This window comes from Fringilla coelebs, assembly GCF_963513975.1.
Source record: "Fringilla coelebs genome assembly, chromosome: 15".
Classification (NCBI taxonomy): Eukaryota; Metazoa; Chordata; class Aves; order Passeriformes; family Fringillidae; genus Fringilla; species Fringilla coelebs.
In genome coordinates, this window is record NC_140041.1 from 1,534,701 (window position 1) to 1,677,002 (window position 142,302).

Consider the following 142,302-nt stretch of genomic DNA (forward strand, 5'->3'; position numbering starts at 1 on the left):
GGAGGGAAAACACCCAGAGAAGGGCCAAGCGGTGAGATTCTTGGCACGAGCAATTAAGTGTGAAGTTATTCTCAGGGCTGCCTATTTGTTATTGCAGCAGGAATCATTAAGATTATATGGAAAGATATTGTCTGGGAAAAAGTGTGAAGTCAGGATTATGTGTCCCGAGCTGTGATTTAGGGGCAGCGCATCGCCCGTGCCCGTGGGGCTCCGGGCTCGGCCTTGGGCCGGGCTGCGCTGCCGGGGACATCCAGAGGAGCAGGGGGAGAGGCACAGCCCAGGGAAGGGAGTTCCCCTCCCTGGAGCCGGGACCTGGCGGCCCGGAGCTCCCGAGGGGCTGCGGAGCCTGGGGAGCAGCGGGCCGGGCGGGGCTGGCAGCCCGGGGAGCAGCGGGCCGGGCAGGGCTGTCAGCCCGGGGAGCAGCGGGCCGGGCAGGGCTGTCAGCCCGGGGAGCAGCGGGCCGGGCAGGGCTGTCAGCCTGGGGAGCAGCGGGCCGGGCAGGGCTGTGCGGCCTGGGGAGCAGCGGGCCGGGCAGGGCTGTGCGGCCCGGGGAGCAGCGGGCCGGGCAGGGCTGTGCGGCCTGGGGAGCAGCGGGCCGGGCAGGGCTGTCAGCCTGGGGAGCAGCGGGCCGGGCAGGGCTGTGCTCGGCAGCCCGGAGCGGCTCTCCCGGGAGGGGCACGGCCCGCCCGGGCTGTCCCAGGGCTGGCCCTGCCTTCGTCGCCCGGGAGGCGCGGAGCCGGAGCCGAGGAATTGGGCAGGGCAGGGCAGATCTTCCTTCCCTGCCGCCCGTGCTTGCGGCAGCCCGGGGGCTGCTCCGCTCCCTCCTGCCCCGGCAGCGCCGTGCCTGCAGCCGGCACCGGGAGCGGGCACGGAGGGACGGGAGCTCCGCCGAGGGGCGGCGGGCGGGACTGGGGAGCGCTGAGGGGCGGACGGAGCAGGCGCTGCCCCCTCCCTCTAAAGCGGAGCGACATCCGTACCCAAGGGAAAGGAAAGGTTTTCGGCAAACCCCGGCGCCTCTTTCCTCTTCCCCGCTCCGGACAGCCCCGCTCTGGGGCCGGGTTTGTGTCTGGGCCCGGCGCTGCTGTTCGGACCTTCCCTTGCGCAGCCCCAGTGCCGTGCCGGCCACCGGGACTGCGGACAGCGCGGGCAGCCAGCGGCTCCGGGCGCCCCGGGGCTCTGGGAAGGAGCGGGATGGCCCGGAGGGATGGCCCGGAGGGATGGTCCGGAGGGATGGTCCGGAGGGATGGCCCGGAGGGATGGCCCAGAGGGATGGTCCAGAGGGATGGCCCAGAGGGATGGATGGCCCTGCCCGCGCCCCGAGCAGCCCCGGCCCGGGAGTCACCGAGGTGTCTGTAGAGCGCTCCCGGTGCCTTTTCCCACTCAATCCACCCCCGAGGGGCTGCAGGGTGGGCACTGCAGGACCTGCAGAGCTCATCAGGGGAGAGAGAGACCTGCGAGGGCAGCGGGGTCACCGCGGGCGCGGTGCTGATACAGAAACCCCACAGAGCATCCCTGAATTCCTCTGCCACGGGGATTATCCGGCCGGGGGCTGCGCCGGGCTCAGCCGCGAGCAGACGCTGGGAAAGACGAGACGGGAGAGAGGGTGGTCCCCGCCAACCTTCCCAGAGGCAGCCGTAACCAATTTCGGGTCCCAATTACCGCTCCCAATTAGCGCTCCCACAGCGCTGCTGGTGCTCAGGGAAGGCAGCGGGGCCGTTCCTAAGGGAAGAAAAAGGTGCCCGGCTCGATAGACCCAGCTCCTGTGCTGACGTGTACAAAGCCCAAGAAAATTCTGTGGGATCTCTCTTTGGTTCGGTTGCGATTTTGATCTGTTAAATTACTGTTTACAACATTTTTTTAGAAAATAGTCTCATTACTAAAAACCCCCAGAAATACTAAGGACAAAAATGAACCATTTCAGTCACTGTTCACAGATTTTAGAGGGCATGTGCCACGTGTTTGGTGGTGATAGAAACACTCAAGGAGACTGAGCTAGCTCAGACAGCCTAAACCAGAGAGGCCTCTGCAGTCCCTCATCCTGCTCCAGGGCCCAGAGGTGTTCCAAGATGATGTTACCTACAGGCTTGGATAATCACCGCTGATTTCTGTTATCCCCTGCCCCGAATTCAGTTCTGCTGCAGAACAGCTTGCAGAGGGCAGGAGCTCTGCCATGGAGCACTCACTGCCCAGACCAGTTTGGTGCTGGTGTGTGAGTGATTAACAAGTGACTCAAGTTCTGTTTCAGGACCACAGAGCACTGCACAAATGTGTTTAAAGAATCCAGGGAAAAGCTGGAGCTTGGAGAATCCAACGCTGGTTCCATCCCCCCGCCCTGCCAAGCTGTAGGGCAGGGCAGCCCCAAATCCTATCACTGTCACTGAGCAAGGACTGTGCTTGGCACTGTGGCACAGGGACAGCCCACAGAGACGCCACAGAGAGCCTGGGTGCCAGAGCAGCATCCCACTGCAGGGATGGGCACAGCTGTGTCTGGCAGCACAGCCAGGCCAGGGAGTGATCCTGGAAACTGGGCCTGGCCTGGGATTTTTAGCAAAAGCTCTGCTGGGATGGGGAGAAGAAAAGGGTCTTTTCCAAAGGTCCTTTTTTTCCCTTCATCTCCCCAGTGTGGGCAGCAGGACAGGGGGGATTCTGCCCCTGTGCCCAGGTGAGAGCCCACCTGCAGAGCTGCCCCAGGCCTGCCCCAGCACAGGCAGGAGCTGGAGCTGCTGGAGCCAGGCCAGAGGAGGCTCCAGGATGAGCAGAGGGATGGAGCAGCTCTGCTGGGAGGAAAGGCTGGCACAGCTGGGAATGTTCACCTGCACAGGAGAAGCTTTGGGCTGAGCTCAGGGTGGCCTTGCAGGGCCTGGAGGAGCCCCAGGAAACCTGGAGAGAGACAATTGCCAAGGGCTGGAGGGCCAGGACACAGGGAATGGCTCCCAGTGCCAGGGGACAGGGCTGGATGGGAGATTGGGAATGAGGAATTGTTCCCTGGCAGGGTGGGCAGGCCCTGGCACAGGGTGCCCAGAGCAGCTGGGGCTGCCCCTGGATCCCTGGCAGTGCCCAAGGCCAGGCTGGATGGAGATTTCCCCTCTGGAATTGTGCTGCTTTAGCCCCATCCACAGGCAGTTTGGGAAGGGCTTGGCAGGAGATGCTGAGCCTGAGTGAGACCCCAGTGCCTGTGGGGGTCCCTGGAGTCCAGGGCTGCCCTCCTTGCCCACCCTCCCAGGGCACTGCCCAGCCCCACGGGCACTCCATGCTCAGGGCAGAGTGTGGGGAGAGTCCAAAGGGGCTTCCAATCCCCCCAGGATGGGTGGGAGCACCCAGGGGAGCAGGGCCTCCACAACCTCTCTGGGAAGGTCTCTGGTGGGAATTACAGCCAGCCCTTAAAGGCTGCAAGGGAAAACTCACAAAACAACCAAACCCAAAGGCCACCCAGGTGAGCTGGAATGTTAAAGCATGACCTCAAGGTTTACACTGCAGATCCATCCCAGAGCTTTTGTGGCTTATTTGGATAATGATATCCAGCAAGGCCTTCGGAACCCTGTCACGAGCTCGGCCAGGCTGGGCTTCCACAGAGCACTCCTGGCACCAGAGGGGATTGGACTCACTCAGCTCCAGGGGCAGCCTCAGCCTGACAGCAGCAACGCTGCTTCCAACTCCTATCCAGAGTCAGGAGTGGGGCAAGGAGAACAAGAAGTCTGCACTGGAGTCATTCCTGAGGCCTGGATTTGCCAATGCTGAGCCAGAACTGCTCATATTTATAGCAGAGTTTCTGGCACCTCCAAAACCTTTTCAGGTCAGTGTCTCCCAGAGACACCCACCAAACCCAGCACTGAAGAAGTCACTGCACAGCAGCTAAGGAAAGTCCAAGGCAAAGCTTTTCCTGAGTCAGAGCCCTGGAAGACTCTGCACAGCTCAAGGCATGGAGGTTGCTTCCACAAGCCAGGAGATGGGTAGTGTTTTAAAAATTTCTATCTGCATTCTTGGCAGAGTAAGAAAAATTCCTTGTGATGTTCCTGCAGAGGCAGCGGGGTTCAGACCTCTGCGATGGGTGAATGAGCTCAGCACCAGGTCTCACTGCTCCTCCCAGTTTGTCCTGAAGAAAGGGAAGGGTGGAACAGCAGCTGCCACCCCCTGTGCCAGAGCAGGAGCCGGGCTGTGGCAGATGGGTTTGGGCTCCACATGCCCTGTGCCTTCCACAGGGCATTTATTGGGCAGGGACCCCCCCAGCCAGGCTGCTCCAACCCATCCTTAATTCACACCCAAACTCTGCACTCATCCATTCATGTGACAAATTAAGTTCAAACTTTTTTTTATTAAGCACATTCCACAGTACAAAGCTTTAGATCATGAACAATATCTGTACAATTTAACAGTTTCAAGAAGCTGTTCATACACCAACTTTCCAAACAGATAATTGGCAAACATAATTACAAGTTAGAATTAGACTATCCCAGTGCTTTGAAACATTAATATCGCAGTAATGTACAGTTGCTCAATTATGGTTAGCAAAACAAAGTCCAGAGTGCAGCCAGGATCACTACCATGAATCCCAGGAGTCGAGTTCCTTGGGTGCCAATCACAAAAGTCCACTGCTATGTTACACAAAGCACAAAGAAGTTTAGACTGCATGTCCAAATACCATTATCTCCCAAGGAAAAACAGGAATTTAAATCTTACACATGCATTTTTAAAAAAAGGACTCCGCTCTTCAGAAACAAAGAACCTTTTTCTTCAGGGCTGCAACAGATCTTTTTTAAACAGTTTAATATTAAAGCTATTAGATGAGAAGGGTAAAGTAAGACACTTGCACGAACTACTGTCAAGCTTACCAAAAAGTGACCTTATGGACGCTCAGGAGCGAGTTTGCTCTTCTGGACTTCATCACATTCGCTCATCTGGATGAATAAATAGCTGGAGTACCAGGGGGAGGGTGGGGAAGGGAGCCCCTGCAGTGACCCCTGCGAGGGGCTGGGCTGGTGACACCTCGAGCTCCCCCGCTGTCCCTCGGCACCGCCCGCCCCGGGACTGCACAGGGAAAGGCAACAACCCCACAGAGCCAAGAGCTGCTGCCAGCACAGAACAGCACAGACAGACAGATGGGGATGGCAGCACAGCCCGTGCCAGCCGAGCCCTCCCGCACAGCCGGGACCGCGCCGGCCCCGCTCGCGGCACAGAGACAGCAACTCCACTTTGCAGTGCCCCATGGCTCCTCCTGGCCCCAGGACAACGCAGCGGGTTTGTGTGACCACACAGGCGACAGGGGACACTGTGAGAACTGAAGAAGCAGCTATGGAGGCTCCCTAACAAAAGCACGGAGGAGCCAGGACACGCAGCGATCCTCCTGGGACACCAGCACAGAACTGGCACAGGAAGCAGAGCGGTGACTGGAACGAGCTCCTCTCACCGTCACGAAGTGTCACAAATCAAACATAAATAATGGAACTTTGGCCCATGGTATCTTCTCCACTGAGCAGCCAAACTAATGCTACCGAGGACATCAGCAGGGGCTGTGAGGCCCCACTGGTGTCAGAGACACACAGCTGCAAATCCCGCGGCACAAAAATATAAGATACAGAACATAAATTAAACAGTTTTTAATTTTTAAAAAGTTTAGAAATTACATTTTAAAATATGTAGTTCCCATTAAAAAAAACCCAAAAAATAACCAAAACAAAAACCAAAACAAAAACAAAACCCCAACTAATGAATACTGAAAACCTCCTTTTGCAGAGACAGTGTCTAGGTAATCATGTCACCACCAGTGCCAGGGGTCGGACATCCTGCTGCCAAGTGCCACCACGCTGAGTGTTAGTGTGTAGTGTCAGGACACCCCGAGGCTGGCACCAGAGGCTCTGCTGTATGTACAAGGTATCTACATGCTTACACAGTATCCGAGATGAGGGAAGCACACAGGGAAGGAGGGGGACTACAGCAAACATCAGGAAGCGCAGGACGGCGAGTACAGAGCACAGGGCAAAGGAAAAGACAGTGCTATACAACTAGTTCAGATAACCTAGCCTGAATTACAAGGAATCTTTAATTTAAAAGAAATTATTGGTGCAGAAACAAGTAAACTGTAATCCAAAAATATTACTGAGCAACTCAGAAATATTTCTAAGAGTCCAACGTACACCTATGGAACAAAACGGGCTCTGAACCTGCCATGGGGAACGCCTAAAGGACAGTGGTGACTGGAAAGCAAAGCTCTGTACATTCTGGGCATGTGTTTGGCACCCAAATTTCACTGGAGAATGTTTTTTCTTTTCCTTTAAAGTCAGACAAAAGTGCAAAGCAATATAAATTAGGCCAAGTCCTTTCTTGACTTCTGATTTATATCTGAAAAACAAGCCATCAGAGTTCAGTTTCTACGGACAATTTACATGTGAAGCTTTGGATTTCTCACAGCAGGGAAGGATAGGCTTCTGAAACTCATCTACTCCAAGTCAGTGAATTTGTAGCAAATTCAAAGACGACCACTGAGAGCAGGAAAGATTAAGAAATTTAGATATAGAATTGTGCTGCTTTGCATCTACACAGCATCTAGAACCAATTCTGACTTTAGCTGTCAATCATCTTCAGGCATGTAGTAGCCAAAAATCCAGTAGTTCAAGACTGTGGAACCCTGAAAAAGACAAAAGACAAGTGAACTGAGAGGAGGCACAGAGCAAGCTGCATCCCCAGGTGCTTGGGCCCACAGCATCCTTTGCATCCAGGCTAAGAGGGGAAGGGCAGAGCACATGCAGGACAGCCAGGGTTAATGGCCAGGAACTCCCCAGTGCAGCCCCCAGGGCTCTGGGCTGGGCTCTGAGCCCCACTGCAGCAAGAGCCAGGCTCTGCATGGCTCTGGTCCCTGGCAGTGACCCACAGGCAGATTCCTCTCACAAAGACACAGTCCCACCCTGGTGGGCACAGCCAGGGACCCTCCAGCTCAGGTCCCTGAACCCAACCCAAAACAGCCAGGGGATTGTTCTTTCTTCCTCACTCTGCAGAGGAAGAGCTCTGCAGAGGAGGCAAGTTCAGCTGCTTTAATACATGAGCAGCTTTTAGGAAAACAGACAAAACCCTTAAATACTTGGATAATCCCATTTCCAGCCTGATGGCTCTGTTATCAGCTTGGAGACAGTGTAAGGTCTGAGTGCAATTAAATCTGAACTTTGATTTTACCTGCCACTTCCCAAAAGCATCTTTAATGGACTAGGGAGAACTTCCCCCTTCTGATATGACATTCCCATGAAAGGTTAAAACTTCCTTAGGCACTTACTCTTGACTTCCCTTCCCTCAGCCCAAGGCCTAATGCTTAATACCAGAATATTAGACTATCATATGGTAACAATTTTTATCATGTTACAATAAACAACAGGAATTCAACAGAAAGCAATAAAACTCTCACAGCCAACTGCCAGGACTGTCAAAATTGATCCACTTTGAAGAGCCTCACATTGCAAAGCCTGTAAAAACGTGTGCAGGGCTGCTTCAAAACTCGCAAGACTGTGATGTTTGAAAGCTTATAAAACTGTTTCATTAAATGTCATGATGAAATATTAGCTGTTTGACCATAATTTTATGTAGATTTAGGGGTTTTGGATTCTGCAGTCAGACAAACCTGTCAAAAAGTGACATCACAGCATCTCTGCAGTAGAGGAAATAGCTGTTAAGGCACTGTCATTACCAACAACAGGACTTGGGGGCTGTGTGGTCCCAGCTGTGCCTCCTGGGCTAGGCAGACCGAGCTGTGCTCAACTGCCAAGCGTGCAGGTGTGAGCAGCAGAACCCCTGGCAAACCCCAGAGATGGAGCCGTGTGTGCCACGTGGCCAAATGACACCAGCACGGTGCTGCTCAAGAAATGAAGGAATTTTATACAACTCCTCATTTCTTGACCTGAGGGAGCAGCTGGAGCTGGGCCAGGGCAGGGCCAGACTGGATTTTGGGAGAAGTTTCTTCCCCCAGAGGGTGCTGGCACTGCCCAGGCTGCCCAGGGAATGGGCACAGCCCCGAGGCTGCCAGAGCTCCAGGACACCAGGGATGCACAGGGGGATTGCTGGGGGTCTGGGCAGGGCCAGGGGATGGACTGATGATCCTGTGGGTCCCTTCTAGTTCAGGTTAGTCCATGATTCTGTGTTTCTTTTGTGCTTAAGACAGCCTATATATGGCTTTTAAAGACCCATGCTCAAGCTGTAATTTAAAAACAGATTTTGTCCATCTCAAATTATCATTTTTAGTTAACAGAAGCAAGCACTGAGGCAGGACTGGAAGGCAGATGGAGACTGTTTATAAAATGCAGCTTTTCCAGGTGCCCTTGTCCTGCCTCAAGCAGGATGAGGCACTCCATGAGTTTCACTAAGCTACCCCTGAAGCAGGGTTCTTAAAACCTGCTGTGAAGGGAAGGTTTAGCTGGGATTCTGCACATGGCCCATGTTCACAGCATTACAGCTCTTCCTTATTCCAGAGCCTGAGTACAGGAATGCTGAGAGGCAGCTCAGCCTGGCAATGGCCAACTGCTGGCTCAGACCCTGCAAAGCAGTGTGCCAACAGATCCCAGTGTCAGATCCAGAGAGGAGCCTGCCCTGGCGCTTTTAGAAGGAGTTTGGTGGCAGGGAAGGCAGCTAACCCTTCCTGAGGTGAAAGAAAACTCATCTTTTAGCAGGAGCACCTCAAAGTGTGTCTCCCCAATGGAAGGGATTTCCCAGCCAGCCAGAGGTCCTGCAGGAGTGCAAAAAACTGAGGAATACATTGCCACAGCAGGGACAAATGTATCCACAGAGAGATCATGAAAATCCCTTCTTACAGGAAGGCTTTCCACACCATGTTTAAACAAAGTACTCATTATCTACTTCAAATAAAGTAAATAAATCCTTCCTGTTGGGGCAATGTTGCTCCCAGCCTTCTTGCGGTGGTGTCTCCATTCCTGGGAAGCACTGGCAGAGGCTGCTGTGCTTTGGAAGGCAGTGCCTGTGTTTCCAAGCCCCAGCACTCACAGGTAGGTGTAGTTTGAAGTGCAGTTGTTGGCAGAGAGAAGACTCCACACTCCCAGCAAAGGGCTTTGAGCACTGACTGCAGTGACTGGGAAAGGGAACCAAACTCCAGCAAGTTCTGGGCTCTGTTTCAGACAGCTCTGAGCTGTGCTGGTGAGCTCTGAGAACTCTCCCTGCCACTTGTGCTCCTTCACAGAGCTGCTGTTCCTGCCCCAGGCTCAGATCCCTGCACTGCTCCTTGCAGAGCTCCCCACTGCCAGCAGGGACATGGAGAGCTCCCAGCAGCTCCCACTTCATGGGACAGCTGGAATGTCTGAGCCATACACCAAGGCTCCTCAATTCCCAGCAATGCTGTGAATACATGACAGCTCTCTCCAACATGCCTGAACACCCAATTATAACCATGAGGGTTTACAGAAGGGAGAAGCCAACAAGACGTGCTGGAGCATGTCCACACAAAGACTAGATAGGGAAAGAAGTGGCATAAAAAGGTTTTGCTTTCTTAAGGAAAACCTCAGCTTGTTTGACTAAGCAAGCTGCAGGCAGAGGGAACGTTTCAGACATTTCTCAGCCCCAGCCAATGAGGCAGCCTTACCTTCTGAGGGCAGTAAAGTGCAGACTGTTATCTGGAGATGTAGGTGTATGTTCTAGATGGAGAGCGGGTCTCGTTCTGGGCACTCGGTGGCACATTTAAGAAATCCCAAATCAGAATTGTATCATCATGGGAACTACTAATGATCTGAAATTCATCAAACTGGAGCCTAAAGACACGTCCTGAATGTTCCTGTGGGCAAGAGGCAAGCAGTCAGCAAGGCAAGAGGGAAACATGGCAGTGCACTGGTATCACACAGGGATCTGGACACACAAGGCATGTCAAACTCTGCCATGCTGACTAAAAAACCTTCATAATTATACACAGATAGAAGAAAAGCTGCTTTTGTACGTAAACTCTCTACAGAAAATGGCTCCCAAATCCAATGCTGTACCCTGAACCTCCTTCAGTGGGCCCAGCCCAGCCACAGGCTGAGATTATTCCAGACAGAAGCTGCCTGTCCACCAAAGAGCAGCAATTTTGGCCCCTGGATGGCACTGATGCTCTGCCAGGGCTCCTTCTCCTGCAGAATTCTCTGCTGACTCTGTTTTTGTGCAGCCCATCACAGCTCCACCCTGCTGAGAGGATCCTCACACTCACACAACAGCAGCCAGGAATTCAAACTCTGCCATAAGAAGGGGAGCACACGCTCCAGCAGCTCTTCCAACAAATCTCAAAGTGGCACAAGAAGCCCAGAAAAGGCTCTCCCTCTTTTAGTCCAGCTTATCCACGTTCATTACATTTAAAGTGAGGACTCTGCCTTTATTGGAGAACTAACCCAAGCCAGCAGAGTGATCATAAACTCCAACCTGAGCTACAGAATACCCACAGAACATAGAAACCAAGAACTTTGTCACTAAAACTAAATAAAAGAATAGTTAAATCTCATCTCTATACCAAGACTAGTGAAGAGAAAGAAAAAGGAGAAGTGTTTCCAGCCACATAAGCACTTCTCCAGGGGTTGGAAAGGCCAAGAACATGCATCAGCTACAGTCAAGGACTCTGAGTTGCTATGGGCTTGTCAAACTGACTCCTGAAGTAAAGTTACACACACATTTGGGTGGAAAGAACAAGGAATTCATTCCCCCATCTATTTTTAATTAAGTCTGCTGTCATAAGCCAAAGCCCTCATTACAAAGAAAAATATACCTTAAGCAACTTAAGCCTTAAATGTGACTGTCCTCTGAAGGGCTGAGAGCTCCTCTGGCAATCTGCTGGACTCAGCCTCCTTCCCCCTTCCCAGCTCTTCCTTCCAAAGTGAAGGGTTAGGAAAAACGTTTGGCAAAGGCTCAAAAGATTCTTGCCCCTTTTTTAATAGGAGGAAATTTAAAAGCAGCCCTACAGTGATATTAGGGAAACACCAATAACCAGAGTGATCTGATACAGTATCATGATGATTTCTTTTTCTTTTAAGAGTATCTGAGAATCTTAAACCAGAAAAAATTGATCTTTCATTTAAGGTCAAATGCAAATCATTCAGGATATGATAATAAATTTTTCTTCATTCTTAAGCACTCTAGACTTCATAAACCATCCTGACATTCCCACCTATCCCACAATAATGCACTGAAACACCCCTGACTACTCCAAATTAATTAATTTTTACTTACCACTAACGTACGCAAGCATAACGTACTTGCTGGGGCACGAGGGTCAAGAGCAGCTTGCAAGTCCCAAACTTTAATTTTCCTAAAAGTAAGAGAAGAAAGACATTATGAAAATATAGAAAATAACATGCAAAGCCCTGGAAAGCTTGCCAGGCTTTCCCTACAGCTACTTCCTCAGGATCAAGCACGCTGTGAGCAATAGTAACGCTCAAGCTTGTAAAAGCCAGGTAGTTTTGAGTTTCTTTGCAGCAGCCATTCCAGTGATGGCTGTGACAGACAAGCTGACAATGCACACACAGACCCCTCTGCAATGTGGGAATGAAGCTGGGCCCACCAACCCCAGGCAGACACTGAGCTCAAATAAAAGGCTACAGCCAAATCCAGTTCCAGAATTGTTTTCAGTAACTTTCCAGGCAGAGAAAGAAATGGAGAATTTGGATATGGATGCAACTGCCATGAATCCACAATGCACTGCAGACACTGTCACAGAAGCACAGGCCAGAAGTGCTCTGGAGAGGAATCCTGCAATCAGCCCACAGAAATGGTCTGCAGACTCCTGAGAGCCCCACAAGAGAAAGGCTAAATTTTGGGAACTGCTTTCAGACCTACCCATCGTAGGCTCCACTAACAATCCTCTTGTTGTCGAACCTGATGCACCGAACCAGCTCTTCATGGCCTTCGAGTACTCTTAAGCAGGCACCACATTCAATGTCCCAGAGCCTGGGGAGAACACAGGAGAAAGGCTGATTCCCACACCCAGGGTTAAGCATCTACTGCCTGGTTTGCTGTGGGAGGTATGTCATTTGCCTAAAAAAGTGTCATTCAGAGCAGCTACAGTACACATATTAAAATTACTGTACTCATTCAGAATCACATGCAAGTAACGCTCAGATGTGTGTTATTCTGGGAAATTCCAACAGAGTTGTTTCTGTTCTCTGTAAGCCATTGATTAGAAGTTCAGAAAATAAGAAAACCAGGGAGCAATGATCTTCCCCATGTCTCCCAGCAGACGACAAGGCGATACAGCAGCAGATAAGAGGTTTTGTTCACTCTGAAACCTCAGCATCCCACTCTTTCACGGGGCTGTGAAATGTTTACTCCCACACTGAGGTAAGCCCCATTCATAAACCATCTGCTCCCATGGCAAGCCATGCCAAGGAATCAGAACTGAGGGAAATCCCGTTTTCAGGACAGAAGGCCCCGGATCCCAGGGCCAGCAGCCGGTGGCACCCACCTGATGGTGTTGTCCGAGGAGCCGCTGACCACGAGGCGGTCCCGGTACTGCAGGCAGGCGATGCCGCGCTTGTGCCCGTTCAGGGTCCGCACGAACTCGCACGTGCTGGTGCTCCACACCTGGGGACACGGGACAAACTCCCTGAGAGCTGAAGCAAACAGGGCTTCTGCACCACATGAGAAGCCACGAGGAATTCAAAGACAGAGGGGCCTGAGGCTCAGAGAGGAGTGAAAACCCACAGAGCATCTTCAGAGGCCAAGAGCAGGGCCCGGGCACCAGTGGGGACCCAGCAGGGACAGAGGCACAGACACTGCTATGGCACTGAGAAGAGCTGGGGGTTGTATCTAAAATATTTTCAGGTGGCAGAGAATGCTCCAAATGATTTCAAAACCTTGATTACACTTCATAAATTAAAAATAGTTTTTAAAACTGGAGTTAGCAAACAGAAAACCCTCACACTTTTTTACCAAAGAAATTATTAGGAAGCTCTTAGTTAGAGAAGGTCCAAATGGCCTTTAAGCTTGGTCTTAACCTTAAAGGATTCAATCAACTTTGCCCATTTTTAATGAACTGTAATTGAAATTGTAACACAGAGTATAAAGTGGCTCATTTCCCAACACAGAGTGCAGCAGGATCTCTGGCAGAGATTTGGACATGGAATTGCCAAGAACTTCTTGGCCCAGGCTAAGGCAGCTCTGGTTCACAGAGGGCAGGGTGGAAATGCCTTTGTTATATTAGTGCACTCTGGGTAACTCAAATCTTCTGGTATGTAACAGCCTTCAAATCCAGCCTCTGAATCCTTTAAACATGGCACAGCCTGGCTGAGCTGCTGGGAAGGCATGGTGAGGAAAGGCACTGCTGAGGAATTTCATCTCTGGACAGAACTGCCAAGTGAAATTAAAAATACCACTGGAAAAAGGCACAGGACGTACCACATTCAACAGAGCAACTGATCTCGAGACAAAGAGTTCAAACAGCACATGGGCTTTGCTTTTCCATGAAAATATTCCAGTGCAGTTGTGTGCCCAAAGTCACCAAGAGCCAGCAAGAGGACGCTGCTCACTGAGAGACACCAGAAAGGCCCTGGAGCAGAGCTCTGCCACTGACCTTGATGGTCCTGTCCCCCGAGGCTGACACGATGTACTTGTCGTCGAAGTCCACCACGTTGACGGCAGCGCGGTGTCCCACCAGCACGCGGCGCAGGGTGATGTCCGTGGGGGAGGCCATGTCCCACACGGCGATGGACCTGTCCTTGGAGCACGTCACCATCAGCCCGTTGCTGAACCTCAGATGGAGCACGGCCTCGTTGTGGTGGATCAGCGTGTTCAGAACTTCCCCTGTATTTACATCCCACACTCTGCGGGAGAGAGGAGCGTTATCCCAAGGGAAGTGATGGCTCTGCAGGGGGAGGACAGGCACAAGCCTGCCCCAGTCTCCATGGGAGAGCTCTGGCTGGCTAACCCCTGGCTGGGCTTGTGCAAGGGAGGAAGATAGCTGCAAGTGTCCTCACTGCCAGCAGAACTGCAAGTCAGGCAGTGCTCTATCTGTACTGAACGCCCTCTCAGTAAGAGTCACGACTGCAACATGCCAGAGGGCACTAAAAGAAACCCTAACTGAAGAAATTATTGCATAGTTGGCCATCGGGCACTCCAAAACTGCAGGATATGCCTTGAATCCCTCGGGTCATATTCTTTCAAAATCCCTAATGCTAAAAGAACAAAATAGATTTTGAAGAAAAATTATTTAATATGATCCTTTGCCAAGTATGAGTATCTTGCTTCTGGAATACAAATATCACGTTAATCTTAGGGATGTTTTCTGATATTTAGAGATCATTGAAAATATTCCCAGCCCTGAAACTCAAATTATTTTAGTACAAGAGCTTAACACTCACCTCACTGTAGAATCTGAAGATCCAGTTACAATAACTCTTTCATCATATTGCAGACAAAGAACTGAGCCAGTATGTCCCGTCAATACTTTCAAACATTCCAAGCTTGTTTTGTCCCAAATCTGTGAGAAACAAGGTCAGATCAACATCAAGAACATGGATCAAGACTTGAACGTTGTCACAGCTGCAAAGAAAGGAGGAAAACCAGACCCCAAGAGGGGTGAGCCCATCAGTGGGCCTTGTCCTTCCCTTTAGCTTTAGAAGTTTTAATGTAAGTTTTTGAGAGAAGAGTGAAAAATAACCAAGCACCATGAGGAGATCAAATCCTGTCCAGCCAAAGAAGTGCCAGGGAGGATGAGCATGGAAGCAAAGTCCTGGCAATGAAACAGCCACCGCCAAGGCCAGTGGCACACAGAGACCTCCCCCCTCCTGGGGGAACACTGATTTCAGGGCAACCTTTGTAGTTAATGGATGTGATCCCTGGCAGTGCCCCAGGCTTCCAGAGCAGAATGCAGGTGAGGGCTTTGCCAGGCTCACACATCCCACCCTCACCAGCCAGACACTGTCCCATGAAGCACAGGCAGCTTCCAGGGCAGAACCCCACTCACAGCCAGGGCAAGGACCAAGGGAAGTGCTCACCTTAATGGAGTTATCTCGTAGGCCACTGATGATCTTCTCATCATCATACTGTAAACAGTAGACCCCTTTGCTGTTCTCAGAGCGGCACTGGATCCTTTGCAAGTTGTGCCTCCCACACCTCCAGTTGGATTCTATAGTCTGACCAGAGGACAAAAACAGGAGTTGGGCCTCAGGCTGCAGCAGGACTGTCCCACACCCCCCAGCTTCCCATTTTTACACACACCATCCTTGAATCTGAAGGCCATAAAACAAATCTCTTCTCCTGCTCCCAACAGACACACAAACCACAATGAATTACGTTAGCGCTTCTGTCATTTGTCATGAAAAAAGCTGTGTTTATGGAGGAAATCATGGTCAACCAGCCTCAATGAGAATTACACAAGGAGCCATTAGAGAGATACATTCCAGAACCATTTCCCCCCACATTCATGTGACCAACCAACAAAAGCTGCAAAGATGAGACCAGGAGCTCACATGGTGCCTTGTCTAGCCTCACCTCGGTGACCAACATTACAGAACTGATGATCCCAAGATGTGGGTGAAGGGATTTCCTGGGTCCTCCCTTCCCCTACCCAGCCATATCACCCATTAATTGTACTTACACCTTGGAAAGATGTGTTGAGATATGAAACCCTCCCTTAAAGTACCTAAAATCCTGATAAAAATAAAGCTCAACAGGAACTACAAGGTTTCAAATAACTCAAACTTGCTTTCCTCCCCCCACTTGAAATCTGTGGAAGAGTAATTCTCAACATTTTCATTCTGAGAGGTACTTTTAAGGAGACAGACCTGACACGCCTTAAAAAGCTGCAAACTATTTCACAGCAGAACCAGCATGATTTTCAGGTCTTAATCAGATTTACTCCTTGTTGGAAAATCAATGCTGGAGTCAAAGAAATGTGGGGTTTTGGACAGGAAGATTCTAACACAACCATAAGAGAATGTGTGTCCAGAACTCCAGGCCAACACCTGCAGCACCTGGGCAGGCTGGGATGCTTTCATCAGAATAGGCCATCTGTTTAGCTATTTCCCTGGAATTCTCCCCAAATACTGCATGGAAACCTGGGGAGAAGCTGACAGATTGGCAGTTTGTTTGGAAAAGCGTATTTATTATGTAATCCTAACTTCCAAAGCAGTAGTAGGCACCTCTGCAGCTCCTCCAAGATTAAAACTGACTGAACCCTCAGTAAAGACAGAAATGGAGTACGACTGTGACATCCCAACTCGAGGAAAACATGTCTGCTTCAAGGGAAAACTGACTTTCCACTTTGTCTTCCACTTGTTTGCTGCTTAAATTGTCTCCCATTATGCAATTTGGAGAGAATTACACCCAGTGCTAATACAAACCTGATGTGGCCGAGGAATTTGTTTAAATCACAAATATGAAGAGACGCTCCTAGAGGAGCGGCTGACAGATCACTCAGCCCTCTCATTCCCTTCCAATTTGGTGGGGAAACCAACGAAATCAGGATAGTGAGGGTGTCAGTTTGGGATCAGCTCTCCTGGCCAGCCAGTGCCCTGCTGACTGGCACACTGGGAACTGGGCCCAAAGCTGGAACTGCTCGGGAGAGATCAGCCCAGCTCATCTCCTTGCTCAGCATGCAATGCAGGGTGGGAGGGGGGAGGGACAGGCAGTTCCCAAGCTTTATCCCAGCTGGGCTAGGAGGGCATGACTGCATCTCATCAACTCCTCTGACCCTCAGAAACAGGACAGGACTGCAGGCACCAACAGCAGGAACCAATATCATCATAGATCTGAAGGCAACAGATTTCAATATGCAATAGTAACACCGGAGGCACAGCAGATAAGGCACCAGAGATCCCAGTCAGCCAATTTAAACAGTATTAGAAACTATATATGTTCAGATACTCAGTTCTGAGCAGTCTTAAGGGAGAGCTTTCCCAAGGCCCTGTTCTTGGAAAGGCCTGCACTAAGCTTGCACCAAGCATGTGCCAGAGGAGCTGTGAAGGCTCTGTGAGCACTTCCACACTTCAGCTTGCTGTGCCAGGCACTCCCAGCAGCTCCAGAACACGCTGGGAACCCTCCAGATCAGAAATGCTGCTGGTCACAGCTTCCCAAACAGAGCAGCATGCAGTGCAAGTGTGCTCACCAGGCACTGGGGACACGAGCTGGATCAATTCTCACAGGTTCACTATAGGAAGCTACTTCAGCTGCTCCCCATAAGAAAATGCTGACTTCAGATAACGGAAATGAAAGTCTTGTGTACCTCTGTGAGGGCAGTAAGGCACATACAAGTGCACATTTCAGTTCTGTGAGGAGATGTCATTCCATACAGCCATTATGTGGTGTGGCTACTGTGGGAAAACAGTGCCTGGTTTTGGAGAACTTGTAAAATCCCCTCATGCTGCCTTAATTCTGGGATGCTGGGAAAGCAGCCATGACACACAGAATGTACAGCAGCACTTCCCTGGGCAGTGGAGTGAAACCAGATGTGCACATCTAGAGAAATAACATTTGGGATGACTGAACAGACTGAGTGGGTGGGCAACTGGAGGACCCTCTGAGAGGAACATGGTTAATGAAGAACTGGCAACCACATGAAAGCTTCTGCTACAGGGAATTTCTGGTCATTGCTCCATGGTGCAGGGAGCGAAAGTCTTCATCTGCACCCTCCAGCCAGGAGAGATCCTAACTGGATAAACAGAGCAGGGAGGACAGCAGGTATGAGGGTGAGGACCTCACTGTGTCTATGGCCTCTTACAAGCACCAGTGAGTCAGGGCTGAAGAGTCCCACAGTTTATTTGTGTATTTATGGTTCCAAACCAACACCAAGACATCCAAAAGCCACTACTGCATTTTCTATAGATGCCCTCAAAAATCTCTGCCTCTGAACTCGGGTTTCCCCAGTGAAAGGCAGAACAGTCTCTGAATTCACACCCACAGTTTCTCACACTCTCCTAAAAGCTCACCAGAGCAACAGCAGTGAGGAGCTCACAAATGCTGCACAACCAACAAAATCTGGACATACAAGGGAAAGACCTAGCATTTGCCACAGCAGGAGAGTCATTTGGCAGCTGAAGCAGTGCACAAATGGACTGAAAGAAAAAAAGGCATTTAGTGAGAAAAGTACAAACAGAAAATAGTCCAAGATGTAGAGGTGTAGCCAAGCCTTGACCATGCCAGAATACATTCACTGGTGCAAAAATGCACAGTGAAAAAAATGCAATTCATCTGCATTAACAGCTGGAACATTAACTATACATTGGAAGTGTTAAGGATAATCTACTAGAAGGAGGGGTTTTTTTACCATTGGATAATGTACACTGTGTTCAGCTCCTTGGCTAACAATTGCATTTTTATCCTTGTGAATGTTATTGCAGAGTAAGTGGGTTTATCTTAATCCTATAAACCAAGGAGTTTCTGTTCCCTCTGAATACACAATTCTCCTGCAGGACAAGTGGGGCAGGAAAGAGCAGAAGGAACATCCACATTTGTTACGTATGCAGGGATTTCTCCTGGCGCATTAGGCCATGAAAATCCAACCCTTTGGTCTTCTCATGCTTTCCTCAAAGGGAAAAAGGAAAATCCCTCCTGATCATGGCAGAGGGAAGGCACAAATAAATGAACTTGTGTCACCAGGGTAGGTGACGACTTAATAATTCATTCATGATCAAATAAAGAGGGTCTGATAAGCAAAGACCCCCAGGTCCCCTTCCAGGGCTGCTCTCCAGCTCTGTGTTCAAAAGCAGGAGTGCTGTGGGGCAAAGGGAGCCGAGGAGCCCAGCCAGGCCCAGCCCATGGCCATGGCCAGGGCAGCTGAAGGGGGAGTTCTGCCCTGCCCAGAGGAGAGAGCTGCAATCTGTGCCATGCACCACAAGAACTTGGTCCCTCCTGCTCCAAAGCCTCCCCTCTCCTTGGCCGGCTTTATTTTTAAGAAATGCTTTTTGGAAAGAGCCTGTGGAATAGAGATTTGAAAGGCTGGCTGAAAAAATTCTAGGCATCTAATGCTGACCAGATTCTCCCCACACATGCACATAAAATTTCTCCAGCATCATAATTAGAACAGTACTAAACAAATCCATTTCCCTCAGAAATTATACCCTGCAATCTTCATAAACAACCAAGTCCCAGTGCTGGCAGGGACTTAGGGCAAGAACTGACTTCTTTCCCTTTTCAAATTGTCCCAAGGCTTTAAAATTTCAGTTCCAGTCCTAAAACCTGAACTTTTCCAGAAATCAGAAGAACACAGAGTGTTTATCTGATGGCCTGGCACCACATCTTTGTAAAGTCTTTGACTAAACCACATTTTTATTTTCTTCCTAATTAGGTGGACCCAAGTCTCCATGGAAACAAACTGAGGGCACTCACCATGTGCCTCAAGATAAGGAGAACATTTATGAAATAAAGTCTTCTCAACTCATCACCAGAAATAGATACTTGTGCTAATCCTGAAGGGACAACACAATAGTTGGCCAAGCTTCACAAATAATATGGAAAGATTCCAGGGCCTTGGGGTTCTGGAGTGGGCAGGATGGAAGCTCCCAGGCTGGCTCTGTGCCCGAGGACAGGGCCCATGGGAACGGCCACCCCGCGCCAGCCGGGGCTCTCCACAAACAAGCTCTCACACCAAGTCTGGTTTTCTAGGATAAACCCCCAAACCAAAAAAGGTCTTCCCTTTAAAAAAAGCTCCTGAAGAACTCTGGCAGTTCAACATTTGACTTGGAGATGTTTGGAGGGACTGGACCACCTCTTGTGAAATGAAACCTAATAAAATATTTGGTTTCACAGTGGAGGTAGGGAATAACCATCTCTTTCCAAGAATTTGGTTTCTGACCTCTAAATGTCCTCTTATTTTCAAATCAAATGACTTCCAAAGTGACATTATGTTCCTAAAATGTGTTTGGCATGAAGTAAACAGACACTGGCACCACCACATTTCTGGAGAGGCAAGGGAAGCTCCTCTGCCAAACCCCTGCCTGTGCTACCTTCAGCTCCCACCACTCTGTGGTTGCATGAACTTTTGACCCACAATGCAAGTAGAGCCCAAGGGAAAGAATTCAAATTTGCTGTTTTATCATTCCTCCTTTTTCCTTACAATTGTTAATTCAGGTTTGGAATTATTTTTCAAATTCTGACAGTCAGAGAGCACATTCTGCTTTGAGCTTATCTCTGCCCACAACCCAATTTAGCACAAGCTGCAGTAAATTCTTAACTTTCAGCCTTGGAAACAATCTAGCAGGATTTGGTCATTCTTTCTGGTAAAATACCAAACGACAAGATTTTTGTGCTACATGAAATATATTTAACTGTATTAAAAAATCTCATCCTTTGGATTCGCTTTTAATAACAGGTATATAATTCTATAAATGCTAATATGGTTCCCTGAACTCTGACCCTCTGACAGAAACAGGAAGATCTTTCATTTAAATCCAGGCAAATATTTGAAGAAAAAACATTTGGGTATTCAGAGACAAAAAAATTCTTCATCACATCTAAGATGGAAGTCTCATTTAAGAGCTTCTACACATTGCTGTGAAAAATGGAAGAATGGAGAAAGTACAAAATTGTGGAAGAGCAACAAAAACAGGAAGAGGAGGAAAAAGTTAATTTTAAAGCTAGGTTTGATTGTTATTGGTACTCACTCTACATTTTAAACAGTATTGAAAGCTTCTTTTGACAGCCCTTTAGGGAAGCAATTTGTGAAAAGCACTTTAAAGGGTGATTGATTTGAAAAGTTCTAATAGACTTTTGAAAGTGGAAGAATTATTGGGCCCTTGACTATCAGCACAAACACCAACTCCACTCCAGGTCAGAGACCTGGCAAACTGGAATATTTCAGAGGGCTTGAGGGAATAGGCAAGCAGGGGAAAATCTGCTGTGGCAGAAACACTCATTGCTACAATACATTTTTAAATCCTACTCTTTTCCCATTCATAGCTATTCAAAGACTGACAATTTTTTATATTTATTATTGATATTGGGGATGAGAAAAGCACAAGGGGTTTGGGTTTTTCCTGCTGGCTTCATCTTAGCAAGAAGTATTCAATTCAGGAGCTTTGTTTCTGTGCACTGGAAAGCAAATCCACAGCAACTAAAGAATTAAAGCATTAAAGAATAGATTGGGATAATTCAAAAGCCCTCAGAACACCTTCAAGGAGTCCTTCCATCTCTAATAACAACAGTGCCTACACAAATGTTCCACTTATACAAATGAGTTTCAGAAGAATAACATTAAAACTGTCAGTTACAGTAATGCCAAACTGTTGTAGCGTTCTAGGCAAATGTTTTCATGCTGCTTTTTGCCCATTTTCTTTACAGAACTAGGCCAGGATTGTGCAGAAAGCAAGAAAATATCACACTAAAAGCTCTTAATCCCACAGGCTTCTTATCACTGCAGCATCACTCTCATTCCCTACAGGGAAATACATCTCCCCTCCCATAACTAAGCGGGTCATTCAGCTCACAGGTAAATATCAAGTTTGGTCCTATTTTGCCTAAGGTGTATTTTATGCTCAGTTCTTTAAATGTCTATAAATAATGTAGCAGGGTTTATGAAAACATATTTGGAAAATACATTATGGCTTCTAGCAGAACCATTTTACAGCTGGGTTCAGAGCTGAGGATAAATTTGTTTTCTGAGTGCCAGGAAGCACAAATTGCCATTTGCCATTCCACACAGTGATTCCATTAGTTCACATCTGTCTTCAACATCAAAACACATTTCCTCACTAATGAATTTCAGACCAATAACTTCCCATCCTGAAATAAATCCATGACAGTTTGTGGTGTAACTTCAGAGTTTTGTGGTGAGTACAGCAAACAGAGCAAAACACATTTTCTCCTGCTGGCAGAACACTGGGGTGATCGTGATTTATCAGAAATATTTCAAAACCACCAACCAAGGCAAGCCCAGCTCTGTAAATCTCAAAACAAGATAAGCAGAATTTTATATCTGAAGCTTCTTTACCACTGATGGCCCTGTGGGTTCATCACCATAGCACTGATGATTGTTCCCATCAAACCACTGCAGAGAGGAAAAATCCCCTATGAGGACCAAAGCTGTATTTGCAACAGTCAGCCACTGCTTTAGAAGTGATAAGTTACATTTTAAATAATTGCTGTTTAAGGCATCAACCTCAGATTACCTTCTAAGTGAGTGTATCACCAATATACTGAACATTCAGCAATACAGGGAATTATCTTGGAGTAGTGTGTCCTAAACCTGCTATTTTATTAAAATCCATAGTCTCTGAAAAGTTCCAAAACTCTTTAAATGCAAAAAGGATGGTGTTAACACCTAAACCAATGCACCTGCTGTGCCAGGGAGCTGTTGAGGGTGTTTTTTATATCCTCCCAAGAGCAGCAGTGACACAGATTCATTGCTCCAACATTCACCACCTCCAAAACCCCAAAATCAGCACCATTATCTGTCCTGCAGACAGGGTAGATCTGAACACCTACCTCTATATCCTGGATTATCTTTGGGTATAAGGACCTGTAAAACGAATTGGGGGGCCCATCTGTTGGTCTGTTTTTAAACAGGTACTGATCCCTAGAAAGAAGGAGAAACACAGTTTTCAATGTACCACAAAGAATGCAAACCTCACAGGCAAAGCCTGCCCAGAACAAACCCTCAGCATATAGTCTCAGAAATAGCTGAGAGAATTTTTTGTATCACTATTACAACCCTTGTGACTTTGCAATTTGACAAATATTTAGAATGTCCAAGGTTAAAAAGATAAGTGTTTTCCAGTTCTGATTTCCTGCTCCACAAGGTTTCATCCTTGTGCCATCCCCTTGCTCTGTACATGCCTTTGCTCAGGCACACCACTAGAGAGCACAGGGAAACAGGTTTCTGAGGCAGAACAGCTCTCCAGAAACTTGGGAAGAACAGGAAAATAAGGGTTTCTCTTTGAGAGGCTTCTGCAGCCCAAGCTGCTATTTTATACTTAAAAAAAAAAAAAACAACAAAAAACCAACAAACAAGCAAAAAAAACCCCAAAACCAAAGCAAACAAAAAAAGAAAAAGTCCAGTTGGAAATACGTCACTTGAGAAAAACCCTCCAAATGTGCTGGCACTGTTTTGTGTGAGCTGATGGAACTGGTAGTTGTCATGGTTTGACCCGGAAGAGAGTTTTTTTTTGGAAAGTTATGGTCAAACCAATCAGTGGCCAGATGTGAAATTGGCATTTGGTGTGGCCACTGAGGATTTGGGTACGCCTCCGAGAACACACTCAGTGGGTTAAAAAGCAGAGGATTTAGAGAAGACCTTCTCTCTTTGGAGTCCGGCCGGTGAGTTGCTCTGACCTCTCCCCTGCCCAGCTGCGTCTGGGCGGGGGAGGGGAGGCCATGCGGCCTGGGAAGGAAGGCCGGAGCCCCGGCAAGGTGCAGGGGTGGAGGAGTCCTGGGATGGTTTGGGCAGCCCCCCCTGGGAGAGAGAATGATAGAGACTGTGCAGGCTGGAAATTTGTTATCTTGTGCTGGGAGCACAGCCAGGAGGAGAAAGTGGGGGGGGCGAGGTGCCCAGCCGCCGGCAGACTGGGCCGAGCTTGTAACCTTTTTGAACCTTTGGAAGCTTTAAAAACACTGATCCTCCCCAGCTGAGGAGTGAGAGGGGAAAGAGGATGGGAAAGAAGAAGAAGTTTGATTAGGTGAAGGAATGCTTGCAGATGAGAGTGCCCTAGGTGGAGGAGATGAGTGGAGTGGCTTTGGCTGGACTTTTCTCTTACACAGCCACGGGCGAAACCAAGTTCTTCTGATAATACAGAGACTGCTCCTTGGGGGAGGCGGTTGGCTGGAAGCCAGGAGTGACAAGGCCGCGAGGAGAAGCGGAGAGAACAGAGACTGAGGGGGAGGGTGTGGTGGAGCCCTCTGCCTCCAGGGAAGGATCTCTGTTCCTGAGAGCCCCAGGCCCCAGGGGAAATAATATGGGGGGGACAGGTGTCCCAAATGGTGAGAGGCGGCCACTTCTTGGAACTGGGCAAAGCATTCTTAAAAGGACCTAAGGAGCAGTTTGGATCCATGGACAGTGGTGAGAGCGCTGGACATGGAAGGAAGATGGCCACCACTGCAGATTTTCTTCGGGCGGCTGCAGTGTGTGACATGGAAGCACTGGAGACTTTACAGTGTTTTCCTGGGGAGGCCCATGGTGTGAGAGGAAGACTCCTCTCTCCTGATGAACTGGGGAGAGTGTGTGTGAAGGAGGGTATTGGACTGAGAATTGATGTGTTAGAGGGGATTTGTTTGTTGGAGAGGTGGGGGGAGGAGAAGTGTTTTTGAAGATGTTCTATTGTGGATTGTTGTGTGTAGTTTTTTTTCCTTTTCCCTTTTGTGTCTATGTAGATTAATAAAATGTTGTTTTTTTTTTTCCCTCCATTCCCAAGTTGGAGCCTGTTTTGTTCTGTTCCTGGGTCGCATCTCACGGTGACCATTTTGGAAAGTCCACCTTTCATGGGGGGCGCTGGCACTGTGCCAGGGGCAACCCATGACAGTAGTTCTCCTTGCAATACAGAAATTCCAAATTTGCACAGACTCAAGGAAAAAAAAAATGGTGTCAGACATGGGAGCACAAAAGGACAGGGACAAAGGCAAGGCAGAAAGGGGAGCTGACAGCTTTGGCCTGCAGCCCCAGCAGAGATCAGGAGCTCAGCAATACCTATTTCCTGTAAAGCTCCTTTTGGGCAGAGCTCATGGGAGGATGTGTGCAGGAGGCTGTGCAGCAGCAGGGGAGCTCAGGTGCTGCTGTCATTTTATGAAAAATCTCTTCGCCAGGATTTTTTCTCCCGAGACTCTGAGAAGCCTCAGAAAAGAAATGTAAACAATAATTATCTGATTGCTTGGAATGTGGTTTGGAGGTTGCTTACCAACAGGTGCATCTTGGATTGGCTCCATGTGAATTGTTTTAACTCAATGACTAATCCCAGTCCAGCTGTGTCGGGCTCTCTGAGTCTGTCACGGGTTTTTATTATCACTCTTTTCTAGCCTTCTGATGTCTCCTTTCTTTCTTTAGTATAGTTTTAGTGTATCATTTTCTTTTAATATAATACAATATCATAAAATAATTAATTCTAAGAACTAAGAGTCAATTCTCATCTCTCACCTCGTCCTGGGACTCACAACACCACAACAATTAATAACCAGGCTCGGGCACTTACCAGCCCCTCCTCTCCGAGAGCCCCTTCCAGAGCGGGTCCGTGCGTACCATCCTCTCAATGAGCTTCTTCCACAGCATCCCCTCTGAGATGACTCTCTGCCACTCCTTACACACCAGCTCTGCTGCACACAGGGATCTGGCATCGAGATAGGAAAGGATGTTTTCTGCTATGTGATCTAAGCCTTGCTCTACAAAGAAATGAAGAGCAGTCAGTGAGTGCACAGAAACAACCAAACCAGCTTTGCAAGACACTGAGAATGCAGAGCTCCGGGGCACGGCAGCAATGTGAGAACACTGCCATTGGTAGGGGCACCACCTACAGGTGAGTGCACACAGAGACACCAAAATATCTCCAAGGTTTTGTCTTTCCTGCCTGTTGGACCATCCTTCTGCCCTGCAGGGAGAATCAGCACAACAGTGCAGCAAAAGCAGGATGGACAGGCCCAGGGAGGGGATTCTCCCCTGCCCTCTGCCCTCCTGAAATCCCACCTGGAGCAAGGATCACAGCTCTGGTGTCCCCAGCCCAAGGACATGGAACTGCTGGAGCAAGTCCAGAGGAGGCCTTGGACTGCTAGAGGGACTAGAGCAGCTTCCCTATGCAAGGGAGTGCTGGGAATGCTTAGCCTGGAGAAGGAAAGGTTGTATGGAGACCTCAGAGCCCTGCCAGTGTTGCAGAAAGGGCTACAGGAAAGTTCCTGTGCATCAGGAACTGCAAGGTCAGGACAGGGGGGAATAATGCCTTCCCTGCCAGAGGGCAGGGTTAGATGGGATATTGGAGACAAATTCTTCCCTGTGGAAAAGTCACTGCTAAGTCTGTTCCTTATTTCAAAGACCTGCAATTTTGCTTTCCACAAAACTCCCCTGAACCTGAGATGTTGAACAACTCAATTTTCATGAGTAACATAACCCTTTGGCCAAGCATGAAAAACATCTTTCAAACCAGGAGATGACGACCTTCTTAATTTTCCACTTTATCTCATGACAGCCCACTTTAGGCTTCAAATAGTCCTGACAAATCAAAGGAACTACTGTTATTTTTTTAGAGCATGAAGAAAGTATATTCATACAGTCCTCCACTGCACACTGAATTTCACATGGCCTTCATAAAAATGAACAGCAGCAGAAAGCAGAAACTAATACATGTGAGTCTTACTCATTTATTGATTTTTTTCTACATAATTTAGGTAACTATAACGTATGTCTAGTGGCCCTGTCCTTTGTGTCTGTGCTTTGGACCTGCTCCTATTATGCTAACTAGGGTAAATATTTCAGTTGACATCTCTTTTGGATGTAGCAATTTAAACCTGTGAACTTCTGCTAGGAGTAAAAATCTCAAGAACAGATTTGATGCCGGACAATACGCAGGACTAAGTTTAAGAGACATTAGGCCTGAAACAGCTGCATATCCCTATTTTACATTAAAAGACAGGGATTTGTTTTAGAAAATTTCTGAAATAGGTACCAAAGCCTTTTCATTTTCTGAAGTAAAATGAATTTGACATCTATTGGTAGACTTTTCAAAGGAAAATATGACACCCATCCCTTATGACTCTACAGAGTCTTTACAGTTTAACAGAAAATGGTGAAAAAGAGCTGTTGTTCATTAGAGGGAGCAGCTGAAGGTTTGGTTGAATTTCAATAATAAATTCAAACAATTAAAATTCACAGGGATTTCAAAGGTCCATGTGTAAATAACACTTTGTATGAAAATGAAACCCAAATGTGGGATGTCAACTCTCTAAATGTGATCAACATTAGATACAAAACAGTCCCACAGATCAGGAAACATGCCACAGTTACCACTCTGTCACTGAAAACAATTCCATCAACTCTTCTTCCATTTTTCCTACATCCTCACAGGTATAAAATTGGTCAGGACAGTGAGCAAAAACTACTCCTATTTACAACAAGAGAATTTGACTTCTTCAAGACAAGAGAAGCCATCTTTTAAAAAGGCATCATTGAATATCCTGAGTTGCAAGGGACCCACAAGGATCATCCAACTCCTGGCCCTCCACAGAATGACCCCAAAAATCCCCCCATGTGCCTGAGAGTGGTACTCCAGTTCTCCTTTAATGTGATTGCAGCCCAACACAGGATTGATTTCAATCAGCTGGGATTAAGTTCCTGGGTAAATTTAGACAGATGTTCTTTGCACGCCACAGCACCTTCAAGGAAGGCTGAATATGGGAACAATTCCCAGTATTTACATTGGGGACAAGCAACAGAAGTTGTAAAGATGTATTTTGGTATATACAAATGTGGTGTAAAGAAGTGTCACCTTACAAAGCTCCCAAAATTTTCTTAGGCAGAAATATATAACATGAAAGAACTGTATAACTCTGTATCAGCCCTGAGGTATAAAAGCAAACAAAATTAAATTTTAAGTGAAGATCAGACTTGCACATGAAGGGTCTGGAGAGTCAGTCCTAGGAGGAGCACCTGATTTGGAGCGTTAGGATTTAGCTTTTAGGCTTTGCATGGCCTCTTCCACCCACAGTGTTCAGAACTGTCCTGGCATTCCTGGGATAACCCCACAGGCTGCTCACACACTGCAGGGTGAAGCTGTGCCAGTGGGCTGCCAGGGGCACACAGAACGCACTGACCACTTACCCAGGCTCATTTCCCACTCTGCAAACAATGTCCACACTTTTCCCTTTCCAAGAATCATCATAAAAAAATCACTGCCCATAGCAGCAAGAACCCAGAGACACAATTTCTTCCAAAAACTCATCGAAAAATAAACACGACTTTACCAGATTACAACCTAGAGATTCTATATATCCACTACTGCTGCTCTGCATTTTTGTGAAAAAATTCACTGAGCAAGTGTAAAAACTTGCTCACATTTCATATCTGAACATATCAACACAGGCTGACACTTGTGGGTGTCAGAAGAGGTTGTGAGTAACTGAGAGGAGGAGTCAGGGCTGGACAACACAATAAAAATCCAGAAGTGTTTTTGCTCTAAGGTCAGCAACAACAGTAGACAAACTACATGCACTCATCGAAGCAGAAGCTCAGAACAACACTGAAATGTAAGAGTTCCTACACTAAAATACCTCTGCAGTAGCATTTTCTGTATGAAAAAGGAGTTCAGACCAAAGCTTGCAGATACACAACTTTTGGGACAACTCAGTTGCAATTCCAGCACAAATTCTTTGGGATCCACCAGCCCGACTATTTTAAGGTGGAACAACACTGGCATCCAGTGGCCAAGACAATTAATCACAGCAGGCACTCAGCCACCCTGCTGCCCTTCTCTACAGCAGGAAGCAGCACTGGCTAAGGGACAGTGGGAATGCAGGGATGTCCCCAGGGGCTGCAGAGCCCAGAGCAGTGCCCTGCTCCCTGCCCTGGGTTTACCTGGCAGCGCAGTGATGAAGTCCCGCTGTAACATGGGCTTCAGGTAGGAGTTAATATGTCCATGCTGATAGTGACACATCCGGGAAATGAGGTGTTCCACAAATTCCACTTGATCTGATTCAGACCACTGGTCAAAATATTTTATACACAAGTCTTTTTCCTTTTCGTAGTTTCCTTCTGATGGTCTTTTTCTTGAGACAATCACAGATGAAGTTCCATTACTTATCTGGGGTTGGAAAAGGAACATTATTTATACATTAGTGTATATTTAAATATTGGTATTTATATATAAGCTATAGGAACAGCTTAATAAAATCTCTCTTGAGGAAGAACATGTAAGAAGATGCAAAGAAATGATCAAAACGAAATTTTAAAACACATTCTTCAATAAATGAGTTACATCAGATGAATTTCAAAGACATTTTAAAGTCCTTCATAGCCTTTGCCCCTAAATTACTACTTACATTAAAAGTCTTGAATTCTTCCCTTACACCTCTTACCACTTAAACTCCAAGGGATGTAATTGTTTTTAGAACTACCTTTCCCAGCTCAAAGCAGTGGTTTCTAGGCATATTGCAGTTTGTCTCCACAAATATTGTGCTCAGATTCTGGCAGCTAAAATAAGAATTTGAGACCCTCATGTCAGTGTTGCACTGGCTGTTCACAAATAAAAACTTAGAATCAAGGGCTTGGTTTGTTTTTGCAGAACAGCTCCTGTCAATGTTTGGGACATGCACATGAACACCTCATTAAAACCCTAGGAGCTTCAGCTCCACATCAGGATGGCCCAGAACACCCTGGCAGGAGCCACTGCTGATTACTGAGCACAACCTCTGAGTGATGCCAGCTCCTCTGAGCCCCTCAGGAGCCAAGGGGCTGCTGGAGAGCGATTGGCAGCTCCAAAATATTCCCAAACTTCTTCAAAGCAAATGGGTTGTGAGTCCTTGCCATGTTGAACTTCTCTTTCTAAACAACAGTCACATGCTCAGAAATATAAATTAACTTTATTCCCAAGGAGGCTTTGACAGAGCATTGTCCTTCTAAGGTCAGCACAAACTATAAAATCTGAGCAAAAATGGTAATTTCTTGAGGATTACCTACTGGCATCATCCTTCACTCAAAGGCTGAGCTAATTTTAGGGGGATACAGCCAACAACATCCAAGGATGATTATGCAGACCCAAGATTTGGACATTTCTCAAAAGCAAAAACACACAAAATCCTGGCACCTCTCCTTCTACGTCCATGTTAGTCCTACCTGCCACAAGGTATTTTTCTTTGGAGACTCATCTTCATTCTGATCCTCCATTACTGACGTGTTCTGGAAAAAAAGAACAAATATTACTTCAGCTTTTTACTCTGTGACAATTTCTTGCTCTACAAGCATTACGAAAAAGCAAATCAATCGAACAAATAAAATTCATTTTCCCAGTGAACGGAATTCTCCAAGACTTCTGGCCACAAAACCTGAGTATTATAAATAAATTCCCCTTTTAACTGACATGTTTATCAATTCCATTTACTGTAAAGATAACTCCCCAACCCCGCTTCAATTTCCTTTGACAGGTTTTCATGCAGCCTTTCAACGCTTTTCTCACTGGGAAATAAATTCACTTTCATCCTACTCAAGCCAAAGCAATTAAACCTGTCAATGTATTCAACCAGCACTTTCTGCCAAAGTTAAATTGCATACAGCTAGGCAAAAAAAAAAAAAAAAAAAAAAAATTTTAAAAAAATCACTATACACTACTTACATGCAACAGAATATGCTTTTTTTCCCAGCTCTAGGAATAGGGATCATTCTCTGCAGAACATCTCTGCAATTCACAGCCCAGGCAGTGTCTACAACCCTTGGCAGTCACCCCTGCTTTTATTGCAGTGCTCTCCCCACCATCAGAATTGCTCCATGCTATTGCTTCCCTCCCTTTCCTTCACCAATAAAAGATGGAAGCATTTCTACAAACCTGTAGCTGCAAATGTTTCTCTGAGCTCACCTCTGTCTCCCAAAGTAGTTCTCTCCTTTCTGCCCCTGTTGTTGATGAGCTGCTTCCTTTTGCTGTCCATGGCACACCCACCATCTCCTCTTCCCTGCTCCCAAGTCCCTCATTCCCAGGTAGTTCCAGCTTCCCCCAACCCTGCCCTCCCCATCCCCATGGGACTGGCAGAGGGTTAGCAGGACAAACTGAGTGTCCTCAAACACCTGTAATTATTTCAGCCTTCTCCCCTTCTGTCTCAACAGGAACAAGGGGCTCAGGTGAAACATACAATGGAGTAAGTCACACAATTCCCTTACTCCTGCCATCTTGGATTATGGATAACTCCTTAGAAACTCTATCTACCCCCACCCCAAACACAATTCCATCTCAAAAGCATTCATCTCCTCCCCTTTCCTCCATAAGGATGTGCTGCACAAACTGAGAGCCTGGAAAATGAACAGTGTCCTGCCTACAGCAGCCCTTCCTCCCCTGCCCAGCTGCCTTGGCTCAAGCTTACCCCGTGCCCTCTCTGAAGGTGTGGAAAACACGTGGCACGTGGGCTTTGGGTGACAGGAAAGAACCTGTACCCATAGGTGATGGAAAGACTCAACTACCGGGTCATGACACACATGACAATGACATGTACAAGCCCAGGAGGCGGCTGGAGGGGAATCCAGAAAGGAATAAAGGCAGGAGGAGATGTTTGGGGTGACTCCACAAAAACATGGATTTTAGTGTTTCTGGACATCCACAGAACAGCCAGCCACACCTTCCATGGTTTTTGAAGCCATAGTCTCTGCAGGGCCATCCCAGTTATTTACAAATCCTAACCAGCCCCTCTCACTGGGGCACAAACAAGTGCAAGGGTTGCTCATCCCCAGCAGGGAACACACAGCAGCCCCTCACTGACTGGGACCCAGCCAGCCCACACCAGTTACACCATTCTGGAAAGCAAACACGCCACCAGGGAACTATGTAGGGTGTCTTTGATTTTATTTCATTGCAATATGAATATGTAAAAATACTCATTAGAGTTATTATATGTTGTTAACTGTGCATCCAATTAGTGTGTCCTTAAACGAGTAAGGAACATCTCATGTTCTTTGGCAGCTGAAGGCTAAATAAACCCATGGATCCTGGGAGCTACAAGCAAGAACACTGAGAATATCAAACAGGTGGCTTGGGTCAGCAAATTCTGCAGAAATCCCACATTTTATCCATCTATGCCCTCTAACTTTCCTTCAGCAGGCTATGATGGGACTCTGCCATTGCATTTCTCCCTTTATCAGAAAAAATCACAGAGATCTTTGCCAGCTTTCCCAGGGATGGAGACTAAGAACTGCCTCCTAAACATGATGTCATTCTAGGAACATCCAATAAAAGTACAGCACAACAGCACTGTGACACAGAGTGCAGGGACGCAAATGTCACCAAAACCATCAGACTTCCACACCAACAGACTGTAGAGTGAGTTTCCCTCTGTGCTGCGCCCCTACTCGATTCCGCTGCGCCTCCACTACTGCCCAGGGAGAACTGGGCAGCAGCTTTGGGGAGAGGCTACAGCCTCGCCATCTCACAGGACCACAGAATCATTAAGGCTGGAAAGACCACAAGGACCATTGAGTCCAGGTGCCCCATGCCCACCTTGTCCCCAGCCCAGAGCTCTGCGTGTCACCTCCAGGTGTTCCTTGGACAACTCCAGGGATGGGGACTCCAACAAATGTACTGCTGCCCAGGGACACTCCCGTGTCCTGCCACCATGTGAGCCATGACTGTGAGGGCAGATAACACAGCTTGGTTTTTAGGCTGGAAATGAACAGGGTATTCAGGTATTTCACCAGGAAGTTGACAGCTGCATTCATTTAATGGCATCTACTACTACATCTACTCTTTCCCCACCCTGACTCATTCCACACTTTCTTTCTGCATTTTAGAGCTTTTAAATCCTTCATCCTTTCCCTTTCTGCTCCCAAATACATTTTTTTTTCCCTATTATATCTTCTCTTCCTAATAAGCTTGCTCTGTTTCTCTCTTAAAACACTTCATTTTGGGGTCATTCCCCCATCACACACATATCCCAGTTCAGACTCCAACCTCTCTCTCCAGCACTTAAGCCTACTAACTGGAGACCAGGAGGTGATGGGTGGATCATCTGTTGGCTGGAAGAAGCAATTAGACAGCTCTGATCTGTGCTGTCCATTCCCAGCACTTGGCAGAAGAAGGATTTCAGAATTCCTGACAGCTGGTATCACCAGTCCTGGCTCCTGGGCTCCAGCCCTTGTGCAAGAACAGCGATAGGCATCTCCAAGTCCAGCTCTTCCCTTCCCTCAGCAGCGCCTCTTGCTCACCCCACCCACCTCCACATACAGTCGGTTTCCCAGGTGGCTTTGAAGTGGCATCACCATGGAATTCACCCCAATTCCCCACAGCTCTGCTGCTGAACAACTCCAAGGCCTGATGGAAGCACTGATACCTCATCCCAGTGATCCCAGCAAGGCTGAGCTGCCCCTGTAGACATTCTCCAGGCGTTATTCTGACCCCCACAAGAGCCTTGCAAGGTTCTCACAGTGCAAGCAGAGCTTCTAAATAGTGTCAATTCATCTTGTTTATAGGTTCATTTCTTCCAGGAATTCTTGTGAAGTTGCTCATGGCTCTTGCAAAAGTAGAATGATTATTTCCAACCAGCTGTCATTCCTTAATTAGTCAGCCTGGAGTAAGTGCTCTCCATCCCTACTGGGAAAGACAGTGACAGCCAAGAGATAACAATGGGTCCAAGCTGGGATGTTTTGTTGCTGCCTCACAGTTGTTGAAACCCAACTGAATCGAGCTACACTGAGCAAAGCCCCAGCCTCTATTTCCACTGACTGCAACCAGAAATGGCAGTAAAATTCACACATTGCTCCACAAGCTGGGCAAGTTTAAAAGCTCATTTCCTGGAGATTTGTATCCCACATTCCTTGCTTAGTCTCACAGAAACTTCAGGCTTTCCTTAGTCTTTCTGCTCCACAATATCTCAAGTTTACGGGATTTCTATGGGGTGCAGAAAACCATGGCAAAAACAGGTTCACAAGTTACTTGGAGAGAAAGAGGTTCTGACAAGCCTAATTACATGGAGCTAATTCCTTTTGGAGATTATGAAAAGCTTCCAAAATGGAAAGAACTATGAACAATCCCCAAAGACAAAGATACTGTAGGTATTCTAAAACTCCATAAATCACAGTTTCAATGAATATCCTTGGATACCAGGCAGCAACTGATGTCTCAAGTACAGCAGTTCCACAGATCTGAGGTTGTGAGGGGCAAAAGCACTCCATGTTTTCCTGCAGGTGGGTGGCACTGCATGGCTCCCCTCCCTCAGAAGGTGCGGGAAAAGCTGCACCTTTTCCAGCAGAAATCCATCAAAGCTGGAGAGGCTGCTCCAGATTTCCAGCACTGGGCTCCAGGAGATGGGAGTGCCTCGAGTCACTTAATTGCCTGGGCAGGGGAACAGCCCAGTGCAGCTTTGTTCTGCAGCCACTGTGAGCTCCAGTGAGCTCCAGTATCGGGAGAGCAATTATGGAAGTGATAGCAGGAAATCCTGGGAACTGGGGCAGGACACGAGAGTTTCAGCACTGAGCAAGGCTCACAACACTGCTAAGTTTCTCTGATGATAATAAAGCTTTGCCCGACAAAGAAAGGATTCACAGGATACAGAGGATGGATGGACAAAACAACAGCTGTGTTGCCTTGAAAAAAAGAAGAGAGTCTTATATTTGAGCTTTAATGAAAGGGAAAGAATTAAGAATTTCTATGTCCCACTGCCCTTGAAACAACACCAGTAATTCCCATCTCAGCTAAAGACCCAGCTAAGTCTTCAACAGTCTAACTTCTCACAAGATTCCCTCTCTCTGGCAAAAACCACCAGGACATTTCAGTTCGTTACAAAATAAGCAAAACCAATTAAAACAATTCAGCTAAACAGGTTCTGATGTCCTTTAACAAACCACATCTGACTTTGAAGAAGCTGAAGAACCCACACTAAATAACTAATACATACTTGGATACCTCAGAGTCAAATTCTGCAGGTGGAGTACACAGCACTGGAGCTTCAATCCCCTCCTGAACCCAGCTCTGCCACACAGGGACTGCTGGAGGTCCCAGCACACATTTGCCAGGGCAAGTGAGGAATCTGCCATCCTCTGGGACAGCTGGAGCCAGCAGCAAGGGAGGAAAGTGGGATGCCATCTGCACCAGCTAAAAGTGATGAGCACATGCCCCTCATGGCTTCCTGCTTTTAATAGAACCAGAAACTGCCAAACGCTTCAGAGCATTTCCAAATGGAAGTGAACCTCTCCTCAGGGAGAAATGGGCAGCATTTGCTAACCCGGGAACATGTTAAACAATGTTTGTTAACAACATCTTAATGTTTGATCAGGGATAAGAGGGGATTTTCCTCTTCTAACTATGGAGAGGTTCTTAGTAAAAAAGCTCTGGAGCACAAATATAAAATTAAGTTGGAGAACCCCTAACCTAGACTGCACAAGATGGGAACGAACCTCTCTAACAGCAAGTACCAAATCCCTCCCTTCTCACCCTCTTCAAGATCTGTCTGTAAAGAAATGCAAAAAACCTGTGTCCCCAAGTTCCACTGGCCTCCCTGGCCCACAGGGACAGTTGGTTGTCCACCAAACATGAAGGTTCACACTGCTGACCACAGCCATGTCTATATTTGATGTCTGTATTAATAACTGCTTGTTTCAGCTTAAACTAAACTATTTATGTAAGCACTGGGGATCTGCACGAATTAGGCTGAACATGCTTCAATTCTTACCTAGCTTGCTGCTCTCCCAGTTGCCAGGTTTTATTTTAGTGCAGCTATTGCTGGAAGTTCAGACAAAAATATACTTAAAATACTTAAAGAGTCTACCAAGAGCCAACAGCTGAAGGCAAAATTAGAAAAAAAACCCCTCATAACTGAAAATAGGGCATCAATTTTTATTTGGCCTCTGACTAACCAGCAAAAAGTTAAAAGGAAGACACGCTGAATTCAGCACCACAGTTCCCCAGTTTGTGTTTCAAGCTGCTACAAACTCAAGTTTGACCACAAGTTACAGATGGTAAGTTTTTAGAGGATACCTAATGCTCTTCCATACCCCAGGTTGACACCTCTCAAGGGTTTGCTTTGCAGGAGGTTTTGGCCAGAGCAATAAGTTTCCCAAAACTAGAATTGCTTGCTCTTGCCACTGTTCAAAGAAGAAAAATCTCAAGCCATTCATCACGTACATGCTCCAGAACAGTCATTTCTGCAGGTTCCAAAGACTACAAGCAGTCACTAAGCAGATCACTCTGCTTAATCACCAATGCTTTGATGACTTGCAATTAGTACCACTATGTTAACTTTGTTTTGAGAGTATCAGTCCTCACCTTAAACTCATCACAAATTAACTCGCTGATCTTGTGTGTGTATATATATATATACACACACACACGCATATATATAAATAAAACACATAAAACCATGTATCTCTGAGTATTCACTATGTCTGATTTCACATGAAACCAATAAAATCACATAAATAATCTCTCTCCATGTTTCTAGTCAGTTCTCCCTTCAGCTCCTGGAAGGCCAGAATTAGATCCCCTCAGAGTCTACCCTTCTCCAGGCTGAACAATCCCAATTCCTTCAGCCTTTCCTCAAGGGAGAAGTGCTCCATCCCTCTGATCACCCTGGTGGCCCTCAGAAGTCAGGTCACTGAGGGCAGTACCCAGAGTCACAACGCACAACTTGTTTTGAAATTACTGAAAAAACTGAAATTACACGTGAAAAACTCAGCAGTTCAGGATTACTCTTCTGATCCAATTCCATGAAACACTAAGCAAGGACTCCAGCTGCACCAGTGAGCCTCTGCTGATGGGACATCCTTTCACCAGACAGCTGTGTGCCCAAACTGCAGCCTGAGCCTGCCTGGCAGGGCAGGAATTTAATCCTTACCCCAGCCGGTGAAGGGCCACAGATGATGGAGAACTCTACCAGCAAAATCACTCTGGGGCTTTTATAACTTCTGAAATAATGGTATTACATGTTCTCAGAAAGACTTACATCAAAAATATTCACTGACTGACTGTTAGTTCAGTGTAGGTCGTCATAAGAAACAAAACAATTGCACTTCTGTCCAAGTTCAGAGCTATTTTCCAGCAAGCCTCCATTTCCACACAGCAAGCTGATATCACCAGAAAAACAATGCAATTACTGCAATCCCAAGAGACATCCAGTGGGGGTTTGGTTTTGTTGGCTTTTAAATATGCAGTAACTGGTTAGTTCTTGAAGACAGCCTTACCTCAACAGGTACTGCAGGATCACATTAACAACACCTTCCTTGCAAGAACTGTTTCAAAGACACCCTAAACTCTCATTTAATGTTCTGAGTGTCTGGAGTAACGAGTCAGTAACCCAAACCTGCCTGCACCCATCCTATAGAACCACGATGTATTTACAAGGACAATGAGCAGGGAATTGTGTAATTGTAGCAATTGGATGACTCATCCCTGCACCACTCCAGCACAAGGCCTGCAAAACTCCACATGGCGCAAACCCTCGTGCTGGATGGAAACCAGAGCCCCAAGAGAAAAACCACTGTCTGTCCACCTGCCCCTCAGACAGAAAGCACCAGTGATGCAGGAGAAAAGGCAAACACACTGGCACTTCAGCCGGGCCAGGGCTGGGGGTTAATGTGCCCACAAGCTCAGCTTGTGCTGCCAGGGGGAAATTTTTAATCAAATACTACTATTAAAAATAACAACAACAGCCACAATAATAATAATCTCCCAGCTTGCACAAGAGCAGCCAGCAATAAGAGGAGCCATCAAGGCTCCCTGCAAAGCCTCACCTGAGGCTCACCCAGATGAAAACTGGATTCATTTTCCCACCCCTGCCCAGCTCAACAGGAGCTTTAATTCCACCTTCAGCCTAGAGTGGGGTTTGTTTTCCAGGTGTCTCAGTTTGTGCCTTTCACTGTCCAGTCACTCAGCTTTCCTTGGCAGACACTGATGTGTGCAGGAATTCCAATCCACTCCTGCCAGAGCAGCAAATCTCAATACTTAAACTGTGTATCGAAGCAGTCATCAAGCTTATCACTGATAACACTTGCAGGCATTCGCCTAAAACATCTCACAATTAACTTTCACTACCCTACAGCCAAACACTTCAAAAGACAAATCCCTTCTGTCTGTGAATAACTTTTTTTAACAGTAAAATGTTTAAACCAGAAACATGGCCCTGACAAATGGGCTGTAGGAAGGTATGCAGATGTCAGGAGCAGGGTATTGGTTTGCTTTTTCAATTGATATTTTTAAATTAAGAAGTTACCACAAGTTTTCAGCTACAATTATTAGCAGTAGTTTTGCACTAATGGTTCATCTGCTTTCCACATAAACTTATTTAGGCAGAATCTGCACTTCCAATCTTAATCCAGCCCAAAGCAGAACAGTTTTTCCTCTGTACTTTTAAAACTCAGGGCAAACTTCAAACCATGTCCCTGACACAGCAAACTCACTGAAAGTTCTGAAGGAAAAGAAGAGTTTAAGTTTTTAATGCTTTGACTACACCATGTTACACACTTGTCCAGAACATCAGCACCTGTAACTGTATCAAAAGCTACTCTAAATAACTGCATTTTGTTAGGCAGCTAGAAGGATTATGTATGCCAAGCTTTTGGGATTTTTTTTTAATATAATAAAAACATTAAGTCATATTTACTACCTTAGAAACTGTCTCAATGTCTAGTAAAGAGCTGCTTTATCTTTAATTTCCTGTATTATAAAAGCATCCAAAAAAGAAAACTTGAAGGGAAAATACTGGCTTAAGATTACGCTCGCTTTTCTTCCTTTTAGAGCAGAGGCAAAGAAAACCTCTTCAGATCCACTCATCTCATCATTTATAGGACTTGTAAAAGGAAAACAAACTATTTAAAGTTGCATTTGACTGCCGACTGCTCAGATTAGCACATCTGACCGAGGGTTGAGCACAGAACAGCAGCTGAATTCCAGGGCTCCAGGAGCAGCCAAGACACTCCAGAGGCAGCTGATGCATCCCTGCAACACCCAAGTGCTCCATCAGCACTGTTGTTCCACAGCCCAGAACCTGGCCATCCCCTCCTACAAGCTCTGCCATTCCCAGGAAGCATCCTTTCCAAACCCAGGGGCTGTATGGACATCTCCACACTAGGACAAGGCAAAATCAAATTCCAAAAGCTCCAGAAGCTGGACGTTTTTGTCTATGCCACATTCATGGGTAAACAAGGCAGAAGACAGCACTCTGCCCCACAGAATTAATAAATGTTAACAGTATTCCAGATTCAAGGTAGGGAAGTAACATCTGGGAAGCAAATTTCAGGCTAAGCTAGTAATTAGATCAGTTCAAATTCATCAAAAATAAATTAGCCTCTGTTAAGATTAACTACACATTTGCAACTTGGCTGCCTGGTGCAAAGTTAAAATACTTCAAAGGTTATTCCTGGTTTCCCAGAGGGAATTTAGGTTCAGATCTCTCCATATCAAACTAAAGGGAGTTACCTCAAATTGCCAGCCCAAAGCACAACCCTCAGCACGAGGGGTTTAAGAGCTGTGAGAGGGAGGGGACACCCAAGGGCCTCAGACACTGCAAAGCTTTAAGCAGGCTTCTATAGAAACTTTTACAGGGAAAGCTACACAAAGGTTACTCAAAGCCACTGGACAGTCTGAAATACTAAACCTGCAGTAACCCTCGATTATTCATCTTTTGCAAAATAGAAGGTATTTGCACACAAAAGAAATACAGAGAAAGCAGCCACCACAATGAAAATTCAATACAACTGCAGCCTAGAACCAGTGAGCTACTCCAAGGAAGAATCCTGTCCTGTTGGAAGTTCAGTTGTTTCCTCCAGAGATGTAGAGCAGTGTATTCTAGACTTGGCAGCTCACAGAAGTGGATCAATCTTCACAACTCCTCAGGAAATTCTAATCACTCATTAATTGTCTGAAACACAAGCTTTTGTTTATGCACAAGTTCAGTGTGGGCTTGAAACTGCTGATATCCAAGCAACCCAGAACGTGGAGAAAATCTTATTTCCACGAGGGCTGCAGCCTAACTGCAGCTAAATGAAAAGGCCTTCAGTAATACAAGTTGTAAAAAAAGACTCAAATAATTCTTTAGAAATATCCACCAGCCTTGCCTGGGGATAGGCAGACACTCTGCACTTGAGTGCTGATTTTATCTGGCTTTTCAAAGGCATGCGCAATTGCATAATTTAGATTTCACATGATTTATACAATGGATGGTAAATGTTCCTGACCTGGAAGGCCAGCACCACTTCTCTCCCTACAACTTCAAGATCCAGTTGATGAATAAAAAAGCACCTCACTGTAAGACTCTACAGAACAGCATCTGAGAAGAGCAGGAAGAGTTGCCCCACGTCTCAGGTTCCTGGGTTGGGAAGATTATTTTCAATCCACACCACATCATCAAGTGCCTGGTGTCACAGCATAGCTTCTTGTGTGAGACAGGGGTGGCCAAGCTGTGGCACAGGACAAACCAAAGCCAGGAGCAGCACTTCAACCCCAGCCCTCTGCCCGTGGCAGTGCCAGCAGAATCCTTTCCTCAGGGCCTGGGCAGGATGGCACTGAGGAATCAAAGCTGCTGAACCCAGGGAGAGTCCCAGAGAGTCCCAGCTCTGCTTCCTGGGGCTGAAGGGTAGGGTAAACTCAGCAAGGCTGAAATAGGATTTCAGAGATACTTCAGGACAACACAAATCAGTTACAACATTGTTCTTCGAGGGCAACAACTTCACCTCAAATTTCTCAGGAATCCCAAATCCACTTGGGAGCAGTGGAAGACCATCCTGCACCACGAAGCCAAACCTTTCTGCAGTGAGGCTTTGCAAACAGGACCAGTTTACCACAGAGATATTACACATTGGAGTAAAAAGCTCACTTTATAGTTCCTTCTTTCTCTGCTGTAGCACTTCCTCCAGCCCTGCCAGATGGGTATTGGTACAATTTGCTCAATCCCCTGCTGTGTCTGCAGCCAGCTGTGCTACCCTTGACTCTGATGCCTCCTTGACGTATTTGGATTCTCCCACCATTCAAAAGGACCACAAGAAACCAACCATCTATGTAAAGACTCTTCAATGTCAGTTTTGAAGGCCCACAAAACAACTTATCAGATGCAAATCACAGAGGCTCAGGGAAAGCTGGGAATGGCAGCCTGCAAAGCACCCAGGAGTCTGTCACTTGCTTGGAAAGGGTAAGTGTCCTTCTGATGGTGACTCAGAGTGGCACCATCAGTATCAGCAAAACCATCAACACTGGAACTCACACAGCTGCTGAATTCCCTGAGCAAGGGACCCACCCTCCTGCCAGGGGGGTCTGATGAGGAGTCTGCAGTGCAAAGACACTGCACAAATGTAGTTTCAACCTTGGTAGGAAATATTTGATTATACATTTCTGCTTCCTAGAAAATTCCTCTGAGGGAAAGAGACAAGACTTGCAAGGAAGAGGACTGTCACACACACCCAGAACAGATTGCCTTGCATCTCCTTCTCTCCTTGGGCAGATTTCCCTCCTCCATCCCTCCCAGCACGAGCATGGCACTGCCAGAAGGCAGGCAGGGAGCAAGGCACGTTTCCTAACACATTTCTTTCCACCATAACAGGATCAGAGAGAGAAAAAATCCTCTCTTCCACAGGAGGCTGAGAAAGCATCAAGACAAGGCTGTGGCTAACAGCATTCCTTCTGCAGACACTTCAGAAGAGCCATCAGAAATAACAGCTCCTGCCCACCACTTGTGAAATCTCTCAGGCTTAGTGGGACTGTGTTGTGCTTTCTGAGGGACACAATTAATGTCTGACATCGCACTCACTGCTGCAGCTCTGAGTGACGGGCACTGGATTTGCCAAGGCAAGGTCCAGTACCTTCTGGTGATCCATGAATTCACCATGGAGAACCTGCCTCCACAGGGACATATCCTGCCGCATGTGGAGTGGACAGACTGGGATCTCCAAATGGAACAGGAGAGAAACACAAACAAACAAAACAAAAGGCAGGCCAGCAAGTCACCCAAAGGAATAAGGACTGGATCTCTAAGCTCCAATGACTTTTGCTGTGTTCAGAAGTCCCTGCTGCAGTGATATATCTCAGAGGGACTCATTTCACCACCTCCACTTCATCTGGCAAAAAGATCAGTGATTAAGACAATTACTGCCTTCTGAAGACCAGCAACTTCTGAAGAGAAGACCACGATGAGAGAATTCCCCAGGCTCCTGAAAGGGGTCACTCCTCTGTTCAAGCACACTTGGCAGCTTGGGATGAAGTGTATGACCTTTAGTGCTCTCCAAAAACCACTGAAAACAACAAAGTCCAAAAAAAGCACTCGTGTATCAGGTGGTTTGTAGCAGCAAAACTCTTCCCCCACAAGCAGAAAGGTCAGTGCTTGGCAGCACCCAAATGGTGCCAGCCAGGGGAGGCCACCACAGGTGACCCCAACCTGCCACGAGGTTTCACAGGCTGCTCCCCCCTCTTGCTGATCACAGGGAATACAGCTGGAATCCTCACCCACCCCTCTTGCTGATCACAGGGAATACAGCTGGAATCCTCACCCCCCCCCTCTTGCTGATCACAGGGAATGCAGCTGGAATCCTCACCCCCCCCCCCCCTTGCTGATCACAGGGAATACAGCTGGAATCCTCACCCCCCCCCTCTTGCTGATCACAGGGAATGCAGCTGGAATCCTCACCCCCCCCCCCCCTTGCTGATCACAGGGAAAACAGCTGGAATCCTCACCCCCCTCTTGCTGATCACAGGGAATACAGCTGGAATCCTCGCCCCCCTCTTGCTGATCACAGGGAATACAGCTGGAATCCTCAGCAGGAGCCACAGCCAGCTCCAAGTGACAGATGCACATCATGTCCCAGGCAAATCAGGAACCAAAACTCACAGATATTGACTCCATTTTGCTGGTTCTCACACATCAGGGACACATTTCTGCTCCTCCGCTGAGGAAAGCAAAGAGCAGAGCTCTGGCTCCGAGCTCAGTCCTGGGATTCACTCCAGTAAATAACAACTCACTTCCATTTCCAAGCAAACACTAGGAACTGACCCAAGACAGAGCAGATCCCTTCTTGCCCCTAAGAATGAACAGGCTCACTTAAAAACTGAAGTCATAAAGCCCAAAGCACTTGGATACACGAAGGAACACAGAGAAGTGCTTATGAGAACCTTTCCCGTTGGAGAATAAATCACACTTGGAAAAAGTAATCCCTGCATTTCACATTTCCCTATCCTCCTGGGCAGAGGTATCTGGATCCAGCACCAAGCCATGGCTGGCCACACCACCTGGAAGCACCACAAGAAGCTGCTGTGATTGTAAGGGATGCCCAGACTGCATCCAGAATGCTCATCCCAGTTTAGGCTCTCCAGAGGAAACAGGCTGGGATATGGTGGAGATGACGAGGATGGCCAAGCACTGAAGCACCAGGGGGAATAAAATGCAATGCTACTCTTTGCAAATGCCTGCAGTATGTGCAACTGCCACCAAACTGAGCTGTTGGATCAGGCCTCAAAATCTGTAACACCCACACTGAGAACTAAAAAAGAAAAGTTATTACAAGAAACTGCTGAAAACAAACCCCCAAACCGGTGTTACTTTTCACTGAGAGGAGACTCCAGAATGAACCACACTGGAAAGCACCACTGCTGATTACCAGAGGAAAAACTGGCCATTTTTACCTCAGATTTAGGAACTGGGGAATCCAGGCCACCCCCCTGCCCACACTGCCCCCAGACCCACCATGGGTAGTTTTAATTGCTTCTACGCTGCTGGCCTTGGTTTGAAAGCTGTGTCTCAGAAAAGTCTGTTTAAACACAGGGAACAAGCACAAATATTTCAGATATTGGAGAGAACATTCTGTTCCTTTAAAGAAATCAAATATGTATTTCTTTTTAATGGAGCTATTGGACTGTTTCCAAAAAGAAATGGTAACAGTTCTCCTGTTTTGAGGCAAAATACCAGAAAACATGTCAAAAAGGTATTTGTAAATTACTTCAGACCCAACAGAAGCAGCAAAGCAGTAGTCTGGTTATGACAACTCATTTCAACAGCTGCAAAGAATAACATTTCCAAAGGGATGCAGGCTCCAGAGCAACAGGCCACTCATCATCTCCCATTTGTGATTTCATGCTCTGGAGGAGAAGGTTTGAGCAGAGCCCATCTCCAGCCCTCTGTGGTTTTAAAAAAACTGCATCATGTCTGTGCCTGAATTTGTACTGGGAAAAGAGGATGAAGTAGTTTTCATGTTCAATTCTTAGCTTTCAACTACAAGTTTTTCCAATTACACTTTCTGTTGTTGTGCTTCCCTCTGGTATCAGAATAGAAACATCAACAGAAGCTCAAAATTAGTAAAGAAAAACAAACAGAAGCTTAAGCAAGTTAATACTAAATTGTAACATCAATAAATTACAAAAATAAACTTCCTTCTGGAAACTTCTGCGTTTAAACTGAAAGAAGGGAAACTTCAGTTAGATACCCAGCCCAGAGCACTGAGTGCCACCTCTGGGGATGGGGACTCCATGAAGAGGAAAATGCAGGTTCAGGAACACCTCTGGAGCCGGACACCCCTCTGGGCAGAAGCCAAGGATAAAGGACAGGAAAGCCAGAGGTGCTGCCCCAAGCCTCCAGGGTACTTGGGAGAATGGGCTTGGAGGAGTCAGGGGACACTCAAGTCTGAAAAAGCCACTGCATGAACGTTAGGATCTGGCCTGTGGAGGAACAAGCTGAGATCTCCCACTGGCAGCTCAGGAGGTGAGACACTTCTTGTTCCTGCAGTGAATGAACTCTGTTAAAGCTTCCAGGCACACAGGCCATGTCTGAACACAGAGGCAAAGAGGAGAAGGGCACTGCATGCAATTAAGCTGAAGAAACTTCAAGCATAGATGGAAAGGTGTAAGAAAGAACCTTTTCTAAGAACCCCAAAGACCTTGGCAGGGTGTAAATAAGCCTGACAAAACCTACATGGAGTTTTAAAAGAGAGATTAAATTATTTTTTAAAAAACAGAAGTGGAAGAAAAGCTTAACAGAAGACAGGGAAGAAACTTGGTGGGGCAGTATTTGGTTACTGGGTTAATTCCATTTTTATCTCTCTAATAATTAATTTCCCAAGACTTATTTCATCATCTCCTACATTATGCAATAATTCAAAGTGATGCCTGGGCTCTTATCTTCTGCTGCTTAATGAGCAGTGCTCACATCACAGTGGAGATGTTTACTCACGGAGCCCAGAACCCTGCCTGTCTCTGCCTGGCAGCCTTGCTGGAGCCACTTCCCAAATCAGCACCACAAAACACACTCAAAACCCTGCTGTGCTCCAAGGATGAAGCCAATGGAAGGTGCTGTATCCACAGAGTTGCATCACACACCTGCTAACAGAACCAGTTCCTCTAAAGACCTAAACAAGACTTCTGGTTTTAATCTTGCAGAGAAATCTATATCAAAGCAAATGAAAACAGGAGCTACTGGATACCAGTGTGTTCATGTACAAAAACATCATTAAAGGTAACTAAGCAGGTAAAAATAAGGCCTTGTAGCAGTTTCAAGTATTATGAACTGGCACTTATATGTACTTCTCCATGCAACAGAAACAAGTGTTAAGTGTCAGGGACTTTATTTCCTAATAATAGCAATTAAACCAAAAGCCAGCGTAGATGAGAAGAAACCACAAGTACCACAAATAGGAATTTTTTTTTTTTAAAATAAATTACCTATTTCTCTTCTGCATTCACTAACAGCTCACAGAATGCAGAAAGCAAATATTTCTCCAGTAAACTGCAGGGTTTAAAATATTAAGGTTTAAAATACTATGAGGGTATTTTACTGCATGAGGAAAAGCACAGAATACACACCCAGACTGAGAACTGGAACACCTTCCCCATCCATGGGCAGAGGGGATTTGCTGAAATGCTACAGCTTGACTTTAAACAGCCTTGTTAGGTTTGATGATTGTTAACAACCTCACAGCAAGGCAGAGCAAATCTATTCCCTGCTTTCTTCCTTTAGGTGGAAGGCAGGTGACTGCTGAAGCCTAAAGGTTTGAAAAAGCCTCAGGACTGAGTAAGAGCTTCCTGAAGAGATTCTCCAAGGCTCCAGGGTGAAGACTGCTCTTCACCCTTTCTGCCCTGCTCACTGGTTACTCTACACACACCACACACAACAGACACAATCCCAGGTAACTTCTGTGAATCACCAAGAGCTTCTGTATTTCCCTTCCAGCACTTCCTATTAATCATTTCACTCTAACTAATGTGTGCTACAGAACCAAGAGCTCCTGCTACCTGTGCCACACCTGATTTCTATGCGGGCTTAGAGTTCAGGAAACTATGAAGGGCAAGTCACAGTGCCAAAAATAATAAATGGGGAAAGCAGCTGGTGCCACTTTTGCTTCCAAGTTCCCCTTAAGACATCACTGAGTCACATACCCAAAAGGAGACTTTTTTTAAAATAAAATAATCCTTCACAGACACTTCCAGAACTCTCAAAGCCTCTTCTGGTTGGAGCTCTACAGAAACAATCAAACCTTAATAAAAAGAAAAAAAGTCTTTCTTTTGGCACAATATTTCACTGAACCATGGAATTCCTGAGCTGGAAGGGACACACAAGGATCATCAAAGTCCAACCCCCAGCCCTGCAGACTCCCCAACAATCCCACCCTGTCAAAATTAGAAGTAGCTTATAATTATTGCCAAGACATACACCAAACCTCTGGGACTCTGCCCTGGCATGACTGTAGGCACTCTCCTGTAAGCAATGATTTGGCCAGGAGACTGTTCATTTGTATAAAACTGAATTACCCATCTAGGAGTTTGTCTTGGACATGCATTTTTGTCCTTTCTTTGAATACTATTTCAAAATTGGAAACATAAAGCATTCAAATGGAAAAGCAGATTTGTATTTTAACAAAGGAAGGAATTTCTGGTTCTGAAATTCAGATTTGCTGAATTTCAAGTGGCCACATTTTGCAGGTGAGAAGAGAGGTTCTGAAATAACTCGTTACTCTCTAAGGTAAGACACTGATGTTCTCCAGTGGCTGACCTCAAATGGAGTGACACAAAACTCAATTGTTCATTTTCATTCACAAAAGAGCAATTTCTTTTAACTACTCACTTTATACACATGAAAGACTTGAACCACTGAATAATGTCCTTATGCAAACAGACTAATGTTAAATAATCCTTTTCTGCTAAAAAATGCTACATTCAGAAACACTTTGGGAAGTGCCACACAGTTACTACACATGTTCAGCATTTTCCTTCCAAAGTAAATACCCTGGAAAAAATTGGTAACTGGTCCCAAAAGCTCCCTTTTTATCATTTTCAATCCCTCCCAAACCAATGAAGCAGTAATTCCCCAACTATAAGTTATAGAAGCTTAGCTCCAACAGCTTACTAGAAGATAAACAACAGACAACTTAGGATTTAGTGGTTTCCTATACAGACCAACCCCCCACCCCATCCCTCTTTATTCACCTCTTCAAAGTTAAAAAACTGAGTTAACTGGGCAACCCAAAGACCCCAGGACTCCATGCTCACTATTCTGCGTTCAAACACGTGCAAAGACTGAGGTAGGGCTACACCCAGGCCCACGCTTAGGAGGAAATAAAAAGCTTATCCTTTCTAAATTAAATCACACAAATATCACAGATTGGTCAGTTCATTGCAATTTAAGAGAAATGGCAAAGCTCAATATGTTATTTTTAAGTTAAACGAGAAAGCAAAACGTAGCAGGCAACATGCAGAACTATGCTACTGATATCACAAGGTCAGTAAACAGGCAATAAAACACAACAGCTCCCCCCCGGCCCTACTGCACAGAAAGCCCTTTAAGAGTCACTCCTACAATGCAGTTAAGTAGAAGATTTCAGAAAAGGATGCACAAAAAACATTTAGCAGACTAAACAATTTGATTAAACAGAGTCCTGAGAGTTTAACACAAGTTCAACAGCATAACATTTACAACAAGAAAGAAGAAAGGCACCTGGAGACATCTGACACTGGGCATGCTCTGCAGGCATCTCAGTGCGCACATGCTCTCTACCAGGTTGGAGCAGCCTAGCCACAAAGACCTTGGCACAGAACACTGCAGGGTGACAAAAAGGAAGGAAGAGAAGAAGCAGTTAGATGCCACAACAAATCACTCAAGGCAGGCAACTCATTAGTATGTTAACGTGGGTACTTATCTATGTTATTTCTACATTCATCACAGTTAGCGGCCAGGGGTAAAATAACCACTGAAGGTGCTGTGCAGCAATCAAGGACAAGCCATCCCTCTGGCCTGGTCCAGAACAAGCCATCCCTCTGGCCTGAGCTCCTTTTCCCCCTCTGTAACCCCGTGGCTTTAGTGCCCAGCTGAACGCTTTAACTGACTCCCAGCAGCAGGAGAGTTTTAGTTCACCCACACAGCAGAGCTTCTGGGGCAGAGGCCTCACCCAGCAACCCAGCCTGGCCAAAATCCCTGCCCAGCTGTGCCCTGCACAGTCCCCCTGGGGACAGGAGGCCAGGAGGTGCCATTGGGGTGGCAAGGCTTTAGAATCCACCTGGAGGAGCTTTGGGAATTAAGGTTTGGCACTCCCCAGTGTCTCAGCTTTCTCAAACAAACTGTGGTTCTTTATTCTACACTGGGACAGACAACCTGGCAATGGGAGCACATTTTAGAGAGGAACCACACTTAGCTAAGTTCAAATTGCATGACCAAGTTGTGCTTAATCAAGGAATCCTAATGACCTGGAGAAAAATGTTGGAATTATAGCTGAAGATATCCTAAAGCCAAATCATCCCCTGGCTATATTTACTACTCCTCCTGCCACCTGAGCTTAACTAACAAATTCCCCACTGCTGACATGAGAAGTTGGGAAAAGTTTAGAGAGCCCTTTTGTTTCTTTTCTGAAGCTGAAGAAATTTGATGCAGACTCCCCAAAACTTCTGTAGCTCCCCAATATTATTTCCCAGTACCTTTTAAGGACAGAGCAGTACATACACCAGATAAAGTTAGGGAAAAGGATTCAATTCCTCAGCATCAAGCAGTGCACAAACCCAGCTGCAATATTTGGCACAGACTGAACTTTCACTATTTTCCACACAGGCTTCCAATTTAGTTACAATGGACACCAAAACTTTGAAAGCAAAGGCCCACACAGGTCAAAGCTGAAAGTGGAATAACTGGAGGTGAAGCCTCATGGAAAGCAGTTTGTGCCAGGATCAAGGAGGGGGAGAGAGCCCAGAGCACCTGAGGGGTAAAAGACTTTTTTTGTGTTTCATATCTTATGAATAAAACAAAAGGAAAACTCATATTTTCATCTCCATGCCAAGGAGAGAAATTACAGCAAAACCAGCAAAAGAATTGTCCTAGCAGCACCAAAACACATTGAATTTCCCTCTTTTACCCAGCAGGAAGGTGCTGATTCCACAGGGATGTCCTCTGCTATGCACTTGGAATGGCAAGAGTGGGAGCATATATCTTATGGGCAGGGGTAAAAATATTCATATCTATGTTTTATTGTATTATTCTTTCATTAATAGCAAAACAAACCCATAGTTTTCAATTACTAAAAGTTTTTAAAAGTTTAATGTTTATAGAGAAATGGGATTTAGTTTTAAAGTAATTACTTCACCGTATCTATTGCTTTACATTACTTAACTTTGACATGTCCTCACACTAATATTGTAAATTTAGTTCCCAGTACACTTCTAAGACAGTCAATCAATGACAACAGGGAAACTACCTAAACTTCAAGAAGAGCCCAAAAAAAAGAGGTTTTCATATTTTTAAAACAGATGGGATGTACTGTTAAAACACACTGATTGAAGATATACACTTTTAAAGGTCTGTTTTTCAAAAATGAGTGCATAATTCAAGAAACTCCCTTTTCAATCTGTTTCATTCTTTATCCCTATTTAGGACAGTATCTTCATGGTGGTTCTACAAGACTGAACCAGTAAAATTCAGGGTGTTAATGAAAGCCCAAAAACATTTTTAAACATACAGACCTGATTAAAAAAAGTCATTTTGCTCACGTAACTTGATAAAAAACACAGCAACCTCCTCTCCTGAAATGTTCAGATTAGGTGTACAAAGCTGAGTATAATGTTTATAATGAATCTACACCTGTAGATGTCCACAAATTATAAGGTAAAAATCACTGGTTTAGAGGTTATCATGTAGGGGAGTTTAGAAACTACGCTAGCTAAATAAACTGAATTTTAAGTGCTTAAGAGAAAAATGGGCAACTTGAGAACATTTTAAAAAATTTAATTCCAAACGCATTAGACACTGAGGCCATTTCCATGCCAAGGTTAAGCCACACAAAAACCTTTTCACAGCATTACGAAACCCTGCATGAAAGGCTTTGCAAAAACTCCCCGGACACTCAGCTGCAGCACTGCTATTGCACAATGCTACAAATTAAATATTGTGTCCCACTTCACACCAAAACAGGAACGTGCAAATATTTGTGTGCTTCCCTGACATGTTATTGCTTGACCCTGTGATGAGTAACAGCTTAACAGTGTTCCAAAGGATTCACTTTGCACCAGCCCTTCTTTTACCAGGAGCCCAAGGAGGTGCAGCATTGTTTAATAAAGTCTGGGAAGGGGAAAGTGCCAGTGGCCAACAGGCACAGAATTAAATGAGAACACAGAGATCACAAGTGCACAGGTTAAGGTAAGGCCAACTGAAACTCAGATTTTAAGGAATAAGATAATTAGCAATGTAGAGCTTTAACTGCCTCACATTCTGAGGGCAGTGGATCACCTGCATCACCTGGTCCTATTTGCGGAGCTGAGAGGGGCTTTGAGCCCCAGGGCAAGGAGGGAACAGACACAGAAACTCCCATTCTTCAATGCCTTGTGCTTGCAAAGATTTGTACTCTAATTTTATTATTAGATGACTGATGGTAATTCTATACACAAAGAACTGCTTTGGTGGTCTAGCCCCAGGAATTACATTTCAAGCTTTACATTTCAATCTTAAATCTCAAATTTAAGCAGCCTATACAAAATGCTGCATTCCCAGAGAAACCTGTAAATCCTCAGTAAAAAGAGAAGATGCTCCAATGTCTTTAAAACTCAAATGTTAAAAGCTTCTTGTAATAATAGCAAAGCACACAGCAGTGTGCATCCAATAAACCAACTCTGTAGCTGGGGACTTTTAGGATGAAGGTATAAAAAACACCTCCTCAGGCCCTGAACTATCCTATCCTAAAGTTTTCCTTCACTCTGAACTTCTCCCAGGTTACAGCACCACAGGTTAAAGCAGTGCAACATGCCCAGAAACAATTTCCTTCAGTGCATCTGATACTGTCACACAGAAATCCTCACGCTTTTGTATCCCTTAAAAAAACCTCAGGCATTTATCCTCTAAAGCCCATTAAACTGCCCAAGAAATGCCTACAGCCTGTATTTCTGATGGAATTAGAACACCTTTGCAACCCAGGCATGGCAATATTGCAGTGTCATAACCAAGAATGACAGCATTTACATAACCCAGACTTATGCTGCAAGTTTTATAAAATATTAAAATTATGACCTCAAAATTTTTCACTGCATTCATTTTATTTGGAGAATTTAGGGAATCTAAATTTATTGGTGTGTTTACAGCTTGGGAAATTCTGGACTTAAGGCAAAAACATGTAAAAAAGGTACAACCAAATAACCTCAGCTTCACTGCCAATTTTTTTCAGATTTTTAGCTATAAGAAATTCACATGCTACTCAACAATGGTGACCTCCTGGTTAGTTTACTTTGGCCTGGACCAACACAATTGGCATTTATTTCCACTAACACTTAATATTGATAATTTTATGGGAAAGTGGTGCTAAATAAACCCTTCTCCATGGCTGGGGGCTCAGTTTAATGCAGCCCAAGAGGTGCTCTGAAAAGCCAACTTGGATTTGAGGGCAGTCTGACAGTCTGGGAAAGCCTTATGCTCCCACCTCCAACTTAATGGCAAGCTCAGATCTCCTCAATCAGCATTTACCACGCTAAGACATAAAAAATATGAGCAGTAACAGTGTTTCAAGGCCTTCATTATTATTTTACACTCGGCAGGAACAGCAGCCAACTCCCTCCTGGTTTGCAGGCTGGGATTTCCTCCAGATCTTACCTGGTGCTTCTCCTGTTCAGGCTTCAAATAGTGCCAAGCAGAGCAGTGGTGAAGCCCTGGGCTGGGAATGAGTGTGCACAGGTGGGAAAGCAGAACATCCAAGGGTCTGTGTGAACACTGGGTGGGACATGCAGGGAGCGGTGACATGAGCTTCCCCAGGGACAGCCCGGCTGGCAGGGGACAGTCCCTGCACACCTCTGGAGGCACGGACACCACTGCCTGACCAACAGGAGCACTCTGGACACCTCCTGCTGCCACCCCACAGCCAGGCTGTGCCCGGGGAGATGCCCTGTGCCCACGTGCTCCACACAAGTCTGTTGGAATCGATGCCATCACATCACTGCCTTTCCCACGGCCAAATGCAACCCCACTGCGCCTGGGGGATTCAGAAGGCTGTTGGAGCACCATCCATACAACACATTTCCACACTCCAGGGAGTTTTACATGTGCATTCCAGCAATCTGCTTCAATTTCAGCAGAACTGGACTCCCAGGTCAACAAAGTTGTTTCAGATGTAATTTACTCTTGCATTTATTTCTCTCCTTCCATGAACTACAAATGCAAAAATTAATTTCTCAAAAATAAATACCCACAGAGTGGAAAGCCAATTTTAACTTGTGAAAATTTTTTGATTATTCTTTTACTGTTATCAGATCATTCTAAAAAAATAGGTAACCAATAACTGAGTCACAGTGCCATTAGGAAAGTCAATTTAGCCAAATCATTGCCATTCACAATAGTTTTTAAAACTGCTCAATGGAATAACCTTCCAACAGCCATTCGAGATCTACACGTAAGCTCTTGCATTTGGGGAAAAACACTAAGTGAGGAATCAGGAAATTTAAAGCAAGACAAGGGATAAGAATTGATCAGAGAAATTCTCCTTATTACCACAGCGATGCTCTAGATAGGACACTGAATTCACAGGAGGGTGATGGATAACGCTGTCCCACTCTGCTCCTGAAGATCAAAGTGTGTTTGCTACACACAGTCAATGCTACAAAAGGAATATGGGTTCAGTGGAGAGAAGATTAAATGCTTTCTTTGAATAGAATAACCATCTTACTCCATTATAATTTATTAATCAGGAAATGACTCGTGAGATGCAGCAGCTCGTTTTCAAGAAGATACAAAGGACTGGGAGAAAATCCTAAGATGTTTGCATAAGCCACTCTGAACATTAACTGAGATAATCTCAATTTTCCAAAATACACAGCATTTAGATTAGCCCTTGTTTCCTTCATGTACATGCACCCCAACTCCCACACCTTATGCACTAACATCCCCTGTGTTATACTAAAAAGGCCATTTCTAAAGCAAAACACTTTCTTCTGCTCTCCTGCAGCAGAACAGGGACTTACAGACATCTCCAGCCAGCAGCTCAGGGCAAATCATGAGTGAGCTACACAGACCCAGCAATGCCCATCACACAGGAGAAACTTGCAGGGCACCAAACACAGAGAAAAACATGGCTGAAACATGTCTAGCATGTTAAAAGCTGTCTCAGACCCTCAGGTTTTCAAGGCTGAGGCCTAACAGAGCTAACAATAAATGCTACGATGGCCAAGGCAGGGTAGAAGCACTCGACAAGTTCTGACGCCTGTGGAGGCTGGGCTGCCAGGAACAACCCAGGATTCCCAGGCAGGGCTGCACACCCCAGGCTGCACAGGAATACTGCCACAGCTCTGAGAGCTGCCTCACATGGCACTTTCTGAAATGTAACATTCAAAACACAGGCAAGAGCAAAGCCTCCAACCTGCTCAGCTCAACTGCTGCCTTTGGAGGGCTGGCTAATGTTTCCAAAAGTTAAGCAACATTAAATAACATTGAGGATCTTGATCAGCAGGAGCACTCATTTACGCTTCCCCTTTTTTTCCCTGCTCAGTGTATTTTAAATTATTTCCTCTTTTCAGTTTTCATCACTAAAGATGCCAAGTTTGCTTCTGCCTCCCTGTCCTCTTGTTTTAGAAAAAGGCACACCCTGAACAGCAAATATTCCACACAAAGACACTATTTTACAATTTTAACTCCAAAGTGAGTCTGATGGCTGTGTGGAACAAATTCAATTGGATACTAGATAAGAATGAAAGAAATGTGTCAGTCTAAGGTTAATAAGTATTTCCCTTACATTCTCCCTCTGGTTTATTTAAAAGAGTCACGCTAAAATAGACTTCTCCACCCTAACCAAATAAAATTCAACTACTCAAAAAATCAAACCAGGAAACCTTTGCACAAGCAATTCATTATAAATGTATTTATCAATTAAATTCAAATATAACTTTGGCACAAAATACCACACCAGCAAAACAAACGCAGAATTCAAACCATGCATGAGATCAACAGCACCTACAGAGTTTCTGCTACAAGAGGTTAAATACAGAGGCCTCACCATTCACTGCAGTAACTGCCTACAAAGGAGAACACACAAAGGCTGAGCATCACCGCTGTTAGTGTCCACAGGAATCCAGGTACATTGTTTCACAGTGACTTCAGAAATAAGTTGCCAAGTCCACCAAAGCATCAACTTACAGTAAAGCTGGGCACTGGGAGGTACAACTCTCCCATTCACACCAGATATGATATTGAACACACATAATTTCTTTTCCTGCCAGCCAGGGACCCAGCTTGCCTTCCTGAGGCACACACAACTTCCGAACCCATCTCTAAGATAACCTTTTGTGGCCTTTTGTAGGCATCCCAAATCTCAGAGGAATGTGACTCCAAGTACAATGGCTCTCCCCTACTCTGAAATAAACCCACTGTCACTGTGAGGCTTCTCCTGCCACCCCTGCCCTACACCTGTCCCAAAACAGCTGAGGCCAAACCTTCACACTGACAGCTCAGGAAGGGTTTAGGACACTGACTCCAAGCCCACAACAGAATTTCAAATGGCATTTCGGCAGGAAAAGCTACAGGAAATTGTCTTAGGAATAACCAGAGAAGTTCTCTCCAGTTGTGATGGATCCATCAGAGGACAGAGACTGAACTCAGAGCTGAGACCCCCCTGAACTCCACAGGGAGCCCAAGACAGTCACTGACAAGGCTGCTCTCCCCTTCCAGAAAGAGGATGTGGCAGCCAATGGCTCTGTGCCCTTTCCTGCACACATGAAAGTTTACCTCGTGTTCCCAGGCCTGTGCTCCACAGCAGTCTGGCAATTCCCTCCAGTACTGCTCCTGTATCTCCTGGCCATGCCCTGTCTGACTCAGCTCAGCAGCTGATTCCCTGTGCCCTAACACCTGGGGGACATGAAGCAGTTAAAGCAAGGGACTGAATGTGCGGACAAACTCGTCTAAGCAGAAGCAGCAAGATATAGTACAGGGTGACTTCTTACCTGAAACTTTGTTTCTGGGCTTCAGATCCACCAATCCAGAATGAAAGGGGATTCGAATGGGTTTTCCTTCTCAGACTTGTCTGTTAAAAGAGAGGAGCCAATCATCTTCAGCTTGGTGTATCTACTTCTTTCTTGAACGAAATCCCAATTACTGCTAATGCTGTTAGAGACAAGGCAGCCCAGGCACCTGCCCAGCCCGGGACCAACTACGTTAGTAGGGTCGTCGGATTGGTGGATCTAAGACAGAGAAACGCATTTACAGACAAGAGATTGCTCCTTCCTTACCCTGGGTCACCCAAACAAGTGGTTTTGGGTACAGCTCACTTTGCTAAGATTAAGGAAGATGAGAAGAAGCTACAATGTAAATAACAAAGCCAAGTCCTAAAGCTTCAACCACCAGCTCACACCTCGCAGGCCTGCTCCAGGAACACAGGTCTGCACAACAGCTCAATGCAGTTCTCCTGGTCTGCCATAAACAACTTCTAAAGCACTTTACTGCAATGATTATTTCCCTGTTCCAGGCTCAAAATGACCTCATTTGCCTTACACATCTGCAGCACAAAGATGGAGTTGTCAAGACACTCCTGATGGGAACAACAGCACTGTATTCAGTACATTTGCAGTACTGCTGTGTGTCTGGAAAACAATCTAGAACCAGAAGAGAGTAAGACACTGTACACTACTCCTGAGACAAGAAACACTCACCTCTTGCTAAGCAGAGAGATAAAAGGCCTCTAGCCAGTCCTGCCAGCAGCACAGTGAGAGTGTGACTACTTTAAGCAGCTAAAAAGTGATACCTCAGAGAAGATGGGGTCTGCAGAAAACTCATGCTCCACATGCAACAGAAAGCTCAGCCTACAGAGACCAAACCATGCAACTTTCACCAAGAGCTTCAAAAACTTTGGGCCATGGCCTATGGGGCTTCTGCTACCCACAGGGAGAACAAAATGGTGCAGCATCCCCAGAGGAACACATCACCACCACCTCTCACCGTCTCTGCTCTGCAGCCCCTCTAGAGAGCTGAACCTCAGCCTCCACTGCTGTGCCCCACATCTCAAGCCCCAGCAATTCACAGAAGGGTGGAAAAAATGCCACTGTCTCCAGCTGTGCCAAGAAACTATCTCCATGAGTACAGGACTACCCTGACTGCCCACAGCTCCTTAAAGAAAGGAGCATCTTCATGGTGGGGCGATTTCCTGCTTTCCAGCCACTGGCAAAGGCAGACAATCCCAGGGCAGAGTTTCAAGGACAAAGCAGCGCTGTAGGCCCAGTACCATGTCCAATGCATGATTTTTAAAGCTGCCAAGGAAAAGTGCTAGGATGTCAAGGCATATGACTCAGAATTTTCAGAGTACAATATAGCTCAGCAAGAAGCCAGCTATCAAATTATATAAATGTACCGATTTGCCAAGTCACTGCAGAGCCAGCAGGGTGCTGGAAGGAGAGGCACTTCTCCAGGAAGCCAAACCTTAACATTATTTGCAAGTGTAACAGCACAGGTCTGATTTTTGTCTCCAGAAGGCCTGGCGTGCTGGAGACAGCCTGAATAACAAGTTTCCCTGGCTAGTCCTCTCCTGCCCTAAGAGAATGGCCAACGAGATTCTCTATCAAGTCCAAGCTGGAACTTACTAAGTTTTGCAAATTCTGAGTATAGATTTTCAAAGAGATTTAGGCATTTTTGTCTGAAAATCAAAAATTGGCTTCACTGCAAAGGCTGCAAGACTTGAAAACAGGCCATCATGCAAACCATGCTGAAATACACAAGCTCACACCCCTCAAAAAGGCAAACAGTGCACATTGGCACAACTTTTGTACCAAAATTCCACATTCAAGAGCTCCTCAACAGAATGAAACTCAGAGCAAACTTGTAACACTGAATATATAGATATTTTTATATATATATATGATTATCCTCTTCTCTTCTAAGTCAATGAGCAAACCAAAATTCTGTAGTGTTGCCAACAGCTTGAAGTTGACCCAAAAATCTTTTTTTGTCATTTTACCCAGAAAACACATCACTCCCTATTCCTCACAAGTAGGTCCCTACCTACATCTTACAAATTTCCACTTGTATTCATCCTACAAATGGGCCCAGGAAGCTGAACTCCTCTTTGATCCCACACAAAGCTGTTAATTTCCTGGGGTGGAAGTACAAGGATGCAAGTCCTGCAGGGATGTGGATTAACAAAGCACCAAAGAAACAACAAGCCTTCAAATGTTCCCACTGTTAATTTAGCCTGCATGAGGAGCAAACTGAGTTTTCAGAAAGTCAATGCTTTTCATTGCTAAAACACCAATGGCATTGCGTTATTTTTGCATTATCTGCTCTCGGTCATGCATTGCTCATATTGGGAAATGTGTGGAAATGGTACAGGAAAACGGAGTAGGCTGTCAGATGTCACACCACTGAGCTCATAAATACATCAATAAACTGGGGAAGGAAGGGAATTTCCAGAAAAAGTGGATTTTCTGTGAATAATGATGCCATAAAAATCAAACCACGAAATCAGATTATGTAACAACATAAACAGTGGCATCCATATAAAGAAGACGTCGCCCAAGGAAAAAGCTAGAAGGAAAAAATTGTTATCCATTAGCATTAATTTAAACAACTCAGTCAATATTCTCATTTCCCTTCAATTCATTTTCTGCCCTGCAACAAAAAAAAATTCCTTGTCACAGAGCAGCCCTCTCATAAGCACGGTCTCTTGTTCTCTCCCACACATCATTCCTCTCGCATTGGCACATTTGCTGCAACATCCATTTCATCTGAAAGCCATCAGCAATCTCCCTGAGCACGCTGCTGCACAAGCACTCTGAGCTGCCCAGGGCCGGGCAACTGGAAATGCCAAAGCACCAGTGACCTCTAAACTTCGAGGCAATAAACCCAGCACACCCAGAGACACACGGCAAGCTGATTTAACAAGCAGCAGAGGTGTTTTAGAAAACATGAAATGAAAAGATACATCCATCTTTCAAAGAACATTCCCAGGTCTCTCTGAGGGTACAGCTTGTAACAAGGCAGGTTGTTTTGCTGCGATGCTGCTCACAACACTCCTCAGTGACCCAAATCTTAGCAGCGCTCAAAGCTCTGTATCCTGAGGGACACAGCCAGCACTGTCTGACACGCAGCAAAGGCAGATGGGCTTTTCAAAGCAGCAACCCCAGAGCACTTCAGAGAGGGCAGCTGCACCCACAGCAGCTGCCTGCAGAGACAGGATCTCATTCCACACCTGGACAGGGATTCACTCCGGGAGCTGCCGTCCCCCAGGCAGAGCTCTGGGGCAGCCCACGGAGCCAGAAGCTGCCCGGTCACGCTCACCCAGATGAGCCCTGCACGCGTTCCAGGCTGCAGGGAACTTCCTCTGCTGCACCTCACTAGCTCAGCACCAGGCAGAGCTTGGAGAACTTTGTCACGTTAGAAAATGTAACTGCATTGTGAAGTGAGAAATCTCTGAGTCTGGAATGAGATTTAAAAAGCCTTTGGTTAAACACCAGGGCTTAGTCCCCCCAGGAATTTGGTAGCATCCTTTCATTAAGAAACAAAAGCAATTTAGTTTCAGAAGTTCCCCCACAACTGGCACATCTGCAGCTTTCCTTCACCTGAATTATCTGATTGGCTACTGCCACCATCATCAGAAACCTCAGATAACTTTACACACCTCTGCATCTCTATAGCCTCCTTCTCTCTGCTATCTCATTTCCCCAATCAGGCCATTGCTTCAGCAAACCCTTCCCAAAAGATAAAAACTTTCCACACTCCTTTGTCCACTTCCCTCCTTTCACCACTCCGCTGGCTCTGAGTACAGTTGCCTTGCTCTAATTCATGTTCTTAAGCTCTTCCTTCCCATTTTCTGCACTGCTGCCAAAGTCACAGCAATCTCTTCTCTTCAGATTTGTATCCTTCCTCTGCGAGGCACTCTCTGAAACAGGACTGTCATTCTGAGAGCCTGGCAGCAGCACAGACCTCACATTCCCCTGCCCCAAGGCTCATCCCACCAAGGCTCTGCCTTCCTCAAATCCATCCCACCACCACCTCTTTAGCTGTATGCTCCAGCCATTGCTTTTTTCCCCCATGTATAAAAGCCTGCATGCTTTACTGTCCAACATGCAGCTCTCAACTCTGTTCATTTAGCTACTGAAAATTAAAAAAGATATCAGCAAAGCAAACAGATCGTTATCTTGCTGAAGAAAGCACATCAAGGTTACACACAGGTTTACAAATACCTTACTAACACTCCATCACCTCCCAGGCTTAAATTAGGAACCAGTTACATTTCAGCTAGAACAGTATCTCCTTTGTTTCAGCTGCAAAGATGATCATTGCCTGTATCTGTGTCCTTACAAAAGTCAACTCTTTGAAGGATTCCTCCAAGAGTATGTGAAAAAGAAAAAATCCACAAATCCAACTGCCTGCTTGGCTTGCAATGACTGAGACAGGGAAGAAAAAAGCCAGAGCACTATAGACCTACTGAGATATATATACAGCAGCCGTATTTTAGCTTCCAAGCAGAATGTTGGGTTTTATTTTGCACTCTAAGTTTTAAATAGTTTGGGGGCAACAACCATCTCCAGTTTCAGTAACCCAAGGAACTTCAGGTACCCCTGGAGTGATGCACAGCAGGAGCTGCTGCTGCTCAGCAGGCCTGTGTGAAACTCTTCCTCCTCAGACTGGTACCTCTGAATTGAACGCCTCCACCTCACATCAAAGTCCTACAGAAAGATTTTTTGCAAGATATTCAATGATAATTCTTCATTTATTATTTACCAAGGTACTTAAACACAGGATGCTTTTAAGAGAGCCAGAGAGAAGCATTCTAGACACTGAAGGCCGTGTGTTAGGGAGATTATTTCCATATATGTAACTTCAAGATACAAATTATAGCAGTGTGAACAAGTGCTTGCCCATTTCATTGCCAGGCATGGCCTTTCCCAAACCTTTTCATGCTCTTACCACAGAGCAGTGAAGGCTGAATTTAACCTGCCAGCACAGGGACCTGTGGAGAGCAGCTTGGCAGCAAGGCCCCAGTGAAACACGAGGGGCATAAGCTCAGCGAGTGGGAGAATTTCCACACAGCTGGATTCCTGCTCAGGAGCCATCTCCCATAGGTGGCTGGTGGGTACAGGAGCCTGGGAGCAGCAGAATAATTTTGTTATGCCATCCACATCTCATGGTGCACACAGTTCACCCCATAAATGTATAAAAAACCCTCCAATCTACTTGCCACACTGATGTATTCGGTTACAACCACCTCAGTACAACCTAAGCAGCTAACCCTCCCACATTGTGAAAGCTGATGGTAACACTAAATAACAATTATGGGAAGGGTCCTGGGGAAATGAAAAACACAAGGCTTTTAGCAGATATTGAAGGTACATACAAATCACAGTGTTGATGCAACTAAACACGGATTTTATACACAACTCAGATCTGCAGGCAACAAAACTTATTTCACAAAGCATTGCAGTTGGTTCTTTAAAAGAGCAAAAAGGTCACAGTTATCTAATTTCACTGAGAAAACCAAAACCAGGGGCAGAAAGAGCCCTTTCAGTGAGTGGCCCTCCATCTGTTCTGGATTACCTCCTCACTCCTCAGCCGCCTGCTCACACCAGCACTTCCCTGAGCCCACGAGTGAACCAGCCTCAACCCTCCACACACCGTGAGCTCAGCCTGGGCAGCCCAGGCAGTCCCAGTTACCCTCGGCGTATCCCACCCGTACAGGTGGGCACCACCTGCACCTGGAATGGCATCACCCAACACTCATCCCCCTGGAAATGACTAAGGACAGCACCCACAGAAGCAGCACATGGCACAGGAAGCCTTCAGCTGTCCTGATGGACACAGTGGCTTGGAACACTCACTAAAACTTCACACAGCAAATCAAAGTTGTCACTCTGAAACCTTTAAATAATTCTCTGAGATTCCAGCCTTAAAAATAGAACAGTATTATTTCCATGACTGATTTTCCTTTAAATAAATGCAAATTATTAATCCAGGGAAGGCAGAGTTGATGGGTAGAGCAGCGTGCTCTGAAACTTACAATTAACATATTGACACATTACCTCTTGTTTATCAGCTCCTGAGAATTACAGTGTATTTGCTCCTCAGAACTTTCAGATCACACTCTGCTCCTGTATTTACTACAGATTCATTCCTGGCACTGGAGGGAAGCAATGCACCAAACCCCATCTCCCTGATCAAAGAGAAGTATAAAACATCTGCTTTTAGGAATGCGGAACACTTCAAAAGAGCAGCATCCCCCTAAATCTGCCAGGTAGGGATGATCCTGGGTTTGGGATCATTCCCACAGCACTGACTCCCACGTTTCCAGATCACAGAAATCCCCAACAGGGAACTCAGACCAAACAGCTTCTGCCCTGTGGATTCAAACAAATCTCCCGGAGAATCTTCCCTTCTGCACCACACCAGAAGGCAAAACCTCCACGTCTGCACCTAGGAGTGATTTTTCAATGCTTTTAGGGAAACATCTCCACTCAAACACAAGTGATCCTGTGCAAGCCTCTACTAAGGCTAACATTAGATTCAGCTACCAACTTCATTGCAGAGAGCACCATTTTCTCTTGGAAATTACAGAATTAAATGTTCATCTTATTCAATTTTTATACTTATCCATTTCTTGTGAAAGAGAGAAAAGTGTATTTCTAAAACCTCCTACTACATACTAAAACTCCTACAAGCCCCACTGATGTTTGCATGGATTAGCACATTTCCCAGCTCCAGCAAGTGGAGGATACAACACTCACCAGCAAAGTCCCATTTGCTTCCTCCTGATACAACCTGGCCACAAAGAGGAGACTAAAATGGGAGAGCACTTGTGAAATCACAAAAAAGTGGCGGTTTTTGAAAGGTGAGGGAGCCAAACCTTCCAGTTGCAAATGCTATTTGAGCACCTCACAGAACCCAAAGCTGAAGAGTGTTGGTGACTGTTCCACAGAAGAAGAAAGCCACCAGAGCAGGCTTCCCACCTCGGGAATTTAGGAGGCATCTCTCTGGGAGGCTGCTCCTGAGCCGGCTCCCCACACAGCTGCCCCAGCCTTGCCTTTCCTGCTGAAGGCACTGATGGCTCAGATGTCCCCCATGGCAAGTGCGAGATCAGAGCACCAGGGGAGGAGGTTGAGGAGGGAACGACTTTTAAGTCCCTGCCCTCAGTGATCAGTAAAAATAACGAAAGATACACAAAGGCTTTTGTGGGTTCCCCTTTTTCTTTTTATTTCTGCTTTTTGAGACCAGATGGCACACTTAAAAGTTCATATTTTCTGGATCAGGTAGTTTAGCAACAACTCCACTGGCTAAAAAACCCATGTGTGTCTCCACTGAACCCAGCTCACCTTCAGAGTGCCTTAAAGGGAGATTATTTGTATTTTGCCCCTCAGTTCTGGAGAACCGTATGAAATTTTGTATGTGAGAGCAAATTATGCTTAGGAGAAAAAGCAATTATGCTTATAACAAAGAAATTTGAATATATTTACCGATTACTATTCTCTCTCAGCTCCTAACTTAATTTTATTCATACCTAAAGGCAGTAAAACGAGGGGCCTCCGATATTTGCCTACAGAGATCTAATTTGTTTATATTACAAAAAAAAAATCAACACCTCTTTCTACTGCTCCCACCTGGCTGCCTCTCCACTAACGCGAATTGAGCGGTGTAAGCGTTAATTAGGGGTATAACCAATACACCAATTAGGTCTCGTTAGGTAATTCCGTGTGTGCTGGACCGGAGCTGCAGCACCGGTGCTGCCCCGGCCCGGGGCCCCGAGCCCCGCCTGCGGGGTCTGATCCGCCCCCAGGGGAGCGGAGGGGTCCGGCCGGGCTGGGGCTGGAGCCGGAGCCCCCCCGCCCGGGGCATTTCGCTTTCGGTTCGTGCCCCCGGCCCGGCCCTGCCTCCTGCGGCGGTTAATTGTAGTTATTTATTTATTTCCAATGAAACGGAGGCGCTCGTGGCGCCCCGGGCGGGCCGCGGGGCCGCGGCGGAGACGGGAGCGAGCGGATCCCGCCGCGCGGACAGCGCGGCCGGGCCGGGGCAGAGCACGGGCCTGGCACAGCCCCCGCAGCGGCGGCGCCGGACCCCGCGGGCCGGGCGCGCCGGCGGGGCCTGAGCCCGGGGGGGGGGGGAGGGGGAGCGAGAGGAGGCGGGAGGGTGTGCGCGGGGGCGGGGGTGACTCACCATGAGCTCGATGGTCTTGTCTTCGATGACCGCGTCGGGCTCCATCGCGGCGGCGGCCGCTCCGCTCCGCCTGCCCGGCCCGGCCCCGCCGCCGCCGCCCCGCGCCCGCCAGGCCCCGCCGCGGCCCGCCCGCCCCCGCCGCGCGCACGCGCAAACGCACGCGCGCTGCGTCCGCCGTGACGTCACGGCGCCCGCGGAAAGAGCGGGACCCCGGCGCGCCCGGCCCCGCCCCCAGGGGAGCCCCGCGCTGCCCATTGGGCACGGGCTGCGCGCGGGGGCTGCCGGGAGCGGCGCGCGCCCGCCGAAGGGGGAGGGGGGCGGCCTGAGGGACCCACACGGGAACGGGAACGGGAACGGGAACGGAACGGAACGGAACGGAACGGAACGGAACGGGGCGGGGCGGGGCGGGGCGGGGCGGCAGCGAGCGCCTCTGTGGGGCGGCGGAAGCGCTCGGGCCCGCCAAGCCTCCTGTCCCGCGCTGCCGGGGCTGCCGAGCGGGCAGAGCCGTGTGGGAACGGAAGGCCGGGCTTTGCTGCTGGACGCTGTGGGATCGAAAGCTTGAAAAGCGCCTTTGAGACTCGCCCCTATCGGCTCCCTGCGTGCCCTGGCACAAGTGCCCAGAGCAGCTGGGGCTGCCCCTGGATCCCTGGCGTGCCCAAGGCCCAGGCCGGACAGGGCTTGGAGCAGCAGGGACAGTGGAAGGTGTCCCTGCCATGGCAGGGGTGGCACTGGGATGGGCTTTAAGGTCCCTTCCAACCCAAAGCAGTCTGGGATTCTGTGATACATGGACTCAGGAGATGGCTCTGCATGTTGAACTGTTTATTTAATAAACAATTCTATTGAATAAGTCCTGCTCTGTGCCTTAGGCCTGTTCTTGCTGGCACCATTGGGCCATTTCCATGTAGCTGACCTCAACCCTTGGCAATGAGCAGCTTATTCAGCCTTTAGGGTCTGGATCCTGCTGGCAAACGGTGCCTCTGCCACAGGAGCCACGGAGCATCCAGGAGCCATCCAGAGCTCAGGTGCTCTGGGGACCAAGGACACCCAGGCTGCCCTCTGACCACGCAGCAGGGACCAACTGCAGCCATAGACATCGGAAATTGGAAGCAAAACTGTCCTAAGCAGCAGTGTGCCGTGATAGCACAGCACTGGGCTTGCCACGAAAATGGACCTGCAGCTTCCTGCTAAGCATTTTTTTCTGTTACCTGTTCAAATCTCTGCCAAATGGTGAAGAGATGGAGGATGAACAAATAGAAACGGTGTGAAGTCCTTCCTTACTGACAGCTCACCTGCTCCACAGGACATTGGAGTCAGCAGAAATGTCCTTCATCACTCAAAACCCCTTAGAACAATACTTACCATGAGGTCTAAACCCTTTTTAGAGCATTTAAAAGGTAAAACAAGAGCTGCAAATGCCCCTCCCCATCAAACCTTGCTGCTGCTCACCTGGGGGTAACAAATTGATGTGCCCCAAGAGCTGCCTCATTTCCATTTGTGGGGATGAAGCCAAACCCAGAGATGCCACTGCCCCAGAGTGCCTCCAGCGAGGCCCCCCAAACCCACCCAGGGGTGCCCCCAGCAGCAGTGCCCCTCACCCTGACACCCCATGGCCATGGACTATCCTTCCTTTTCCTGCCAAACCTGGGCGCTGCTGGCAGCTGGATCCTTCCCATCGGAACCCCTAAGGAAGGACTTGCAGGTGGAATTGTACCCATTGTGTAACACCCCCGCCCAGGTGTCACTGAGAAAGGTGGGACAAAATCCAGCTCCATTCTGCTGTCCCTGGCTCTGGACATCAACCAAGGCAGCAGAGATTTGTTTGGGACACCAAAGTAAAAAATCAGCATGTCTCAGTCTAAATATACCCAGGGCAGGGATTTGCTGACAGCACAAGGCTCCCAGTGGTTTCCAAAGCACAGCCTGGTGTTCTGAGTATGGGAAGGATTCCCAGGGCAAAGGAAATGAAGAGGAAATGAAAAAGAGAAAAAAGGGGGTGAAATCTTCCATTAGTTTGTACAAAGGGTAAATCAATGTTGCCATCCTGGCAGTTCCAATGCTGTGCTGCAGCAGAGCAATGAATGTTGCACATCAGGATGAGTCTCACTCTGGCAGGAGATGTCAGATGGAATTGGAGTTCCTGTAATCTGCTCTTAATGGTATGGTAAAAGCAATTCCTCTGATGTGAGAAGGAGAAAAATATAGAAATTAATTAAGGAAAGCATTATAAAAACATCAAATGTTTTGCCTTTAGTATGGAACACCAAAGAAAGCAGGAGTAGGGATATCAACCCCTGTACCTGTAAATTAAAATTGCTTCTGACCAACTCAAAACTTAAAACCTCATGAGCAACGTGTCCGAGGCATAATAAGAATCAAAAACGGGTTTTGATAAATTTGTTCTGAGATAGAAACTCACTGGGAAAGAGCCAGTCCTGGGAGAAAAGGCTGAGGGAGCTGGGAAGGAGCTCAGCCTGGAGAAAAGGAGGCTCAGGAGGGACCTTGTGGCTTGCACAGCTCCTGACAGGAGGGGACAGCCGGGGGGGTCGGGCTGTGCTCCAGGGAACAGGGACAGGAGGAGAGGGAACGGCCTCAGGCTGGGCCAGGCAGGCTCAGGGTGGGCACCAGGAGGAATTTCCCCATGGAAAGGGAGCTCGGGGATTGGGAGGGGCTGCCCAGGGGGGTTTGGAATCCCCATCCCTGGAGGTGTCCCAGGAAGGGCTGGAGGTGGCACTGAGTGCTCTGGGCTGGGGACAAGGAGGGGATCAGGCTCAGCTTGGACTCAGTCTTGGAGGTATTTTCCTCCCTAAATGTTTCCATGATTCAAGCACAATATTCCCATGCCTACCTGGCTGTGGAATTTGAGGAGCAGTCTCTGGGTGTGCCCTGCTCAGACAAGGCTGTGCCAGTGTGTGACAGATCTGTGTCACACATCTGCACAGCAGCCACGCAGGGACACAGCTGCTAATTAATGCTAATGAGGCCTCTGCTCAGGTGGAGGCACACAGGGAGGCGGGGCAGTTCCCATCCCAGAGAACTTGCTCTGCCAGTTTTCCTGCGAGGATGAGGATGGAGGGAAGTGGAAGGGAAAGTCCCGGCGCCACCGACCTGGAGATGTCTCCATGTTGTGCAACAGGGCGGGGATTCCTTGAGGGTCACCTCAGCCTCACTGTATCGAAGCAAAAGTAATCCTGTGCTTGGAAAAACCCTGGGAACCCCCATCCCTAGGAACCCCCTTCCCTCTGGGTGATTCCAGTGGAACTCAGCCATCGGTCCTGTCCATTCATTGTCCCAGGGAAGGATTTGCTCCCTGGCCATCCCCACCTCTATTCCCACACAGGCTCTGTCTGTCTCTCACGTGCCCTGGCACCACCACAGCACACCTGGGGCAGGATTTGGGGAGTGACCCCGTTGGATTTTGTCTCACTACATCTTTTCTGGATAATGAGCTGAACTATTTCTCCTGATATCCTGCCACACTGGGCTGTCCTGGCGCTGGCCAAGCTTCCCTGGCAGCTGCACAGCCCAGACAAGCCCAGTGTCACCAGGGTCCTTCCAGGAGCCACTGCCCCTCTTATTTCCACAGGCTGGCAGCAGAGCAGCTCAGGGGAAACTGGAGACCCCAGGAGCCTCAGCCAAGCAGATTTGGAGGTTCCCCACTCCAAGCAAGTCCTGGAGCTCAAGCAGGAAAGCAAAGCAGCCACCTGGGCCCCTCCAGGCACATGGCAGGGACCAGCCAGGCAGGGACACTCAGCTGTGAGGATCCCTTAGCTGGGGAGGAGGGGTTTGTGCCAATGGGGGAACCTGGTGGCAAAACAGGTGAAGCAGCTTCTCAGGAAACTCCTGCCCTGGCACTGAAAATGAGAAACTGGGTGAGCAACAGCTTTTCTCTCACAGCTCTGGAGGTGGCTGGGGTGGAAGGGGAGAATCCCACACAAGGGACATTCACTTGGATTTACAGAGGTCCTTCAGCAGCTCCTGCCTCCATCCCAGCTGTCCAAGAGCTGCAACATCCAGGGTGGGCCCCGTGGTGGCTCTGGGGAGAGCAGAGCTGCACACAGGGCACAGCCACAGGGCTGCAGCTACAGCAGAGCCAACGGGGACACTGGGACACAGAGGGAAGGGGGCAGAACTGACTGCAAAAGGGGCACGGAGCAAGGAGCCCAGAGCCACCTGACCATAGCAGTGACCATGGGACACCTGCACAGAGGGGACAGACGGCTGGCTGTGGCAGGGCTGTGGCAGTGAAATGGCAGAGCAGTGTCAGGGCAGTGGCAGTGGCAGAGCAGTGGCAGGGCAGTGGCAGGGCAGTGGCAGTGTTAGGGCAGTGGCAGAGCTGTGGCAGGGCAGCAATGTCTGACCCCTGACAGCCCCTTCCCAGCCCAGGCAGGGCCGGGGCTCCCCGACCTCACCCATTCGCAGCTCAGCCCTGCAGCAGCTCCAGGTCACCTCCTCATCCTGCTCTTTACAGCAGCCAGGACCTGCCCTTTGGTTTATTTAAGCACTGACAGCGATTCAAAAGTGTTGGAAGAGCAATTTTTCACCACTGACTATAAATAGCAGAGTGAAATTCCAGAGCTGCCTCCAGCGCCACCGGCCGGGCCCGGCTGCCCGGGACAATGGCATTTGTAGCCCACGAGTGACAACAGCGCAGGCCGAGCTCCAGCTCCCGAAATAACAACTCAGAAAGGGCAAATTCTGGCTTTAATTACAGCCAGACAAAAAGGAGCATTTCAGAAGAGCATTATCAGACTATCTGAGCATGCAGTGCCAGCTGGAAACCGAGTAGGGAATGCAGAGGGAGCGGGGTGGCCTCACCCCACAGGCACCCGAATTTCAGGTATTCCTGAGGGGGGGAGGCACAAGCAGCTGGAGCTTCAGAAAAGCTGAAGCCTTTGGCACAAGGGAAAAAAAACCTTCAGGCAGCCAGAAGGAGCTGATGATCCGTGACAAGGAGCCTCCAGCCCCGCATCAAAACCCAGGAGCACACAGGGATGGGCCCTCTGAACCTCTCCAACATGCACAGAAGAAACTCCATGTGACATCCTGGAAGTGACTCTTTTTCTCTCAGTTCTGGATAATCAAGATTGGATCCCTTCTGGGAAAATAGTCATTCCTCAGCAGAAAGCCACCCATCCTGCCCAGCTTCCAATCCCAAACCTGCTGGAAGTGCCCAAACACGGCCCCATCAAACTCCCTTCCCAATTCCAGCAGCAATCCCGTGTGCTGGAGGCAGTCCAGGCTCCTGGATGGGAGCCCTGCCAGGTGATGCCCCCCTGGACAGGGCAGGGAGAACCCACCTGATGCTTTGCAATATTCGGTGTGAAAAAAGGCACGACTGGATACAGAGCAACCCAAGTGCACCTGGAACAAAGCCAGGCTGCCCAGAGCTGCTTTCTGAATGTGAAAGGGACTCAGTGACCTGATCCTGGCAGCTGAAAGGAAGAAAAGTTTCACCACATCTCTCTCCAGAGCCCTTCCATGGGTAAGGAGCTGCTGGGAGAATTCCAGGTGCCAGGCACTGAGGTGACCCAGCACACCCAGACACAGCTGTGCTCTCACTGAAACGTGCAGGAGAGGAGCCAGGAACCAGCCGAGCTCAGTGGGGAAAGAGCAGCTTCCAAGCATGGCTGTGACAGCAGAGGAGAGCTCTGGGCATCCCTCCACGGCAGCCAGGCCTCGCTGCTCCTGCTTCCTCTTGGATTGCACAGCTGGAACGCAGAAACCAGGCTTGGTGCTGCCAGTAAAGGGTCAACTGAGAAATATTTGGGATTTTATTAAGCAAACACACACACGCCTGGCTGCACCAAGTGGGGAGACTTCAGGAGCAGTTCTCTGCAGGCAGCAGCTTCCCCTGACTGCACCAACTGAAGGGATTATTTTTATATTTTTAATTTAGTGCTGAGCTCAGCTAGATGCCTTTACCTACACCAAGAGCTGAACAGTATCACTTTTGTGTACCTGGGTCACACACAGTGTGAGATTTAAGCATCACTTTTATGTCTGCTCCAGCAGAAACCTCCATGTCCAAAATTTGGGAATCCAGAGAACAAGCCAGGCTGTCCCACCTGTCACAGCTGCAGATCAGAGACTGTGAGGCAGAGCACAAGCTTGGAAGTCTCAGCCCCCAGGAATAACTCTGCACAAGCCCAAGTGTGACAGCAACAGGCCAAGAGCCTCCACCCAAATCCTGCTGTTCCCGTGGAAGGTGGAGGCTCAGCCTTGGAGAATCTCAGCAAAGCAACACCTGCCGAGAGGGGATTTAAAGCATCCTTTAAAGCCCTGATATTAATGATTCCTGCCCAGCTGTGGGAGGAGGCAGGTGCTCCCTGGGCAGCCAGGGACACGCGTGGGTTTGCCACAGGAGAAGCCAGAGGTCAGGGCAGGCCCACGGAGCCAGGACCCTTGGATTGGCCCAAGAGGCAGTGTAGAAAAGGCTTCTTAAAAAATCACCCTGGGGTTCTGGGATTGGGATGTTCAGGGCAGGGTGCTGCTGCTGCAGGCTGTCCTTCCTCTGCCTCAGGTATTCAGAGCACCCAGGTAACACTCACAGCCCACCTGCCTTTGGACTCTTTTCTTGAACTTCTCCCTCCTTCTGAAGTCAGAGTTTTAAGCTCCAGCTTCAAAGAACAACTGAGTGTGTTGGAGAAACACAGAATCATGGAATCACTGAGGTTGGAAAAGCCCTCCCAGCCCACTGAGTCCATGCTGTACCTGATCCTCACCTTGTCCCCAGCCCAGAGCACTCAGTGCCACCTCCAGCCCTTCCTGGGAAACCTCCAGGGATGGGGATTCCAAACCCCCCTGGGCAGCCCCTCCCAATCCCCGAGCTCCCTTTCCATGGGGAAATTCCTCCTGGTGCCCACCCTGAGCCTGCCTGGCCCAGCCTGAGGCCGTTCCCTCTCCTCCTGTCCCTGTTCCCTGGAGCACAGCCCGACCCCCCGGCTGTCCCCTCCTGTCAGGAGCTGTGCAGAGCCACAAGGTCCCTCCTGAGCCTCCTTTTCTCCAGGCTGAGCCCCTTCCCAGCTCCCTCAGCCTCTCCTCGGGCTCCATTCCCTTCCCAGCTCCGTTCCCTTCCCTGGACATGCTCCAGCCCCTCAGTGTCCTTCTGGCCATGAGGGCCCAGACCTGGGCACAGCCCTCGAGGTGTGGCCTCAGCAGTGCCAGCACAGGGAGAAACATCCAGAAACACAAACTGAGCTGTAAAAGAGCTGCCTCCAACCTCCAGCCCAGAAGCTGGCACTGAGCTGAGAGCAAAAAGCAAGAATTTCCTGGACTAGAGAAAATAAACCAGGAGTCTGTACTATATTCTTAAATATGGTTTAATACTCTTCTCCATTTCTGTACATCACAACACCAAGATATCACTGCTTGGGATCTCTCTGCAGAGGCTATATAGTATGCAAAGGCTAGGATCTCCCACCCCCACTGAGTGTGTTTGCATGTGTAAGTGTAATACATATCAGTATATATTGATATACACATCAATATATAATGCAATATATATCACTGAAGAGAACACATTGATTAAAGAAATACAAAAATTTGGCATCATTTCCAAACTTAAATAGTAAAAATAAAAACTACAAAAAGGAGCTGCATACCCTAATGTATCATGTGAAACAACAAGCAGTATATTCAAAAATGTAAATTTACAACCAATTTTTGTGGTCTTGTCATGTCACATTAGACCCATTTACAATGGCAAAATCCAGAACATACTGCTGTGAGGGCCAGGGCTGTGCTCAGCCCTGAGCAGACCCAGCCCCATCTCCCGGGAGAGATTCCAGCTTGGATGTGAGGATGGCAGCGAAGGGGCTGGCCAGGTTAGGGACCACGGGGACAAATGGTATTGCTCACAAGGACAGGAATTTTGGACCTCAAACAACAGCGTGGCAGAAATTTGAAGAGAAGCTCCCTCTGTTCAAGTGAACCAGGACAAGAGGCAAAGGTTTGCAGCTGGAACAGGAGCTGCTCCTGAGGGAAGCACCGGGAGCAATGCTGGGAGAGCCCCAGGGAGGGAGCAGGACCTGAGCTGAGCCACTGCTCCCCTGGGACAGGACCTGAGCTCTGCTGTGCCACTGCTCCCCTGGGACAGGACCTGAGCTCTGCTGAGCCACTGCTCCCCTGGGACAGGACCTGAGCTGAGCCACTGCTCCCCTGGGACAGGACCTGAGCTGTGTCCCTGCTCCCCTGGGACAGGATTTGCCCTTGAGCCACTGCTCCCCTGGCCTGCACAGCCCCTGACCCCCAGAGTGTCACCAGCAGGCTGGGCACACCCCAAGGATGAGCTCCCTGATCTATGGATACTCCGTGGAACAGGCAGGACACAAAGCCTGGGCAATCTGGGCCCATCCAGAGGTGATCCTTTACCTCCTGAAGGGCACATCCCCACAGGACACACACTGCTGGGAGCTCTGGGAGCTGGGTGTTCCCAGGGCTGTGCCAGCGCTCCACGGATCAAAATCAAATATTCCACACTCCCAGCACTAATTCAGCCTTCACTCCACTGACTCAGTATTCCTGTCAAACACCCACTTCCTTTTAAGACCTGTGGGCTCAAATTCACATAATCAAGGAAACCTTACGCAGTCCTAAAGCAAAAAGAAAAACTTACTGAGGAACAAAAAGCCAAGTGTACCTTACTTCACTGAAATCTCATGTTTATTTTTGTCAAGACTGAAAAAAAAAATAAATTCCTGAAGGCTGCACTGCTCAAATCCAAATTAAGCCCAAGACTCCAGCAGCATTTTCATTGCAATCCATGAAGTGCATTTCCTAGTTTGTAAGAGCAGTGTTTCTGCAAATAGATTAAAGCACGTTCGGCTGGTGAGCCTCCCCAAACCATCAGAATTTGCAAGCCACATGTAATGAACCAGCACTCAGGTCAGTGCCTCCTCAAGCTTTTGAAGAGAATTATGGCTCCAACCTCATTCCATTTCTTCTGCAGGCTAAGCTGAGAATGCCATGTAAATGGGTCACGGCGCTGCCAAATGCAGCAATTGATTTCTCCAATCAAAGTATAAAGAAACAAACCAGTAGGATCTTACTTCTATTAATTTTGGAAGGAAGAGGTTTACAGCAGTTAATGTATCATGAAGGTTAAAAAAATCATTTCCATAAAATACAAGAGCAACCAATTTCACCATTGAGTAAAAGTAAAAACTGGGATTCTTTTTAAATTAGTCCAAAGTGGCATATAGGAACTTAGTAGTTTGCTGCTGTACTGACACTATGACAAATCAAAGTGTAGGGTTTTGCTTTCTTAAATCCAAATGCTCGTGGATCAAGTTCTGGAAATGTTCCAATTCTAAGGCAGGGATCAGTTGTGTTTTCCACCATGAGTTTGCTCCTTGGGTTGGATGCTGGAGGGGCGAGGCACGTGTTGCCGGACCCAGCTCGACTACCTAGTAGTCATCAAGGTCAAAAAATTCATCGTCTCCTCCTTGGTATTCCATGCCCTGGAAGTCCACCCGGTACCGCAAGATACCTGCCAAAGAAACAGCCTTTAGCCTCCCCAGGCACAGCTCCCCCAGCCCTGCTCCCACAGCTCCCCACTCCTGGCCAGCTCAGGCCTGGCGGCAGACAGGCAGCTGCACTGAGAAATGCCACGGGGAATTCAGTGCCCAAAGGAAGCTGCCCAGCCTGGCCAGCTTTGTCCTGGAAAAGCTGAGCCTGTTCTAGGGCTGCATCTCCACAAACACCAGTGGCACATCACTGCTGCCAGCGTCACTGCTCAGATCCAGGCCTGACAGTAAAATCCAGAGGGCAGCTGGCACTGCAGCTACTTTTACAATGCAGTAAAAGCAGGATTTAGTGTCTGTTTTTCTCTTCCTCCCCCAAACACCAACCCAGGGTTCTGGAAATCCTGTATCCCTGGAATCATTTACTGAGGTGAAGGAGATTTTCAAGGACATTTCCTTTCCAGCCGACAAGGTGTGTAAGCAAAGAGGATCCCACCACGCAATGAGGCTGGATCTGGCAGGAAATGAGCTACTCCTGGAATTACAAACCCTGAAACTTAGAAACCTTCTCTTTATGGTTCTTTCCTCCCGTCTGGTGTTCTCTGCACCCTAGAATTTCCCCTTTGCAATGCACCTCTCCCTGGTTCACATCCACTGAGGCTGAGCACAGCCAGTGGCACAGCTTTGTCTGGTGCCCCTGCGCTGGCAGGACATGGAGCACAGCACTGCCCAGGATTTGTCAGACTGGCACAGGAGCCACCTGCACCTCTGCCAGGCGTGGCTGATGCCCAGGGAGCTCCAGAGCAGGACTGGAGCAGAGAGGCCTCACTGCTCCAGAGGATGGACTAAAAACACTTTTCTTTGGAAAAGAAGCAGAAGATCAGGGAGCAAAGTACAGGGAGGCTCTGAGAGATGAGCAACAGCTCCAAGTGCTTCAGGAACAGGGCTGGGGGTTGTCAGAGCCCCCAGGGCAGGGCAGGGGCTGCCACCAAGCCCCTGTGCAGACAGAGCCAGGCAGCTCAGGGCCCTCCTGAGCTCCAGCCCATCCCTGAGCCCTGCACAAGACACAGGCTTTGAGGAACACAGCTGGAAAGTGACAGGGCCCAACATGGATCACCATCCTGCTGGACAGGGAATGAATCCACCCTGGTGAACACAAGTGTTTCTCAAACTGGTTTCATGACTGACAGGAATAAAATCCCACTCATGTTGGCACCAGATTATCAAACCAACCACTAAACAAGACAAACACATTTTCCTCTTGCAGTTTACCTCCAATTCCTCCAAATCCTTTCACAAATTGGGATCCTTCTTGTGATTTGTCTGTAACAATTTCCAATGTTGCTCCAAATTTCTTGTAGTTGTTTGCAAACCACTCCAGGAGGGGCATACTTTCTATGAGTTCATGTTCCTGCCCAGTCTGTGGAGACATTGGAAGAGAAAAATAAATAATAAAACCCTGTTATAAATAATAAAACACACAGTTACCCTGTCACTGTGTGTTCAGTACTGAGAAAATCCCCCCCCAAAGTTGGCTCCATGGCTTTGTCAGCTGTAGCAGGGACAGCAGCCCTCATGCTCCACAGGGACATTCCTGGGGGAAGGCATTCCTGGCACAGCTACACCAGGCAAGGGCAGGCACAACCAGCAGCTCCTGGTGCTACAAAATTAATCACTGACAGTGTTTTGGGCCTCTAACACGACATTTAGTGCAGAAGCAAGAGAAAAACTGCCTTGATTCTTCTGCTCCAGTGTCACTCCATGCTACATCTCTGCTTCACTGCTCATTCAGACTTGCTCTGCCCCCTGCAGAGATTGGCCCCTCATCCAGCAGGCCCCGTTCTCAGGCAGGAGCACTGACCCATGCAAGCACAGAGCCAAAAGGCACCATTTTCTAGGCAGGAAGTGTAGTGATTACTGTGAAACAGAAGCACCTCACTGCAGGTAACCCTGCAAACCCTTCATGCACAGCAGGGATTGGCAGTCATCCCTCCAGGAGGGAAAACAGCTGGAAATGACCCCCAGGCACAACCCAAGTGGGACAGATCCCCACCCTTTGGCAAGGGACACTTTTTTCCCCAGTTTATTCTGCAAAGTAACACAGACCTGGTGCACTGAGAGCTGTTTGACCTGCACAGGCAGGAAACTCAGGCAGCAAATGACAGTTCCACGTGTCAAATGCATCCCAAAGCAGACACTCCCTTGGCACCTGATCCAGGTCACCATTCCTGACCTCACAGTGGTTCTGCACAACCAAATCAGTGCCAGTAAGCAGGAAGCAAAGGCTCTGGGGCCTTGCCTGCATGGTGGCTACCAAACCCTTGGAGGTGATGGTTTGGTGGTGCTCAAAGATTGACATTGCCCATTTACACAACCCTGGCATTGGCAGCAGGGAAGACTGGAGAAAAGCAGGTGTAGGATCCAAGGGGTTACACAGGAAGAGCCACAGGTTCCTGCCCTGAGGTGTCACTGAGTGCCAGAAGGTCACTGCTCAGGTGCTTGGGACAAACTTAGCCCAGATGTCCAGAGCTCTGCACCAACACACTGAGAACAAACTCAGAAGCCCCAAAGCTGAAATACCTCCTTGTCTGTGAAGTGGGATTTATCCTTCTCTTGCTCTGGTGTCAAATACAGGATCTTCTCCTCTGAGAAGGGAGGAAAAAATGGTAAAATATTACTTTGGGTAAGGCTACAAGATGCAGTTTAAAGACAGCAGGAGACTGAACACAGCCAGCAACCACAACACAGAGGGTCTGGGCACCACCACTGCCTTCCTTCCTCTCCAAAGCTCTGTGAGCAACCCCACAGGGCACAGCAGCACAGAGCAGCTGCAGAGCCAACACAGAGGGGGACAGGTCCTGCTGCAGGCCCAGGAATTGTGTTGCTGGACACCAGGTCACCTCAGCCTCCCCTCTGGTATCACACTTACAAAGCTGGAAGGAGGTTCCAGGCTGGCCCTGGCACCAAGTGCCCCCCTGGCACTGCAATTCCCTCTGTGCACTGGAACCCTGCTTGTTCCAGCTTTTCCCCCAGAGGCTGCAAACCTGCAAGGTCACACAGACCTACACAACATCCCTGTGGTCAGATGTCCTCAGGGAGCTCCTCCAGCCAACCCATCCCAGTGAGGCACCCCAGGGGTCAAACCCTGAGAGCTTCCAGTGTCCCAGAGCACCACATACCCTCCGTGCCTTGGCAGTGCAGGACGTATCTCATGATATCCAGGTTTTCATAGACTATCAGGATCTCTACTGCTCCCATTTCCAAAGCTTTTAGTGTATCCTCCACACCAAAGCAGTACTTCCCCGTGTCCTGGCTGATCTCATCGAAGTATCGTCCTGCAGGGCACACAGAGCTCCGTGAGCACTCAGCACAGCACACACACTTCAACAAGCTGCATCTGAATGCAAGAAACTGTGAGAAGCAGCTGCCACCAGAAGACCTGGAACTAAGGGGATCTCTGATGGAAGGACAGAGAAGGTCCAAGAAGTCTGGTGTGGAAAAAGAAACCAACCAAACCTCCCCCCCATACCAGCACTTGAGGTGTCCAGGTGGCAAAAAGAACCACTGCAAGTGCCCCTCTCAGGCAGCATGGCAGGGCTGGGGCAGCACAAGGGCACTGCCAGGAGGGTGAGAGCAAGAGCAGCACCTGTGCCACACACCTGGCTCAGGAGGAGGCTGCAGTGCATCACGTACCTATTAGCTTTTTCTCTTGGATGAATTTCACATTAGAGAGGACCTCAGTTGACAACTCAATTGCTTGATTGAAGCCATTTTCTCCTCCATATGAAATATCAACTAGTTTGAGCACTTTGGATTGCAACCGCTGAAGGAGAGAAGGAGGAGACAGGACATGGTAAATCCACCCCAGAGCAGGGCTGTCAGACTGCTCACCCTGCCACGGGAGTCACTGCTCTCATTACTGCACTTCACCTGAGGCACCTCTCAATGCACAGCCCTGAACCACAATTTTCGGGCAAAAGGGACCAGGATTAGGTTTACTGGAGTTAAATCCCAATAAAGCTTCTGCTTTAGATTTGGGAACACAAAGAATGCGAATGCCAGTTCCAAACCAGGGAGGACAAATTTCTTATTAGCTCTGTTTCAAGAACAGGAGCCCTCAGCTCCTTGCATTAGAAATGGGAGACTTCTTTGGCTACATCACATTTTCATTTTTGATCGAATCCCTTCAGAGGTACATTCCTCTGCTACAATCACCAGTGACAGACACTCAGACACGTGGGTTGCTCAGAACAGGCCACTCACCTGATCAAACATGTCAGATTGACTGAGCTCAGTTTTGAAGTCGGCCGAGCCAGCGAGGACGAGCCCGGCCACGTTGACCTTGTCCCCGGAGATGAAGAGCTGCACGGCCGTCTCGGCCACCTTGCGCACGTAGTTGTGCCTCTTCTCCATGCGCAGGCGGGCGAAGCGCAGGGCAGACTGACCTCCTCTGCCTGCAGGGAAGGATGGGGCACCATGGGGGACCCACTGCACGCCAGCAGCATCCTCAGGACGCAGCTGGCCTGGAATAACCACAGCCAAGGGCAGCTGCAGCCTCCTGAATTCACTTTGCCACGAGCAAGGACTGCCGTGGAACACTCGGAGAATAAAGAGGGTTCATTCCCACCGGGAGATTTTCCTCCAGAGGAAAATGTTTCTTTTTTTCTATAAAGACTCGCAACTCTGTAGAAATTGAACATCTGAGCACATCTTCTTTCCCTGTAGCTTCAAGAGAAGCCATCTCCTTTGTACGCTGCCTCAAACACTGCTGACGCAGCACAGCCCAGCAGTCTCTGCTGCACAGCCTCACTGGAGGCACTGGTTTTGTTTCATTTTGTCCCATCCCACTCTACAAAGGACAGTAGGCTGGGAGTAACCAGCAGACAATTTGCTGAACTCATCAGTGGCTGGCTACAACACAACAGCACAGAGTGGAACTCGAATTTTCCTTGCTCCACGAGGCCCCGTGCTTCCTGCAGAGAGCAGCTCGCTGCTCCTCCCTGTGGGGTGCACACAGCACCAGCACATCAAACCGTAACGACTCCACCGAGTGGGATTACTGCTTGTGCTACTAATACTCAGTTACAACTGTCCCACAGCCAAGGAAAGGGTCAAATGCAGCAAGAAATAAAAAGTGCCACTTCTGAGATCAACTGAATATTACTGTGATTCATTAATTCTGACAGAAGGCTCAGACTGGAGGCTTTGCTGTCAGATTCCAAGGGAGCACAGACTTGAGCAGAGCTAAACCCCCACAGGCCAAGTTCCCCACTTCCACCCTCACATCCCAGCCCAGGACAGGCTGCTGCCCTCAGCAGAGGCGGAGTGTGTTACCGTGCTTCTTTGGAAGATCCACAGTGAATTTGTGCAGCACTTCCCGCGTGTTTCCCTGGAGCGTTCCGAACAGGGCCCCGCTCCCGTCTATTACAATGAAGCCGAACTTGCTGTCGTCGGAGAGCAGCGCCGTGAGGGCCTGCAACAGACACGGGCTGTGAGGGGGCTGGGCCAGCACAGCCCCACCGGGCTCAGCTCACAGCTGCTCAGGGCTGCATTTTCATCAATAAAGTGGAGGAAAAGCAGCACATTCAGGAGCTGTAACTATTCCAGATCACTACAGAATCCCAGGATTGTTTGGGTTGGAAGAGACCTTAAAGACCTTCTGCTGCCATGGCAGGGACACCTTCCACTGTGCCAGGCTGCTCCCAGCCCCAGTGTCCAGCCTGGCCTTGGGCACTGCCAGGGATCCAGGGGCAGCCCCAGCTGCTCTGGGCACCCTGCCCACCCTCCCAGGAAGAATTCCTTCCATACATAATCCCATCCCATACAACACAGTCAAGAGCACAGAGGAAACTCAAGTTAATTTTGATCACAATTTCCCAGCTTTGCCAGTTCCCCACCTGAGATCACGGGCAGGTGTGACAGCAAAACTCTGGAGATGGGCTCTGGAGAGTGTGAGGTGAAATGGACCCACCTCTCTGAGGCTGCCTCACCTCTCTGGCAGGTACAACCAGAGCGGTAATTCTCCTGGCATTCCAACCAGGAAAGCAGAACTTGCTCAGTTCATTGTCAGTTCAGTTTTGTAGTCCAAAGCACTGACACAGCCTCCCTACCACCACTACTGGTCTGCTGCACCTGCTGACTTCAAGTCCCACAGGCAGAATGATGAAGTAAATCTACAGTGGCTGTAGCAAATCCAGCCTTACAGAGCACAAGGAAAAACAGCAATAATAATCCTGTGCATAACTGGCTGTGGAGAAGACAGCCAGAACATTTGCTGCAAAATGAAGTTATCCTTCAATTTTCCTCCCTTTAAAAAAAGCAGCTGAATATTTCCCAGAAGGTCATTTAAGTTGCCCAACAAAAGAACAGAGCAGTATCAAGGTTTCTGAGTTCATTTTGCCCAAGCACCCAAACTCTGCACTCCTTTCTCAAGGCAGTCTCTCAGCTGCTGCTCCCTCAGGGGCTGAGTGGGCAGAAACATCCAGCACACACACACACACACACACACACACTCCTGCTCACTTACACATGCCCAAAAAAGCAATAGCCAGAATCCTCTTTCTGGCTGGCAAAACCACATCAGTAGGATGGGGAACTTGTCAAAACTCCAGATTGCTTGAAGTCACCAGTTTAACACTGACAGTGATGGTGCTGGGTTACTGCACGGGACCTCAAGCTGCCTGCAGGGCTGTCAGCCTGATTATTGGGCTGAACTGAAAGGATAAAACCCATCAGTCATCCTCTTCCAAAATCCACACAACCCAGGATGCAGCTCTCAAGCTTAGAAGAAACAGAGGCTAATGTTTAATGGAATCTCCTGGCCAAAGCAAATATTCTGTATTAATTCCTCAGCAGTGGGATGAATGAGAGGAGGAAGTGGCATATTACACTGCAATCTATTGAACTGGCACTGAGCCAAGCAAAACGTGGGACTGGAATGAATGCTCCAGCCAAGGTATCAAAGTAAGTCATTGTAAATCCTACCCCTCAGACACACATCAGGGCTCACAGCCCCCTGGGGGAGTTACTTCAGTTTCACACAGGCAATAAAATATCTAGAATATCTCATCAGATGCTCTTGCCAGGCAGCACATGACTACAGCTCTGATGTCTTGATTTCCTCTCATTTTCATACAGTACCAATGATCAGTAAATCCTTGATCAGCTCTGGCAGCAGTTGCACTGTTTGACCTGTCAAGCACCAAGGGACCATTGCCTTTGTTCTGCTCCTTCAGCCTGGGCTGACCTTCCTCTCTGCAGCTGTAGCCCAAAGGTGAGGAGCAGCCCTTCCTCCTCCTCCTTCCCTGGACAGCTGTGGGTGCCTGAGCAGCTGCCCTGGCTGTCAGCTCAGCTGGGGCAAGCACGGGGTTCAAGGCTCTACAGCCAGAGAGGGGGGCAAAGGCAGAGCTCAGAGCCCCCAGAGGCTGCTCCAGCCCCAGCTGACTCTGCAGTGCAGGCACTCCCAGGGAAATAACCCACAGCCAGGGGAGAGCACAGAGCCCGGGGAGGGAGGGGCTGGCAGTGATCCCATCATCAGGAGCAGCAATTCCCACAAATTCCCCTCAGGTCACTGCCACCCATGGTGAGCAGTGCCACACACCAGCACCAGTGGATTTGCAGCTGCTCCTGGGAACAGCCTGCTGGGCACTTCTGTATGGAATCAGTGCCCTGAGGCAGCAGCTACAGAGGAAACCAAACGAATCCATGTCCTGACAGGGCAGGAGGAAAGCCAGCACCCAGCACTGCCCACAGCAGCATGGACAAACACCTCCCTGGGCTTTGCATCCTTGCTCCTACTGAATTCTCTTATTTGGCTCTTGCTTTCACTCATCGACGGACACAGGGAGCCAGCAGAACTCCAGACCTGTGCCTGTGCACACATTTTTGTTCCTGGGAGGTCAAAGGCATGTTGGGATTTCATCCTTTGTGGGGAGAGAGAACAGTAGGGATGGAGCTCACCTGCGCAACAAGCACACCTTTCCCTGCTGTACTCCTGCCCTCTGGAAGCCACTTATGGATCACATCTCCACAGAGCCAAACAGACAAGCAGAACTACATCACTGGAGGGCCTGCCAAGCCCATGTCAGATGGGTCTGACAACAGGCAATTAAGTCTCAGGCCATACATTTATCATGGGAAACATCAAGGATGTGAGGGGCACTGCAAATATTGAGACCTCTGCACCTGCCAGAGCCAAAACAGCCTCACAGGCAATACAATGACTGCTGTAATCCACATTTCTTTCAATATGCCTCAAACCATTCATTTAACTTACATTAGATGTTGGATAAAAATAATCCCACTTCCCCCCAGACAGATTAGGCACATGCTAGCTCTCCACCAAGGCTCTCAGTTAACACATCTGATAGCAAGACTGGCAACACTGATATTATCTCGGCAGTATTTTAAAGCCTGACTTGGAATAGTATCTATGGGCCTCTGTGGTTAAGAAAAAAACCACCCTTCCTCCAGTTACAGAGAAGAGCTCCTGTCTGTGGGTTACACAGACTCAGGGGTGGGAGGAGCTGGGCAGTCCCTCAGCTCCCTCCAGCAGGCATTCCCCATCTCGGGCAGTCCCAAGCCATCCAGTGCCCTCCCCAGGGCATGTTCCTGCTGCTCTCCTGGCTCAAGCACAGCAAGGCTGTGCCCAGACTTTGGCTCCTGCAATGGGGGAGTCCTTACCTCCGTGTGGAATTTGTTGTCACACAAATACAACGATGTATTGATTGGTTTGAAAGGTTCAAAGTCAATGTTGACTTTCTTCTCTTTTCCTTCTTCTGTCACAATTGTTCCACAGTAAACAACCAGACCATTTGGAGGTACTACAAACAACACAATGCAGGTTTAGATCATTAAGGAATGTGGCAAGATGTACCCATCAAAAACTGACTGCCAGCCCTTGAGACTCATAGCAGAGTTGAAATTCAAGATCCCAAACTTTTCATTTTCCCTTTTCCCCACCTCATTCCCTCCCAGGTCTCTACAAAGGGAAACAAACCCATTTAGTGCACCTGCAGTAGACATGCACCTGCCTCTTAAACCCATGAGTTTCCAAGCTCACACCCCCCAGAGAAAGGCTGAGCAGCCCCTGAAGCTCTGCTGGTCTCCACACAGGGATCTGCAGAGCGGCCATCCCAGGGAAGGCTACAGGCCAGTGCAAAAGCAGTAACAATGAACTCTTCCAGGGCTCATCTGAGATGGCCTGGGTCTGTTCCCCCCAGAATGATGGCAGCTGCTCAGTGCCACGCTTAAGGCACAGAAGTTTCTGCTTGACAGAAAATTACTACTTTAACACAAATGAACTATTGCAGAATATCCAGCTCTTAAGCCTGGCCAAGTTTAGCAGAGTCAGCACTAAAAACAGAATCATGACCCCACTCCTTAAAGACAAGGAGCACCTTACTATGCTAATCCCAAAGTCCACCCCTGAAGTAGCCATCCAAGGGCAACATACCTGGAATATCAGTGCAAAACAGCAGCACAGGCCAAGAGATTTGATTAGCAGAAAACTGCATAGTGCAGGAACTTAAGGCTGCTTCCAAGAAAGGGAAGTGTGCCAGCATCCATACAAGCTAGAAGTTACCTTTGTTATAGAGTTTCAGTCTTTGCTGTACAGATGTAATGGCTCCCAGTACTGAAAGGCGATTCACTCTGGACTTTATGTTGGAGGCAGTGCCAAACTCGTCCGCTAACATTTTTGCCACTCGCGAGATCTGGTCTTTGGGGGGAATGATCAACGAGATCATGCTGGTACCATTGCTGGGGAGGGAAAAAAGGGATGTGAGCAGGCAGCAAAGCAACAAGCACCCTCACGCCATATCCCACGTACACAGTTCTCTTCTCCCTCCCCAAGGACGCTTCTTCACTGCCACCGGTGTAATTCCCCTTCGGCTGGACAATGGGAAAGAAAACAAAACCAAAACAGGCTCTTCTTCAGTGCTCAGCTTCTACCAAGCAAGTCCTCCAAAAGCTGCTTGTTTACTCTGGGGTTCTACATGGGAAGAAAGAACACATGTACAGACCAAGGGCTGCACAGACCAAGGGCTGAGAGCAGAAGGAATGGAAGCAGCTCCCAGCAGAGATTATTTAAAACAATGCAGCCACATACTTCAAGGACATCTTAGAGCCCATTTAATTTGTTCTCAGACAGCTGGAGCACTAAGCAGCCCAAGTGCTGTCTTAACACATTGTTTTCCTCAGATTAATACAGAAAACTGAACTGGAAGGATCCCTTTGTCACAGTGAGTCTTTTCCGCTTTCCCACTATCACTTTTCTCCCCAGAGCAGCTCATCAGCTCTGGCAGCTGCTTTAAGTGAACTGTGCTAAGCACACCCTCCTGCATCACCAGCACCAACCCCAACCACAGAGTCAGAAGATAAGACCCCACAAATCACAGTACAGTCTTAAATTAAAGGAAAATAACTTTGATATTCATTTTTCCTAGGGCTTTGGGGTGGGTCCTGCAGAAATCTTAATCCCCTAAGCTGCCTTGCGGTTCAAATCCACCCAAAGCCAGAAGGAAAACTGGGGAAGTTCCCATCTGCCTTCCAGCAGGTACCTCCCATTTGCCATTGAAGTATCCCAGATGTCTGAAGTGCTGCCTCTGCATTGTCTCAGATTTAACCCAGACCTCATGCTTCCCATTAGAGTAATGGCATAAAAATCAAATCCCTCATCACATCCTCCAGCTCTCTCAAGGGCAAACCAGCTAAGCTCTGTGAAAAAGCCTCTTCTCAGGATTCTGAGTCAGAGCACCAACAAAGTGCTTTTCAGACATCAAATCCCAGGGTTTTGCTCTTTTACATTTCTTATGGAAGGAGTCTACCCCAGCCCCTGCCCGCTGCTGTTTCAGGCTGTCACGTACCAGTGTCCTGCTGAAGTGTTTGGGCTACAGAGGCAGCAGGGAAGTGCTTTAAAAAGCATCACTTCATTAGTTTCTTCACACAAGTTGTACAGCTCTCTCCCAAAGATACTCAATCCAGGCCAAGTTGAAATGGAGGCTGGTAGGTCAAATAAGTCCTTGACCTTAAAGACAACTAATTGGTTTTAATATCTGAGCTCCCCGTACACACCAACCAAAGTCAGAAAGCCACACTGGCCTGTGTTATTCCCAGGAGGAGCTCTGAGCCATGCTGGCAGCTCTAAGGCTTCCAGGTCACCCCAGCCAAGAATACTCCACAGCCCACTCAATTAAAGCAGTTACCCACCCCAGTGAATGGCACCAGCCTTAGGGGACAGATAATGGCTATCATTCCCAGCAGGCTCCTTTGAGCAAGAGGCTGATCAGAATGAAAGCAACTCTTCCCCACTTTTGTGGAAGCAGCACTCCTGAGTTATCTTCTGCTCTTAAAGAAGAAAGTCTTAGGACTTCCCAGCAATTCGAAAGCTCTGCCCATCACACTAACTTCCTGCATCCCCTAAGGGCATCCAGTCTGGCAGGTGGGAGTGGGACTGTTGCACCCTTGGGCACTCCATGGCTCTCCTGCTAGGAAGAGATTGTATATAATTTTTCCTAAATTGAGGACAGAGGGGAAAGAGGAGGGAACAAGTCTTGTCCCAAGCTGCCTGGAAGAAGAGCCCAATCCCCCCACCTACAAACTCCTTACAGGAATTTGCAGAGAGCAAGAAGTCCTCCCCCAGAGCCTCCTTTTCTCAAAGCTGAGGCCCTCCAGATCCCTCAGCTGCTCCTCACAGGACTGACTCTCCAGATGCTTCCCCAGCTTTGTGCACAAGGAGGAAGGCTGGGTGTGCACTCCCAAGAGAAATTCCTCAGCAAAAACTCATTTTAAAAGCTCCCATCAGTTTTCAAATGCAAGCCACCCCCCTCAGATGCCAGCCCCTGGCCTTGTGCTGTGTTCCAGTGCCCCAGAAACACTGGTGCCAGGACAGAGCATGCACTGGATCCTGCTGGGGGTTACTGATCCTACACACAGCACCTCATCCGTCAGGCAGCATCACAGCACTGCTCCTTAGGAACAGCCCACCTGAGGTAACACAGCGGCCTTCACAAGCCTTGGTGATTCATTACTGCAAACAAATTAAAAGGGTCTCAGAGGATGCACTCCCCCTCATTTAAATCTCCAACTAGTTCAACACAGCACAGTACTGTGCCTGGGCCAATCCTTCAGCAAATTCCAGTCTGGATTTGTATCCAAAAGCACCTTCCACTACCAACATCAAGTGCACTTCTCAGGTTTGGCATGCATCACCACTATTTACACAGTCAGAGCTATTTCAGGCTCTAACCAATTCCTGCAGAACCCAGCAAAACAGCTGGCATGCACCTTGCCACAGGAGCAACCTTCCAGGCTGCTGGAAGCCTAGAGCACAAGGAACCAGCCAGCTTGTCACCATGTCCCCACACACCCAGCACTCCAAGGCATCACTAAACAAGCAAACAACCAAAGACTGAGACCGGCAAGACACCAGCTGAAGCAGATGGGCACCAGTACTCAGGGTGGTTGCAGAACTCCCTCACACGCTGCCAACACCTCATTATCCAACCATGCAAGAGCAGCTTTCCTCTTTCAAAGCAAGCTTGTACCTGTCTGTGACCCTAATGCAGTATGGCAGGGTCTAAAAACCCTGTGGTGCATCTGATAAACTCACCCCAAGGTGACAAACTGCAGCAAAGAGTTTCTAAGAAAGCTGCTGTTCAAAAACACTCAGAAAAAAATAGGTTATTCTGGAGAGTAAGGTAATTTCCAAGTCTCCTGGGGGTCTTTGCAGCCTGAACAAGATTAAAGGTATTTCTGCAAATCCCACCCTGTCCCTCTGGAGCTGAGGGTTCCAGAGTACACTTACCTGGGAATGAGCTAAGGAACTTCCCCATGACCATCCTCCATCCTAAGGCCTCCCAAGAGGGGGCACAGCTGCACCACACACCTGCTCTGGGGCACAACCAAGTGATGGAGTGAGATCAGGGGCACTGCTCACACTGGCAGCCCGGGGTCAAAGGTGCCAGGAGCTGGGTCTGCCCTGCATCACCCACAGCACTCCTGAAGGAAGCATGGACCCCATGCCAGGCTATATCCTGATTTCACAGCCCTGCTGAGGTTTTCCTCTGGCTCAGCACACCCAGGTTCCACCAGAGCAGCTGGGAGCTGATGCTTTTGGGCCAAGCCGAGCCAGGGGCTTGCAGAGCTCCAGCCAATTGCTGTCCCTGCTCTGGCCAAAGAGCAGCCAGTGCCATCCAGGGGCGGGATGCTCAAGATGTTTGTGATGGAGGGAAACAGCACCCCAGCCCACAGGCCAGCAGCACAAGTGCCACTGCTCAGGGCACAGGGGCAGAGGAAACAATCAGGAGCATGAGGGGCACCAGCCCACACACTACAAAGAACCAGGGAGGCAGTTCAGTTCTGCAGAGGCAGAAGGCCTGCACTGTCTGCACTGTGGGTACTGCTCACAGTGCCAGCCCTGCCAGGAATGGACAATTAGCTCAGATTTATCAGCACCTGCCATGAGCAGCATTAGGTATCTCTAGGAGAGAGGACAAGGATCAAAGCTCCAACTTTCTCACGCCATAGCAGGTGAGCTCTAGCTTTCTCCCACAGTGTCCTGAAGGGTTGTTTGAGGGAAGAGGGAAAGCAAAAATAAGCAAGTTCCTCAGAAAATCAAGGTTTGTGGATAGGACAGCCTTTCTAATTATTAAAACTCCAATGTTACTAGAGTTGGAATTTCAGACAACTGTGCCACCAAACAGCTTTTCCAGACAGAGACCTCAGAGCAACTGCTGCCAAGTGATCACAGCGAGTGGCAGTGTGGGCAGCGCTGCATCACCACTAACCCAGTCCCCAGAGCTGCAGGGGAGCCCTGCCCCTCCTGCAAGCAGCTGTTGTGGCACCCGAGCAGCTCCGTTCCCTGCCAGGAGAGGAGAGATCCCCCAGGAGCCCTCCCTGTGCTGTGTGTGCAGGCCAGGAGAAGGGCTGGGTCCCTTCCAGGAGCAGGAACGGCCCAGAGGATGCTGGCACCAGCTGGGTCCCTGCTCCCAGCCCACGCCACGCCCGGTACCAGGAGCACGGCTCTCTGTGGATGTGCTCTGTGCTCCAGCACAAGGGAGGCACGAGAGCAGGAGCCCAGAGCACAAAGCAGGCACTGCACCCATCTGGGATGGGCTGCCACATGCACCCTGTGGCTGCTTTCCATGACAGCTGCCAGAGGAGCCTCCTGCTCTGCGTGGCCATTTCCACCTGCAGGGCTTTGTCACCACGTTCCTACCATCCTGCCCCCAGAAGGAACAGCTGAGCAGATCCTTAGACCTTCAGCTTTCAGCTGGCACTAGACAGTAATTTAGTGGTTTTCCAAAAGGCTCCTACCACCTTACACAGCGCTGTGCCACTGAAATGGGTCCTGCACTGCCACACCCCAAACCAGCAGCACCCACCACAGCTCCCCTGCACCAGGCAGACAACTACCAGCACTCTGAGGAGGAGCAGTCAATCAACCTGTCTCCTGCAATTTGGGCTATGAGCTGGCACGGGAGAGCATTAATTTCACAGCCTGCTATATAAATAGCAGTGACTGGCCTGCCCTGTGCTATCAGAGAAGACCTGACAAACAGCAGCTGAGCTGTAGCTGTTCCACAGTGAAACATTTCACACTAACAGCACACTGTGGAATGTGGGATACAGAGGCACGGGAGGGCAGTCACTCCCTAGGACTCAAAATGGGCTTATTTTTACAGGGCACAGCGTCATGAGCATCCTGCTCTCCCCAGGAACCAAAGGCAGCACCAGGCCTGTGTATGACTGCCAGAGACTGGCAGAGCACAGAGCCAACAGCTCCCAGATAATCTGATCCCAACCACATTCCACAGCTAGGAAGCTTTCTATGAAACAACTGTTTCATAGTTGCCACACACTGCTCCAAGCCATGGTACCTTCCCCAGGTAACCTCTGCTGCTCTCCATTACTGGGCAGGCACAACACATCCCAAGGAGCCCAGGATGCCTGGACAGACAAGGCTACCCAAGTTATGTGGTGGCTACAGCAGTTCCACGTGCAGCCAGCTGCAAGGCAGATGCCAGCAACATCTGTGAAATCCAAGGCAGAACTCCATCAGGCACATCCTAGAGGTGCCAAAGAGCTGCTTCTGAACCAACACCCACAGTGCCACAGGCACGTGGCACTTCAGTGAAGGACTACAGGGCACACAGAATCAGTGATGTGAGAAAAGAATATCTGAGGGTTTTTCATGCTGTACCTGAGCAGAGATGTTGAATGGAGCGCTATAAAAAGGAAGTGTCCTTTGGAACAGGCAAGTACAAAACTGCTGGTTTGGGTTCCCTTGCAAGAGCCAGGCCATCAGACACTCCCCACTCATCCTGCCCTGAGTGCATGAGCACTGACCTTGCCAGAGGGAAGTTCTACACACACTCTTGCAGCTTATGAATTATGGCTCTGAAATAAACAGGTCACAGCTGCACCCATTAAAGACTTTATGTCTTTTAATAAGACAAAGCCTTCATCAAACACAAAGTGGCTCAAGTCCACTTGAGATGCCAGATCTGGAGAGACAACAGCAGATGAAAGAGCTGCACAACTTTTCCTGGAAAATCTGGTAGGAAAGAGCAGGGAATCTCCAGAGTCCAGGATCCCTCAGAGGCCACATCACCTGGAAGCCAAAGACTGCACAGCCTGTAAGAATATCAGTTGAATACTCTGCAATAAACCCAGCAAACACCCTCAGCCTAACCTCTGCTTGGAGGCACCAGGGTTTTGTGATGCCTCCCCCAGAAGCAGATGAACTCCCCCTCCCTGCTCAGCCCGTGGGCTCTGAGCACATGGAGCAGGACACAAGCACTGCACAGACACCCAGCCACAGCACACAGCACTGGGGAGCTCAGTGGGACCCACCACAGCTCCTCTGAGGTTTAATGTGGAGCTGAGCCAGGCAGAACTTTGTACAGCACAATTTCAGCAGGAACCTCACAATCCCCCAGAGGCATCCTGCATTTCACCCCAGCATGCAGCAGAGCTCTAGATTATCTCCTAAAAGGCAACACGAATACAAGTCATTCCTAAAAGGCTTCCATGTCATCCAAAGAAGGGTTTGAAGGTATAGAAGGGACCAGTTCCCAAGGAAAAGTTAGGCAGAGTTCACCTCTCTGGATCCTCTGACACCTCAGAAGCAGAGAAAAAGGACAAGATGGGGGCAGGGTGGCTATGAGGAAAGGATTTGCAGAGTCAGGAGACCAAGTAATTAATTCTTCAGGAATCCTTTTCAGCATAAGCATCAACTGGAGAAACTGAGGCCCCCCTTTCCACTGAATTGAAGAAACACCCCTGACACTGAATTCCTCCATCAGCCTCTGAATGCCACCTCTCCCCTGAACAAAGGAAAACCACTTAACTGCACAGCATGGGACCATGCAGCTATTCCACCATGGTTCACACAATGCCAGGCTCTCCTGCTGTAGTCCTGCTCCATCATTCTCCTCTAATGCTGGCAGACTGGATAGAAAAAGCACTTCATGTAACCAGAACCAGCTTGAAGCAGACACTCAGACTGTCCTGCAAAGGTGTCCTGCCCTCCTACCCTCACCCACCAACCTTCTCAGAGAGGAAAGGCCTCCAGATGCCAACCAAGCTCTGAGTGCCAGCCAGGGAGAAAAGCACCCAGCCAGAACCCACCCTGGAAAAACAAGTGAGCCTCATTTTCTCAGTGCACCCCTGGCTCCAGCAGCCAGGGAAAGCTTCCCACAGGGAGGCAGCAAATGGCTGCACAGCAAAAAAGCAGAGGCAAGCCTGGCCACAGCCTGAGCAAGGGTCAGGTGAGGCAGTGCTTCCCCCTGAGCAGCAGCCGGCTGCCTGCCAGGAGCTGCCTCCTGAGCTCAGCCTCCCTCACTCCCAGGACACAAAGGAGGTGAGACAAGAATCAGGTCACGGACTCCTACTCCTCCACTCAGCACGGTCTGGCAGCTCTGGTGTGGCTGAGGGCTGCAGAGGTAGCAGGTGACAGCAAGCCCTTGGGCCACCATGCACCACCTGCCCATAGGGACATGTCAGCAGCTCCAACCCCAAACTGGGGCCAGCTCTGTCCCCAGACTGGGGCTGGCTCTGATACTGCTGCTCAGGCCACCAGCAGCAACCCCATCCCACATCCCTGCAGCTTCAGGAGCAGATCCCAATTTCATCCCAAGCACTGAATCAGCACAAGTGCATCCTGCACACCCCTCGGAGAAGGTGAATCAATGCCTCTCCAAAATCCTTGGATCAAAGGCAACACACCACAAAACACAATTGCACAGGCATGTTTTGAATAGGCCTTATTGGCTGCGTCTGACCTCATGCAGAAAGCCCGGATGCCCAATTACTGGGAAGTGGAACAGACATTTCTGCACTTCAGACATTTGTGACTCACTGGGAGGCTCAGTTTTGCCACTGCTCCCCTGCTCTCCCTCCTCCTTCTCCAATTATTAATGCTGCAAGTTTAAAAGACTTGTTGCATTATGCTAATGGGCCATTTGGGTACAAGATGTACACTGAGGGACTGAAACAAATCCAGATTTGCTTATTAAGATGCTAATGCCCCAGAGCTACATGGGAATAGGTGGCTAACAGGAGGGAAAAGAAATCCAGTTGCCACAAAGCCAAAAAAGTCTGTCCTCTTTTGAGGTGCTTGTTCCCATCTCCTACCACGTCATTCCTCAGGGGCTCATTCATTAGCTCGATGTGAATGATGATCTGTGCATGAATCACACTGCTCACTAATGATTCACACAGTTGTAAGAGGTACCAGGCTGTGAACAGCCACAGGCTGTCAGACACTCGCTGGAGTTCTGATCTGGAGCCACTTTTCCAGCTCAGGTCCTCCTCAGTCACCTGCTAGTGAGCTCTCTCCAAACAGCACTTCCTAATTGTCACTGCAATTCAAAAGGAACAGGTACAGCAGGCAGGTGAGAGCCCAGGAAATGTTTTACAACCATTAGACTGAGGCAACCAGCAGGATGTCAACAACCCTTTGGACATTGTCCCTGGCTTCAACTTCCCTGGCTCCTCTTCCCACCTGGCACAGCTTTCAAAGGCCTCCCACTCTGAGCACCACTGAAACACGAGACACACTGCTTAGTCCTGAGAGGTCTGATCAGCCCTGCCTACATGAAATCCACATTCAGCTTCTACCCCAGCACTGTGAACACTGGCAGCCTGAAGAGGTCCAACAGAGCAGGGAAATGGTGTGGAAGCAGCTGCTGTTCATCCCACTTGGTTTCCTGCCACAGTGCCCTCAGCTCTCCCTTCTGCCCTGGACTGTTTCTATTCCAGCCTCTCAGCAAACACCTCCTCCCACTCCTCACACCACCAGAAGCAAAAGGCAGTATTAGCATTATAGCCTCTACCTCTCACAGAAACATGACCTCCTCCAGGAACTCCCCCTGCCACAGGCAGGATGAGAAAGCACAGCTTGGAGGAAAAAATCTGCCTTGGGTAAGAACTTAAAACCACGACCTCCTCCCTGAACACTCCACACTAAGGTCAGCTCACCAAGTCAAAGCAGAAAACTCACTGTCAGCAAAGCTCAACTCCTGCAGACCCACCTGCTCCTCCAGCCCTTGTCCCACCTATGCCTCACATTTCCCAGAGTGTGACAGCCCAGCTCAATTCCAGCTGCAGCAGGACTTTCCTGCAAGAGAGGGCCACTGGAGACACCAGCTCACAGGAGAGATCCTCAAGCCTCTCCCATGAGTGGCACTAGCACAACATAACAGTGCTGCAACCTAAATACACAGCACAAGTTGGAAAGCCAAGGACCACCTTGGCATGGCTCTGCCCTTCCCAGATGCACCAGCTCACCCAGGCCTGGGGCAAGGCCTCCATCATATCCCCCATCCTGAGGTGAAAGCTACAGAAACAGCTCCTGTATCAACAGTTAAAATGACCAAGAGCTCAGGTCCGAGGCACAGCCACAAACAGATCCTGATAAAGAAGGCAGGGAAAGAAATCTGCTGCCAGGTTGGGAGCAGGAGAGAGAGCCTCTGGACTGACACACCTCTGCCAGTGCAGGCAGACACCAGTCACAGATCTCAGCAAATGCTCCTCCTGGTGTGTGACACCCCCTTGAGCCAAGAGAGCTGCTCTGGCACCTGCCTGGGCAGGGTGGTGGAGTCACACTCTAGCAAGAGCACACCCTAAATCTGCTGTGCTGTGTCTTGTATGGAGCAGGAGAATCCACGCTGGAGTTAACTCAGCTACAACACTGTCCCACAGTTTTCCCAGCACAATTCCACCTTCAGCACCACCAGCAGAACAATCCACTCACAGGAGAGTGCTGCAGGAACTCTGCCTAACTGAAATACAGTTCAGGCAGCACGAGAGAACGCCAGCACCATGGCTTCCCAGGACTTTGTTCAAAAGAAACAGGGAACAAGGCAAAGCTGTACAGGAGACAGCTGTCACTGACCCCAGTGATGCCCTGACTGCCCCCCAGCAGTGGAGCTGCTGCAGCTCCACCCACAGTGCTGTTAACTCACAGCCAGGTGGGCTCTCACGCCACTTCTGGAAAGGCCCACCATCCTCACAGCAGAACAGGTTAAGACTACCTTATTCCCCAGAAGCATCAGGTTGTCCAAGCACATCTCAGCCCTGCCAAGCTGCCTAGTTCCAGAGCAGCACCATCCCAGCATACCCCAGAATAAGGTGTTGAGAAGTGCAGCCTCCCGTTCCACAAGGCTGGGAAACAGCAGCACCTTGAACCAAATTCCAAGGTTGGGCTTTTCCATCAGGACCAGCAAGACTCCAGACAGACTGCAAGAGAACCCAGCTGCAAATGATGCTGGCAAATCTCTTCTGTCTAAGCAACAGGTGAGCTTGTTCACCCTCAAGCACAACTCTATTCCATTTTCCAGGAGCTCTTTGCAGGAGAGACAGGCCTGTGTCCTTCATGGTGACTTTATTTCTCTCACTTTCTGTTTCTCCCATATAGCAGATGGAACTCTCAACAAGGCAGGATGTAAACCCAGGCAGGAACTGCAACACACAGTTTTCCTCCCAAGATTCTGGAAACACCTAGATGTCCCCTTCTCTTGCCATTTCTCTCTCCTCCAGCTTTGAAACATTTCTTCCAGTTACAACCAGAATAAGTTACTTGTTCAGACTCCGTTTCTGCATTTGCCCTGTTTGACCCACATTCCAGAGCACATAATTTGGAAAAATGTTCTTCTCAACACCAGCCTCAGTTGTGTTTGCAGTCAGTGCCTTCAGTGACACCACAATCTTCACCTCCTTTTTTCCTGTTTCAGTAAAATAACCAACAAGGGCTTCTGCTCCCAACACAGCAAGCTCAGGACAGGGAGATGTCTCCAGAGAGCACATTCCTGGAAGTTTTCCCCTTGTAAGGGAGCTTCACACCCTGTACTCTCACCCGGGGTCTGGAAGCCCACCTGGCCAGGGAGGTGTCAGTACCATTTGCAAGCAGAAGTACCATGTTTGCAGAAGAAAGCATTTCTAAGATATGGAGAAGTTTCCAAAAATTATTCCAATGTGACATCTTAGGTCCTCTCCCAGCAAAGAAATTGCCTGTTGTTGCTGATACTTGATTTTGCCAAGCATTTACAGCTTAGATTAGCAGAAAACCCTGCCCATAGCCCAGCAAACTATTCAGAACTGCAGAGACCAAAGGAACAAAGAGGGATTGTCAGTTTAGCACTGACACTGAAAAACTGCATGAAGCAACAGCAGAAAAGCCCTAAGAGAGAGAGGAGAAGAAAGGAAAACACAGTGGCTAATGCTGCTTCTACTTGGGCTGCTGCAGCTCCACAGAGAAAGAGACAGCTGCAGCTTCTGGGGGGCCCAGTGTTTCTCCAAATCTGTTCTACAAAACTGAATTGTGCAATGAAAGCAAGATGAATCTCTCAGTAGGGGAGAAGCAGAAATGTTGGATCAAAGCCTGAGCACTCCAAGCTCTCAGAGACACATGACAAGGGTAAACTTCTGACAAGGCCACAACTGGCCCATCAGGAGCCTTTTACTCCCATCTTCTTCTGGCCACAAAGGTTAATTGCCTGCAGTGCTGAACTGGTCCCTCTGCTCCTCCTCACACCCTGTGCAGAGCCCAGCTACCCCATCCACCTCACCAAATCAGAAACATCAACTCAGCCACTCCCTACAGGATCACACAGTTTGCAACTCAGCTTTGGAGAGCTGGAAAGAGAGAACTTCTGGTTTAGGAAGCAAGACACAGATAACAGCTCCTTCTAGTTCCTGTCAGCAGAGACAGGGCTTTGAGGTGGGGTTGGAGAGTTAAAAATTATTTTTCATTGTTTTGAACTGACAGATTCTTTCTATAGAGATCAGTGAGAAAGACAGATTTCCTTAGCATGGCTGGGAAAACAACACAGGGCATTCCCACTAGGATGTTACCTCCAGGTTTGAGAGGCAGACCTACCCCTGCTGGCCTCCAGCTGATCAGCTTCTGGGAAAGCTTCGGTTTTAATCTTTCCCCTGGGTGCTCTGACCAAGCACTGCCCCCTTCCTCAACAATCCCATTAAGGCACTTCCTTGCCCTCCTGCTCACTTGACTTTTGTTAACACCCTGCAGACTCCACTGAGATTTTACCACATGAGCTGGATCAGAGCAGAGGTGCCCCAACCACCACATGCCAAGGGAATGTCTAACTCCAGCTTCCTCCATTTCCCGTCCTTTGATCCCCTGCAGGAACAACCAGCACACAAAACTGGGACACTGCTGCTGGGTCACTAATGGAGCACATGAGTAAGGGAAGGTGGGGACGCCTTCCAAGTGAGGCCCTGGCCCTCCACATCACCCTGCTGGAAGGCTTTGCCCCCTAACCCACCCCAGAACAGGTCTCCCTACTCCACAGGAAGAGGAAGCAACTCTTCCAAAGGCCGGAAAAGCCTGTTCCACTACCCCACACCTCCTGTGCCAGGGAGCCTGAGCCTGCTGGGGGCTGAGGCTGCAGCACCTCTTCTGCTCACTGCTCCCAAGCCGGGATAACTTTGGCGGGGCCTCCCTGAACGACACCGAACCAGCATCACCTTGCTTAAAGACTTGCTGGCACCAGCACCGCCTTCCTCAGGAGCTGCTTTAGCAGCTGGCACAGGTTAAATTAAGGGGCAGCAGCATGACCACCTCCAGGAGATGTGCCAGATCCAGGAGGCACAGCTAAACCTCCTACACGGATCTGACTGTGCCTGTGGCACCTCTGCTGCACAGCAGAGCTGTTCCAGGGATCACTGGCACAGGGAAGACAGGGCAGACACCTGGGCTGTAGCCCCAGGAAGCTGATACCACAAGAGACACCTGCCCTTCAGCCTCCCAGGAGCACTCCAACAGCTGCTGGGACCTTCTCTGCAGCACTCATCTATCCCAAACAACACAAGAGCTGACACTGAAATGAGCACAGCTCGAACCAGGGAGAGACAAAACTACAACTCTACGTTTCCAAAACCCACTCAGGCTCCCTAAGTGCTCTTGCACAAAGCAATGTCACAAGCTCCAGCAGATGCTTGGAGCTTCCCAAGCTCTTTCAGCTTTCTGGGACCCCTGTGAGCACAACCCGTGCTGCCCACACCACACACAGGCCCAGCCCAGAGATCAGCTGGGGCAGCCAAAGTCCACTGTGCCACAGGGAAGGGCAGCCCAGGCTCCCCACTCCCTTCTCCCATCCTTCACCATCCCTGCACAGCTGCATCATGAATCAGAGTAAAATATATTCAGGGACACCTGTGACTCGGGATCCCCCCCTGCCTAGGTTAGTTTTCAGCTGAAGGAGTCCACAGAGCAAGCACCAGCACTAAGGACATGGCAAGACAGCGGCTCAGCCTCTGCCAGCTGGAACCCAGGCTTTCGGGTGGGCCACAGAACGATGCCAGTGCTGCCCCAGCTACAGCAACACCTGTTCAGGTGAGCCTGTGGAAACTGGAGCCACAAGGGTGGCTAAGAAGTGACCCTTCATTTTTATTTTACCAGGCTCTCTGCTGAGACACACTTTCTTTGCTATTTTACAGCCCCAGAACCTTGAAGTCTTGCAATTCCTCAGGCCCAAGAGGGTTCCCAAACGATGGAACCAGCCACTGCCAAGCTGCCCTCTCAAACAGGCACTTCTGGCATGGGGCAGGCTTCAGGAACAGATATTCTGGGGGGACAAAAAAAAATTAAAGTGCAAGGATTAAAGCGGGATTAGAGACTTTAAATTTCCCACTGTCCAAACTTTGGAAGAGCTTACTTTCAGAGAAATAGAGCTGAGCACCTTCGCTGGGAGGAGAAGGGGTGAGAAAGATCAAACAAGTGTCAGTAAGGAAAGCACTGAATAAATGCTGCCTCAGCCCCTGCCCCCCTGCCCTTACCACGCCGCCTTCCCCGGCCCAGCCGGTCCCTTGGGAGCAGCCCAAGGCTGCACGGGGGACAGAGGAGCGTCTCCTCCGGCTGGAATCCGCCTTTCGCCGGTGCCAGCTGGCACGGGCCGGCCGGACGGGCCGGGAGCGGGGCGGGCACCGGGGACACGCACCTGTGCCACCCCCGCCGGGGCCGGGGGGAACCGCCCCGCCCGGGGCCGGGTGCGGGGGCAGCTGCGGGGCCGCGCCGGGGCCGGCGGAGCCCGGGGCAGCCGTGGCCCTTTTCCCTTTTCCCGTGCGGGAAGCACGGTCACGCTTCCACTCCGCGCCCCGCACGGCCCTGCCCTCCCGACCCCGGCCCGCCCTCCCCGCCGACCCCCGGGCCCGAGCGGCCGCCCGGTCCCACGCGGCCGCACAAAAGGGCCCCGGGGCCGGGCAGGGCGGCCGGGCCGGGGCTGCGCCTCCCGTCCCCCCGCGCCGGGCGGGCCCGGGCAGCGCCCCGGCCGCGGCCCCGCTCCAGCCGGGACACCCGGCGCTCCGGGGTGGCGGCCCCGCGGGCCCGGCGCTCACCCACGGGCCGCCTCCAGGCTCTTGATGAGCTTCTTGATCTTCCAGATCTCCACGTTGCGGTCGGCAGCGCTGGGATCGTCCGCCATCTTCTCCCTCCTCCTCCTCCTCCTCCTCCTCCCGCGGCGGCAGGCGCTGCGGCGGGCGCGGCGGCGCGGGGCGGGCGGGCGGCGCGGAGCGGGGCGCTGGGGCCGGGTGTGTCCCGGGCGGTGCCGGTGCCGGTCGGGCCCCGCCGCTCGGTGCCCGCTCCCCCCGGCGCGCGGCGCTGACGTCGCACGCGGTGCTCGCGCTCCCCCGCGCCGCGCACCATGTGTTGCAATCGCCTCACATGGGGGCCCTTGACGTCACTTCCGGGGGGAGCCGGCAGCGGGGCGCCGCGCCATTGGCCACCGCCCCTCCCCGTGAGCGCGCGCGGGGCATTGTGGGGCGCGTAGTCCGGAGGCCGCCTAGCGGGGCGGGGCGGGAGCGCGCGCGCGCATCTCGCGAGAGCTGCGCCGAAAGGCCCGCGCGCGCTTAAAGGGCCCGTGAGGGGCGGCGGGGCCGGGCCGGGGCCGCACCGAGCCGGGGCTGAGGGCACGGCCCGGGGCAGGGCGCTGGAATAGCCCCAGGGACGGACACTCCACAGCCTCTCTGCACCATTGCCTCAGGGCCGGGCACACCACCCTCGAGAGAATCGGCCACGCCTGGGGGCTTTGTGGCACCAGAGAGCTCGCATTGGCCCCCCCATCCAAGTCACGGACGGACAAGTTCATCAACGCCCAGCGCTGAACCTTGTGGGACACCGCAAGGGAGAGGCCTCTGGGCTATGGCCCCCAGGCAGTGCCCAGCCTGTCCCACAGTGCCCGGCCCTGCCCAAGAGGATTCCAGCAGGGGAAGGGGCAGAGCCTCGCTGAAGCCCGGAGAGAGAACGGCCCCTGCTGTCCGCTCACCCGTGCAGGGGCTGCTCCACTGTGGGAGGCAAGCACGCGGGTCAGACACAACTTTCCTTTAATGAACCCACACTGACGATTCCTGAGCACACGCTGGCCCACCTCTGTCCCCTCTGGTGGAAACTGTCTTGAGTGCCAGGAAAAAAAACATCCTTTCCTCCCCCTAATACTTGAGCTGGCAGCCAGAGCAGCTGCAAACGTGAGTTTTGTTCCAGTTCAAGAGACACAGAGTAACAGATGGGGCAAAAGCAAACACAGCTACATTTATGCACCTCCCTGCAAGGCTGGGCTGCTGGAAGCACAGCAGGCAAGTGCTGCTCCAGCCTGCAGCCTGTTTTGTAAGGCTAAGCCCAAGCACAAGGTGCCTGACAGTGAAGTCCCATTGCTACTGCAGTCACAGGACTTAGGGCACCTGGTGAGAGCAGCACTGACACACACAGAAGAGCCCAACCTCAACCTGACACGAGAAACCTCCTTTTTGCCTGTGAATGAAGCACAAGTTCAGAAAGCTACAGCTGCCTGGCTGTTCCCTCTGCAGCTGTCACAGGCAGGAAGTGCTTGTGTTCTCCATCAAAGGCCAGGAGACCAGGAACTCCATGTTGGACACTTTTCTGCTTTTATTTTAAAAAAATCCAGAATGGATCCAGTAACAGTTTTATTATCAAGGAAATTGTTTTACCATAAGCAGAGAACAGACACAGGATGGAGCAGAAGGCTTAGACAAGCAAAGTACTGAACTTCCATGCTGCCTCTTTAGTAAGAAATAACATTACAGCAGAGTTTGAAGTAGCCCCTTTCCTTCAAACAAGGGTACCAGCCTAGCTCAGGACTAAATTGTCTCTAGCAACGTCCCCAGCCTTGCCTCTGCTGCTCCCAGCCCTCCACCTGCTCCCAGCTCCTCAGACTCACAAGGAGGAGCCATGCAGGCTGTATTCTCCTCCCCATGCCCCAACAGCTTCCATCTCCACCCTCCAATTTCATGACATGGTTTCCAAGCTTGGATCTCACATTTACTACACCATTGTGTCAAGTATTAAATGATCAGCCAGTCCCCAGGTGCTCAGGGAACACGCCAGGGCCAAGCTCATAACTTTCTCTGGCATGAATTAACTTTCATCAAGTGACAATTTATCTAGCAGACACATCACTAAATTTATACATTGAAGAATTTTATATATAGAATACTGCAAAAACACAGTAAGTCTGAATTCTGCCCCTTGCTGCTCAGGAAGGTCCCTTCTCTCCCAAGCATCAAGAAAATCGACCTCTTCATCATTCTCTCGTCAAGGCAAGACAGAGACTCCTTATTGCTTCTCCTCCTTCTGATCTCCTGGACTTCCAGAACCCTCTCGCTCCGAGGCCATCTGTGAACAAACAGGTTTATTACTTCTGGTAACAACAAACTGCTTCTCCTGGCCATTTTTCCCTGGCTGACTGCTCACTTCAGCTCCAGTCTGGAGAACCCTCCCTTGAGTGCAACGAGCAATGTCCACTGAGAAGGGAAACCTTCACCTCTGCCTGAGCTCTGAGAGGGAGAAATCAATCTTCCCATTATTCTTTTTCCCAGGGGATGTAACAGACTGACACTGCAGCACTAAAAGTTTGGTTTGACATCAGCTGTCCCCAGTAAGGACAGCTCAGCACCAAGGTCACCTGGGCACTGTGCCCCTGCCATGCTGGGACACCCTGCACAGGCAAGCACACCCTGGCCATGTGCCAGGGGCTGGGAGGGCCTTCCACTGGGAAGGGGGTGGAGAAGAAAATCCCAATGGCCTTTACTGTGCCTTTAGGCACACAGAACAGGAATCATGTTTTACAATCACCCTGAAGAACGTTCAGGAGTTACTTTACTCCTTCAGGCACCCCATGCACTGAGGGGAAAGCCCTCTCCTTACTCTTCTGGATGCTCCTTACTAGGAGCTTCCCCCTTTCCACAGAATGCAGTACAGTTACAGAACACCCAGCCTGGAAGCATGGTCAGGATTTCAAGCCTTCAACTCTCCCTGACATTGCACAGCTGCCCCTTCAGCCAGTGTCACTCAGAGGGAGCTGCACAGAGGCTCAGCACCACCTCACACCCAAGAGTTCGGTGTCTTGACTCCCCCTGTCCCATCTGAGGGCTCTGAACGTGAACTGGCCATGCACCTACCTTCTTGTATGCCATTTCAAAGAGTTTCAGGGAAGCCTGCTGCAGGCTGGTTGCTGCCTGCCTGATGTTCTCTCCAGTTTCACTATCTTTACGAGCCAGAAGTTCTCTCATTTTAGCAATTTCTTCCTTTAATTTGTTGCACTGCAAAAAAGACACAAAGGTGAAATGCTGCACTTGGTTCATCGTAAATCTCCATCCTGCCATTTCACCACCTGCTGGCCCCCTTTCCGTGCCAGAAGCCATGAAGTGAAGCTTTAAAGTGAGTGTGCAGGGCCTAGGACTGCGCCCAGTTCCCAGTGGGCACCTGTCCACTTCACCAACAGTGTCCCAGTTGGCATTAAAGAGGCCCTGTTTGCTGTCTGGGCAGAGGTGCCAAGAACAGAGCTCTGCAGGGCCTGACCACTGGCCAAGGCTGTGCTCTGTGCCTGGCACAGCTCACCTGGCACAGCCATGCCAGGGCAGTGGACAGCAAGCTGGTTTCCATGGATACTGAAGCCCCGCTGGGGAGCTGGTGAGCAGGGCTGCTCCTGCCCTGGTCAGTCCCTGTGCTGCCCACGGAGCAGGAGCTCAGAGCAAATCAGCAGAGCGGGCTCTGCCTGGCCCAGAGCCACCTGCCAGTCCCTGCACAGGCTGGCACTGCCTCCTTCCCTGGCAGGCTGCTGGAGAGGGCTCCTGGGCACGGCTGTGCCAGCAGGGCTCACAGACACGGGCACAGCTCTGCAGCACACCATGGGACGGGGACACGGAGTGATAGCCACCATCAGCACCAGGCAGCACAGGCTGTCCCCACCTCCCCAGGGAAGTCACAGGGAACAGTCCCTGCAGGGAACAGGGATTTAGGTTCCATGTTCCTGTGAGAGGAAACTCTCTCACATAATTCCAAACAAAGAGCCAGCTATTATCATGAAATCACAGAACAGTTTGGGTGGCAAGGGGCCTTAAAGATCATCTCATTCCACCACCCTGCCATGGTCACTCAACCAACTTGTTCCAAGCCCTGTCCAACCTGGCCTTGGGCACTGCCAGGAATCCAGGGGCAGCCACAGCTGCTCTGGGCACCCTGTGCCAGGGCCTCCCACCTTCACAGGAAAGGATTCCTTCCCAATATCCCATCCATTCCTGCCCTCTGGCAGTTTAAAACCACTGCCCCTTGTCCTGTTCCCATCTGTGGCAGAGAAAGAGCCTTTAACTGACCAGAGGCTGCTACCAACAAACTGTAATTGTGGTCCCTCAGACACCTCAGAGCCCCCAGGAGCCCTTAAGTTCTGCTTCCCAGAGTGGTTAAATGGGTAATTGGGTACACTCTTCTAAACTTGACTTTTGAAATTCACAATGCATCGCCACAGAGTGGTGTGAAAAGCACTCTTAGATATTAAATACCCATTTCATTTCTGAGAGAGAAAAACTGGAGCTAAGTGGGGGCTGCTTTTTATTGCCCCCAAGTCCCTGAGTGCTGGGCATGCACTGCCAGGAGAGCAGAGCAGAGCAGCTCTGCCTCTGTCCCTGTGCGAACAAGGGCAGGCACTATCCACAGCCTCCAGCCTTGGAGCAAAGCCCCCTCTGAGGAGCCAGCCACAGCACAGTCCTTATCACTGCATGCAAGGCCACGCCAAGGACACAGCTCTGTCAGAAACCTCGCATCAGCAGCTTCCCAGGCGCTCAGAGCCTCAGTGACACCAACCCAGCACTTTGCAATAGGTTATGTGCCAGCACCCAAACCCTGCTCTCCAAAGAATGTCTGTCCATCCTCCCCTCAGCCACACTCACCCCTCCCAAGGAGAGCCACAACCAGAGCTGTGCCACCTTCACCCAGCACAGAAACACAGCCAGAGCTGGAGCCACTGGCCAGAGCCAGCTGGGAGTTGAGTGGGAATGTGAGCAACAATTTTGTGAGGAATTTCATGTGCTGTAGCACTTCAGGACCAGGAACCACCTACCTCATCTGCTGGCAGCTGATCCTTGAACTCTTCCATCTTGGACTCAGTGTCATGGATGATGCCCTCGGCCATGTTCACGGCCTCCACACGTTCCTGGGGGAGAGAGAGCTCATCAGGGCTGCTGCCCACACCACTGGTGACACAAGTGGTGACATTTCATGCCCCAACCTGCCAAGCTCCACACAAGTTCCCACCCAGGGTCCTTCTTAATGGCACCAGCACAAGAAGAAATGCAAGCAAACCATTTCTAGGTGCACTGTGGCCTCACAGGGCCCCAAGGGGAGTCTGTGACAGCCACCCCTCAGGCTTTCACTCACAGTCACTCCCCTGAACTACAAGTGACTGATGCACCACCACTGCTGGCACATTGGAAAGGACAACACACCTCAGGACAGCACAGCACACTCTGCTCCACGGGAAAGCAGCAGAGCTTTTGGAGAACATCCTGAAGCTTCTTCAGCAACAGGGGCACTAGAGACAACTCAGTGCTGGGTGCTTTTACTCATGGTCCCTTATTACAAAAACTTCCATTTATGCTGATGCTTTTATGGCAGTAAAACCAGGAGCAGAAAAGTGTAACAAGGCAATTTTTGAAAATTACAGTTATGCAAGTAAACACCTTGCTCTGTGAGCTCACTGGATGAGTCCCACTTCAGGATTACAACAGAGAGGAACTTATTCAGCAATTTAAGAGACAAATTAAGTCAGAACAATTGTCAGTGCAGCCTCCTTAGATGCCAGACATCCCCCTCCACTCTACAGCAATGATGAGGTTGTTCAAACAGTGGGACTTTCAGAGCAAAGTCTTTGAAGGTTCCCCACCTAACCTACAAATGCCCATCAGGCACTGCTCTGTGGCTTTAGAGATTCTGAGGCCAGGCAGTGCTGCTTCCTGGGGATTTATTCCATGCCTTCTCCCCTTCAGTCCTCTTCTGATCCCTTCCCTACTGGGGGAAAGATTTACAGCACTGCCTGAACACCTGAGACAGGTTCCTGCAGGCTGAAGGACACAAAGTGGATTGATTCCACGTGTCAGTTTCAGCAATCACTAAACATAATATGCTGGTGCCACAATCCCAGAGTCAGCCTGTGCTGTGTCTGCTTAAAAATCAATGCTCTATATTTAGTTGCATAATTCATTATTACTACCCTCATTAAACCAATTAGTTCCAACCATTAATCTTGTGTGTATTACAGGTTCAGTCATTCCTCCATGGCAAATGCCAGTCTTTACTCAAAAAGGCCAGTGAGGATTTCCGTCACCGCCTTCTGATCTCACCTGCACTGAGGCAGCACTGCTCACATGGACACAGCACTCCAGGTGCCAAGGGCACAGCCAAGGGGGACAGTGGAGAGCAGTGATGACAGAAACCCCTCACCAGAGTTGCAAAGCTGTTTGCCATGAGCAGCAGGCAGGTGGGTTTGCTCACTGCTGCCTCCACATCCCAGGAATTCCTCAGGGAAAGTGCAGTCACACAGGGCAAGGTATCCAACCTCAACACCCAAATGTCTCTGCAAACACCTTCATGCAACCCTGGAGTGTCAACTGAGTGTAAGGAAAGGAGCAGAGGCTTGGCAAGAGCTCACAGAGCAGAGGCCTGGGCCCCCAGGGGTGGGCACAGCTCGAAGCAGAGTGGGGAAAGCAGCGGGTCCTCTGCTCCTGAAGGCCCCGTGACCCCATTACCTTTCTCCGCCTGTCCTCCTCTGCGTATTTCTCTGCATTCTTCACCATGTTCTCAATTTCATCCTTGCTGAGGCCGCCAGAGGACTGGATAACAACTGCAGCAGAGAAGAAGAGGAATAAAGGATCTGCTCTCACCTTTGAGGAGAGGATTATTCCCCAACCTAACAGCAGCAGCCTCGCTCAGAGACTCTGCTCCCAGGGAGGCCCCATCGGCAGGACAAAGACTGCGACACTTTAGAAAGCCACTGATGCTGCTGGCAAGGTGAAAGCCTCATCTCCTGGATCTGCAACCCCTCAGCTCTGCCACACACTCCCTGCCTGCTGGTCTGCAAGTCACTCTGGCCAGTCCTCACTTAATCCTCCTGGAAAGTGAGGGTGCAAAGCCCTCAAACTAAAGGAGCATCCCAGATGAGAACCACAGAACTAAAAAAAAAAAAGAAAAAAAAATATCAAAACTAAAACCCCTCAAACAAGCAAACCCTCCAGCAAAAACCCAACCAAAAAAAAAAAAAAACAACAAAAACCCCACAAAAAAACCCAAACAAACAAAAAAAAAAAAACCCCAAAAAATAATCCAAAGAGAAGGAACAGTTTAATGGTTTCCCTAAAGATTACTTTCCCTGCTGGAAAACAGCCCAGGCTTGGTGGCAGGGTAAGACAACATTTCCCACCCAGCTCCTAACATTGCCCTTAATAAGGAATGGAGCATGATTCTACGGGCAGGCTCTTATACATCCCCTCTTTGGTCTTTTCCCTCTATTACTGTCAAAAATCATAGTCCAGATTCAGGCTTTACTGCAGGAATTAGTCAAATTTCATTCAAAGAGGACCAATATCCAGGATATCTCAATGCCCATAAAAGTGCATGCTACAATCACCATTTAAAGGAACTTTCCCAAGGAGTATTTGTCAGTGGTACAGAACCCTGAACAAAGACACACACACACACAGATGTGCCCTTTGGATACAGATGTGGGATGAGCAATTCAGCTTTGTAATTAGGACCACATCTACCTACAGGTAGGCAGCTAAGTTATTCTGGTTGCCTGTCACCAGGAGCCTTTTACTCAGCAGTAGAAGGCTGCCACATGTACAAGACCTCCAAAGAAATCCAAGTAACAAGCAGGGTGGGTTTGGTGCCAACCTGCTGCCAAAAAGCCAAGCAGTGTGATCAAAAGCAGCACACACCCTCCAGTTGTGCATAGTTAATACTTCTGCTAACTGGAGCATTTCACTGCTCAAGGGTTCTCTCCAAGAAAGAGCTGAAGGGCAGTACTGAGGCTTCCAGTTATAAGGAAGAAGAGAGTTTTGTTTTGTATCAGGGGAATCCTGAACCCACCACAGAGCTTTAGAAACTGTCAACTGTGTCATTAATTACCCCAAGTACGTGGGGCCCAACATTTCACTGTACCACAGAGCAGAATACACTGGCAACTTGAATTCCCTGAGCCTCCTGCCAGCTGGAGACACTTCCAGCTTAAACAGAAGAAAATAGACAAGGTGGTTACAGGTAAAACCTACCGCTTCAAAATATCCCAATCTCCAGACCTTTTTAATGGACTATAACAAACAGGGTCTTGGCACAGGGCTGGTCTGCTCAGCTGTACATGACACACCCTGGAGTCAGATGTCCTCCTGATTTGATTCTGCCTTAAAAGCTGGCACCTTCATGCAGCCAGGCTCACAGACAACCCCTGTGTGTTCCCAAAGAAACAGCACTCCCACACAGCTCAAGGACACAGTGCTGCATTCCCAAACTCCAACTTCTGTCCCCTCGGGTAATACAGGGCACACATGACTGCCCCAAGCATCTTGGTAAGAGAGCACAGCCCACCAACACCAGGGAGCCCTCAGTGAGCCACCCTGCACGCCCAACACCTGGGCACTGGGACACAGCTGACCCATGCAGGAAACAGCTGCACTCTGCTCACATGTTGCTGCAATTATTCCAGATGGCAACACCAAGGCAGGACTGTCACACAGGTCAAAACCACTTGGAATGTGGTGAAACCCTGCCAGTGAGGGCTGCCTAGACACTGGCATAGGCAGGTGCTCCATCTCTGCCTAACATGCAAGGAGAGCATCCACTGGCAGCAGATTACTTGAGAGGGCACAGGCTTACAGCAGCTTCACTGCCCTACAACAAACCCACAGTTCAGCTCTCACCCCTTTGCCCACTCTCCTTTCTGAGGAGAGACAGGCTCAGATGACTTCAGCTGCACCTGTGCTGCATTGGCAACAGACTGAAGAGCAGGGGTGACCCAAGCAAGGAGCCATATGCTCCATCCCCACCCTGGGCTGTGGGACACCATCCAGGCAGCACTGGAGCACACTCCATTCTCCATTCCCCCTGGAGTCAGTGTCACCCTCAGCACCCCCTGCTCAATCGCTGTCATGCCCAGAGCACTCACTCTGCTGCTCCCGCCCGGTGCCCTTGTCCTTGGCTGACACGTGCACGATGCCGTTGGCGTCGATGTCGAAGGTGACCTCGATCTGGGGCACTCCCCGCGGCGCCGGAGGGATCCCGACCTGAGCAAGGACAAGGGTTGGCCATCAGCTCCCACAGGGACAGAGCTCAGGGGAAAAGGGCTGGGCACATCAGCCTGGGGATCTGATTCTGAATGAACCACTAACCAACCCTCAGAGCCAAGTCCTCTAAGTACCTGTTGGCACCATGCTGTGCACTGGTATCTGGTTTCTACCCTGGAAAAGTGCACAGGAACCACAAGAGAGAACTGCCAGGGTTAGTTCCAAGGCTCTGCTTTATTGCTACACAAGCCTGTCTTCCCTAGATGTGGCAGGATGCTCTATTTCATCAGTTCTGGACATAGATTTCACTGGCCACCTCAGGGGAACCATTTTAAGACAGTGAGAGGCAGCACAGCTTCCTTCAAAAGTACAGAAGGGAAAAGCCCTTCCTTTCTGCAGGGTTCTTCCTAGGAAGTTCACACAAACTTGGACAGTTTAACAGTACAAAACTTCACCAGCACTGACCAAAGCCATTTTGCTGAGGGAGCTGGTTGGGCAGCACCCCTCTGCTCCCAGCAATCCCAGAACACATCTATTCCCCAGGGAGCAGGGCGTGGGCTCAGTTCACAAAGTCTCCACACAATTCTTCAGAATGATGTGTTGACAGTATAACATCATGGCACACACACTGCAATCCCACAAACACACACCCTGGAGTACCTCAGCTCACACTGGCTCTACTCCCAGGGTCTCACTAAGCTGAAATGGGCTTCCCTGGGGACTGCAGGTATCCTGGAGCTGCTCCAGGTCCTATCTTTGCTACACCAGAGGAGAGGCCAGCATTCAGATTATCTCCTGGTACTGGTACTGCACAGGCTTTTATATACCCAGAGAGCCCTTCCTGGTGACCAGGCCCTAGAGCTGCAGTAGCCCCAGTGCTACATGGGAGTGCTCAGAAACTCTGAGCTCCATCTTCAATGCCAGTTGGTCCTCAGCCACAGCAAGGCTGTCCCAGGGCCAGGCTGTGCCTCTAGAGGCTGCTTTTGTACTAGAAAGGGGTCAAATGTCTTCTGTTAGATGACTCCCCTTCAACAGTGTCCTCAGGGGGCAGCTGAAATGGAGAAGACTCTGAACTTCTCCCAGAAGGTCAAGTCTAAGGTCAGGAATAGAGAATCCAACATACCAATGTGAACTGGCCAAGCAGTTTGTTGTCACTGGCCATCTCTCTCTCTCCCTGGCACACTTTGATCTCCACTTGTGTTTGCCCATCAGCAGCTGTAGAAAACACCTATGGAAAAGGAACAGGAAGTTACTGTATAGCCAATTAGAACACAAACATCTGCAGTTACAAGGTGACTGAACAAGGAATAAAAGGAAGTGCTTGGAAGGGAAAATCTTCAAATGCTTGTTCCCATTTTCCTCTGACAAAACTCCAGGGCATCAAGGCTAGCAAGAGCCAAGTCAATGTTTTCTTGTCCTGTATGCACCTGGGGACACAAAAACTGGCCATCCACGGCAGGAGCAGGTTCCAGAGCAGCCACCTCACTCCAGAAAATTTCCCCTTAAGCACCAGGCTCCAGCCCACACCCCAGGCAGCTCAGGTGTTATCAGAGAGAGCACACAGCAGCAGGCCCAGACAGAGCCAAGGGAAGGAAGGGATCACACCCAAGGTACCAGGACATCACAATGCAGAAAAAAGATAACCCTTTCCCAGGCACTCAGCCAAGCAAGGGCTCTCTCATGGGCGTGGTGCTCAGTCCCAGAAGGGCTCCACACAATCCTTCTTCAGAATGATGTGTTGACAACTGACATCATGGCACACACACTGTAACAACCCTCACCAGGCCACAAACTTCCTGGCATATCTTATCACTGTTAACTCAAGTGCCCTCCCCTCTGGGGCACAGTGATAACCAGAGATACTCAGTGGCTGACATTAAACCTGATTTTTCCACTGATTTTTCCTTCTCTTGTCAGATGAGGAGGCAAAACCATCTACTGGGATGCTCTGGGTGGCCTTTCCCAAGTTGTCTGACAGCACCAGCAAAGTCCCACCCATCCAGAGTCAACTCTTACCTGGCTCTTCTTGGTGGGGATTGTGGTATTCCTGTTGATGAGCTTTGTGAAGACACCTCCCAGGGTCTCAATGCCCAGCGACAGGGGAGTTACATCCAGCAGCAGCACATCTGTCACATCACCAGCCAACACCCCGCCTTGGATAGCAGCTCCAATGGCCACAGCCTCGTCAGGATTGACTGCTTTGCTCGGAGCACGGCCAAACAATTCCTGCACAGTCTGCTGCACCTGAGTGGAGACACAGCACAGCTCATCCACGGGGGAACCACCACAGCCACAGCAGCCCTGGCTCAGCTCTATGTCTTTATGCTGCTGCTGCCATGGAAGCCTGAGACAGAAACACTGAGCCTCAGCTCTGTGCCTGCTCCCTCAGTGCCCACCCTCCTGCACAGCACTGAATGCCCTCACTCCAGCCCAGGAAGCCCCTTCTCCAGAGGCTCTGTGTGACAGTTGCAAGGCAGCCCCTTCACATAGCAGTGCCTTCACACAGCCCAGCCACATTCCAAGGGGATCCTTCCAGGCCTATCTGGGAGTCAAGGACTGCTCCCTGGGAACTGTGCAAGCCAACACTGAGCAGGACACAACTGCCAAGGACAGTACAGCTGTGGAGGAGCACAGGGAAGGTAAAAAATCCAGCAGCACAGTGCATGTGCTTTGTGTGCAGTAAAGGGAAAAAAAAAGGGAATTGTATAAAGAACAGTATTTTCCAACTCTTTATTTCGTGGGCTGTTTCAGCAGAGATATGTTTTGTCAACACTGAGCTCGGCTGTCAGCTCTGCCCTGCTCAGCCCATTCCCCAGGACTGTGCTCATGATCCCAACAGATTTCCTGCTGAAGCATCCAGACAGGAATGCACTGAGAATCTGCCCCAGAGCACAGCTCAGAATTGCCCTCCTCTGCCCTACAAGGGAAGGCTGTGGGGCTGGACCTCCTCTCCCAGGACAGGCGTTGGGCACACCAGCCCAGGTGAGTGGGATGTGCCTGGAAAATTGCTGGAAGCCAACACCCAACTCTACGCTGCAGCCAGGAGACACCTGCCAAGAGTGCTCATTACAGAGGAGACTCTGTGTGAACATGTAATTAAATGGAAGTCCTTCCCTCTGGAGGTGTATTTTACAGTACAAAATAATACTTGTAACCACCCACGGTCCATCTCCCAGAGTACTGGCCATGGGACAGCTCCAGAGAAGCCACATTCCCTCCTAGCAGGGGGAAGAGAGCACAAGGTACTCAAGAGAAGGCCTGGCTGTGCACAACAGGCTGGCACCAATTTCAGAGGCAGAGCAGTAACTACAGGCATTCAGGAAAGCATTCTGTCAGCCCAAAGCTACACACGGCTAGGGGTTAAGGGGGAAGAACAGGGGAAAAAAAAATTAAGTTCTGTCTTTCAGCCCTGAAGGATACATAATGTTTCAGAAAAAGCTTTTGTATTTGTCATCACTTTATACATAGAGAATCACACCATTTTTCCTTTACCCAGCTGGAACAACAAGGACTTTGGGAACATATAGCAGAGTTACTCCACGCGAGCTTTGGCCAGAACAGGAGCTTCTGTTTATCTTGCTGCTCTGGCACCCCTGCCTGGGTGACCTTCTGCTCATACCAGTATCACCACCAGCCACCAGGCTCATTAATGCAGGGAGGAAAACCCTCCCACCAAACCCCAAATCAACCCCAAGCAGGACCATGTACACACCTACAGTCCTAGAGAGGACCTGCATATCACAAAGCAACAAATAGTCCAAGCCTGAGTGATCCCTCTGAAGTGAGATTTTGGTGCTCTCTGCAGGAAAGGCCAGGTTGTACTCTTGGAGGGAGCAGTGAACATCCCTGTTCAGCTCTGGGATGGAAGAGCAGCAGCAGAGCATGGCTGGAACAGGAGCAGTAAATCACCTGCAGACAGCACTTATCTGCACAACTGTGCATGTCAGCACAGCAGGCTTTAAAGCTACCTGCTGAGCTTATCTCCACAGAACTAAGGGCCAGGCTTTAGATAAGGAGTGTCTGCAAGAGCCAGGTAAATGGGCCTGCCAACAGCAGCCTCCAACAAGCAGCTCTGATTACACACAACCAGCAGGTACCAGAGGGGTTCTGCTTGTGCAGGCTCTTCATAGCTGAAAGTGCTGGAAATCCCCTGGAAGGCACAGATTGCTGGCAAGTGCCTGTCACTGAAATGTACCTTTACCACACTGAGTCCACAACGAGGAAATGCCCTGTACTTCTCAGCAATGCTGCTCTTGTCCAGTGCACCCCAGGATGCCAGGCTGCAGCTGGACTTTCACCTCCCAGCACGTCCCCTTGGCTCTGTACAGTGCAACTCAGCTCCAGCCCCCAGGGCCCAGCTGGGCTAAGCAAACAGAACAAGAGCTCCTGGGCAGTGCTCCCACAGGGCCCTCAGCACTGAGTCTGCCCTGAGCACTCCCAGCTCCTCTGTCCCGATCCCCCAAACAGCAAGCACAGGGCAGCTGTGCCAGCCCTGCCTGAACAGGCCCTGAGCTCATACCTTTGGCATTCTGGTCATGCCACCGACGAGGATGACTTCCCCAATGTCACTCTTGCTGACTTCAGCATCCTGCATGGCTTTCTGGCAGGGGGCCACAGTCCTCTTGATCAGGTCAGCCACAATGCCCTCGAACTGCGCCCGACTCAGCTTCATGTTCAAGTGCTTTGGTCCGGAGGCGTCCATGGTCAGGTAGGGCAGGTTGATGTCGGTCTGCAGCACGGAAACAGGCTCAGGAAAAACCAGGAATGGGCTTTACATCAGCTTACAGATTCTGTTTGGCCTGTATTGAGGTGTCTACATGGCTGCTCACCCTCCAGCCCAGTTTAAGAGGCAGCAAGCACACTTTTATGTTTGACATTTCAGAAATAAGACAATTATTTTGTTCCACACCTCATGGTTACATTTGTTAAACCCCAATTTTAATACTGTGTTACTTCAAGGTCTTTCATTGTTGAGCAAAACAATTTGTCACAGCCAGGAGGTAAGAGGAGAAACACTGGAAGTGACAACCTTAATGCTGTTCCTTCAGCACAACGCAGAAGAAAGCCCATCTGCAGAGTTCCAAAGATTCTGCCAACTGACACACCACACCAGGTAAACTCCTTCAAGGTATTTCCTTCCCTCCTGGCTGTTCTCTAAATGCCAACAAGCTCATGCTCAACAGCCATTCTGCTGCCATTTAACTTGAAGTTAATCAGAGCAAGGAACCACAATCTCCACTTTTAATGGCTGTTTGTCACACGGTGGATTTTTAAAGCGAATCTTATACTGAAATCATCCAATTCAAGTGCTGAGTCATGCTGACATCAAAAGACACTACAATCCAAAGCAATTAAAACATTAGTGCTTCAAGCCCTGGAGATTAAGTTTACACAAGAATTAAAGCCACGTTGCTGACTAGAGGTGTGCACTCACTTTATACACAACACCGTCAAAAGTATTAGGGGAAAACAGGACCAAAAGCAAGTTGTTTTCACTTCACTGCTAAAGAGTTAAAGAATTCAGTCTTTCCTGGTATGAACAGACTGCATTTGCCAGCTCTTGAGCTCATAAAACAGAGCTTGCTATGTCTCTGGCAGAACTATGCAGCCATTGTGACTGCCCTCAGCTCCTCGCTATGAGCTCCCCACTGGCCAGCAAAAAGACCACCATCAGATAAAATTAAAGATGCTTATTCAGAAGCTAGAACTTGGCAGACTCCCCATTTCAATTACTATATAATTGACCTTAATTTCACTTAGCCAGGACTATTACACTCCCAACTTTCTGCTTTTCCAGTTCCTTATTCAGTAATGAATTCATAAAAGACACACTTGACTGCATTAATACACAAAGCTGATGGAAAAAAGGAGGGAGGGTGGCTGCTGCCCATTGTCCAGTCAGCTTGTCTATAGGCAAGTAAGTCAAGATTCTGTATAGGAATTACTAAACAAATTAGCTGTTTCAGTGGAATAAGCAGCACCAAGGTTTTGGAACTGCTTGCAAAGAGCTGTAAGTGGTTCCAGTAACCCAGCAGCACTGGCTAAAATTCCCTGATGCCCATCACAGTTCTGACGTACAGAACAGGTTGGGAAGGTCACATTCCCTGCAAGATCAGAATGTGTCGTGCCAGAAAAAGGGCAAAACCCAGCACCAAACAACTCAGCTTCCAGCACCTCTCTGTGGTGTGAAAGCCCACCCTGCTGACTGACTTCCTGTGCTAGGGATGCCACTGGGTTACACAGAAGAAAAAACAGATCAGAGCGTTTAGTAAACAAAGCCAGTGCAGAACTCCATGTCTCCTAGTGTTGTAGGGGATGCTCCGGATCCAGGCACGTACCTGCACAGATGATGAAAGCTCACACTTGGCTTTCTCAGATGCTTCCCTCACCCTCTGAAGGGCCATGTTGTCTTTAGTCAGGTCAACTCCCGTCTGAGCGACAAAAACAGGGTTAACAGACTCTCAGCACCTGCTCAGGAGTCACATCCCTGCAGTTCACAATGCAGAGCTCTTGACTGAAAAGCTATTTCTAGAGCAGACTGCCATGTGCACTGTGCTGCTCTCTCCCTGCAGGCAGGGATAGTCAGCATTTCCAATCTGCCAGCCCTCTCTGCTCTGCAAGTGATCATACAGTGAATTACAGACTGAACCTTGGAAAGGCTGCTGCAGCACAGAACAGTAAGACAGGACTGAATTAGCAAAGGAGTTGGAATTACATGGCAGTTTCTCCCAGCAACCCGCTTGCATCTGTCCTGTCACATTCAATTGCACCACAGATGTTTACTTTGAAAAGTAAGCAGACTGTGTATAGGACAGTCCTGCCACGCCAGAAAGAAAGAAGGCAGAAGTTCTGCTGTTCTGTGTCTTCCAGGAAAGCAATATTCCACTTCAAGAAAAGAAGTGGAAGCCAGGCTAAAGAGTCTCTAATCCTCTTAAATTCCAGCAGTGCCAGAGGTGACAAGCCCTAAGAATTTAAGAGAATGCTCATTCTTCTAAAGAAGTAAGGTTGAAAAGCAGTGTAATACAGGATTGTACTCTCAAAAGACACCTTACCTCTCTCTTGAACTCTTTCACAATATACTGTAGCAAAGCCTGGTCAAAGTCTTCTCCACCCAAGAAAGTGTCACCATTGGTGGACTTAACCTCAAAGACTCCCTTCTGAATTTCCAACACAGAGATATCAAAAGTGCCACCACCCAGGTCGTAGACTGCGATGCTGCGGGGAGAGAAGCAGGACAACGTTACTTTCTCAACAAGGGTGAGTGGCTCAGAACTCCCTCTCCTCAACAGATGATGTGCAGAACACACACTGGTGCCCACACAAGTTCAAAGCCTCTCTAAAGACAGCAGTGAACAATCTGATCTTGTGAACACACATGTCCATACCCCCTGAGCACTCAGAGTCCGTGTGGGGGTCCCTGGAAATGTGCTGCACAAAGCCTGACCTCACCCATTTTTTCAGAGAGGGCAGCTCCTGCCTCTCCAAAATCAGAAATTGTCACATTCAATGACAAGAGCAGGCACACCAGAACTCTTATGAAATGGGGTTTTTTCCCAAAATGTTTCAAATGCAAGAGGCTTTCCCAGCATTATCACTACCACAAAAATACAGAACATCTAACAAAAGCCTGTGCTTCTGTAACCACCCCTGACAGCAACAGAGGACTGAATGCAGGCAGGGGAGCTGCAAGCCATGGACAGCTGGCACAGCTCAGCACAGCTCCTAGAGCTGCCCATCAGCACCTCTAGTGACAGCCTGTCACCCGGCTGTCCTCAGCCACACCCACCACTGCCACCGGCAGGTAAGGAAATTAAATTGACACTCAGGATGGATAATTAAGTTGTAGCTGCAAGTTATGAACTCTCTTTAACAAGGCTGGTTGGCACAGAACAGAGGTGACATTAGAGCTCTCACTAAAAACTGAGTCCACCTTGGCCGAATTCCAAGCAGTGTTCTAAAACCCAGCAAGCAGAAGAGGCAAATCCCAGCAGGTTTATTTCAGAGGGTTGGTGTTATGCACTTACACTTTGTCTTCAGACTTGTCCAGCCCATAGGCAAGTGCAGCTGCTGTGGGCTCATTAATCACCCTCAGGACATTCAAGCCAGCGATCTGCCCAGCATCTTTGGTAGCCTGAGGAGGAAAGGGGAGAGTGCTGACTGCTGAGAGAAACTGAATGCAATTTATGAGCCCCAACATCTCCCAGCTTGGTGAGTACCTGTCTCTGAGAATCATTGAAGTAAGCAGGGACTGTGATCACAGCGTTCTTTGCTGCATGTCCCAGATAATTTTCTGGAAGAAAAAGGAGACAAAACAGAAGTTATCCTTGTAAGAACACCAAGTTATCACTCACAGAATGGCTGGGAATGGACCTTAAAGCCCATCCCATTCCATTCCACAGCCTGCCAGGGGCAGGGACACTATCCCAGGCTGCTCCAAGCCCTGTCCAACCTGGCCTTGGACACTCCCAGGGATCCAGGGGCAACCACAGCTGCTCTGGGCACCCTGTGCCAGGGCCTGCCCACCCTCACCGGAAAAAACTTCCAAACTCACTCTCTTAATTTAAATCTACTGCTCCCTGTCCCGTCACTACATGCTTTTGTAAATAGTCTCTCTCCATTAGTAACTAGTTTGAAATTATTTCTCCCAACCAACAGAAGACAGGCTTGCTGCTGTTTTCTGGGAAAATGCAGAGGGAGCTGTGCAGAATTCCAGTCCTTTCACAAAACAGATTAGTTTACAGACTTCTGGCAGCATAGCAATGCACCTCTGCAATTCCATCAGTGAGTGGATGCCACTGTAATGAATTATCTGAGAGCTTGTCTTTTTATTGCATGACACTGAAGCTGTACTCCATTTTCCTGCATGTGATGCACTTAAAAGTTACTCATTTTCATCCCATTTATAGAATCTGCTGCTGCTAACACTTAGCACAAGCAATGTACGTACACCAACTTTATAAATGTTTGAGACAGTAAGAAAAATATACATCACACCCTATATTAAGGTCTCAAAAAAGGGAAGTCACCAAATGCACATTGAGACCTGCTAAAAAATACAAGCATGCACGATGCAGTGTGGCTGCACAGACAAGACTCATGGCTGTGCAGCAGCCCTGCACAGAGCTTACAAACTGCACTGCTCTCTGCTGCCTGCAAAGCCACTGCTGAAACCACGCAGCACCCAGGCCAAAAGACAACACCCCTCCAGGAACAGATCCCTGCTGAAGGCAGATCAAAGTCAGATCTATCACCTGCGGATGCTCACACACCACATACTTGTATTTTATTACTGGTGGAGCTCTAGTAAGTGCCCAGAACCTAATACAGAACATACAATAATTTATGAAGCTTCAGTCCTGTCCTCCTCACACTCACTGGATGCAGTGTTTAACAAATGAGGGTGCAGAAGGCACTACTGACTGTTCCCTCTCTGTACTACACTTAGTTTCCCCAAAAACCACTGAAGGAATTGAGAAAGAGAGAAACTTTTCTCCAGGCCAATAGGTATTTTCCCCTAGTGAAGACAAAGTCACCACTGGCTAATTAGCTATTAGGGCCCAACAATGTGGTACCTTGAACACTCTCCCTCTCTCCCTATGTGCCACATATCCAGCAGTTGAGTAGGAACAAAGCCACTCCAAGCCTGGCTGCCCCAGCCTGTGCTCAGCAGCAGCCAGGGAGGCACCAGGACTGCAGCTTCCAAGGAAATGAAGCTCCCCCTCCTGAGAGAGTGTGAATTCAATCAGAGTCAACTCAATCAGCAACCAATTCTGATATGAGTATCTCTTAAGTAAAGCACTGATATTTTGCCAAAGATCCAAGATTCAGGCAGGCACTCATCTTCCTTGAGGCTTCCTAGAAGCCCACCCCATTCCCTTCCTCCATCCACAGCCCAGCTCTATGAGGGTTTGGTACCAAGAAAGCGCTGTTCTGGCTGCAGCACTTCCACGTACAAAGCACAGAGACAGCAAAGAGCAAGCTGTACCAACCTGCAGTCTCCTTCATCTTCATGAGGACAAAGGCACCGATCTGGCTGGGAGAGTAGAGCTTCCCGTGAGCTTCCACCCAGGCGTCCCCGTTGGAGGCACGGACGATCTTAAACGGGACGTTCTTACTGAAAACAACAAAACTCACACTCAGTTTCTGCAGCAGCACGAACGCTGTACCATGATTACCAGCAGATGAACATGTGTAGCTCTAAACAAAGAACACTGAACTCAGCAGCAGAGCCCCAGATCCAGAGTCCCAGAAGTACCAATTACAGATTGCTGGTGCCAACATTTATACAATACAAATAATGTACGTATACCAACTTTATAGGTGTTTGAGAGAGGTCAGAAAAATATGTATTACACCCTCTTTGAAGTCTCAAAGAAAGAGAATTAAGTCATCAAATGCACAGACAGGACTCATGCCTATGCAACAGCCCTGCAGAGAGCTTAACACACTGTATTGTCCTCTGCTGCCTTAGTCAGACACCTCATTTAATCACAGGCCTGAGGTATGATCACACAGCTTTGACTGCAAGCACCCTCAAGAATTAGAGCAGCCTGCACTGCAAGCACCAGCAAGCCTTTTTTTCTTCTTCTCTGGAAGCCTTAACGTGATCAGCAATGAGTACAGCTAAACACAGCCTGGCCCTCACACAGAAGCACTGCAACCTGCAACCTTGAGAGCAGAGGGCACAACAACTTCCCCCAGAGCAGGGTCGTGTCTGGAAGCAGACCAGGTCATGCTACCCCCATGGTGTTAGCTGCCCTGGTGCTGGCAGTGGCACTGTCCCCTCACTCACATGTCCTTCTTCACTTCGGCGTCGTCGAAGCGGCGGCCGATGAGGCGCTTGGTGGCGTAGAAGGTGTTGTGGGGGTTGGTGACCGCCTGGCGCTTGGCCGGCATCCCCACCAGGCGCTCGCCCTCAGCCGTGAACGCCACCACTGACGGCGTGGTCCGGGCACCCTCCGAGTTCTCCAGCACCTGGGCACAAAGGCAGGTGTGACATCCACACGCTCACCTCAGGGACACCCCAAGTGTAACACTCCTGTTTTACTCACTTTCGCTTGCTTGCCTTCCATAACAGCCACGCAGGAGTTGGTGGTACCCAGGTCAATCCCAATAACGGCACCTTTGATTGCTTCTGAGCTGGACAGTGCAGCAGGGGAAAGGAAAATTACCATTAAAGGAAAATAATTCATTGCAAAAAAAGTCCTGTCCCAAAGACAGGACAAAGTGATTTTCCACTCAATGTTGAAGCAAATCCAGGCTGTATCCTGACCTAAGGTGTTCCCTGACTCTTACACCGGAATTTGAGCTTGTGCCTCTGTTCTGAGCCAGATGACTTACACGTAAACCTTTGCTTGTTAAAAAAGGTATATAAAATATTACTCTTCCCCAGAATATCTTTACTTCATATACAAATTTATATCTTCTCAACAACCCTTAAGACTTTGGTATAAAATGTCATAACTAACTTTGTCCCTACAGACAGAAACTGTTCTGAGTTATGTTTGATCACAGAAGCCCAGACTGGTTTGGGTTGGAAGGGACCTTAAAGCTCATCCAGTGCCACCCTCTGCCATGGACAGGGACACTTTCCACTGTCTCAGGCTGCTCCAAGCCCTGCGACAACCTGGCCTTGGACATTTCCAGAGATCCAAGGGCAGCCACAACTGTTCTGGGCAACCCTGGTGTTCAAACTTAATCGAAAACATTCACCTGGAGTGAAAAATAAACACATACAATTTATTTGTGTTACCACTGCCTAACATGGGGAGAAGAATCCACAGTGATATATCACTTGGTACATGCAAGGTGCTCTGGCCCAGAGCCAAAGCAAACCACCTTCCTGATCCTCAGGAGCCACAGGTGAATTTAGTCCTGAAAAATAGGAGTGGTTCTCACACAAGACAAATTTGAACCCCTTCCTCCTCTGTGGGAAAAGTGCATTACCCCTCCTGAGGCTCAGAGAACCCCTGAACCATAGCTTTGCTTACAAAGGCACAATCTGGGATGGAGAAGGCATTCTGCAGCACAGCAGGACTGTTTATTTCCAGGAATGTCAACTTTTCAGTGCCCAAGCTGCCAGGGGCTCTAACTCCAGTTGAATAACAAAGCAGTGAGCTTGGAACATTCAGCTGTACCACAGACCCAGCTTTCCCAACACAAACAGATTTCCCAGCCCATGGCCTGAATCAGCATCAGCCACAAACATCCGAGTAAGTCACACAACCAACTGCTCCCTTCTCCCATTATCCTGCAACAACGAAAATAAGTGATTCAAATGCATGTTTGAAATGGACTTTATCTGCAGGGGAATGGATCCAGACATCACCCACATTATGTCAGTGTAAAACAATTTGTCCCAACAGTGTTTGGGTTACTTTTGGGATGGTTTTAACAAACAGATCTCAGCAATCCACGTTTTGTGGGCACTGCTGGTGGGGGGAGCAGCAGGGAACACCAATTCTCAAAGCTCCCCTGGAGAGAAACAAGATATTAACAAACAACCTTAGAGAAGTTACAGGAGGAGGCTCCAGTTTTATTCTGTTGGTTTGGCTCTGTTACCCAATCCCTGGCTCCAATAACCAGTTCTAGTATCAGAAAGAGAGTAAATATAAACACCAACAGCCAAACACGACAACCCCAAGGAGCACTTACGCATATTTCCTGCTGGATGCCGCTCTGAGAACATTTTGGCTGAGGCCATTCCAAAATGTCTGTAAAACAGAGACATTCAAATAAGAATTTAGCTTAAAACATCAAGAGATCTTCAAGGCTTTCAGAGGCAGTCAAGGTCTGAAGCAACACTGTCCTACTACAGTGTACCTTCTTTAAACACTTAACTGCAAAGGAATGAATAATTTGAGCAAGACTCAGGCTGACATAAACAGCCCCCCCAATTACTGCACTAATTGATCTGCCACAGTCCTAATTTCTATGACCAGAACCGAGGTATTTCCCTCATACAGAATAATCTGTGAGCATGTTACCAGGCAAAATACATCTCACTAAGTCAACACTGAACCTTCAGCATTCCAGGAGCAGCAGCAGATAAACATTAACCCCATTTCTCAGAGCTTTGTGCCTGGTCAGCAACAAAAGCCCCACTGCATCCCTTAAAGAACCTAGAGCTGAGATTTTGCTGCACAACTCCAGCTACGCCCCAGCTTGGCCGCTCCTCTGCACGAGTAAAGCAACATCCTGGAGAGCTCGGGAAGCATTAGCCCTCTTTCTGATTAAAAACAAACTTCTAAAAAGATATTTTAATGCAAACGGAACCCAGCCATTACTACTTTGCTGAAATTTAAAGACGTAAGACCCAAGCACAGTGCATGGGTGGCTCAGGCTGAGAAAGAGCAGAGGCAGCAGGGCCAGCACAGCGCGGGGGGGATTTGCGGTCTCCGCTGGTCCCTAAATCGCCTCCACGTGCCCTCCGCAGCCCGATCCCCGCTGTCACCGTCACACGCACGGTGAGGAACCGAGCGACCTCACTACAAACCTCCTTAACGCAAAACAGACTCAAACACGTAAAACACGCTCCTCTGCACGCCCCAGGACCGCATCGCCCCGCAAGAACATGAGTTTGCACTTAATAAAAGCTGAGCACTGAAGAGCCGCGGCCCGGGCCCGGGCCCTGACTCGTCCGCAGGCAGCGCCCTTGGCCGCTCCCCGAGCCCAGCACTGTCCCCCGGGCTCTGTGTCCCGGAGCGCTCGGGCCCTCACTGTCCCCCCCGGCTCTGTGTCCCGGAGCGCTCGGGCGCTCAAGGCCCGCTCTGTCCCCCGGGCTCTGTGTCCCGGAGCGCTCGGGCCCTCACGGCCCGCTCTGTCCCCCCGGCTCTGTGTCCCGGAGCGCTCGGGCCCTCACGGCCCGCTCTGTCCCCCCGGCTCTGTGTCCCGGAGCGCTCGGGCCCTCACGGCCCGCTCTGTCCCCCCGGCTCTGTGTCCCGGAGCGCTCGGGCCCTCACGGCCCGCTCTGTCCCCCGGGCTCTGTGTCCCGGAGCGCTCGGGCCCTCACGGCCCGCTCTGTCCCCCCGGCCCCTCACGGCGCTGACCTGCGCGGGGCGCGCGGGCGGCGCGGGCGCGGCGCGCGGCAGCAGCAGGGGCAGGCGGCTCGCGCTCAGCATGGCGGCGGCGGAGGACGGGGCGCGCGGGGCCGCGGCTCTTCTGGAAACCTCCACCCACGTGGGCCGCGGGGGGGCCGAGACGCGCCGCAGGACCCCCGCCGGGGGCTGGCTCCAATAATGCCTGATCCCACCGCTCGCTTTCGGCGCGCCGCTCGGACTCTGGCACGAAGGCGCGGCCGCAAGGTAGCTTCCCGGCACGGGTACACAGCTCGGTGTACAGGCTGGCGCGGGCCGGGGCAGGACACGGGCAAAGAAGCGGAGCGATGCACACCGGCGCGGCTGTGACAACCCGGGTCCTGTGGCGGCCGCGCACTCAAGGTCGGACAGGATAAAGCGCACGGCTATTGCAGCGCCCTTGCGTCAGGCGCCGTCCTGCGCATGCGCAACTCGCGCAGGTCGCCGCATGCGCCGGCGGCCCGGGGCCGTACCGCCCCTTCCCGCGCATGCGTAGTTCACCCCCGGGCCCCTGAGCGCGACGGGGCCGGATCCCGCAGCGGCCTGAGGGCAGGAACGGAACCCGGCAGGGCACGGCTCCGGAACCCTGCCAGCCGCGGCCCTGCCGCACCGCGAGCACCAGAAACGGCTGTGTAACCGGCTGCACCTGGGAAAATCCCTGTGAGGGATGAAACTGATACTTCCTCAGCCCCAGAGGGGAAACAGGACTTCATATCAAATCGAGTAGTTCACAATTCCACAGCATTCCCAGCCTGAACCCAAACCCAGCACCGAGCCAGTTCCTGGGAAGAAAAGAGCCATCTCCCAGTCAAATCCAGCAGGAACACTCCAACAGCTCTTTGGGGCAATCCTAGTTTTTTAACACCTATCCCAGAAGGGCTCTCCTATGATCCTGGCCACCAGGCCCAAGGCCTTGGGGCCATCTCGGATGAGGATGAGCCTCCTGGAGAGCACGGAACCTCCGGGGCACCGCCTGTGCCGCTGAGCGCGGGCTGGCCCAGCTGGCTCAGGCACAGCGTCCTGGGAGCCCTGGGGTGGACACTGGTGGCTCTGCCACCTGCTCCTGGCAATGCACCTGTGGCTCCAGCTGGGCTCTCATTTCTGCTTCCTGGCTTTCCTTGGCTGCGTCAGGAGAAATGATTATGCCTAGCCTTAAATAGGCATTTCAATTTAAGAGAGGTTCCAAATGAAGAAGAGATACAATACGCAACCTGTTAGGTAGAAAATGAAATTTGGGATAAGATTAGAGTATATAAATATAAAGTATCCAAAGAGGCTAAAAGGAAAAAGAGGAATTTGAAAAGAAGTGGAACCCATTGGACTGTCTCCCATCCCCTCCTTCTCCTGTGCTCCCAGCAGCCCATCCTCCTACTCCTCCGTTACCTCTTCCTATCCAACCCATAACCCTCCCTGCCCCTCCAGTACCCCCAATAGACCCTTCCTCTATTATTCTCCCTATGCCACTCAGTACTCCCATTTCCTCCCAGCCTCTCCCCCCTAATCCTCCTCAGACACACCAAGTTTCCCCTGTACCTCCTCCTGCTCCTTCTATACTTCAGCGCCCCCCTCCCTAGTATCTCCCTAACACCCCAGGTTTCCTCAGGAGTGTCACTGACAAGTAAAGAGAATGAGCAGGAGATTATAAATCAACAGAATCCCCCGAGTGAAGGTGTAGTTCATCCTTATGATTGTACAATTGTGGTGAGAGCAAAGGAAGAAGCTGCAGTTTCAGGGGTTCACCCTTACAATACCCAGTCCCAGGAGGGGAAATGTCTACCAAAGGGAGAGATAGTGGAAAAGTTACTACTACCCTCAAGGGAAGTCCCCATGGGCGGTGCCCGGGCGGGGATTGGATTTGTCAATGTGCCCTTGACTGCCTCTGAAGTCAAAAATTTTAAGAAAGAGATTAAAACCTTATTAGAAGATCCCATACATATAGCCAGCCTAATTGATCAGTTTTTGGGCCCAAGTATATATACTTGGGAGGAACTTAATTCAATATTAGGTGTTGTGTTGTGTTATTTGCTTTGTTCCTGTTCTCCCCTGTTTATGGTTTCACCCTAAGTTGCCTCCCCTTCATCAAATGTCAGTCCTATCCCCACTCCCCCAGTTCTCCAGAAACTTCCCTGCCAATCCTCATATCCCCTCCCTGGCACCTTGTGTGTCACTCGGCTTCCTGTCCCCCTCTCTAGAAGCTTCCACAAAGGGCGTCAAGTGATTGGTCAAGGGCCAGGGGTCCCTCCTACTAAGTTCCCCAATATGTTGTTCTGTTTGTCAATTATTTCTTGGTTTACTCCTCTTTATCCCTCATTAGTGGCTGGCTGAACCCCTCCCTTGTTTCCACCCCTCAATAAAAGGTGCTGCCCACACTGTCTCAGGGGCTTTCTGGAGTTGTATCCCCTGAGGCTGGGAGCTCTTTGTAGCTTCTAATTAAACCTTGGACTAAATACCCTCTGGATTGTCTACTCCCTTCCTTCACCATTGTTGGTGGTATCTCTCCAAGGAAAGGGCTGACAACCCTTAGCTGCCCTTCTGCACTCCCGAGCACAGAAGAGTGTCCTCTGCAGTCACAGTGTCGGGCTAGCAGGGAGGCACCAATAGTCACTTGGTGGCCACTGTGACAATTAGGCATTCTTTTTTCCCCTGAAGAAATCCAGCTAATATGAGCAGCTGGTATGAGGATATGGGAAAGGGAGAACAGGGCTGGCCCTCCAAGGGACAAAAATTTGCCTATCAATCAGCCTGACTGGGACACAGTCTGACTGACGGTTGGACACAGAAACATGAGAGATTATAGACCATTAATCATCGAAGGTATTTGGGAGGCAGTCACCAGGAGTAGTAATGCGAGGTTGGCTTTTGACAACCCAACAAGAAAAAGATTAAACCCCCAGTGCTTGGTTAGTGGAAGCAGAATTTTCAATTGTATTCGAGTGTTGATCCTGAGAGTCCAGAGGGGCAAGTGCTAGTGAGGGTGCAATTTGTGACAAGAGCATGGAATGACATCAGAAGAAAGCTAGAAAAGATGAAGGATTGGCAGGAGAAAGGGTTGAATGAGTTGCTGTGAGAGGCACAAAAGGTGTCTTTGGGAAGGGAAGAGAAGAAGATGAAGTCAAAGGCAAGGATCGTGGTTGCAGTGGTTAGAGAGAGCCAGGATAGAGAAAGAGGAACAAAACGAAACAGATAAACAGAAAAGGGAAGAGACTCGGGAACTGTACAAGGGCCCCTGGGAGGGGAAGTGTTTGTACTGTGAGGAAAAGGGTCATTTCAAAAAAGATTGTGAGAAATGGAAAAGGGACAGGAGGCTGTATAGAGAAACAGATATTGGGGCACATGATGATTAGAGGTGTCAGGGGCTCTATCCCCTGGGGAAAATTAATGATCATAAGATAGAGCCCTTGCTAAATTTGGAAATAGGTCCCCAGGGGGAAGAATTTGATATTTTATTTGATACTTGGGCTGATAGATCATGTATTTTAAGATTCCCAAAAGGATGTCAGTTAAGTAAGCAGATGTGCAAAGTAAGGGATGCCAATTGTGAACTATTTGAAATGCCAGTTAGAGAGCAAGTTGCTTTTAAGGTAAATTCAAGAGAAGGATATGCAGATTTGTTACATATGCCCAAATTAGAATGTAATTTATTAGGCCAGGACCTACAGGTGCAACTGAGGGTAGGAGTAATCCCTAAAGAAGGACAGATGGTAGCGATGATGATGATGCTCAAGTTGGAAGATGAAAGTGAGATTGACTGCAAAGTCTGGGCAGAAGAGGGAGGTTGTAGCCTACTAAACATACCCCCCACAATGGTGAAAATGAAATTTGCAATTTTACCTATCCAGGTAAAACAGTATTCCATTTTGGCAGAAGGGAAGCAGGGATTGGCTCCAGTGATAAAAGAGTTGATCAAAGATGAGATACTGGAATTGTGCATGTCTTCCCATAACACCCCAATATTACCAGTAAAGAAATCAGATGGTACTTAGAGACTGGTTCAGGACCTGAAAGATGTTAATAAACAGATCATCTCACGATACTTGGTAGTATCTAATCTATACATGCTTTTGAGTTAGATACCATCAAAACATGCATGGTTCAGTGTAATAGACCTAAAAGATGCTTTCTGGGCTTGCTCCCTAGCCAAGGAGAGTAGGAGTTGGTTTGCCTTTGAGTGGCAGGATGAAGAAGCAGGGAGAAAACAACAGCTTCAATGGCCCAGTTACCCCAAGGGTTCACAGAATCCCTAAATGTATTTGGGCAAGCTCTAGAAGAACTATTAAGACAGTTCCAACCAGGAGGAGATACCCAAATCTTACACTATGTTGATGATTTATTAGTGTCAGGAAAACAGAGGGGACAGGTTCAGAAAACAACAGTAAAATTATTAAACTTCCTGGGGATGAAGGGTTTAAAGGTGTCAAAGAAGAAACTCTAATTAGTAGAACAAGAAGTAAAATATTTAGGGCATCTGATTGGGAAAGGGTACAAGAAACTAGAAGCAGAATGAATCCAAGGGATCCTTTCACTACTGGCACCAAAAACAAAAGGAGATGTATGGCGTTTGCTAGGGCTGGTTGGATATTGTAAGTTATGGGTAAGTGGACATACCAAATTAGTTAAATTATTCTATGACAAATTAGTAGAACAAGAACCTTTAAATTGGAATGAAGAAGATGGACAGAAATTGAAAGAGATAAAGGAACCATAAGTAATGGCCCCGGTTTTAAGTTTACCTGACTTAGATAAACCTTTTGAGTTGTTTATAATGTGGAGGAAGGAACTGCGTATGGAGTAGTGGTGCAAAAGTGTTGTGGGAGTAGAAAACCGGTTGCACATGTGTCAAAGTTATTACACTCAGTAGTTAGGGGTTGGCCTATGTGTTTGCAATCTGTAGCTGCAACTGTGGCCTTAGTGGAAGAGAGTTACAAATTAGCATTTGGAAGCAAAATTAAGGTGAATGCTCCTCATGAATTGAAAACCATACCGAGCAAAACGGCCAGTCAGTGGATTACAGATAGCAGGTTAATGAAATATGAATTGATATTAACTAATATTGAAAATTTAGAACTAGCCACAACAAAAATTCAGAATCTAGCACAATTCTTATACAGAGAACCCTATGAGAATCTGGAACGTTGTTGCAGAGACATGATCAATTTGCAGACCAAAGTGAGAGAGGATTTACAAGAACAGCCATTACCAAAAGGGGAAATGTTTGTTGATGATTCTTCCAGGGTGACTGGGGAAAAGAGAATGTCGGGGTATGCAGTAATAGATGGCAAGAACATGGAGTTTATAGATAAAGGGTCATTCCCGACAAAATGGTCTGCACAATGCTATGACATTTATGCTTTATTAAAAGGACTGCAGTGACTAAAATATAAGAAAGGAACTATTTACATGGACTTGAAATATGCCTATGGGTTAGTACATATGTTTGGTAAAATCTGGGAAGAAAGAGGATTCATAAATTCAAAAGGGAAAACCTTGGTCCAAGAGAAATTAATAAAAGAAATATTAGAGGCTTTGAAAGACCCTTTAGAGAGGGCGATAATGCACGCAAAAGGACATCAGAGAGGGACCTCTATGGAAGCATAGGGAACAACTTAGCAGATCAGATAGCTAAAGAAGCTGCCTCAGAAAAGTATGAGCAGATCCTACAGTTAGTGGACTTGGGGAACAAAAGTAATGAGGAGATCCAAACCTTTACTGAACAGGAAGAGAAAGAGTTACAAAAACATGGAGGAAGCAAAGATGGAAAAGGGAAGTGGACAATGCCAGATGGGAGACAAGTGTTAAATAAACTTTAACCAAGAAAATATTAGAAAACTTACATGCTTTGACACATTGGGGAATGCAGGCCCTTTGCTGTGGGGGCCGAAGAGCCAAACAAGGCTCAACCAACTCTCCTGGAGGGCTAACTCCTGAGCCACCAACTTTTTTTTAGGGTGAGCAATTTCACCCCCAGAGGCCTTTGCAGTTCTATGTTGATTCTTTGTTACCCATTGGTCCCTTTCCCCATGCTGCACCCTTGAGCCTGTATCCCATTTGTTGCCAGTTTAACCCCAGCCCTTGCCTTCCCTATATAAACCCCTGTTTTCCCCTCTTTTCTGGGAGTTTCTGTTCCTGGCTGCTTTTGCAGAGGGTCCTGATCTTAATAAAGGCTGTTACTCTGTGGAAAGCCATACAGAGCTCCAGTGTCTTCTCTCTGCATCACCTGAGAGCTGAAGCTGAGCTGAATGTCGCTTGCCCGGTGTGCCTGTACTCCTGAGCCGTCCTTCTTAGGACATTTCTTCAGGAAGGTCGTGGTGCCCTAACCGCCACCACGGCACTTTGTGACCATTTCATGCGAACATATGTATGTATTGGAATATTTGAAATTGCTAAAATGGTAATGAGACACTGTATGATTTGTCAAAGGAAAAACAGAAACGTGATGAGTAAAACACCGTTGAGTGGAAGGGAGCTACCTTGGAGGCCCTTCCAAAATGTTGAGGTAGATTTTACTGAACTTCCCCCAGTCCAAAAGTTTAAGTATTTACTAGTGGTAATAGATCATTTAACCCATTGGGTCGAAGCGTTTCCAACTACAAGGACAATGGCAGAAGTAGTTAGTAAGACTACTTGAGCAAATAATACTGAGGTATGGAATTGTGAATACTATTGATTCAGATAGGGGGCCACACTTCACAGCTAAAGTTCTACACCAGCTGGCTAAAGCATTGGAAATCATATGGAAGCTCCACACCCTGTGGAGACCCCAAAGCTCTGGGAGAGTAGAAAGAATGACCAAACTTTAAAAGAAACACTCACAAAATTACTAAAAGAAACTAAGATGAACTGGTTAAAGTGTCTCCCATTAGCATTAATGAGGATAAGAACAAAACCAAGAGCTAACATAGATGTTTCCCCCTACGAAACAATGTTTGGATTAGCATTCCTAACCACCTCAGATTGTGTAGGGACTTACGAGGAAGGAGAACAGAGTATAAAGAAGTATATACAGATTATTACAAACACCATAGAAAAATTGAGGAAGAATGGATACCTTCCCCAAAGCACACCAATTGACTTTAAAATTAATTTGTTCCACCTGGGGGATTGGATTTTAATAAAGATGTGGAAAGAACAACAATTAACCCCAAAGTGGGAGGGCCCCTTCCAGGTTCTCCTAACCACAGAAACTGCAGTAAGGACACAAGAGAGAGGATGGACTCACGTCACCAGAGTTAAAGGTCCAATACTAGCCCCTACTGACTGGGCAGTGATCAATGCAACAAACACAGACACAAAACTAACCCTAAAAAAGAAGCTCCAGGAGAAGTAGAGTAAAAAGAGGTAGAATTTTTAACCCTTTATGAAATGTCAAAGTTAAAAGTTATTTGTGAGTTGAGATGTAATTTATAAATTGTTATTTAAATATTTATTAGAAACCATTGTAAAATTTCTGGTATTTCTCATTACAGATCTAAAAACCCAAGATCCCAAAGAATAGAGCATCCCCCCACTCACTTAGCAATCAGGCTCTAAAAAAAGAAACATACAAGTCAATACAAGAAGGGAAGTGAGTCGCTGCAAAGCAAAGTAACCAGTAGTCCCCCCTCTTCCTGCCAAAGACCAGGTGGCCAGGAATGGTTCAGGCCATTCCATTGCCACAGCAGCTGTTCAATGACCTGGATCTTTCAGTTTATTACACCGAGGTGGTAGGAGAGGACAAGCCCCTCATTTGGTGCGGCCTTAAGAAAGGGGGGCACTCAATCCACCTCCAAGGAATGATGGACATGGGGAGAGCTGATGGTCATTCCTCCACACAAATGGCCATCACACGGGGAGCTGCAAGATGTGGTGAGTAAAGTACAAGGTGTAGGGGGGATCCAATTGGCAAAACAATCAAAGAGCATTGTACAAACTGAGGGACCTGATGGGCAATTGTCTGCTGTACACCCATTTGTTTCGAATTCCAAGGTCACCCTGTGGGTGAGAGGTGCCATGTCCCAGTGGGGAGTCAGGCTCGAAATCTCAGACTCCCCCGGTTTTTTAGGTGCAGTCGCTGAAGAAGAGCACTCTACCCAGAAATTAAATTGGCTCACAGAAACACCTGTCTGGGTAGATCCGTGGCTGCTAAGTAAACAAAAATTAAGTGCACTCACTCAGCTAGTGGAGGTTCAATTGGCCAAAGGTAACATCATTGAGACAAACAGCCCTTGGAATTCCCAGTGTTTGTCATCAAGAAGCCGTGGAAGGACAAGTGGCATCTCCTTCATGATCTGAGAAAAATGAACGAAGTCATTGAGGACATGGGGTCTCTCCAACCAGGGATGCCATCCCCTTCAATGCTCCCCCAAAACTGGCAATTGGCTGTAATTGATGTTAAGGATTGCTTTTTTCAAATTCCCCTACACCTGTGGCTGATGCTCCACATTTTGCATTCTCGGTTCCTTCCATCAACCAAGAAGCTCCCATGAAGTGCTACTACCACTGGCATGTTCTTCCACAAAGAATGAAGAACTCCCCCACCATCTGCCAGCGGTACGCCGCCAAAATCCTGTCCCCAGTGCATGCCAGTGTGGAGGAGGGCATTGTCTATCACTATATGGATGATGTATTGGTGTGTGCCTTTGACAACAGTCTACTAACCAGGGTTCTTGATGATGCTATTATTGCTTTGTTGGCGGCAGGATTTGAGTTGCAGCAAGAAAAGGTGCAGAGGCTGCCGCCTTGGAGGTATTTAGGTCTTGAGATCACCAAGCAGACAATAACACCTTAGAGGTTGGTGATCGATAAGCCCAAAACCTTAAGGGATCTCCACCAATTGTGTGGGTCCTTGAACTGGGTCAGGCTCTGGCTGGGGCTCACCACGGGGTATTTATCTCCTCTTTTCAACTTATTAAAAGGGAGGGAGGAGATGGATGCTCCGAGGGCTTTGACCCAGGAGGCAAAGGCTGCATTGGACAAGGTCGGGCTGGCACTGTCAAACCGGCAGGCCCACCGCTGCCAGCCAGAGCTTCCATTTAACTTCATCATCTTGGGGAACCTGCCACACCTGTATGTGCTGATATTTCAATGGGACAAAGGTTAGAGGGACCCCCTCTTAATCACAGAGTGGGTGTTCCTTGGCACCAACTGTCCAAGAGTATCATGCAGCCACAGAAACTGATGGCCCAGCTAATCAGCAAGGCCAGGACGTGCATGTGGTTGTTGGCAGGGTGCGATTTTGCGTGCATTCATGTACTCATCAAGGTGTCCGCTGGGAAGTTAACCAATGAGACCCTGGAACAACCATTAAGAGAAAATGAAAATCTGCAATTCGCTCTAGATAGTTACCCCAGAAAATTGTCAATCTCCTATTCGGGCCACAAATATTTAACATCTAATTTAATTTGATCCCAAAAGACAAACAAAGTTGTAAGCCTCTCAAGGCCCTGACAGTTTTCACCAATGCATCTGGAGATTCTCACAAGTCAGTAATGACTTGGAAGGACTCCCAAACTCAGCGGTGGGAAGTCAATGTTAAGATGATTGAGGGCTCCCCTCAAGTAACTGAGTTGGATGCAGTTGTCAGGATCTTTGAAAGATTTTCAGAACCAATCAACATTGTCACCAATTCAGCTTACATGGCAGGGGTAGTATCTAGGGCAGAACATGCAATACTGAAAGAGGTTTCTAACCCAGTGAGTTACAGGTTGCTCTCAAAACTCGTACAGCTGGTTTCCCACCGAGAGCAACCATTCTACATAATGCACATAAAATTGAACACAGACTTGCCTGGATTCATCACAGAAGGGAATCAGAGAGCTGATACCCTGGCTGCTCTGCTGCAGCTGGCTGGCCAAGAAAACATCTTCCCTCAGGCCAAACTTAGCCACCAGCAATTCCACCAGAATGTGCCTGGTCCAGTCTGCCAGTTCCATCTTAGGTGTGACCAGGCCAGAGCAATTGTGGCCATGTGCCCAAACTTCCAGGAGTCCTCACTACCATCCATGGGGGCAGGGGTGAACCCCAGAGGACTCCAAAGCTGTGAGGTGTGGCAGACATCACCCACATTCCCTGATTTGGAAGGCTCAAATACGTGCATGTGTCAGTGGGTACCTTCTCTGGTGCAGTCTATGCCTCTGCCCACACAGGGGAGAAGGCCAGTGATGCGCAAAAACACAAGAAGGTGCAAGAAGGTGTAAGCCTTCTCCACCCTGGGGATCGCTAAGGTGATAAAGACTGATAAGGGGCTGGTCTTTACCGCCAAGGCATTCAGAAATTTCCTGCAGGAATGGGGGGTTGAATATCAGATTCCATAGTCCCCCACCAGCCAAGCAATAACAGGAAGAAAGAACGCATCAGACCCTGAAGAAGACACTGGAAAACCAAAGGGATGACATTAAGACCATTTCCCCACGTGTCAGGCTCTCAAAAGCGCTGTTCACCATCAACTTTCTGAACTGCTCTTTTGAGAACCTGAACCCGGTATTGAGGCACTTCCATCAGAACCAGATGTTAAGAGTTTAAAGAGCATCCACCAGTCCTGGTGAGGGACCCAGAGACATGTCAAACCCAGGGGCCTTTTGAGCTGGTGACCTGGGGGCATGGATACACTTGCGTGGATCCCACGCAAGTGGGTCAAGTCCCATATTCCACCAAGGGGAAGAGACAAAAAGATAAACACCCCACCCCTGCAAAATGACCCACAGATATATCTGTGGCATCCAACAGGAAAAGACACAAGAAAGAAGAGGAACCATGAACTTTGTGCTTTCCTTATGTCAGAATTATTGTTTGAAGAATTATATTAAGTTTTCTCATCTATTGTTTCTCTTTTTTTAAGAGACATCCATTCCAGTCACCAAGATGTGGAGATACCTGTGGCTCTTGGTGCTGATAAGCCAGTCCCCTGAGGTATGGATCATCTCACAGCCAAAGCAAAATGTGTGGGTCACCCTCCCCGTGCACTTCAACAAGACCATCTATGCTTGTCTATGGCTGCTGCAGATGACCTGATGTCAACCTACCTGGTGGGGGATTCCCTCTTCTTTTGATCAATACCCAGCCTGTCTCAAATCCATCACTTCAGAAGTTAATAAAAACCCTCCCCTGATTTTCAGAAGTTATGTTCCCATTACAAACTCCTTACTTTTATGGTGTAAATGGACCTCTGAGTTGCCTGAGTTAGAAAAAGACCCCACTGAGTTTGAGCTCCTTGGTTTGTCCATTGTGCCCTTTTGCACTCAGTTTATTTTTAAGCCTCTCTACTACCCTGAATCTTATATTCCTGTTAAAGTCCCCAAAAAAGAATTTCAGGCAGCCAAATGGTGTAAAACCATCACCCACTTAAACATCCCATCGAGCAAGAACCAACAACCGCTCAAGCTGCCAAAGGGTACCTTTTTGATTTGTTGGGAGAGGGCTTGAGCTTGTCTTTTAGGAGGCCGCGTTCCATTGGACAGCTGTCTCTGTTTTTACCAAACCGAACCCAAATTTTGAATTGGCAGTCCAAATCTAACAATTCGGCCATCCAAAAACATAGTATCAAAGAATTTGACAAACACTGTGACCCTGAAATTGTATACACTGGTGTCTTCCAAAAGGAGCTGCCATCTCTGCTTTATTACTGTGGGTGGCAGCAGTGAAAGCCCTAAGTGAATTGAGCAACCTGAAGTGCTGAGTGGCAAAACAGGTGAATTTAACATTAGCTGCTCTTAGCGAGCTCCTTGAAGATGAGCAAGAGACCAGCGGGCCACTCTGCAAAATCAGGCAGCCATAGACTTCCTCCTTTTGGTGCATGGGAACGGCTGCAAGGAATTTGGAGGATTCTGCGGTTCCAGTCTATCAGACGGGAGCCAAAATATCCACCTCTCCATCAGCAAGATGAAGGATATGGTCCACTCAATCAGAGAAGAGAGTGGGGACTGGTTCCAGAACATGTTCAAGAACTGGGGCCTGACTGGGTGGATGTCTTCAATTATCAAAGACATTTTATGAGTTGTTTTAGCTCTTCTTTCTACCGTTATAAGCATCACTAAAAGAGTTCTATTAAAGAAAACAGTTCAGCAGAAGTCCTCCCAACCACAGCCGTGGTGGGAAGAGACACAGGTCTGAAATCTATCACTTCCCCACCCTCTCCCCTCTCAAAAAACTAAACAAAAAAAGGGGGAGATGTGATGGTGCATTTTGGTTGTAACACTCAGTCCGGTTGTTGTTGTGTTTTATTCAGTTTGTTTTATTGGGTTCAATCCTACCTACCGCCTTGCAGTCAGTTTAGTCCATTGTTGCTTCCTCCCCTTTTCCCTGTCTGTCAGTTCAAGTAGCTACCCCTTATTCCCCATCCTTCCATGTCTGCCATGGTAACCCTGCCCATCTCCCCAGTCAGTTAATGTAAACCCGGCCTTTCCTTCCATAACCCTCCACGTCATTTATGTAATCCCTAAGTTCCCATTGGTTGTGGGAGAGTGCTCTCCACCCATCATACCTCTCATTGGTTCTGAGATTATGTATCCCCGTCCTGTACCCCTTCCCAACTCTCCTTGGTTGGTTGGTGTATTGAATCCTCCCCTAAGATCTCTGCTATCCTTCTCCCTTTATAAGTTGTTACACAAGTACCGAAGGTGATTCTTTGTCCAGACCCCCTTTATTCGGAGAATAAATCCTCTTGGAGACTCACAACAAGGACCCCTCTCTCCTTTGTCTCAACCCTGGACACCACTAACCATCTGTCTGGTGTCGGGATCTGCCCCCGGCTGCACTGCTACCCCTGGTCAGTGACCGGGCAGGGAGCAGCCACTCGGTAGCACGGTTCAGGGGGAGAAAGTGAGCTAGCCTGACATAGCTTTCTCCACAGACCGGACATTGCATCACTTTCAGATGCTGGAAGGCACTGGAAGATCTCCCCACAGCCTTCTCTTCTCCGGGCTGAGCATATCTGACTCTCTCAACCTGTCTGTACAGGAGAGCTGCTCCCATTAGCAACCTGGTGGCCTCCTCTGGACTTGCTGCAACGCTTCCGTGTCCTGGTGTTGGGGACACCGGCACTCTAATCCCTGCTCCAGGTGTGGTCCTGCCTGAACAGGTTCATTCCACAGGGTCAGGATCCATGTGGGGCCAGTCAGTCCCAGCTGCTGTGACTGGGCAGGATTAGTGCTCCAGCAGGATCACCAGAGTGTTCCCCACGGCTCACAGCAGCCTGACCTCATCCTTCAGCCATCTCTGCTGGGGTAAAGCCTAGTCCTGCATGGGCCACCTCCAGTCTGGCAAGAGGATGCCCGTGCCAGCCTCTCCACTCACCAGGCAGGGGCAGCAGCCGGCCGTGCTAGCGCTGCTTGCAGCCTGCTCGAGTCACAGCCGGCAGAGTGACAGCTTCATTGCCGGCACTGCCAACTCCCAGCTCTTGGAAAGGCAGTGATGGAAGCACAGACACCCTGGGAAAGCGGCTCCAGGAGTTCTGCTGTTCTTCCCCTCCGAGGGAGCAGGGCTGCTGTGCCCTCAGAGCACTGGCTGTGACGGGAGCAGCTCATGCGGCAGCCCACGGAGCAACAGGCAAATGTTTCAGCAGTCTAGAGAGGGGCTAAAAAGAGGACAGAAAGGAAATTCTGCTCTGAAGGTCACCAAATCCTCCTGTGACTGCTTCTAAGTGAGATGTGACGAGCAGCAGCCCTGGGCACAGCATGTTGGGGTCTGGTGACTTGGGTGTCAGTGCATGAAGCGTGTCCATGTTCCAGGTCTCTCTGAGCCCCCAGCAAAAGCCAGCACACACCTTCAGCCTGCACTCCTCAAGTGCAATAAGTTCTCCTGCTCTCTTTGGGCTTCAGGCTGCCCTCAGGTGCTGCTTTCAGCTGCCCCACTTGCAGTATCCTGTGCCCCTGCACTTTGCCCCCTCTTCCCACACACACTGATCCCTCAGGCGGGGCCTGCCTTGTGTCCCCTCCGCTCCCAAACTGAGCTCCGCAGCCCACAGTGCTGGCAAAGCCCCTGCAAGAGCCCCAAAGCTGCCACTCGCTGCCTTCAGGTGAGCCAGAGCCCTGCAGTGGGCTGGATCAGCTCCTGAGCCTGCACTTCCCTGCCCTTGGGCCTTCCTGGGGAAAGGGGAAACCTGGCAGGGAGGGGAGCACAGGCCAAGGCCGTGTGATCCCTCTTGGACAATCCACAGCGAGGCCCAGGCAGCCCTGCCTGCAGCATGGCACGGCCGCAGCAACACGGGCACGGCCCTGTGGCAACCCCAGGGATTTCCTCCCCATGGACTGCTGCCACACACAAGGCTGCTGTGAAGCACTGGAGAGGCTGCTCTTGCAGCAGAGCAGCCCTGGGCAGGTGCAAAGGTAGTGCTCCACAGGGATGTCCTATCCCTGCTCCCATAGGGATCAGCAGCAGAGCATTTGTAGGAGCACAACGGGGCTGTAACTCCATCCCTACAAAGCCTCCATCCACTGGGGTGCATTTGTCAGTCCCACAGGCATCTCTCTCAGATGGATGTCACTAGAAATTACTAAAATGGAAGGAGTTATCCTGAGTTTTTTAATATAAGCAGCACGGCAGAGGCATCTGGCAATGCCAAGGAAGGCCAGGGCTGCTGCCAGTGTTTCAAGGTCTGGGGAGGGGGAGCTCCACATTAACTCCTCCACCTTCCTTGTTCCCCACGGGCAGGGATTTGAGAGCACCTCCTGTTTTCTGGCCCACATGCACTGAAGCTATCCTGAGTGATGCTGGCCTGGCTTCAGGTGACCGGGTGTGAAAAGGCTCGTTGAGGCAGCTGCCAAAACAGCCGCACTTCAGCTGCCTTCCTGCTCACTGGGTGGAAGGAAATGGGAAAAGCAGTGATGGATCAAATACAGCATGGCACGAGGCAGCACCCTGAGTCAGGCTGAATCACACTGCCCCACACACTGCATGTGCAGGAGGGGAGAGCAGCCTTGGGATCCAGGGTTATCCTCCAGACTCACTGAGGGCTGGCTGGGGGAGAGGGGCTGCAAAGGGCAAGAGCAGTGGGAAGGGGCATAGGGCAGAAATAAACCCACTGCAGGGGTGGGAGGAATGGAGGTGTGTGACTCAGGTTTTTTAATTGCTCCAGTGGTGCAGTGAAGGATCAGTCAGATGCTTGGCTAAGTAATCATCTCAGAGGAACCACAGCAGGAGCACGAGGACTTGGGGTGGGCATTCAGCACAGAGCTGGTCACCCCCCAGCATCCTTCCAAGCTTCCCTGGTTTCACCCCCATGATCCCAGTTGGGTTGGCAACAAGCATCAGCCTGGAGAGCATCACAACATAATTTGGAAAGTAACCTGAGGCAGCAAGGCAGCAAGAAGGCAGCTGGGAGGCTGCCTGTGTCTGCCAGCAGCTCACCAGACCTTCCTACAGGGCAAGTGGCAGAGCCCTGTCACTCAGTGAGGATGCAGGAGAGCAGGGGGAGCACAAACCACATCTCACCCCTCCACAACTGCAGCTGCCTTAACAAGGATCTGAGGTGCCTCCAGGAACCATAATAATGAGGGCAATTAGCACAGTACAAACAAATTTTTCCAAGTGTTGTTCTCTGCAGATTTTTTTTACCCTGATCTGAATCAGCTGAGGTACAAAGCCAGGGGTTTTGAGAAGGCTCTGAAGGCTAGTCCCAGCCCTGCTGAGAGGACAGGCTGGCTTGAAGGTCACCAAGCTGTGCCACGGTGGGAAGGCTGACAGGGTCCAGCCTCGCAGGCAGGATAAGGCCCTGGGGACCCCTCTGTCGAGGGCTGTCCATTGGCACAAATCTCCCTCTGCTCCTTGATGGCCTGGGCTGCACCTACTTTCCCTGACCCATGAAGGATTTTCCAGCACAGCCAGGCACTCTGCTCTGGCCTGGAGCCTCAGAGTAGGCGCATCCCCTCTCCCACGTACCCCTCTCCAGTACCCCAGCACATCTCCCTGTTCCTGCTTCCCAAACGTTTCCCTTGTCAAGTGGCTTTGGAAGGATCCTGTGCCTCTGCTGCACAAATCTCTCCCTCCCTGCTGGCCCTCCTGTCCTCCCCATTCTGGTATTTGCAGAATCACCAAATTGAAAGCTGTGGAACTCCGAGTGCTCTGTGCTCCTTCCTCCAGGCCATCACAGGGGTGTGTCACTGTGTCCCCACACCCTCCCTCTGAGCCGGCTCTCACAGTGCCCATTCCCACTGTCCTCTCACCTGTGCTGGTTTCAGCTGCTCTCTGAGGTTCTGCAACCACCATGAACCAGCACTTTCCATTCCCAACGCAGCTCGGAGGATGCAAAACTCCCCAGGCAATGTCTTTGGATTTGGAGGAAGATCATAGCTTTCTGTTCTGGAAACAATCAGAACCACTCCACTGATCCATACCTGCTCTTCCTTTTGTTATTCTTCAGTACCTGTCCTTCCCTTTGGAAACCTCGGAGCCAGGAGCCTCATCAGCTGCTCTGTGCAAATACACTTTGCTGTCTGAACACAGAGCCAGCAGAGAGAGAGGCCAGCAGCTCCTAGTGGATCAGCTGTTGCCAACACACGTGGCCCAGGTAGAGCCTGTGATTTATTTAATATGTACAGAGACAATAATTTCATTTTGGAATCAGCCTCATGAGACAGGTGTGAACAAAAGGGTGACATTTGGAGGAGGAGAATTCCTGATTTGTGCTCAGACAGTAGAAATTCTCCTTCTCTGCTACCTTGGCAATAACACAATGAGGGAGGAAAACAAAATCATTCACATTCCCAATTCCCTCCTCTTCAATAGCACCAACATATATTTTGAAGAGCCTCAGTGCAGGTTTTTACTGCAGAAAATAAAGAATGAGTTGTATCCCCCCTGAACAGCAGCAAGAGAAACATCCTGACTGCCTCCAGCCTCAGCTGCTCACTTCCTGCTGAGCCTTCTGGCTTGACCAAGCCACAGCACAGACACGTCTGGTACCAGCCAACCCCTTCATTGCTGAAGGGGGACACATCCAAGACCTCCACACCTTGAATTCCAGGAGCTCCTGCAGCTCCCTGGACCGGGATTGCTGGAATGTCCCTCTCCCAAGGCAGCTCTCTGCAATGCCAAAGGCAGGCCAGGGTGGGCACAACAGCCAGAGCAGGCGTAGAGGCAGCTTTTAACGCATTCAAATCGTGCTGCAGCCAATTATAGACTGTGAGAAACGACTGCTCACTTTAAAAGTTTCAAAGGTTTATTAAACCTTAACAAATACAACAAAAGACTGAATAAGGAAAACGAGCAGTGCTGGCAGAGTGACCGACGACCACAACCTCATCCACAAAATGGCTGCTCCGCCTTTTAACGCCCTGGTGGTGCCGCCACCCTGGCCCCTCCCAAAGCCTGTCAGTCAACTCTTCTTCACCACCCATTGGTGGAGATCCCTTTCTTGCAGCTTGATTGGAGGCCAGCTGTTGTGGTGCCACGCCCCCCGGCCAGGAGCCCATTCCCGCTGGCCCAGGCAGGCCGCGCCGTGCCCGGCCCTCGCTCGGCCCTCACACCCTGCGCGAGGCTCCAGCGGCAGCCACAGAGCACGACAGGGGACTGTGGGGAGAACAGAGCGTGTCCAAACAACTGCAATAACACAACCATACCGCGGCAAAACTCGTAACATACACGCAATACCCATCATGTTACCCATCTGTAACACAGACCCAAAGGCCTCACACCGTGTTTTTCTCCTGCAGGAGAAGCCAAAGCCTCTGGGGGTCATCAGCAAGTGACTGCAGGGCTGAGGGACAGCTCAGGAGCTGTGGGGGATGGAGCTGCCTGCCAAGGTCACAGCTCCACATGAGGCTGCCCTGCTGGGTGGCATCCCAATGGCCCTGCTGGGTGACATCCCGATGGCCCTGCTGGGTGACAGTCTGATGGCCTTGCTGGGTGACATCCCAATGGCCCTGCTGGGTGACAGCCTGTTGGCCCCGCTGGGTGACAGCCTGTTGGCCCTGCTGGGTGACATCCTGATGGCCCTGCTGGGTGACAGCCTGTTGGCCCTGCTGTGTGACATCCCAATGGCCCTGCTGGGTGACATCCCAATGGCCTTGCTGGGTGACAGTCTGTTGGCCCTGCTGGGTGACATCCCGATGGCCCTGCTGGGTGACAGCCTGTTGGCCCTGCTGGGTGACATCCCAATGGCCCTGCTGGGTGACAGCCTGTTGGCCCTGCTGCACCGCATGTTCTGCCTGTGACACCCAGCCAGGTCCAGGAGCAGCCCGAGGTTGGCCCCAAGCAGTGATGTCTTTGTGGGGACCCAGCCCCTCCATGAGCCTGGGGACAGCACAGAAGCCCTGTGCAGCCTGTGGGAGCCCTACTCCAGCCAGCCAAAGAGGAGGTGTCCGTGTCCTCTGGTGCCCTGGGCATGCAGGGGAAGCCCTGGGCTGGGTTTTTCCTGCTCTCAGCACTCTCCAGAGAGCTCCAGGCCCCCTGAGAGCTCCACGGAGCACTGCCCATCCAGCTGCACCAGCATCTGCTGTCTGGGTGTATTGTTTGAGCAAATGAGGAAACAAGGACATACAAACCACGATTCACTCAAACTGGTGCAGTAGATTGGGGTGAATTCTGCCCTGAGGTGTTTTCTCCTTGGATCATGTCAGTCATTTTTCAGTCCATCAGCCCTGTGTGTTTTGTAGCCTTTCAGATGCTCCCCTGACCCGCAGAAAGGGAATCCAGCTGTACCCAGGGCTGGCATGGATGCTTCACTCCTTGCTGGGGGCCATGAGTTTCATCCCTAACCTGAGCCACAGTTTGGCCTCTTCCAGACCAAAACTCTCCTCTCCTGGAAGCCAGGAACCTGTGTCCTTGGGTGAGGAGGATCAGGAAAGGACAAGGTGGGGAAAAATACGAGCGGTGAGCTCAGCACCAAGTGTGTGATTTCCACAGAGGCCCCTCAGATGCTTCCAGTCCTGGTGTTTTTTTGGAGGGAGGGCATCATTTCGAGTATTGATTCAAATGACCTCCACCATTAATCTTTGCAAGGGATTTTTTTTTTATATTCCTCCAAGAGAACAGGCAATTTTAGCCACTGCATCATCCTGGGGGGAGGAGAGGGACGTGGACAGCTTTGAAGGCACCCACCTCAAAGCCCGAGTTATTCTCCCTGCTTTTCCCTCACCACCTCAGCAGCAAGAACACATAAATTGTGTGTCATAGCTGCCTTTTCATCTGTCCCAGGAGTTATAGACTGCACACATAAGACAATTCGTGTTCCTCTGCATAATGAGGTGAGTTTTATAAATCATAAATCTTCACTTAATATGCAGGTGGTGTTTGCTGCCAGGTTTAGGAAAACTGATGTAGTTGCCAAGTTCATGAATGTCATAAATCATTCATGCTAAGGTAGTCTGCAATTGCTCAGTCCTTTGAGACAGACCAATTTCAAGGTGGTTGTTTAACACACAAACACGATCTTCATTGATTGTTTATACAAATATATATTTTCATTAAGTTTTTCCCTCTCCATTTTTTTTTCCTTCTTTAGGTGCCGAGAGCGATGCCCCAAAGAGTCCCCAGTAGTGGCTTCTCTCCAGTTTCACAATTCCATCAGAAATCCATTACCAAATGCATAAAAATCCATGGATTTGTAATAAAATGAGCCCCCTAAAGCTCAGAAAACAGCTTGGATGTCTCCATAAATCTCGATGCATGTGATTAAAGAAAACAGAGTGCAAAAGTGTGCCTCAATTCGTCACAGGGTCATTTTGGACATCCACTATTTTCTGCAAAATTGACATTAATTAAAGGTTTGCTGATTCCAGCAGGGTTTTCATCGCTGCTGTAGCTGCTTTGTGCACAGAAGCAGGTAATGCACTTCCCATGGGGAATACCCCGTGTGCTTCTGGATTTATCTGAGCCTACACACCCAGGAGCTTGCTGGGTGCTCTGCAGCCCCCTGGGATGTGCAGGATTCCGTGGGAAGTCTCTTGGGAAAGCAGCTTTCCCAGGAGATGTGCAATTTTTAGCGGGGTGGAAAATTAGAGCTGTGTAAATCCTGCAGGTATCTGGGAAGAGCCTTCCCCCAGTGCGAGTGCTGAGGGGCTGAGCACAGACAGACCTGCCCAGGGCTGGGGAAGGGTCACCAAGCTCAGTCCTGGTGGGAGATGATTCTCTTGGCCTCACATCTCCCAGCCCCAAATGTCCCCAGGAGCTCTCAGCTCATGGCCTTTGTGCCTCATCTTCCCCTCCCACCACCTCCTGGGCTTTACACTTTGCTTTCTGGTTTTCTATGACAACATTATTTCCAGGCTGCTCTAACAAGGTGAAAGCTCTGTCCTATCTTGCAGTGTTCCGGGTCATCCAGGGAGGGCTGTCACCTCCCCTGCAGAGCCAGGCGTTGGGTTATCAGAGCCTTTCACTTCCCACCTGATTTACATCGTGGAGACATCCAAAAAACCAAGACACAATACTACTGGACGGAGTAGTAAGTAAAAAAATGCTCAGGCTCAGACTCACCCAGCACTTGAGAGGGTCTGATATTGAACTCCACATTAATTTTAAGTGGATCTGAGAAAACTGCGTAGGTGGGAAAAGGCAGAGAATTTTGACTGCTCTTCTGTCTTCCATCATCTTTTCCCAGCATAATTAACTCATCACCAAAAATTCAGGCACTGAGTTCTTTCTCTTCATTTTCCCTGTGATCAGCCAACAAGCGCTGAAGTTTCTCGAGTTTATTCCTTGTTTCAATCTACTGACTGAATCATTGTTGCTGTTAACTCCCCGAAGGGAGGAGGAGGCTGTTCCTCAGCATCTCACCGCGTGCCAGCCAGAGCTGGAGATTTGGGCCAGGCTGGTTAGTTCTGGTCAGATCTGGAGTTTGCTCCTTTGATTTGATGAGTGTGAGACCTAGAAAAGTCTTTTAGGGGAAAAGATGACTTAAAATTTGACTTGCCACTAATGTGGCACTGGATTTGCTCCCAGCCTGCCCTGAGATTTCTGTGATGTCAGTGTTACTCTTCCCAGTTCTCCTCTGATCTTATGGTTCTCAGATTGGTGCAGCATCCTGGTTTCCTTACACTCCTGCATGCAGACAAGTTCTCCAGGATATGATTGAGAGCTCAGCCCTGGGCATCAGCACAGCCAAAGGGAACATCCCCCTCCATTCCAGCAGCTCCAAGGTTTCCACCTCCTTGTTGTGAGGTGCCCTTCAGAGAAGCGTCATTCTCGCTGGAGTGGCAGCTGATGCTTCCTACCAATTCAGAGCTGAGGTAAAACCTCGGGGAAGCTGCAGAGCCGCAGGACCTTCACGGCCATAACTCTTCCCTCTGCAAGTATTTATGTTCTCGAGACTGATTAAGCTGGGCTTGAGCAATACCTCACACTCCTTGAGGGGCTCTCCTCCTGCAGAGGGTGACATCTCCTGGGAGCAGCAGTCAGGGACGTGGGATGTCAGGAAGTGAAAGCTGAGAGTCCACCAGGAATGATCTGAGGTGAAACCTGGCGAGCAAAAATCTGAACTCGCCAAAATCCAGCTAAATTATTCCTACCCGTCTGAAAAGGGGAGGAGCTTTTTGGGTGGTTTCTCTAAGAATGTGGAGGGGGGACTCAAATCTTCCTTTGATTGTTCCTCCTGGTCATAAACTAAAGACAGGGAAGATATTTCTGTGGAGAACACTACTGTTGGATATGTCACCTCTCACTCAGGATATCCTTCAGGGACAGGACAGGGCAACAACAAAATGCAGCTAGAATTAGGGAAAAGGAGAGGAAAAGAAGAAGAAAGTCAAATAAAAATAGGGAAGAGAAGAGCTGCAGGGTCCTGTTCCCTCAGGTCCCTGCTGCTAAGGCAGCATCTAGGCAGGCACAACAAACTGGCTGGGGCTGCCCCATGGGATGTGATTAACAGGAAACTGCATTTTCCCCTGACACTTTGAGTTAAAGGGGAAACCTTCCCACAGCCTGGGGAGCTGCTCACACTCACAGGGGTATGTGGGGCTTCCCTGGGTGCTCCCAGGAATGCTGCTGTGCCCAAAGGAATGGAGGTGCCAGGGATGGGCCAGCCCTGGGAGCCAGGCTGTGTCAGCCACAGGCAGCATTGCTTCTCCCTTCCCTCTCATCCCTCTGTACACGTCCTACTTCTTCAAAGCTCCCGACCACCCCAGCTCCCGATTTCCCTCTCTTTTCTCCAAAGTGTGACATTCCCACCATCTGTAAGGCTGCCAAACTAGCGACTTTGCATTTCCCTGCAGGGCTGCGCTTCAATTAAAAGCTTTTCTTGATGTTTTAACTTTCACCTCACTTAATTGAGGTTCCCTTTCCCAGCCTCCTCTTCCCTTTTAATGAGAGGCTAAAATTCTGGTTAATGGTGTTTGCAACGGGCAGCTCCAACCATGTTTCAGAGGGCAAAGGCTGCTCCTAACCTGGCCGAGAGTCATGCAGCCTGGAGCAAAAGCCACTGGAAAAATATAGGTTTCAGGCCACAGAACCAGTGATCCTGCCCTTTTACAAACTCCTGGACTTCCTCACTCAGCACTTCAGCAGCAGCACTGCTCCTTTCCTTGTTGGAAAAGCAAGGACCCAAGTGCTGGAGCCCAGTTGCTGCTCAGACCAAATTTCCCTTTCTGGAGAACCACTGCAGCACTACCACCCCCAAATATTTTAGAAGCGTAGGCTGGGTAAAATGTAGTGAAATAAAAAAAAAATGTTGTACAACCTCTTTAATTTGCCTACTAATTTATGAGCAG

At 49.2% G+C, this 142,302-nt stretch overlaps 3 protein-coding genes across 7 annotated transcripts; all 3 read right to left on the reverse strand.

The window, feature by feature from the left end:
- Positions 1-4,330: 4,330 nt before the first annotated feature.
- Positions 4,331-63,208, reverse strand: FBXW11 (F-box and WD repeat domain containing 11). 4 transcript variants are annotated; one of them, XM_084215924.1, is made up of 16 exons: positions 63,070-63,208; positions 54,882-54,961; positions 52,441-52,546; positions 47,428-47,529; positions 29,675-29,737; positions 28,418-28,643; positions 25,053-25,239; positions 22,360-22,450; positions 14,937-15,074; positions 14,301-14,419; positions 13,514-13,763; positions 12,407-12,525; positions 11,782-11,892; positions 11,176-11,254; positions 9,569-9,757; positions 4,331-6,622 (listed from the first exon to the last, which is right to left on the reverse strand). In XM_084215924.1, exons 4-15 carry the CDS (start codon positions 47,476-47,478, stop codon positions 9,596-9,598), a joined length of 1,596 nt encoding a protein of 531 aa, XP_084072050.1. In that variant the 5' UTR covers positions 47,479-47,529; positions 52,441-52,546; positions 54,882-54,961; positions 63,070-63,208; the 3' UTR covers positions 4,331-6,622; positions 9,569-9,595. The 4 variants fall into 4 exon arrangements, with proteins under 4 accessions (XP_084072050.1, XP_084072052.1, XP_084072053.1 ...); XM_084215926.1 differs by lacking the exon at positions 47,428-47,529; XM_084215927.1 differs by lacking the exons at positions 47,428-47,529; positions 52,441-52,546.
- A 7,174-nt stretch (positions 63,209-70,382) lies between these two features.
- Positions 70,383-96,681, reverse strand: ETF1 (eukaryotic translation termination factor 1). Of its 2 annotated transcripts, XR_014616527.1 has the most exons (11): positions 96,393-96,618; positions 82,114-82,289; positions 81,213-81,352; positions 77,865-78,003; positions 76,794-76,984; positions 76,224-76,353; positions 75,710-75,865; positions 75,111-75,175; positions 73,803-73,950; positions 71,239-72,556; positions 70,383-71,205 (listed from the first exon to the last, which is right to left on the reverse strand). XR_014616527.1 is itself a non-coding variant. In XM_084215883.1 (10 exons), the coding sequence occupies exons 1-10, from the start codon at positions 96,476-96,478 to the stop codon at positions 72,474-72,476; spliced, it is 1,314 nt and encodes a 437-aa protein (XP_084072009.1). In that variant the 5' UTR covers positions 96,479-96,681; the 3' UTR covers positions 70,383-72,473. The 2 variants fall into 2 exon arrangements, 1 of the variants encoding a protein (XP_084072009.1); XM_084215883.1 differs by having other exon boundaries at positions 70,383-72,556; positions 96,393-96,681.
- Positions 96,682-97,911: 1,230 nt separating this feature from the next.
- HSPA9 (heat shock protein family A (Hsp70) member 9) lies at positions 97,912-119,825 on the reverse strand. Its single transcript, XM_084215902.1, has 17 exons — positions 119,666-119,825; positions 118,272-118,330; positions 116,669-116,756; positions 116,410-116,591; positions 115,607-115,731; positions 113,834-113,907; positions 113,642-113,748; positions 112,670-112,832; positions 111,956-112,048; positions 110,137-110,346; positions 107,634-107,861; positions 106,741-106,845; positions 105,500-105,617; positions 103,089-103,183; positions 101,405-101,497; positions 99,468-99,608; positions 97,912-98,682 (listed from the first exon to the last, which is right to left on the reverse strand). The coding sequence occupies exons 1-17, from the start codon at positions 119,735-119,737 to the stop codon at positions 98,623-98,625; spliced, it is 2,013 nt and encodes a 670-aa protein (XP_084072028.1). The 5' UTR covers positions 119,738-119,825; the 3' UTR covers positions 97,912-98,622.
- Positions 119,826-142,302: the final 22,477 nt, after the last annotated feature.

Coding starts and splice junctions, on each gene's coding strand:
- ETF1 (XM_084215883.1), bottom strand. CDS start 96,478: ATGGCGGACGATCCCAGCGCTGCCGACCGCAACGTGGAGATCTGGAAG. Junction 75,176..75,709: donor GCACTGCCAAGGCACGGAGG/GTATGTGGTGCT, acceptor CTCCCTTCTCAG/AGGAGAAGATCCTGTATTTG. Junction 72,557..73,802: donor AGGATTTGGAGGAATTGGAG/GTAAACTGCAAG, acceptor TTTCTTTGGCAG/GTATCTTGCGGTACCGGGTG.
- FBXW11 (XM_084215924.1), bottom strand. CDS start 47,478: ATGTGCGCACTGAGATGCCTGCAGAGCATGCCCAGTGTCAGATGTCTC. Junction 25,240..28,417: donor CTTCATCACTGCGCTGCCAG/GTAAACCCAGGG, acceptor ATTTCTTTGTAG/AGCAAGGCTTAGATCACATA. Junction 22,451..25,052: donor CTCTCGGAGAGGAGGGGCTG/GTAAGTGCCCGA, acceptor CCTTCTTTCTAG/GGATCAGTACCTGTTTAAAA.
- HSPA9 (XM_084215902.1), bottom strand. CDS start 119,737: ATGCTGAGCGCGAGCCGCCTGCCCCTGCTGCTGCCGCGCGCCGCGCCC. Junction 106,846..107,633: donor TCCCCACCAAGAAGAGCCAG/GTAAGAGTTGAC, acceptor CCTTTTCCATAG/GTGTTTTCTACAGCTGCTGA. Junction 99,609..101,404: donor ATCAGCTGCCAGCAGATGAG/GTAGGTGGTTCC, acceptor TCTTTTTTGCAG/TGCAACAAATTAAAGGAAGA.